Source organism: Myodes glareolus, chromosome 12 (assembly GCF_982192425.1).
Source record: "Myodes glareolus chromosome 12, mMyoGla1.1, whole genome shotgun sequence".
Lineage (NCBI taxonomy): Eukaryota > Metazoa > Chordata > Mammalia > Rodentia > Cricetidae > Myodes > Myodes glareolus.
In genome coordinates, this window is record NC_142037.1 from 41,413,457 (window position 1) to 41,557,197 (window position 143,741).

The 143,741-nt window shown below is 45.0% G+C and overlaps 2 protein-coding genes, 2 long non-coding RNA genes, 1 other non-coding gene and 1 pseudogene across 5 annotated transcripts; 5 read left to right on the forward strand and 1 right to left on the reverse strand.

The window, feature by feature from the left end:
- Positions 1-2,171: 2,171 nt before the first annotated feature.
- On the reverse strand, positions 2,172-24,415 carry Gpalpp1 (GPALPP motifs containing 1). The gene is made up of 8 exons (XM_048421815.3): positions 24,216-24,415; positions 20,236-20,368; positions 19,102-19,200; positions 16,200-16,305; positions 11,229-11,360; positions 10,627-10,791; positions 8,533-8,631; positions 2,172-2,513 (listed from the first exon to the last, which is right to left on the reverse strand). Exons 1-8 carry the CDS (start codon positions 24,301-24,303, stop codon positions 2,295-2,297), a joined length of 1,041 nt encoding a protein of 346 aa, XP_048277772.1. The 5' UTR covers positions 24,304-24,415; the 3' UTR covers positions 2,172-2,294.
- On the forward strand, positions 3,413-7,763 carry LOC146892203 (GTP-binding nuclear protein Ran pseudogene; annotated as a pseudogene).
- A 65-nt stretch (positions 24,416-24,480) lies between the features above and the next one.
- Positions 24,481-50,470, forward strand: Nufip1 (nuclear FMR1 interacting protein 1). The gene is made up of 10 exons (XM_048421814.3): positions 24,481-24,905; positions 25,494-25,576; positions 26,918-27,016; positions 27,911-27,973; positions 28,753-28,829; positions 37,252-37,344; positions 39,338-39,531; positions 46,178-46,294; positions 48,086-48,312; positions 50,168-50,470. Exons 1-10 carry the CDS (start codon positions 24,512-24,514, stop codon positions 50,282-50,284), a joined length of 1,464 nt encoding a protein of 487 aa, XP_048277771.3. The 5' UTR covers positions 24,481-24,511; the 3' UTR covers positions 50,285-50,470.
- Positions 50,471-67,882: 17,412 nt separating this feature from the next.
- Trnae-uuc (transfer RNA glutamic acid (anticodon UUC)) lies at positions 67,883-67,954 on the forward strand. Its single transcript has one exon. It is a non-coding gene; the product is annotated as a tRNA-Glu (tRNA).
- Positions 67,955-97,411: 29,457 nt separating this feature from the next.
- LOC146892202 (uncharacterized) lies at positions 97,412-99,516 on the forward strand. Its single transcript, XR_015004772.2, has 2 exons — positions 97,412-97,546; positions 98,455-99,516. It is a non-coding gene; the product is annotated as an uncharacterized LOC146892202 (long non-coding RNA).
- An 8,798-nt stretch (positions 99,517-108,314) lies between these two features.
- On the forward strand, positions 108,315-114,747 carry LOC125392418 (uncharacterized). The gene is made up of 3 exons (XR_007229499.3): positions 108,315-108,475; positions 110,111-110,173; positions 111,414-114,747. It is a non-coding gene; the product is annotated as an uncharacterized LOC125392418 (long non-coding RNA).
- The last annotated feature ends 28,994 nt before the right edge of the window (positions 114,748-143,741 follow it).

Genomic DNA, 143,741 nt, shown 5'->3' on the forward strand with positions numbered 1-143,741 from the left:
GCATGCTCTTAACTTTGGAGCCATCTCTCCAACCAGCATCTCCTTTAAAAAGACTGATTTCTAGTATTTTAACTTTAAAAAGTACCAAATTTCACAAAATACGTTAGGTTTTCTCACCGGGGAGAAGAAATCACAAAATGAAATGGACAGACTAAATACTCCTTTTTTTTTTTTTGATTTTTAAGGCAGGGTCTCTACATAGTCCTGGCTATCCTGGAACCTGCTCTGTAGGCCATGGTGGTTTGAGCTCACAGAGTTCTGCCCACCTCTGCCCCCTGAATGCTGGGCATGCGCCACCACGCCCAGTCAAAACTAACACTCTTGTATAAAAGTTTTATGTGCAGACACTACCACTGCCTTTAGTCTAAGATACATCTGTCTAACTCTCGGCAGACAACAAGCCTCTTCAACTCGCTCAGAATAACTCAGGTTCTTAAAAGCAATAGTCCTTGGGTAGGCTGCTTACACCAGCACAGAAAATGTGACCCGATGAAGAAATACTCTATACTGTAATCTGAACAGTTTGCCCAGTTTCTATAAAGTTCACATGAACCGGGAATCAGAATGTTTTCCCATTAAAACGGTATGTTTCATTAGAACTAGAAAACCTGCAAGAAGTGCATAGAATTCAAATCTAGGTTTTCTCTCCCCATTTAGGAGTTTCTGTCTAACAGTTTAAGAAGCGTTGACTAAAGCATTTAAACATACATTACTCCCACTAGTGTGGTTCTGAGTACAGATTTCCCATTTTCAGTCATTATTTGGTTAATTAAAAAAAAAGCTATCCAGGATTTACAGTAAACCAACTACAAAGTCTTCTTTCTATACATATATGAATCCAACCACCCATGAGAAGTTCCAAGATGCAGACAGCTTTGGCGAGACCACGAAGACAGGCGTCCTAGACCTTATGTGGATGACAATGGGCGAATATAATGTCCTTCAGATTGCCTCCCTACAAATATTTACTTGTGTTTAAAAAAAAAATCATAAGACTATTTGCTTAACATGAGATAACCCAAACAGCCTTCTTTACCTTAAAACCAATAAAAGCAACAACTTATCAGGCAGGAAATAAAAACTGCCAGGCACCAAACACGCCAAGGCAGGAAGAACAAAACTCCATGCTATGTATTTTCAAGCAGGTGTGCATTTACAAGGTGAAGTTTGGAGGACAAAGCAAGAAACTTAAAATTCATGGATTTGCAAAGACCTGACACATTGGTGCAGGTTAAATATATTTGAGGAAAAAGGTCCAGGCTGTGTTAGGGATTCAGTGTACAGTCCCAGTCAGAACTAAGAACATGTAAAACACCATAAAACACTGGGGACTGGAGTGTTGTGGGTATGGACTCAAAATACTTTTATGAAGAAAAGCCAAGAACACCCAAAATATTCCATTCTATATAAGAAACATTGGTGATCTGTCCCCATAGTACTTTAAAAGGACACATAGAACAGGACAAATTGTATGTTTTTAAAGATCATCCCTAACAAATAATGGTGGACTGGCAGACATCACATAGGCAGTCCCTCTGAGGTAACAATTAAGTGAGCCGGAAAACACTTTAAAGTTCACATTGTCTTCTAAAATGACACCTCAATATCGAGTTCATTTTATACTGCTATAAATCACAGGGCGCTTAGTTCACAAGTCCTCAGTTCTTACACAGCTCCTTACACAACCAGGAATCCCAGCGCTCATCAGATGGGACTGTGGATAAATGTACACCAGATGGAGAAACTTAGAGAGGCCTTCTGAAGCAATGACTCTTTGCTAATTGTGAACTTGTTCAACGAACGGGGCCTGGTGGCACACACCTTTAATCCCAGTGCTTGGGAGGCAGAGGCAGGTGAATCTCTGTGAGTTTGAGGCCAGTATGTTGGTATACACAGTGAGTTCCAGGCCAGCCAAGACTACACAGTGTGACCCTGTCTCAAAAAACAAACAAGCAAGTGAACACACACATACAGATAATACTAGAATCCCTTTCTTTCTCTCCAATGGAACACACGACCCTTGGACCTGCACACCACACTCTGAGAAGTTCCATTTCTCCTCATTGGAACCCTCAGTTTTTCCAGTAGCAATGTCCTGTTAGGCTATTGTGAAGACAAAGCTATTTTTTCCAGTTAACCACATTTTACCCCGAATTTTTCAAAAGTCAAAATTTATAAAATCATGGACCCTTTATTACAAAAGGAAGTGTTTGTGCACATAATTACTGCAGAGAAAGGATATTCCGAGGGGGTCAGATCAGTCAGCATGAGTGCACCTCACTGAAGTACACTTACTATAAAAACATGTTGCCTTTGCCATGTGAAAACCGGGTATTTAGTTCTCTGGATTTCTTTATCAGGGCTTTTTTCTGAGCCTCATCAAACCGATTGACCTTGAGATCTTTATCACGGTCAAATGGTATCCTCTCTTGGTGCTTGCTTTTATCCTCGGCAGCCTTATTCTTTAACTTCTTATGATGGATGTCCATGAGGGATTCTGATCTCTTTGATTCCTAGGGAAGCAGGAGAACAGAAGAAAGAACCTTAGCCGTGTAGGTTATAGACAGTCTACAGTCAGGAAGCAGGCTGGGCCAGTGCGGGTGAATGAGAGACGGGGGTTCTGGATCAAGACAGCATCTACGCGAGGACACACAGCTGTGGTAAACACAACTCAGAAGGAACAGAGACGTCTACTAGCTACACGCAGAGAAAGAGCAAGAAAGGAAGGACACACAGTCATGGGCACTTAAGCCCAAGCAGGAATATAACCAAGAACAGGGGTGTGAAAGAACGGGCAAGTTTCTTTCCACCCCACAGATGAACTGGTCCCTAAAGCCGCTCAGGCAGACAGAGGTGCAGGCGCTGACAGAGCCCAAACAGAAGTGAACTATGAAATAAGGCGCACAGAAGCGGCCCAACTTAGGCCTGTGCAGATGGTGTTTGTCTCGCCCCCTGTTCTATTTGTCTCTTTTCCTTGTTCCTCTTCTCCTCTTAGCTTAGGCTGATGTTCATTGTCAAGTCTGTCTCCATACCATTTTCAGACAAGTTCTGTGCAAAAGCAATTGGTTTACTAAACAAGGGATTTGCTGTGGACCTCTGAGTAAAACTAGCCTGGGATGGAAGGACAAGGGAGGGATGGAGGGGACAATCATAGGGCAGATCAGCAGCCTCAAAGCTGGGGGTGGACACACAAGGACTCCATAGAACAGCGTCAAAGACAAGTAAGGCGGGAGCCATTTTAAGGTAATTCACACGTCTGTCATTTAGTCTTCTTTCAAAGATAAAAAAATACAAGTGTATGTGTGTGATCCTGTACAAGTTTCTGTGTGCTACATGTATGCAAGAGTCCACAGGGACCAGAAGAGGGCATTGGAGTTCCTGGAACCGGAGCTCCAGGTGGTTGTGAGACACCATGGGTGCTGGAAGCTGGACTCCGGTTCTCTATGAGAGCGGCGAGCACTCTCAGCTGCTGAGCCAGCTCTCCAGCCCTCATTTAGTCTTTCTTAAAACTCATTTATCCTATAAAGCATTCTTAAAGGTGATTCTCCTTTATGGCTATGAAGAGACAGGCTCTCAGGTAGCCCAGGCTGGCCTCCAACTTGCTTGCTGTGTAGTTGAGTCTGACCTTGAACTCGTGACTCTCCTGTCCCACTGCCTGCACGCTGACATTGCAGGAGTTCCCCTTACACCTGGCTCTTTTTTTCCCCTTAAATTATCAAATACAATTCTTTCAATTTTTTAAAGCTAGTATACAAAATAGTAGGTTTTGTTGCACTTATTTCCTGTAAGAGTGTACTGCCTTCGTTGGCATGCTCGAAATTCACAGTGAAATGTGCGGAATATTCAGCATATGAAAAGAGGGTAATGGCAGGAAGGATATATTTTGCTTACAATCCTAACTCTTAAAGGCTCAGCCTATGTCCCTATGTCAAGGAATGCACATGAAACCAGAGGTGTGCACGGAGCTCAGAGAACACAGAGCAAGGCAGTAAGAGATGCCGAGGGTGGCTGGATGTGGTGTGAGCCTGCAATCCTAGCAGAGCTGGGAGGATCCAGAGTTTGAGGTCAGCCTGGACTACACAGTGAGTTCTAGATCAGCCTGAGACCCATGCAGAAGTAAATCTGTCCTGAAAAACAAACAAACAAACAAAAAAACCTAATCAAACCAAACCACAACTGTTTGGGGGTAGAGGTTATAGCATATATATACATTTCCTAGCACCAAACCAAAATATGCTTGCATTTTTTAATAATTTATGAAATTGGGAGCAATTGACCTTGAATACGAAGGCTTTCACATTATCTGTTTTTTGTGTGTGGCGATCAGAGGATAGTTAGTGGGATCTGGTTGTCTCTGCACCATGTGAACCCCAGGAACCAGACTCGGGCCATCAGGACCGGTGACGGGCACCATTACCCACTGTACCATCTCACAGCCTTTGAAAGCTCATGCTTGGTTTCTGGTTGGCTGGTTTTTCTTTCCATGGCATTATTTTAAACAGTGTTCAATTTATCAAAAGGAGAGGGTTACACAGTAGTTTCATCTTAAGACTATATCACTAGTTTGAACAGTAACTCTCATAGGAAACAGAATTACATACAAGATTAGAAATTTCACTTCTTGGATAATACATCCAAGTAAAAGGAAACTGCGGACACCACTGCAGGCTCCCTAAACATGGCAGCACACTTCTATTAGCCAGACTTCCTAAACATGGCAGCACACTTCCATTAGCCAGACTTCCTAAACATGGCAGCACACTTTTATTAGCCAGACTTCCTAAACATGGCAGCACACTTTTATTAGCCAGACTTTCTAAACATGGCAGCACACTTCTATTAGCCAGACTTCCTAAACATGGCAGCACACTTCTATTAGCCAGACTTCCTAAACATGGCAGCACACTTCTATTAGCCAGACTTCCTAAACATGGCAGCACACTTCTATTAGCCAGACTTCCTAAACATGGCAGCACACTTTTATTAGCCAGACTTCCTAAACATGGCAGCACACTTCTATTAGCCAGACTTCCTAAACATGGCAGCACACTTCCATTAGCCAGACTCGGTGTGCATTTGTATTGTTTCCTAAAAATGAAATGGAACACACAGATACTAGGGGCACATTCACTGATGTTTTCAAATTCGAATCCCCATCAGCATCCTGGCCATCTCCATCACTCTGTGGAGCTCTGGATGTTACTCCCTGCTAACACTGCTCCTCCAATAGCCACCACTGGTTTTTCTTTCTCTCACTGATGGACACCTATGCTGTTACAATGGTAGTTATTATGAATTGCCTTCTGCTGATATTTTTGTATCTTCTTGAGGCTACTCAAATAACCTTGTACCTTGGGGGAAGCCATGTTTCCAGTGTCACACTATAGGAGTCTGACTTAATAAGAAATGTTGGTCTGGAAAAGATTTAGCTAATAAGTTTTAAGCCACTCGTTCTAAGACAACCCATTCTGGCTTCGCACCGTGCCCCACATGTTTCAACAAATTATATTCATTCTTCAGGTCCACACAGTCCAACTTGCATTTTCATTTCCTCTTTGGATTTTTATGTTTCTGAGTTATGTATGTCTTTGGTTATTCTGAATGCAGAGAACATGGTCTAAGTGCTATGGTTCTTTCAGCTATATTGAGACTTGACCCTGTGCCTGCTGGTTTAGTAACTGTCATAAGAGCCAAGTCTCGGTAGTTTCCAAAAACATTTCATGTGTGTTTCACTGATTATGGCTCTGGTCAACACATAGCCAAGAAACCAGTTCCATTAACTCAAACACCCACTACAAAGGCAATTTTTCTAAATACCTAAGACCTTTTGGGGGCCAATGGAATTAATGCTTGTTCGTTGAGCTAGACCACTCCCTAGTTTTTGAGAGTTAAGAGAGACTATGACCAAAAATAAACAAACAAATAAATAAATAATAAAAATAAAAATGAAAAATGCTAAATGAAAAGTGACCCTAGTTTATAAATGTAGATTGAATTGTGTTTTACAGTTTATTTTCCTCTGGAGAGATGGCTCAGAGGTTAAGAGCATTGGCTGCTCTTCCAGTGGTCCTGTGTTCAATTCCCAGCAACCACATGGTGGTTCACAACTGGTATGGGAGGGTCTTCTGCTATGTGTTGCTTTTATTAGTTAATGAATAAAGAAACTGCTTTGGCCTATAGCAGACCTATAGCAGAATAAAGGTGTGTGTGTGTGGGAACTAAACAGAATGCTGGGAGAAAGAAGGCGGAGTCAGAGAGAAGCCATATAGCCCTGACAGAGACAGATGCTAGGAACTTTAGCAGGTAAGCCACAGCCTCGTGGTGATACACAGATTAATAGAAATGGGTTAAATTAATATGTAAGAGTTAGCCAATAAGAAGCTAGAGCTAATGGGCCAAGCAGTGATTTAATTAACACAGTTTCTGTGTGATTATTTCGGGGCTGAGCAGCTGGGGACCAACAAGCAGCCCCCTTCCAACACACAACCATCTGTAATGAGATCTGGTGCTCTCTTCTGGCATGTAGGCATACATGCAGACAGAACACTAAGCATAATAAATAAATCTTAAAAAAGAAAACCTTTTTTCTTCTACATATCTTTCAACCAAACACTCCAAATTTGTTTATAATTTTAAAAGTCATACACTAAGGATCTCTATGAGTGAACAGGGCTCTTGTTTTCTGCTCAAGGTGCCCCTTAGTAATTAAACTTCGTGTCTATTTTCTGAGACAAGGTCTCAAGTAGCCTTGACTGGTTTGGAACTCTCTCTGTAGACCAGGCTGGCTTCATATTCACAGAGATTCACTTGCTTCTACTTCCCAAGTATTGGGATTAAAGGTGTGCACTACCACACTCAGCAGAAATTAAACATTTTCTTTCTCTCTTTTTTTAATCTTTATTTATTTATTTATTTAATTTTTTTTGAGGCAGGGTTTCTCTATGTATTCCTGGCTGCCCTAGAACTCACTCTGTATATCAGGCTAACCTCAAACTCACAGAGACCTGCTTGCCTCCCAAGCACTGAGATTGAAGGCATGAGCCACCACGCCCAGCAGAAATTAAACTCTTGATATAAGACTTAGCAGATAAGAACTACAAGTTCAAAACAACTTATCAATATATAGAAGGGTTGTATACAAATGTTCACCGACAGCGGCCTGCAGTGTCTAAAGTGAAAGGAGGGTATAGAAAGAGAGAGAAACGGACCCCCACAATGGCCACCAGGGAGAGCTGCCAGTCTGGTTCAAGCTCCTCCTGGTGGGTGACAGTGGCGCTGAGGATGTTTTTGAAGTCCACTCGATAAGCGATCTCAAGAAGAAGGATGTGGACACCTTGAGGGTGGAGCTGCACCCGTTTGTGCTCTACACCAACAGAGGACCATCAAATTCAAGGTGTAGGACACAGCCGTCCGGGAGAAGTTTGGGGCCTCTGCGACGGCTACTACTCCGGTCAGCGTGCCGTTATAATGTTTGATGGAGCATCAGAAGTTACTTACAAGAATGCACCTAACCGGCACAGTGATGCGGTGTGTGTGTGTGTGAAACATCCCCATTGTTCTGTGTGCTAACAAAGTGGATGTTAAGACAGGAAAGGGATGGCAAAAATCTCTGCCAAAAGTAATTACAACTTTGAGAAATCTTTCTCTGGCTTTCCAGAAAGTTCACTGGAGATCCTGACTGGGAGTCTGTTACAATGCTTGCTCTCACCCCACCTGAGCTGGTCATGGACCCAGCTTTGGCAGCATAATATGATTTGGCATGACGTAGGTTGATGAGGATGCTGACCTGAGAGAAGGTGAAGGTGGAGCCCTGCATCAGAACTCTAGTGTTACAACTTCCTGTGATGTCAGTGGTTAGCTAACTGACGTCACCTCAGTTAGCTAAGCACATCACAGACTTCACTGGGATGCTGAAGGGGATGACGGGACTTCGGAGCGAATGCAGCAGTTGAAACATACCTTCCTTTTTTTGGACTTGCATAGTATTTGCAAATTTAGCTGTTGGGAACACAGTTGTTTCCTTCCTGAATTTCAAAGATAAGACTCTATACAGCACATCACAATATTCAGTGCTGAGGTATCGTTTTTTATGTCATCCTCATTCTTTTTGGTTAGAATCAGAATAAGGTTGAAATCAAATACGTGAGGGAGAGAAAGAGAAACAAGAAAAATAAACAACAGAACTATGCCAGGTGGTGGATGTGCCTTAAATCTCACAGTTGAAAGGCAGAGGCAGGTGGATCACTGTATGAGGCCAGCCTGGTCTACAGAGCAAGTTCAAGGACAGCCTGGGCTACGCAGAGAAACCCTGTCTTGAAAAAACAAAAACAAAACCAAACAGAACAAAAAACCTAAAAGACAGAAAAGTATGAGACCAGCAAACTCTGGAGTGAAAGTCAGAGGCTCCTGAGTGATGGAGTTAAGTCAGAGGGCGGTGAAGTGAAGAAGTCTCAGCAGAGAACCAAGTGGGAAAGAGAAAGAGCGAGAGGAGGAGAGTGTCTACAGCTTCATGTGCTTTGTTTTCTTACTCACGTTGTATGAAGACACTTGCTCAGCCAGTCTCTTATCCCTTCCTGACAAAATATTTTCTTCATCTTTCTTACTGAATGACTTCCTTGCTTCTTGTGTTTCCTGAAGAATGAACATAATAACATCACTTAAAATAGAATTACAAAGAAATACTATTAGTTTTACTTAGATTAAATGACAAGAAACTGAAGTAAAGCCAGCCTGGTTGAATTCCTCCCAGTCAGAAAGAGCTGCATAGTTGAGAAGGATCAGTTAGCACAGGCGCCTGTGGCTTCCCTGAGACAGGACAAAGGGATGGAAAGCAAACCCTCCCAGCCACCCAACTGGATGAGTTTCGACTAACAACCACAAAATGTAGGAAAATTACACACGAGAAATCTTCCACTGTCTGTTTCCAAAAACAGTAAAAGGAAAAACTAAAAAGTGTGTACATATTGACCAATAAAGGGAGAAAGAAGGGAAAAGAAAGGACACTGCCTTTTCAATATACTCAATGGTGGTGTGAGTGTCTATGCAGAAAAACCAGGAAACCTGCCAGAACTGGAACTAGCAGAAGCAAGAACAGCAAAGGGGTGTGACATGAAGTCAAAGAGAGGTGTACCACAACAGAAACAAAATAAAACAAACATTCAAATATTCCATCACACACACACACACGGATGCACATACACATGTATACACATACACAGGCACGCACACATGTAGACATGTACTCCTTAGACTGCCCTGCAGTGAAGGGTTACAGTTATCTCTAGAGAACATACCAGAAGGAGGAAACTACACAAACATAACTAGACACCATCATTCTGAAGGCATATTTCAAAATTGCTTTTGCTTATGAAAACCTCATATAATTCCCAGCATCCTCACGGAGGCTCACACATGTCTGTAAGTCTAGTTCCAGGGGATCCAATGCCCTCTTCTGGCCTCTGTGGGCATCAGGCATGCATGTGGTACACAGGTATACAATTAGGAAAAATATTCATACATATTAAAAAAAACGATAACACAAAAACATTTTAAAAACATCAGTGGAGAGAAGTGGGCAGCTCATGGCTGTAATCCCAGGACTGGGCAACTAAGGCAAGAAGACTGCTGAGCTCGAGGCTGGCCGCAGCTAGAGCAAAACCTTGTCTCAGCAAAACAAAACAGCACTGCAAACCCTCGGCTCTACATTACTTAGGTTTGACAGCATGTGCTGTCTTCTTCCTTCTCCTGTGCATACTGGATTGTTTTAATCCCAGCACTCAGGAGGCAAAGGCAGGTGAATCTCAGAGTTCAAGGCCAGCCTGGTCTACAGAGTGAGTTCCAGGATAGCTAGGGCTACACAGAGAAACCCTGTCTCAAAAAACAAAACGAACAAACAATCTTTTACATTTTAATTTTGTGGGAGAGTGGGGGAACACATGTTGTGGTGTGCACATCGAAGTCAGAGGACAACTTGGGGTATAATTGACAGCTCCTAAAACACTTGCAAAGATAAAGTGAGAGCAGCCAGCGACAGTCAAGGTCAATGGCTTAAGTCAGATAGGGCTGGGGTGTGGATGGGGAAGGTGGGGGGAGTGGGGGAGTTGACTATCCCTAGTAGCACATAAACAGCACAGCTCTGTGGCTGGACCAGGGAACATGCATAAAACATGTGAGCTATCCATTACCTTCATGATAGCCCAGAGAACTAACCAACCTCACAGCAATTACTCAGGCCCTGCCCAGTCTTTGCCACAGACCTTTAAAACCTGAGAGCAGTTCTTGGAAACTCCTACCACTCTCAAGTGTTCCAATTTTCTTTAATTTCTTACCTTTCCTCAATTTCTCACATCTCTGTAATCCTCCTGAATAAAGCCTGCTTCCATCTCGTATAAAGCCACCAGTACGGGTGTTTTCAATCCTCACTAGTGTCGGACGACGGACTCAGAGTCACCCAAGTCCTTGGGTTATGTACAACTGTCCTGTTGCCCTCAAAACCCTACATCATCAGTACCCTCCAATAATTTCATCTTCTATCTTGGCAAGTTCAAGTCAAACTCGACAGTATACCTAAAGAAAATACAAAAAGAAAAAGAAAAAAAAACCAAAAATACAAAAAAACCCTGTTACCTTAGCTTTCCTTTCCCGGTCAGCTGGGGTGTCTGTCCAGACCGATCGGTCTCCGGATCTGTCATCAGGTCTTCTCTTAAAGGTTCTTGGCCCCAGACCAAAGTCTTTCATTTCTGGAGGAAGTTCAGTCATCCACGATTCTCTTGTGACTGGTTTCGAGGAGTCCTGTATGAGAAATCAGCTGAAAACAAAGCAGCAGCTGCGCGTGGTAGCGCACGCCTTTAGTTCTAGCTCTGGGAAGACAGAGGCAGGCAGATGTCTGTGTGTTCCAGGCTAGTGTTGGCTACATAGTGAGTTCTAGGCTAACCAGGGCTACAAAGTGAAACACTGTCTCAAAACGAGACAAAACTACACACACACACACACACACCTATATATAAATGCACACATTCTATGCGTTGTCTCAGGGGTTAAGAGCACTTGTCGCTTTTGCAGAGGACGCAGGTTCAGTTCCCAGCACCCATGTGGTTGCTTACCACCATCTGTAACTCCAGGTCCAGGGGATCTGTCTCCTTCTAACCTCCTCACTCATCAGGCAGGCATGCACTAGGTGCATGTGGACACATCAAGTAAACCAGTAAAGAAAAGCTTTGAGAACTTACATCATCTCCTTTGGTCAATTTTTCCTTCATCCTCTGGGCCCTTTTTTCAAACTCTGTTGTCACGCTATAGTTAACTGGTCCTTTTGCAGGCATTGGTCCAACAATATCCTCGTCCTCACTGCTCTCTGCTTCCTTTGAAGACAAGACAGTATCTTCGTGAGAAGAGACCAAGAGGTTACAGGCAATGACCTTAAACTACTTGGAATTTAGCTGAAATGGATTATGCATAAGCAGTAAAACAAAAAAATCTATTGCTAGCCCATCACTGAAGAGTGAGCTTTCTCTTGCCTTCCTTGAAGATGACAGCTGCATAGCATGTGGACTGTCCCATTTCCCTTCCTATGTCACCGTAGACCTCACTATATTTTCCTATCCATATGCCCCCACTATTATGTTGCTGGTAGGAATCCAGGCTTTGCACATGTTAGGCAAGGACTCTACCCCTGAGTCTCATCTCCAGGATTTCAATTCTCTTCTTGGTGGACAAAAATCTGGCCTTAGAATTCTTTTTAATGCAGTGTTCCTGGTATTTATGACCAATAGGTCAGAAATGACACATTTCAAACCTACTTTCTTCTCTGTACATAAAAAGCTCTTTGGAATACGGCAAGTGAATCAGGGTATCACTACCATCTTTTATGAAACAAGTATTGTATCCACAGCTCCCAAAACACTGACCCAGATGCAGCAATTCAGTCCCAGCATAGTTAGTCCACTTACTGCAGAGACAAAACAGTGCTGGTAAGTGGCCACCTCTTATTCCCTTTTGCTTTAGATTTAAAGTTCTTCGACTGAGCGACCCAACTCCTCTACCTTGTCTTCAGCACCCGAGACTTCCTTTCCCATGTCTTGTACTCTGTTGATGAGGCCTGTGAGGCTTTTGTTTGACACAGTAAATTTTTCATTTCTGGTTTTATTTCTGTTTGGGTTTTCTTTGTAGTGATTCCATTTCTTTGTTAAATTCTACTTTCACGACTTGAATTTTTTTCAATATTTCATTCAGCTGTTTGTACTTTCAGACTTCATTGAGGCATTTATTCATACCCTCTTTACAGTCCTCGCCTCAACCACATCCACAGTTGCTGTCTAAGGGCCTTGCCTCGAGCTTTAGCTATACTGCGTTTTTCAGGGCTACTGCAATGGGTTACTGGCTTCTGGTGAGGTAATATATTGACTGTTCACAGTTGTGCTCCTGTACAAAATCTAGGCATCTAAGCTGTGATGTATGAGGTATTTCTTGGTGTCCATATCAGGCATGTCTTTGCTGGGTCGGTTTTCTGTTCTCTGGCTGCTGTTGCCCTTTCTGAATCCTAGGCAAGTGTGGTGGCTGCGGGGTCCCTGGTAGACAGAGCTTCTGCAGGTTGCTGGGTGACAGAAGGGGATGTTGATGGGTTAGGAGGGAAGACTGATAAGGGCTGTGGTAAAGAGTGGGGGGTGGGGGCTGGGGTCCACACCGAGGCAGAGTCCCCAGGAAATGCGGGTGGTGGCCAGAGAGGCTCCTGCAGGCAGGCTGCTACAGGACCAAGAGCAAGTCTAGAAAGATGCTTGTGGAGGACAGGAAGGACAGTGAAAATCACCCCATCCCAGCCCAGGGTGACCACTGGGGGCTCCAATGGAAGGTGCTTCAGCTGACAAAAGGATGAAGATGGGCTGGACCTGCATCTTGTTCTGAGTTGTACTGATGGTCCCAGGTATAACTATGGATAGAGGCTGTAGTACCCCAAGGCTTATAGTTTGTGCTTGTCCTCAGCAGATTTATTACAGTGATTAACAGCACGCTTGTCCTTTGCTTCTGACAGCTTCTACACTTTATTTTATTTTTTAGTTCACTGGGTAAGGAGTTCATTTACATCCCTTTCATTTCCCCTTTAACCACTCAACAGTAGCTTCTATCTGGGGCTGTTCTTTTTAAACTCACACAAGTGCAATTAAATAATTTTATCCCTGCTCTTGTGGATTATCCTGGTACATACACACACTCTAAATGTGGTGGGCTCTGGCATTGAACACCACAGTTGACTCCTATAATAAAACTGTGAAATGATATTCTTTTTCCTTTCTTCTTGAGGAAATAGATATGTGAATACATCTATTAAGAAGATAGGGAGCTTACTTCAAGTTTTATAACTAGTACCTAAGAATACCCCTTACAGGGCCGGTGTTTTCTGTACTCTCACGAGAGCCTTTCCATTCTCTTCTTGAAATCATCCACTGCCGGCTGAACCTTAAATGTTACAGCTTAGCTCTACAACAGTAACCTGTGCTGCCATAACATCTCCATAGACAAAAAATAACGACTAGTGTGTCCGTGTCCGTGTGTGTGTGTGCGCACATGTGTGCCAGTGAGCATGTACAGGTCAGAGGACAACATCATGGAGCCATTTCTCCCCTTCCATCTTTACAAGTGTTTCAGGGATGGAACTCAGGTTGCCAGGTTTGTGCAGCAAGCGTCTTCACACACTGAGCCTGCTCACCAGCCTGCAAACATTATCTTAAGTGTAACTGTAATTTTCTATAGACACAGACCTTTGTGGTACAAGGTAAGCAAATACAAAATATATGACAGACCTTTAAAAATAGATGTATTTTTATTTATGTGTATGTGTGTTTCATTGTATGTATATTCCACATACATTGCGTGTATATTCCACATACATTGTATGTATATTCCACATACATGTGGATGCACACAGAAGACAAAAGATTGTACTGAATTCCCTAGAGGTGGAGTTACACCCAGTGTAGGTGCTGGGAACTGAACTTGGGTCCTCTGGAACAGCAGCAAATATTCTTAACTGCTGAGCTCCTACCCCTCCAGCCCCTACAATAACTTTTAAAGTTTTAAGAATTATTAGTGTCTGTGGCCAGGAATGGTGGCATGTGTATTTAAGCACTTGAGAAGCAGAGGCAGGTGGATCTCTGTGAGTTTGAGGGCAGCTTAGTCTACATAGTGAGTTCCAAGATAGCCAGGACTATGAAGGGACCATGCCTTAAACAAATTAACTAACCAACTAACTAACAAAAATCCAATTTAAAAAAACCTCAACAAAAAAACAAAACAAAACAAAAATCCAATGACCAAATAAAAACACTAGTGTCTGATGGCAGGACACGCTAGTGTTATTTTAACATCTATCTAATAAGATAGTTTTCATGAAGGTAAAATTTCAACACATCTTGCTAGGTATTTTTAGAAACAAAGATCACCTATGATGTTGAGAGACATGAACTGGATGGAGGATCAGAGAAGCAATAAGATATAACATACTTAACTGAAAATCAGAATCATAAGCCCAAATCTAGCCTGGGACAGCACAAAACTGTGACACCCTGGGGGACTTATTTATAGTGTCTTCACGGGTTTATTATCTCAAGACAGGAGAACAGGGCAGAGAGTAGGGCCGGCAGGGCCCTGGGCAAAGGTGGCAGAATTAGTGTATGACAGAAATCAGTTGGCAGAGAGGAGACTAAACGCCTCCCCATCCGATGGAATCTGGAGAGTGACACACAAGCAGAGCGCCCCCAAGTGTCTGTGGGTGGGCCTGACTCTTGCTCTGGACAGCACACAGAGCATGCCTGTCTGCACAGGTAAGCCAGAGTCTGCACTGCGAGACGCAGAACCCACCTCTGTCCAGCAGACCCACGAGAGCCGCTGACTGTACTCTTGGTTGGTAGTAATCTTTACTTAACAAACCTGTCTCTGATGCAAACCGTATCACTGCTCAGTCCCCTGTCTGGGGACACAAGAACCCGGAACTCCTCTGGGTATGCCCACTGAGCTCCAGGATCTGTGACAGCAACCTTACTTAAAATCTCAACAGAAATGATTCACCTGCTAGGGCACTGCCACAGCCTTGCCCTGTGATCTCAGGCATGTTATTTAAGCTTCCTAAGCCCTGGCAGTTTCTTCTTTTTTTTCCAGGGTGGTGGTGGTCATGGTAACAGTTCCTACCAATAATTACTCTGCATCATTTGCCTTCTTTGGAATCATGAAATTGGGCCTTTTCTAAGTCCTAGGTGGAAAACTTGGATAATTCAAAGCCATTCACTTTGATCTCATAGTATTAACCTGGCAGGCTTACACATAGACACCTATTACAACTGTGGCCAAACAAACGTGAATAGAAAGCCTGTGGGAACCTTCTAGAGAGGTTTTCCTTCCTCTGTTGGAGGTGAAAGCATCCATCCCTTCCAGGTCTGGACACTGGGAACTGCATGTAAATCTGAAGACTTTGCCAGGTATAAGAGGTATGAAGAAAGCACTCAAGCTTGGTGGTGGTGGTGCATACCTTTAATTCCAGCACTGGGGAGGCAGAGGCAGAGGCTGAGGCAGGAGGATCTCTGTGAATTCAAAGCTGATGAGGGATTAGCATGCCAAAGAAGACAGAGCAGAAAGACAGAGAAATGGAGACTGTGTTGCTAACTTCACAAACCTCACAATTCCCTCATTGTTAGAATACAGTGTCGACTGCTCTGCCGGCTAGCTCTGATTGCCTCGTCTGCTTGACATGACACCTAGGAAGAGCCTCAGGGAGAAACTGGCAAAACCAAGTTGGCCTGTGGTGCTATCTAGACTACGTTACCTGAGATGGGCGGAGCCACAGACTGTGGGCGGCACCATTCCCTAGGCTGAGGATCTTCCTTGGGCAGCAATTTCCTCTAAAGTTAAAACCTTTCATCTTGGAGGGAAGCTTCTTAAGACAGGAAGTGAAAAGTAACAAAAATACCACCCTTGAAAGATAGAAGCACAAACTATAATCCTTGACAATCTTGTTTTGCTAAATTGGCAGGTGTGAGAACAGCTGTTAACTCATCTCCAGTGTTCTATTCTCACATGCACTTGGCCGTGGGTGTTCTGCTCTTACAGCAAGCTGACTAATCTGTTCAGAGACTCATATTTCATGTGAGCCACATGATTACAGACACCATTAAAATTCTGAGTTTTATTCTTTAAGCGAAAACTTTCCAAACCTCTGAGTTGAAGGATGGTGACACTTGTGCTGGATCTTCTCTGCCTTTGTCACTTTTCTGTGAAGACTTAATGAAACCAGGAGGCAAGGCAGGACCTATGATAGGCCTGAAAATAAAATACACCATTATCATTCTCTCTTGACTCTAAAAAGCTATTTTCAGATAAAAGTTCATGCTCATAAGAAAGTCAGCTAATAACAAATGTTGAAATATGAACTTTTGTGACATTATCTTTACTAGTGTTGACAGTCTTCTACTTCATTTTTAGAAAGAATATTTTTCATTTACTTATGGGCACGTGTGTGCCACAGTATGCACATGGAGGGGAGTGCAACCAGGGATCGAACTCAGTTCTCAGGCCTTACTGCTGCGCCATCAACTAGATACTAAAGCAAGAGTTGTCAATCCTTTGATCCAACTGTACATACGAGGGTATTTTCCATTGTGTACTTTGACTTCAGCTGTTTTGATATTTGCTATCCGCTGAAAAATTCCACTGGGCCTTATAGTTAGAGTCAGAACTTCTTAAGCAGAAAGTGTGCTGTTCTAAGGACATCTACAACAGGCACACACGACAGCGGCCAGCAGTCAGTGGCAAGGCATCACACGAGTTTTTTTTTCCTCAGTATAATTCTTATCAGAGCTACACAGACATTAATTTATGAAGATAAAATCTGTGGTATAATCTTAGAAGACAGTAAATACACTGGACCAGTGAGAAGGATCAGTGGGTAAAGGCTCTTGCTGTGAAGTCGGAGGACCTGAGTTCAATTTCTGGACACACAGAGCAGAAGGAGAGAACTAACTCCCACAAATTGTCCTGCTGTGAGATGTTCTTTCTGTATGCTGTGAGTATGTGTTCCTCTCATTGGTTAATAATAAAAGCTGTTTGACCAATAGCCAGGCAGGACAAGGTTAGGTGAACAATCACACTTAGGACTTGGATGATGAAGGGCTGGGTTAAGGAGATGTCAACCAGCTGCTGAACGAGTAGGATGTGTTGAAAATGAGGTAAAAAGCCTTGAGTCATGTGGCAAAACATAGATAAAAATATTGCTTAAATGTAAGAGTTAGCTAGTAATAAGCCTGAGCTATTGGCTGAGCATTAATAATTAATACAAGTTTCTAAGTGATTATTTGGAAGTGGTTATGGGACAGGGCGGGACAGAGAGACCTCTGTTTACATTGTTCTGTGACCTCTACATGTGTAGTGGTGTCATGTGTGTCCTGCCCCATTAATAAATAAAATCTAATACAAATTTTTAAATATAGTAAATATAATACAGCCATGCATTCTAAAGTTATAGCAGAGGCTTTTTACTCCAATATAAGCTACTATTTATTTCACACAAGGGTTTTATTGTGCAAAATGTTATTTTCTTTTTTAAAAAGCTGGAAATAGATTTTTTCCATATATTTTGATTATAGTTTCCCTTTCCCCAATTCCTCTCAGATTCTTCCTACTTCCCTCCCCACCCAAATCTACATCTTTTCTTTCTTTCATTAGAAAACAAACAGGCATTTAAAAATAAGATAAAACAAACAAACCAAAATAGAATAAAACAAACAAGCAGAAAAAAGAGCCAAAGAGAAAGCACAAGAAACAACCCCAGAGACAGAGATAAATACAGAAATCTCAGAAAAACACAAGATCAGAAATCACTGTATATGAGCAAAAGAGCTGTAAGGTAAACAATGTTTAGGCAAAGCACCAAAAGGTAATTTTCAAAAAAGAAACTACCATAGACTAAATACAAGTTGAGTACAGCTTATCAATAATGCTTGGACCACGAGCATTTCAAATTTCAGATTCTGAACTATTTACATATGCAAAATGAGAAACCTTGGGGAAAGAATCTCAAGACTAAATGTGAAAATTCATCTGTGTTTCATATACACCTTCAGCAAACAGCCTAAGGCAACTGCATATTATGTGCTAGGTAACGATTATATGCATAACACAAGGTTATGGATACTGATAAGCAGACTTGGGGTGCCATGCTGGCTGAACTCAAGTCTGGACTGTAGACTTTCGGGTGAGAAGATCCATCTATAATGAGCTCTTCTGGAAGGAATGCGATATCCCAGGAGCCAGTGACTTATGTACACAAGGCTGGCAGAAGGTCCTAACCTCTAGGTTTTGCGAGCCAGGTTTGTGTACCTGTATCTTTGCAGTACTCTTTAAAGACGTAAGAAGTACTATTTGTTTGGAGAATATATAAAGTGGCAGCAGACTGTGCAGTCCTGTTCAAAGAATAGAGCTACATGGAAATTAGGAACTGGCACATGAGCTCTTCAACTCTGGATATAAAAAGAAACAGCCATCTCTTCTACGTGCTCAGACATACTGGCAGCTGGCATGCATGTCGTATGCAGTATATTAATAAACTGTCATGTGCTGTTTAAGCTCCCTGAGAAGCGGTTCTGGAGTTGGGCCCCATTTCAGGCCCAAGCAAGTTCATCTCATAGTGTGCCAACTGTCATGACTTTGAGTCCAGAAGGAGCGTAAATCAGTTGAGTAGAAACGGAACACAGCTTCAGGGTGAATCGTGCCTTCCCACAGCAGAAGACCCTGCTGCTGTTTACCCTGATACAAAGTGCATGTCGTGGGAACGGCTAGCTGGGGGTCTTTCCCAGGAGGGGACATTCTGCCTGCTTCTCTTTGTCCATCGGGGCCCCAGCCGACTGCTCTCCCCAGAGTTCTCCAGTCAGTCCAGCTGGATGCTGTGTCTGCTCACATTCCACTCTGTCTGCTGACTTAATCTTCTTTTCTCACTTGCTCCATACCTAAGAAACTTACTCATTTAAAACTAAAATAATGGCTATCATGGGTCAGTCTCTACATAAAACTATATAGCATGATAAACTTCAAAAAATTGGCTGAAGCATTATACATTATCACCTTGGAGGAGAGTCGTCCTGCCTCTTAAACCCAGGAGGAAGGGCTGGTCCAAAAAATCCATCGTCGTCGTCATCTCTATCTTGATTTCGCCTCTGTTTTCTGAAAGAAAACATTAACTTTACACAGATAAACACTGAAAGACAATAAACTAACCCTGCCAAAGTAAATATATATATAGATTTTGCAAATATATATATACTTTATTCTTTTTACAACATATATGTGTGTATGTATGTATACACACACACACACACACACATATATATAATAGTTCTTAATCTTTTCCTGGAATTTATCTTCAGTTATTTATTTTTCAGGACTAGATCAGTGTTCTGGATCTTGTGGAGAATTCAAGATTCCACTAAGTGAAAAAAATCTCAAGGTCTTTTCAATCCTTTCTCAGGGAGCTGCATGAGTTGGCTTCTGGTCTCTCACTCAGAAGCACAGTAAGTTGCCTTTTTCTGTCTCCTAATCTTACAGGGGCATCAGAAATCTTATTAACCTGTAAAAAACAAAGTTTCAATTTATCTACCTGACCCATTGTTAGTAAGGCTAGATTAGAAGGAAATCATGTATATAAACAGAACATCAACTGCATATCAATTTTAAAAAGAAATTCTATGGGCTTACTTGTAATATTTATTTCAATAATATGTTAAGGAAAAACATCTTATATATATTAAACCTTATTGGACTGGAGACATAGCTCAGTGGCAGAGAGCTTGCCTAGCCTGCTCAGGACTATAGGTTTGATCCCCTAGCACCATACACACAAACCTTATTAACTCATTCATACATCCATTCATTTTAGGTATCTCCATATCTATACACTACTAGAATAAGTTGGTTTTTATTTTTTATTTTTTTGGAGACAGGGTCTCACTATGTAGCACTGGCTGGCCTTCAACTCACGTAGATCCCCTGGCTCAGGCTCTGGAGTGCTGGGATTAAAGGCGGGTAGCACCATGCCCAATTAAAATAAGTCCCTTTAGAGAAGACACGGCTTGTGTGGCATGCCACATGGGAAGACGTTTTCCCTGTGCTGCACAAATGCGAGCACAGAGCTCTCCTAGGAGCTATTGGTTCCAGCCAACCCAGGAGAGGTGTGAGGCCTGCTTTACCTGAGAGACTTACCTGGCAGTTGGACCACTGTCATCTTCTTCAGACTCTTGATTTCCCTCTTCAGACAAAGAACTGCTGTCCTCGTCGCTGTCTGAGGAGTCTGAGCTGCTGCTTCTGTAGTTAGGGGGCAGCGCTGGCCCTGCAACTGCACAAGCGTGGTTGGATGTGTTACAAGTTGCTCGCCGAGTCCTCCTGGCTGAAAAGCTCTCTTCATGGCCATAGCTGCCTGGCATTTACTATGGACTTTAATCTTCTAACTATCCACCTACCAGCCCATCTGCCCACCAGTGCCAGATAAATACTCCTGAAGAAACAAACACAAAAGGATCAGTTCAGAAAAAGTGCTGCTATTGAAACAGCAAAAACATGTGTCTGTGTAGAAGGGACAACTGGGAAGACAGTGGCCAGGGAAGGCCACTTTGACAAGGCATTTTGGGTAGACTTAAGTGACGAGACAATGGCCATATAGCAATCCAAAACATTCTAGACAAGCGGTTCTCAACCAGTAGGTTGCAACCCCTTTGGGGGTCGCATAATCAGATCTCTTGCATATCAGATATTTACATCATGATTCACAAGAGTAGCAAAATTACAGTAAAGAAGTAGTAATGAAAGTAATTTTATGATTGGGAGTCACTGCAACATGAGGGGCTGTATTAAGAGGCTGAAGCATTAGAAAGGTTGAGGACCACTGCTCCAGACAGGGGAAGAGTCAGCAGAAGAGAACAAGCCGTGCATCCACCATGGAGAGAACAGCTGATGCTCCAGGGTGAAGAGGCCAGGTTGTCTAACACAAAGAGGGCGAGACTGCACTTTGGAGTTGGCATCTTTGGCTTTGAACCTGTACTTTGCCACTTACTAACTATATGAATTGTGAGTTAGTTAACCTGTGTTACTTTGTTGCTCTGTAAACCGAGGCTGACAAAGTTTAAACCTAGAGACCTGAAATGCTCACTAGAAGGAAAATACTAAAGAAGGCTATCCAGATGAACCCTGAGGACATGGTAAGCGCAACAGATAGTTACAGAAATCCCCGCTGCTCGGCTCCACTCACACCAGGTACTAAGAGCTCACATTCATAACAAAGAATGGCAATTACTAGGAGTTGTGGGCAGGAAGGGATGGGGATATTTGTTCAGCAGATTTCAGGTTGTGAGATGAAGAGTTTTAGAGATGAATGGGGGTGGCGGCTACATACACAATATGACTATAACTACTGCCACTGAAAAGTATGCTTTAAAATGCCTAACGTAGTAGAGTCAATTAATATTTTATGAGGACATGACAGAAAAAATTAGTGTCTCAGTTAGGGTTTCCATTGCTGCAATGAAACACCATGACAAGCCGACAAAAAAATATTTCCAGCCGGTACAGCAACACTCACACACTCAAGTTTATTGAAGCTTCACTCACAATATGGAGGAGATGGAGTTAGCCTAAACGGCCATCAATAAATGAATAACGGAAATACGGTATAAAATACACATTGGGATTTATTCAGCTGTAAAGAAAAATAATATTATGAAATTTGCAGGAAATGGATATAACTGGAGAATATTCTATCATGCGGCAACCCAGTTTCATAGAGGCAAACATAGCAAATACAGTGTGTTCTTTCGGAGAGGGTGTGTATGAATATAGTCTATGTAACTAGAAAGGAGATGACAAGAGTTAAAAGAGGTGTTGAGGAATAGAAACATGAAAGGGAAAGGTGTAGGGTAAAAGGGCCAGCCAAAGAAATCCACCTTGACCCTGAAAACAGAGCCAGTGAAAGAAACACACCCTGCCTCTGGCTAACTGAGCATGAAACCAACCAATCGCCTGAGCACAAAATCTAGCCAATCTGAGCCTGTCCAAGTTCAGGGGATTGAAATCTGACCAATTCCCAACCTGAAAATCTTCTCCCTGCCTGGAAAAACCCTACCCCTAAGAAGCCCTATGTAAGCCCTGTACCTGTTCAGTTAGCAGTTACCCTTCTCCACCCTGGCAGAGGCGGCCACTCTTCTGGATTCCTTCCTCCCAAATAAATCCCTTGAAAGAGTTTTGGGTGAAGGCCTTCTTTTGTAGGAGTGAAGCAGAATCTCTGCTGGGAAACTCTTTTTGCAGAGTGGAGCAGAGAAGTAACGGACATCTCTGCTGGGAAACTCCCTTAGGGAAGCAGAGCAGACCACTGTACCGGTAAAGAAGTTTTTTGTTGGAAAGGAGCAGGATTGCCACATCCTTCAGGGAGACCATCCCCCACTGGATCATAGTTTCAGGTATAGCCTGACTTCCTGACAAGACAGGATACCTTTGCCCTCACAGGTGTAGGTATCCAGGATACCTTCTCACCGCTGTAGGTATTTCTTGGTTTCTGATACCCAGGGTACCTTTCCCTCCAGAGCTGTACTTGGAAAGGAAGTTATGGGTGATGGGTAAAGGCTATAACATGTGTGAGGGGGATGGGGAGAAGAATCAACAAAAACAAATTTTATTTAAAAATGCCATAATGAGGTCGGGCAGCAGTTAAGAGTGCACACTGAAGTTTAGTTTCCAGAACCCATATCAGGAGGCTCACAACTGCCTCTAACTCCAGTTTCAAGGGATCCCACAACCTCTAGCCTCCTCGGGCACCTGCGTGGATCTCGGGAGTTTGAGGTAAGCTTTGTTTACAGAGCAAGTTCCAGGACAGAAAAATAATTAGGAAGAATCAAATCACATACTTGCTGAGGACTTTGGGAAATTAGTAGGACTCTGAAGCTGAGCTATAACACAAGATTTATATATAATACGTACACACAGTGCATGGTGTCACTCTTTGTAAGAGTCAAAAAACCAGACTCTACTCAAATGTCTGCCACCATTAAAATATGCAAATAGATTGCAGGGAATTTACCCAATATAATTCACTCACACGTCTTTAAACTTAATTGAGTGGGAACTTCTTGATAAAACAAAGAAAAGGAAAAAAAAGTTGAGGCAGGGTTTCTCTGTGTAGTCCTAGCTGTCCTGGAACTCACTCTGTAGACCACGCTGGCCTCAAACTCAGAGATCCGCCTGTCTCTGCCTCCCCAAGTGCTGGGATTAAAGGCATGTGCCACCACTGCCGGCAATAAAACGAATTTTAAAAAACAGCTACACTAGAACCAACATCTGGAAGGAAGACTGGTGGAAACAGTCTCTAGGTAGCCAGAAAAGGAAACTAGGATGTAGGGAATAGTTGCAATATTCCTTCAGCTTTGTTCTTTCACTCCTAGTCTGCAAATTGGAACAAACATTAACAACAGAAAAGCATGAAAGAGTGAAAGGTGTTGATGTGCCATACAGACAGTGCCTATTGCATGGTAAGGTTACAAGACATATTGAAATGGTGGATACTGACATGCCAACAAGTTGTTCGAACCGAGTGTGCTAATATTAGTGTAATGGGGCAGAGAAAAACCCCGAAGAGGACGTGACAATGCTCAGAAAGGTAACATTTAACCTGGGATTTGAAGGATGTGTTGGAGTTGTACAACCAGAGCAACCAAAAGAAGCTTATCATTGAGGAAGCATAAACTCGAGCCCTGTGTGCATTGGGCTGCGTGGGTAAGATGGAATGATAGAAAGAGAGACCAGGAAGTCAGGTCGGGGACGAGAGGGCCACAGGATCTTTGGCAAGGGCCTTCTAACTCCAAAGGGATAGAGATACTAGGTTCTATTTTGGGCTTTATCACTGACTAGCTCTGTGTCCTAGGCACCGATTCTCCGGTCGCTGTCACCATTTGTAACACATGTACTATGATCTTCTCTTACGCAGTTGATGGAAGGGTTAAACAGACGACCGGACGAAGACTGATCAGTTAGCACAAACCTGTTCACTGCACAATCTGGCTCATATTAATCGCAAATTGAGACTGTATCGTCCTTTTAATAATGATCAGGCCCCAAACAATGGTCCTCAGGGCTGACCACGCCCACTCCGCCGTGCTCGACAACCCTTCTCACTAGTGCAGGAGTCCGCTGCTGCTTACCCGGGCTCTGGTCCCTCTCCTCGTCCTCAGCTGTCGCGTGCACCTTGAAGCCTGGCGGCAGTGCCGGCCCGATGAGGTCCCTAGCCATTCGCTGCGACGCACAGTCGCTCACCGTCCAAGTCAACCTGTACACGCAGGTTAAACCCAGTCCCGACGGCCGACCAAGCTTTGCAGCCGAGGCAGGAAGTTTTTCCGGCTTCTTATGATGACGTCACAGCGATCGGTTCATAGGCCAGACGGTCGTAGCGGAAGTGACGCTTAATATTAGTTCCACAATTGCACGCTGGCTAGGTGGCATGGCAGAGCCGACTCCGGCGGGATGGCCTCCAGCCCCCGAGGTGACTCCCGCGTCGGGGACTCCGAGCGAAACTGCCCCGCCGCGCGACAACTGGGTGTTCTGGGCCATGATGCCACCGCCGCCACCTCCTGTGTCGTCCCCGGCGGCGGGGTCCGAGCCGTGCCAGAAGGGACAGTCCCACGTGCAGACCCAGCCTCCCTCCGAAGCGCTCCCCCCGTTCGATGCTCAGCTTCTTCCCGCAGCGCAGCCTCCTTTCGATGCCCAGGCCCCTCCGGATGTACAACCTCAGTTCAGCGGCCAGCCGGTGTGGAATTTCCAAGCCTCGGCGCCTTGGTACTGGGGGCTGTCTCCTAATGGTTACCCCGCGTATAACACGTCCTACTACTCTTCGGGTAAGCTGCTGCTCCTGGTGGTACCCCCTTTGCTTTCTTTTTTTTATCCTACTCTCCCTGCTTTCCCATTTCATCTCTCAGTTCTGCCATGCATTTTTGGAGGCTGGTAATGAGTATTCAAAATGTGTCCCACTAGGTTTCCCTCTTACCTGCTCATTCAAAGTTTATTAATTCAGTCCTACTGTTTACTGGGATCCACTTACATAGCAATGAGCAAAACATATAAGAATCATTACCTTTTGTAGGGGCTTCCTATCTCCCTAATGCAATACAGGAAATAAAACTACGTATTAGAAAGTAATGATTGTACGTATGTTTTAGAACGGGATTAGTAGGGGCTGGCGGTGGAGAAAGTCTATTGCTCTTGCAGAGGACCAGAGTTCGGGTCTCAACACTCTGATTGGGAGGCTCTCAACCGCCTGTAATTCCAGGTTCAGAGAAGCCGAGCCGATAACTGTGTCTGGCCTCCGTGGGGACCAGCACTCACTTGCTACCTACCCTTTTTTTCAATGTGAGGGGATAAAGTGACTAATAAATGATTAATTTATTATTTGCAATCTTAAATGAGTCTCTCTTTTTCTTTTTTAGTTACACATTCTTATTTTCCACGAACACACAATGCACAATTCAATGACTTCGGTTTGCCTCAAAACAGAAAACAGAAAAAGAAGGTATTTCCGAGATGATGAGCGTGGTGCTTTAATTCTTATGTTTACTACTTCATATCATGTGGGGTTTGGTTTTGTTTTGTTTTTTGAGACAGGGTTTCTCTGTAGTTTTGGAGTCTGTTCTGGAACTAGCTCTCGTAGGCCAGGCTGGCCTCAAACTCACAGAGATCCTCCTGCCTCTGCTTCCCGAGTGCTGGGATTAAAGGCGTGAGGCACCACTGCCTGGCTCATATCCTGTGTTTCACATCTGTTATGGACATGTGGCGCTTTAGCAGGGTAGGATTTCTTTTTTTTTTTTAAACTGCAGTACTTTACATTCTATTATTATTATTATTATTAATGTATATAATGTTCTGTCTGCATGTATGCCTGCCCACCTTGTTGGAGTTAGGTGCGTATGTGTGGAAGTAGGAGAACAACTTCCTGGTATCATTGCTCTCCTGCTGTGTGGATCCTGAGAACTGAACTCAGGTACTAAGGCTGAGCAGCAGGTAGTTTTACCTGCTGAGGCATCTCTGGCCTAGAAGCCATTTTTTTTGAATGGGGGATCATGCCTGGTTTTATGTCACAAGCCAAATACTATATTAAAATAGGTTTTATTATTTTCTGAACCTAACTTAGAGATCAGGTTTTTTCCTCTTTGTGTAAGTTGCACAATTAGTCTAGGGTAGGTTGGGTACTGTCTAGAGCAGTGGTTCTCAACCTTCCTAATGCTGCACCCTTTTAATACAGTTCCTCGTTTTTAATACAGTTTTGTTGTGGTGACCCCCAACCATAAAATTATCTTGTTACCTCATAACTAATTCTGCTGCTGTTATGAATTGTAATGTAAATGTCTGATATGTGAGCCCCGCCCAAAGGGTCCGAGACCCACAGGTTGAGAACTGCTGGTGTAGAACTTGAGAACTATGTAACTCATGCTATTAGTATTACACAGGTGAAGTGTATCTTCTAACAGTCCATTGCTGTTAGCAGTAACGTAATATTTAAAAGCTGGGATTATTTCCTGTATCAGTACTCTAGTATAGCTGTGTCCTTTGTGAGATGCCTTTTCTTTCTGTTTTAAACCTTAAATGGTACCTTTAGATCTGACAGATACTATACCAAATCTTTATTGGGTCCCTAACTTGAAATCTTATAGATTGAATTAGCTCTTTTTAGATTTAATTTTTTTTATTGTGCCTGACTAGCTTGCTATATTGCTTAAAAAAAGAAGAAGAAGAAGAAGAAGCCCCCACCCCAGGGATGTGTTTTAAAGCAAATCAAATGTATATTCCTGGAATAGTTATGTTTTGTTGAGCCGAGATTTCCTACCACAGTCTTACTGCTTTTGCTTGTTTGCAGAAAAGAAAGGAACCGGTTTTCCACTTCTTCTGTGATACATGTGACCGTGGCTTTAAAAACCAAGAAAAATATGACATACACATGTCTGAACATACAAAAGTACGTTTTCCTGGTTGTTCTGAACTGATGTAGATATGGCCTTTATTTGTATTTTTCGTAAAAGTGCCAAGTTACTTTCCTTGTAAGTTGATAGTTTTTACAGAAAGAAATGTTTGATGACTTAACCCGTGGGGACAGTGCCTGGGATTTGGAATTTGGGGGTGGGGATCCCTCTGCTTCATGGAGAGGAGGAGCATGACAACCTCTGTGTGTGTGCCCCGCCGTGACTGCATGAGAGGAGAGAGGAGAGAGCTGGGCCTCCCAGCAGTCGCCCTGAGCAACTCTGAACATTTTTTATTTTATTTTATTTTGGTTTTTCGAGACAGGGTTTCTCTGCAGCTTTGGAGCCTGTTCTGGAACTAGCTCTTGTAGACCAGGCTGGCTTGCAGAGATCCGCCTGCCTCTGCCTCCTGAATGCTGGGATTAAAAGTGTGCACCACCACTGCCTGGCTACTTTTAGATCTTGACAGATGCTTTGCCAAATCTCCATTGGGTTTCTAACTTGAAATCTTATAGTTTGAATTAGCTCTTTTTAGCTATTCTCTAAATATAACTCAGATGATTTTAAAAAACAACAAAACAAAAAACCGATAAGCCAATTAGAATGCTTCAAAGTTGTTTTTTGTTGGTTTTTAAGAAAATTCTTGTTTTGGAAACATTGTTTTGCAGCAGTTCCTTACCTTTAGGAGTTAGGAATGTTTTAGTTTGGCTCAAAGGGAGGCAGAAATGAGTGAGTGGCTGTGCTGCTCTCCCCAAGGATGCCATTCCATTCTAAGTGCAGCTGTTTAGAGTGGTCTTTGCTATGCTGTTGGGCCATAGTCTGTAGGCCCTGGTGGTGTGAACCATTAAATTGTGACCATCGCTGCATTGTCTTTTTGTTGTCAAACTTTTCAGTGCCCTGAAGCCGATTGCTCCTTTAGTGCACATGAGAAGATTGTCCAGTTCCACTGGAAAAATGTAAGTTCTTATGACTTTTCTCACGCTTTTAGCATGTGTTCTCTGAATGATAATAGTAATATTCATGCAGTGTTTTGTACTTTGTGAGGAAGTTTTACATCTCTTACTGTACTTCAGTCTCAAACCGTGCAAGATAGACAGCTCTTAGCTCCTCTGGCAGATAGAGAAGAATGACTTACCTACCCAGAACTGATTCTTGCGCTTGCATGTTGTCTGCTGGTTTGACCATGCCATGCTTCTTAAAATGACTATGGCTGGGTGCTGACAAGCTGGCTCAACAGTTAAGAGCTTGTAGTGCCCCTCCAAAGGACTCAAGTTCAGTTCTTAGCACCCACACTGGACAGCATACAACTGCCTGTATGTAACTCCTGCTTCGGGGATCCAATATCCTAGTGTCTGAGGACACTTGCATGCGCGTGCGCACACGCACACACACAAACACACACACATAAACACAGAAACAAAAGACCTGTGAAAAAATGGTTATGTCTACTAATTTTATCTGTCATCTTCCATTTTGTTTGGCGAGTTGGTCACTTGGATATTTAATGTCAATTGAAAAAAATGGGTTCTGCATCTATGTAATAAGCATTATCTTTCTTTCCCCACTGTCATTCATTAGCATTGATCCAGCTACATGAGAAAGACATAAGGCATAGTGAGAATGCTAGTGAGCTTGAAATACTTTGTGCGTGTAAGAATAAAGTTGGATACAATGTTGCATTTAGTTAAGAGCACGTAGCATGCTTCCTGATGTTCAGCAGGCTTTCTGCCCTTAGATGCATGCTCCTGGTATGAGGAAGATCAAGCTAGACACTCCAGAGGAGATTGCAAGATGGAGGGAAGAAAGAAGAAAGTGAGTAAAGAATCGTTAACTAATAAATAACTTTCTTTCCTGCAGCAAGACTGGGTGTTTCAGCATAATGGCCAGCGGGGCTTTAATGGGTATGAAAAGAGAAATGTGATCTTTTATAATAATGCAGACATTTCAACGTGACTGGACTTGATTTTGTGTTTCAATAGTTGTAAATTATGACTAAGAATAGTGTTAGTTGATGGTTAAAAAATAAATGTCTTTATTAGATAGTGGAGTCCATTGAATTATAATGCTAACTCTAAGAAAAAGAACTGTAAGCTACAGTATATGAGACTATTGGGTGTACTTTGGGGAGGAGTTGCAGGAACTTTCCACTTAAATAACAGATGTGCCATAAAGAAACTATATGGAAGATGAAGAGAGCTGTCATGCCACCTACTAGATGTTCGGTGTCTGAGGCAATAATGGGCTTGTAATGGTATTTAAATGTATAATACACTGGGCAGTGGTTGTGCATGCTTTTAATCTTAGCACTTGGTTTTCTATGAGTTTGAGGCCAGCCTGGTCTACAGAGTAAATTCCAGGACAGCCAAGGCTACACAGAGAAAACCAAAAAAAAATGCTGTGTTTATTTATTTTTGTTTAAGTCTGTGTTTGAACTCCTGATCCTTTTTCTTATTCTTCCTTAGCTAAGATTACAGGTCTTTGCCTTCCAGCCTGGCAAAAGGCTAGTTTTAGAATTTGAGAAAGTTGCTTAGAACTCTTGACCATAGAGCATAGCTTGTTAATACATCCATGGCGGTGTTGGTCACGATGTTATGCTTTCCCTGGTCTTAGACTTGGTACTGCTGTACCTTGCGCCTGGAATTGAGCTTGAGAACACTTTTGTTGAGAATTGCTGCCCGAGGGAATATAGAATAGGATTATAGCCTTGAAAGTGAGTGGTGAGGGAGCCTTGGACAGATGCAGGGACGAGTTGTAACCATGAAGCAGTTGTCTCGGAGGAACTGTTATGTTCTCTGTGTGAAGCTCTCTGCTTCCTCTGTGTCGTGTCCTTACAGCAACATTATTTTTATTTTCTTACGCCACCACTTAAGTATCTGGAATTTTTTTTCTTTGTTTTTGTTGTTATATGTTGGTTGATCTTTTCCATAATATTATTTATAGGATAAACAAGTATCAACCCCACTTTCTATCTGACACTCAGGGTTTGGAAAGCTAACAGCAGTGGTACTGAAAGTGGTGCCCTGCTGGATGGGATGGAGACGACGTGTTGGACACTAGCCTTTCCTCTGCTGCTTAGTCTCATCCCTTGGAGACTGCTGGTCCAGTTCAGTGGTGCCTGCTGCTTTATAAGTGTTTAATCCTTTTGAGGGACATTAAAACGGCTCCCCATCCATAGCTCCCATCTTTACAGTGAGCCCCTTCTGGTCTTCACTTCAGCCTTGCTGGTATCTGAGCTCCCTCATTCCATTGTCACTAAGTCCTGTTCAGAAAGCCACGCAGGTGTGATGTGCTCTGTGGTGAACAGGCTGTCTTATGGACTGGCTTCTTAGTGAGGACTGCAGTGTTTTCTTTACTTGGTTCTCCTGTGATAGAAAGTTAGGTGTTCATTACAATTTGAACATGTTTCACATATTTTTTTCTTAGCCAAAATGTCGAAACTCAAAGAATTGGTAATCAGGACTCTAAGGGTGGACTTGTTTTTCGGTCATTTCTACATTATTCAGAGCTCTGGGTAGCAGGTAGACTTTTTTGTCTATCTTATATATAGGTTTTTAGACCCTTTGACAACTTTGTGAGTTTTCTAAGACAAAGGTCTTACTAAACAGCCCTGGCTGTTGGGAACTCACTATGTAGACCAGGCTAGTCTCCACCTTGTGGCCATCCTGCTGCCGCTTCAGCTTCCAGGGTTTGGGGTCATAGCTTGTGTCACGCAGCCCAGCTGGACTTTTTCTTCTTTCTTTTCTCTTTCTTTTTGTTTTTTGGTTTTTTTATTTTATTTTTCTTTTTTTGTTTTGTTTTTGAGACAGGGTTTCTCTGTGCAATAGCCTTGGCTGTCCTGGAACTCTGTAGTTCAAGGCCTGACTCACAGAGATCCCCCTGCCTCTGCCTCCTGACTACTGGGATTAAAGGTTCCAGCTGAACTCTTGATTTGTTAGTTCTGTCACTGTGCTGCCTCCCTCACAGAAAGGTGAGCTTCCCCTTCCATGAATTTCTGCTTACCGACCCAGCCACCTTCAGGGTCTTCATACTCATCCCGAGTCTACAGGAAAACCTTTCCTGTCTTTAAATATGGGACCTTCTCTCAGCTCGTTTAGCACATTTGCCCGTACTGACTGTCTCATTGGAGAACTGTTTTACATTTTGTATTCTTGAGTAAGTTAAGTATTGGAGAGGTAAGGACATCTTTTACATAGCTGTTTATATCATCTGATGCCATAAATAAAAGTGGTACATGTAATATTACTATATGTAAATGGGATTTGAGATTATTTTATTATGGATATAATTCTGTTTCAATATATAAGAAAGTAATTAGAGAAACCATATTTTTAAATTATGTTTTCAACAATGCCTTTTTATTTTAGAGAAGTTTGGTCAAAGTGTGTTGCACTGATTCATAGTCATGGTTTGAAATTGGTAATGTATCTTATATTTACATTTTTATGATTTTGTCCCTTTTTTAAGGTGTGTCTGTGTCTGCGGGTGCTCATGTCACCATGGAGGTCAGAGGACTGTTTGTAAGAGTCAGATCTTTCCTTCCGCCGTGTGGGTTCCTGTGATTGAACTCAGGTCATCAGGCTGGGTCAAGTGCTTCTGCCCTCTGAGCCATCTTGTTGGCTCCCTGCTATGATTTCTGATTAATACCAGAATCACCAAGACAATTCACCAATCCCTGTTTAAAAGCCAACATTTAAGTGGCTTAAGAGCTCCCCCTTGTGGTTCTTGCCGCAAATGATTCAAGAAGAAAACAGTTTCTAGGAGAATCAGTGATTTTTCAAGTGCTCATAAGAAATCTTAGCAGGCTTTGTGTGTTGGTAGAAATCATATCTTTTAGTAATGGCTTGGCAGTTGTTTATCTTAAAGGTTGGGGTAAACATTTGCTTTTTACTTGTTTTATATTTTTATTTGTGTGTATGTGTGGCGGTCAGGGGTACCTTAGGGAGTTGGCTCTTTCCTTCCACCATGTATGTTCTAGGAATTGAGCTCAGGTCATGAGACCTGGCCACAGGTGCCATTATGATTAAGCCGTCTCATAAACCAGCATTTTGTAATTGAGAAGGTAGACATTTTGCTGTTTATGGCTAGGATCACCAAAACTCACTCTCGTGGAAAAAGTGAATAAATAGTGAGGTGCCTAGAAAGCCACGTGCAGTTGAAGCACTAGCTTTAGTTTTTCGAGAAGGGATTTCTGTGTGTAACCTTGGTTGTCTTGGAACTCACGCTGTAGACCAGGTTGGCCTTAAACTCAAAGATCCGCCTGCCTCTGCCTCCTGAGTACTGGGATTAAAGGTGTACGCCACCCCTGCCCGCCATAAATACTTCGCTTTAAAAGTAACTACCAGTCCATGTTGGGGAGAGGTTTGAACCCAAGCTGTGCTGGTTGACCGTGAGAAGCATTCAGAGAGAAGGGTCTGGCTGGAGGGGCTTGCATTGGTGACTGTACTCCAGAAAATGGAGCAATCTTGCTTCCATAACTTAGTGCAGAGTGCCCTCCTTCCTAGTAAAGAACGAGCTGAAGATACTGTTTCTGCTGTTGGCACCACTGGGCAAGCTGCTTTTACTGCTTTTACTGTTCCTCATTTTGATTTTGCATATATAAGGCATATATAACCTAACTTTTAGCTTTTCATTAGGAAAGCAATAGATTTGTTTCAGCTTTGACTAGATTTCCATACAGACCTCATAGGTTGCCTGGTCATCTTTAATGGTGGTGATGGAATGTCCTCCAAACAAAATTGCCGAGAGGGAGAATGTGAGCTGTTTCTGACCGTGCTTGGTGGCACAGTTTTAAGTTTGTTGCTTTCCAAAGCAAAGCCTTATCCTCTTGAATAAAGGATGAACGGGAGCAAGCTTACTGGTACCACTCCTCACGGAGGGCAGGTGTGTCTGGTTCCGGTTTCGAGTGTAGGCTGCAGGTGTTCAGAGGTGCTGGAAAAGGAGCGGGCACGCATGAGTGCTGGAGTGGAGTCTCAGACTTGAGAACCTGGGGCTGTAGGTGCGGATTGGGGTGAGGTTGGTTTGTACCCGTGATGGTCCTTGGTAGGAAGTGTTCTGGGAGTGATGTTTTTAGCACCTTTTAGTTCCTTTGGGTTCTTTCACATCTTACTTCTCAGGTCCTTATCTTGTCACACACTCACAAGTGCTGGTGATACACTCATTAGTGGGTATGGGGCCTGAGCGTGGGAATGTCTGTCTTTGTTCTGGTGTTCTGGAGGCTGGGGTGGGGAGACTGACCTTGTGCTAGTCTGCCTGCAAATAATAAAGTAAGACCTTTTCTAGAAAGGGCGAAGTGGGTTGGGTTGGCAGAAAAGAAGGAATGTGGAAAACATTTTTTTTTTATTTTTGGTTCATTTGATAGATTTCTAAGACATATACTCTCATTAAGCAGTTTTTTAAAAATTGTGAAATTATATTATTTCTAGGTACCTATTCTCAATTTATTCTTTATTTTTTAATACTTTAAAAATAGTATTTTTAAGGAACTGAAGGAATTTCAGTTTTTATTGTATGTGTATGGGTGTACCACTTGCACGCTTGGTGCCCAAGGAGGCCAGATGAGGTTGGATCCCCTGGAACTGGAGTTACAGTAGGCTGTGAGCCACCACGTGGGTGCTGGGAATCAAACCTGGATCTTTGGAAGAGCAGTCAATACTCTTAACCGCTGAGCCTTCTCTGACCCCAATTTATTTATTTTTTAATTTTCATTAAATATATCCATAGTATGCGATAGTGCGTCACATATAGGTATTTTCATACAAGTATGTATTTTATATTGCTTCAGGCTCAACTTTTGAAGAATATACCCTAAAAAGTGAGTTCTACAATGGTTTAGCAAAATGCTTTTTATTTTGAACATTACTGTTGTTGTGAGAGCTGCTCTTGAGGAAGCCGGTGTGTTCTCTGACATTCTAGAATGCTAGCTTCTGTGTAACCACTCAGGACTTACAGCCAGAAAACGGTGCTGAAGAAATTACATCTTTGCCTTTATTCCTTCATCTTTATTTTATTTTTTCAAATTAACCAAAGTTGGAGGTGCCCATTGTGTTTAAAACTATAGTTTCCCTCAAGAAAGCAAAAATAGGTGATTCTTAATTCCTGAGCTGAGAGGCAGACACTTGTATTTGAAGTGGACCCTGCTTTCCAGGGCAGACGTCCACTAGGTGGAGCCGTTCCGTTTCCTTCATTGCTCACTCTGGCGTTCCCAGTTCACCTGTATGCCCAGCAGCAGTGTCTGCCACGTCACCATGTTTTATCTCAGACATTCAGAAAGACTTTGAAATTAAAATACAGTGGCATAACTGTGTTAGAGAAGTTTTTTTTTTCTCCAATGAGAGAAAAGAGGAATTGTGTTCTATAGAGATTAGGCCTAGGAGAAAAAGTCAATTTGAGGATAAGGAGAAAGTTGGATCACACACACAGACGTAACGTTTGGCATAGTTTCACTCAGATGTGGTTCCTGCCCCATAAGGACATCACTGGAGACCCAGGGCATAGGCAGGGACAAGTCAGAGCTAAGAAACACAAAGCCAGCTGGACAGTGGTGGTACACGTCTTTAATTCCATCCCTTGGAAGGCAGAGGCAGGCAGATCTCTATGAGTTTGAGGCCAGCGTGGTCTGTAGAGTGAGTTCCAGGACAGCTGAGGCTACCCAGAGAAGCCCTGTCTTGAAAAACCAAGAAAGAGGCGCTGGAGAGATGGTTCAGCAGTAAAGAGCATTGGCTGTTCTTCTGGAGGTGCTGAGTTCAAGTCCCAGCAACCACATGGTGGCTCAAGACCATCTGTAATGAGATCTGGTGCCCTCTTTTGAGGGCCTGCAGCCATACATACATTCAAAACACTATATATATATCATAAATAAAATCTTTTTTTAAAAAAAAAAGAAAGAAAAGGAAAGGAAAACCAAGAAAGAAAGAAACCCAAAGACAGGAGACAGAAATGAGTGTGTGGTGTCAGGACCAGTCCACTTGGGATAGTGAGGAAAGGAGGTGCAGGGAGAAGGCTGATTGAGCATCATCACACACGTCTTACCGTTCCTGCCTCTCTAGGTGCAGTCTGCAGATGGAGAGCAGCTGCTGGCCCTCCTCCCAGAAGGCTGTTTTATAACCACTTCTCATCTTTTACAGGCGGCAGTACTTTCTTTCATCTTTCTACAGAGGTCTTAGCTTTCACCCTCCTCGCCATCTCTGAGTCTCTTCTGAGCCCCTTCCAAGTTTCAGTTTTCCTGGGCATTGTGTTTCCCCCAAACTGACATAAGTATCCTGACCACATCTGACCATTTATGAGGACCAGGGAAGAATTCACACTCACCTAAGGGCCAAGTCCACTTTGTGTAGCCTTAGGTCATGTTTGCTTCCTCAAGTACGTGTTTCTGACTGCTATCAGATTCTCATCTTGTATGACCTTGTTCTTTTCCTATTTGCTTATTTATAGCATGTGCAGTCACCATCTCTTATTTATAGAGGTTGTTTATGGCTGCATGTGTGCCTTGCACGGTCCTTACTGAAATTCACTGCCTTTTCCCCGGATTCTTTCGCCACTAAACATAGCCGTTGCCAGTCTTCTCTCCAGTGTAACTAACCCAGAGGGGTCACCACGTGTGCTCCTCGAGTGGTAATGCAGATATGCATGTTAGTTTAGTGATGCTGACTGCTGGCCCTAGGACATGTGCATGCTGAGAGCTCTCTCCCTCTGAGCTGTAACCCCCGTCCAGTAATACACGTTTAAAAGAAGGTAGAAACATCTTAGAAAAAGTGGCAGAACTCTTGTTGATGTATCCAATGGTACCAGCCTGAATGATGAGAATTGTGTTCCCTTCTTTCATGTTTTCTGTGCTGTGAAGGTTTGTGTCTCATTGTTAGATTCTAGAACCGGTGACTCCATACATCTGTGCCAATAATCAAGGAAAGCCATTTATTTTGCATGTGACTGTCAGAGCTAATTTCACTCTTAGCTGCTTGTATGTCTGGAACTTTTTTGAGGCAAGAGCTCTCTACATAGCCCTGTATTAGACCCTCACTATTAGACCAGACTGGCTTGGAACTCAGATTTGTCTGCCTGTGCCTCTTGAATGCTGGGATTGAAGGCATGTGCCACCATGCCCAGCAAATTAATTTATTTCATGTGTATGAATGTTTTGCCTGCATGTATGTCTCTGTACCATGTGTGTACCTGTTGCCCAGGGAGGTCAGAAGAAGGTGTTGGGTTCCCTGAAAATGGAGTTACAGATAGTTGTGAGCTGCTAGGACCTAGTGGGACTGAGTACAAGTTTTGTAGGTGTGTTTTGGGATGAATGTCCTTTGGTAGTTCAATTCCCTTTGGTTGAATTATGTTTCGTGTAAAATACCCTGGGTCGTGGTCCCTTCTCTGTGGCCTTGGGTTGCTTGTATTACTTGGTTTACTTAGAACAAATCCATGCTTTTCCACCTGAGTGCCATCTCTTAGCACCATTTCAGACCAGCTGGTCTCGTGTCCCTTTGTGGACTTCTTCATTTTGAAATAATCTCACCCCATCCAAAAAGAAAATTCCTCTCCTGGGTGTTTGACTATATTTTCTCTTAGGTGCAGCTGATCTTATGCTTTTCCTCAGTAGACTTGGTGGCTTTCCATGTGCAGAGCATGTATTTTGCAGAACTGGCCAGGCAGGTTGTTTCTTTGTGTATGGGTACATGATAAATAGAGACCTTAGAGCAGTTTGCACGTGTGTGAATTATACAGTCGGAATCCTAGCATGCACTGCCTACCTGTTTGCTGAGTGTGTAAACAGCTGTGAGTAACATCGATTCATAAACTGCATTTTCTCTCTTAAATTTTAGAAGTAATTGAAAGGATTTTTTTCTAAGTGTTACATGTAGTTTTACTATTACCTGACACATACCAAGGATATATTAGTTGACAATCCAAATTAACAAAACAAACGTGGCCATTCACTTCAGTGGGTCATCATATTCTCAGTGGCTGGGGAGACAAGAATTACAAACATCTACCAAGCATATGCTTCAAAACTGGATTCACCAGAGATTGTGCTGTGAAAACTGTGCTGACAGAGTTCTTTCTTCTTCTTGTTTTTACTGTTTACTTTTTTTTTAATTGATTTTTACTGAGCTCTACATTTTTCTCTGCTCCCCTCCCCTTCAACCCTCTCCCAAGATCCCCATGTTCCCAATTTACTCATGAGATCTTGTCTTTTTCTACTTCCCAATTGAAAATTTATAAGAACTTTTTGTTTTTATTCTAGAAACTACCCAACTCTGGCCAATATCGAAAGGAAGAAGAAGTTGCAGCTCGAAAAGGAGCAGAGAGGGGAGGTGCTGACAACCACACAGTACGGGTGAGTTCGTGGGGCGGCTCGCATAGGCGATCTCAGCGTTCTTCTGACGCGCACGCTTTCAGAGTAAGAAAAGAAATGCACCAGTGTGCATCACCCAGTCTGAATTCTTGCTCTGTAGCTTTTGCTTAAAAATTCTTTTAAATTGATCTTAAAATACTGTTACCTGACACGTGTGCTAAGTTCTGAACAAGTCCTTCCCAGCCTTGGCTTTCTGCCGGTCTCCCCAGGGAGCCTTCTGTTCAGCACAGGGATGGTAGGACAGCCCTGCATGGCGCTGCAGTCTGCCCTGTGCTTCTTGAGACCATGAAGATCTTCCCTGGAGACTGTTCGTTTTAGGGAAGTATTTAAGGGAGTCCCACAGGGTTGTTTTAGCCAACTCCCTGTTGGCATTCAAACTGTTAGTCGCTTGCTTATTCATAAAAAGTGGATCTATCCTGGCTGCCGTTCTCTCCTGCCAGTAATGTGTGAGGCCTCCTTTCTTCTGCACTCACTGTTTTCCTCAGAATTTTTTTCCATTTTATTTTTACTGACCTTATAATTTAAGTATACAAGTCTTAAATGCACAACTTGAAGAGTGCTTGCTCTCTTGCTTGTTCTCTCTCTCTCTCTCTTTCTCTCTCACACACACACACACACACACACACACACACACACAAGCACGTGCATACACAGAAATGGTATACACATCCATTTACCTGCCCCATGAACTGATATACAGAATGTTGTTACTTCACCAAGCTCCCTAAAGTCCTGTCCTGTTCAGTGTTTCCCCATAAATGTTAACCATGTTTTTATTTTTATTATCACAATTTATTCCTATTCTTAGAATTATATAAATAAAATCATACACTATACATTCTTTGATTTCTGTGTCTCAAAATTCTAAGATACACCCATGCTGTATATAGTTGTAAATTATATTTACAATTATATTCATAATTCATTCATACTGTTATGTAGAGTTCAGATGGTGGCTTGTTCTCAGTTTGGGTTGTTAGGCTTTAGACTCTATGAACATTTTTTGTATGTGTCTTCTGTAGCTACTATGTTCATTTTTTCATGTACCAGATGGTATGTCATGGATTATCTATATGATTAGCTTTAATAGTTTGCCAAGTGGTTGAAGTATTTTGACTTCTTCTCACTGCATCTGGTTTCTCTGTTTGTTGCTCAGCACTTGGTAATGTTGCTAACAATGTTGAACATCTTATGTGGATATTCTTTTGGTGAAGTACCACTTCAGGTGTTTGTTTTTAACTGTTTTTTGGGGTTTTTTTAAACATTTTTTTTCTAATTATGTACGTGCATTTGTGAAGGTCTATTGTGTGCAGTGCCTGCAGAGGGCATAAGAGGTCATAAGATCCTCTGGTGTTAGAGTTATAGGCAGTTGTAAACTGCCCAGTGTGGGTGCTGGGAACTGAACTCCAGTGCTCTGGAAGGGAAGGAACTGCTCTTAACTAAGTTGCAACTCCATCTTCAAAAGGCTTGTTCTTGATTTTCAGGAGTTATATACTTGGTTACATAGAGGTATATTGTCCTGGAGTGCCTTGTGTACATTGGAGATATACCTCATAATTGTGTCCTTTAAAAAAAAATACAACAACAACAAAAAATCTTGGCATTGGTGGCTCACGCCCTTAATCCCAGCACTTGGGAGGCAGAGGCAGATGGATCTCTGTGAGTTCGAGCCCAGCCTTGAACTACAAGAGCTAGTTCCAGGACAGACTCCAAAAAGTTAGAGAAACCCTGTCACGGAAAACAAAACAATACACAGCATGGCCTGATTTCAGGGCTCAAAACACTCATGGAAACTTGTAACTGGAATTACAATGAGTAAGATGTATTTGTGGCTAGTGGGCGTTTAAAGTTCTGCTATAGACATCTCTTGTTTAGGGGTATTTCTTTTATTTTGCTCTCATGGTCTAAGCATCATGGGTCTAAGTGGTCAATTTAACATCCATGTTTCTTTTGCTCTGTTCTTTTCTTATTCCAGCAAAATGAGGGGCATGTCCAGACATTCACAGATGGCAAAGATCAGAAGTCCCCGTAAGCATCATAAATGGAAAAATGGTGGGGCTAGACAGCGAGCAGGCATTGGACCAGGCATTCACGCCAGAGATCCGAAGCCTGAAGCTCCATCCGTGGTTCATGTGGACCCTCTCAGTGCTTTGATACACAGTGACTCTGGTAAGCTAAATGGGAAAATAATATAAGTTACAGGCACATGTACACACAAAGAGAGAGTCATGCTAACATCATTTTCATAGTGCTCTGTGAAAAATTCAGTCCCATAAGTATGAGAGGATGGCTAATTCATCGACTGGGCTAGATTGGAAACACAGCTACTACTTCCTGAGTACGGTGCTTGTTGGTGCTCTGTGTGCTTTCTGTATGTTAGTTTTTTCCTGTAAGGACCGTGTATGTGGCTGGTGCTACGTCCATTTAGAGATGAAGAGCAGAGGCTAAGCCGTGCTCAGTTACACTGATAGCGGAACCTGAGTGTGGCTCCTAGTTCAGTCTGAGTTTGTCTGAAAATGTTGTGAAGCTGGGGAGGGGTTTAGAGAGACCCTTTCTGGCTGTTGTAGTCGGTGGGGGAGTGCTTGATTGTCTGGCGTGTGCCAAGACCTAGGTCAGCCCTTCCCCCCCTGGGAGAAGGAAAACAGAAGCTCTTTCTTATCTTTGATAAGACCAAGGAAAAGTCAAGGTTTTTGTTTTTGTAAGGCAAGCTCTTGCTATGTGTTCCAGAACGGTCCCAAACTTCAGTCCTCCTGCCGTACTTTAAGTACTGGGATTACAGTTGTGTGCTACCATGGCTGGTCCTTCCACCTTTCTGGAAGCAGCTTCCCTTACCCATGGCCAAAGCTACCCACCCTTCGCATCTAGTTTTTCTAGTTGTCATGTTGACAGTGGACAGCACAGTCTAGTGCTTTCCGTGACAGCTGACACTAAGCACAAAATAGAGAAAATCCAGACACTCTCCGAAGCAGAGGCAGGTGAGTCATGGCTAGCCTGGCCTACATAGTGAGTTCCAAGAGACTCCATCTCAAACAAACAAACAAACAAACAAACAAGTAGAAAATAAAAGAAAGGGAGGAAAACCCAACATTTTTTGAGCAGCAGAAAAGTGAAGGCAAACACTTTAGTCCATGTTGTTCCTTTTCTGTACCAGAACTTAGTCTGCACATCAGCCCTTGTGTTTTAGACAAGGGCACAACAGGTAGTGGTTCTGGACTCACATCATACTTGGAAGTCTCTGCCTAACTCACCTTCTCTGTTGTACTTGGTGCCGGGAGAGCTCTCAGTAGCTGCTTTGAACCAGGACAGGCATCGTTTCAGTCATTGGAGTCTCCAGACTTTGGGTTGGCTTCTCATGGACTCCATGCTATCTGATTTCCTTACTAGTCTACTTGGGGGTTGTTGTTCAGTCTCTTTGTGGTGTTCACTAGTGTGTTAATTGCGTTTCTGTTCTGTGATAAACACCATGATAAGGCAGCTTAGAGAGGAAGGGTTCACTTCCGGTTCCAGAGAGTTAATGGCGAATCAATCCCACACCAGTTAGGTTTTAAAGGGGTATTTATTTTGGGGGGTAAACTTACATACACATAAATCGTCAGGAAAGGAGCCTAGTCGCTGGAGCAGGAGCCGGAACCAAGAGGCTCGAGAGGCCGAGCCGAGGCTTGCCGCTCTTCTTTTAAAGAGAAATATACCACGCCCCAGTGGGCTGGTATTTCAGAGGCTATTGACTGACCGGAAGGTGCTCCCGCAGCAGATTTGGTAATTGTAGAGTGGAGGTAGCAGGAGACAAGGAGGCCTAACTCAAAATGTTGAGAATCTTGAAACCTCAAAACCTACCCCAGCAAAACCACACCTCTTAATTCTCTCCAAACACTCAACTGGGGACCAAGACTTAAGGAGGACATCTCATTCAAACCCTCGTGTTCCACTCTCTGGCCTCAATGGGCTGGTGACCACATGATGCACAAAGTGCATCTAGTCCAGCTTTAGAAGTTGCCAGTGTTTGCCACAGTCTCTGCTCTACTGTCCTTCAAGCTCCTGCCAGGATGGCCCACTAGCCTGCTCACAGTGTTCAGCTGCTTTTCTGCTCCACAGTTGCAAAGTCTTTTACATTCCTTCAAAAACCACATGGTGAGGTCTGCTGCAGTGTGGCCCACTTCCTGGTACCAAGTTCTGTACTAGTTATTTTTCTGTTGCTGTGATAGACAGCACTGCCAAGGCAGCTCATAGAAGTAAGGTGTATTTTGTGTGCAGTTCTGGAGGGAGAGAGCTGTGATGGCAGAGTGGAGGTGGCAGGAGCAGCAGCCGAGAGCTCACTGTGGAACCACAAACAGGAGGCAGAACTTAAAGTGTCCCCAGTGACAGAACTCCCTCCAGCAAGGCCACATTACTTCATCTTCCCCAAACAGCCAATAGCTGGGGAGCAAATATTCAAATTCCTGAGACTTATGGGGGGTATCTCATTCAAACCACTACAGCAAGGTAGGACCCAGTTTGTTTAAAATTTTACAAATTATAGTTTTATTTATTTATACGTTTGCTGTATGAGTTAGAAAGTATCTGGTCAGTAAAATGTCCTCAAACTTCTGGCCATGCAGAGCCTGGTGTTTCCTCGTACAAATACAGCTGTGCCCCTGAAGCACGGGAACAGCTGTCCTGACACTGATGTAGTTAGGACTTTGTGTGTGGAAGATGTTATAGTCATAACAGTTATTAATTTATGTGCTGGTTTGAATGAATGAGCCCCAAGGCTCATGTTTGAACACTTAGTCGCCAGTGGATGAGAGTGTTTTGGGAGGATTAGGAGGTGTGGCCTTGTTGAAGGAGGTGTGTCACTGGATGCAGGCTTTGAGGTTTCAAAGTCTTTCTCATCTACCCCAATTTTCAGTTCTTTCTGCCTTGCATCTGTGGTTTGGAATGTGAACTCTCAGCCTTTCCTGCAGCGTGCTTTTATTCCGCCATCATGAGCTCTAACCCACTAGAACTGTAAGCCCAGTTAGAAGTTTTCTTTCATAAGTTTGTTGGGTCATGGTGTTTTATCAGAGCATCAGAAAGTAACTGATGCAGTGTTCGTCCTTCAGTTTCTTTCTTGAGAATGCCAGAGTGTACAGCAAAGTTCCCGTCGGAGGTACTGTGTGTGTGGTTCTTCTCACCCGCCTCCCCTAGGGGATCAGCTCAGGGCCTTCAGCATGATAGGCAGGTGATTCTCTTAATTATTTTAAGTCTTGGGACTAGAGAGTGTGATGGTTTCTCTCCTAGAGGCAGTGTCAAGTAGGTGGCTGAGTACCATGCATAGAAAGAAGCTGTAGACGGCGAGCATGGATGAAAGCGGTTGTTGTCCTTGCAGGGGACCCCAGTTTTGGTTCCAAGCACCCCCATGTTGCTCACAACTTTGGGCACTAAGCATGCGTGTGGCGTACATACATACATACATACATGCAGACAAAATACTCATTCATACACATAAAATAGATTAAAGTGAGTGGGGCCTGCAGGGTCCTACATTTTCCTTGCTGAGCACTATAGTTGGGGAAAGGGTGGGGATTTTAAGGAACTCTGTTGACGCGTTCAGGAAAGTGCTTCCTGAGTCCGAGGTGCCAGCAGCCCTGAATAGCCTCAAATAGGAGCTGGCCACCTTGACTTCCAGGGAGGGGAGCGGTACTGAAAGCTGAGTTGCTCTCAGGTGGAGTGACGCAGTGGACCATGCCTACAGAGTGTCAAGAAAGAGCATGAAGGGTCATGTCCCTTCAGCTCTGGATGTGTGAGAGAAACAGACAGTGTTGATGACTGGCTACTGGTCTGATGATGGGGGAGGTCAGCGAGAACATGATAATTTAACAGTAAGATTGTTTGAATCGGGATTTTGTGCTGTGAAATTTGATTTCATGATTTTTGTTAGTAATCTGTTTATACTCGTATTTTTATTTCAGAGAATTGGGTTTTGCTGCTTTTATTTTTCAGGAGGTCCTTCTTTGTTTCTTGATTATTTTATGTGTGGGTGCAGTGCCTTTGGCTGTCTTCAGGGTGGGTGCTAAGTATTTCTGTGAGAACTTAGAGGTATCTCCCAGGGGATTTGGGAGTAACACCTCCCATCCCTCGCTGTCTTATTTGTGAGTTAATGTTATTGTAATAGATTGGGAAAGGGTTGTTAGCTTTTTGAGGTAGGGTTTCTTCCTCTAGCCCAGGGTGGTGTTGAACTCACAGTCCTCTTACTTCAGCCTCCTGAGTCCTGGAATTACACACATGCACCACCTGCCTGGTATACTACCAAAGTGTTATACTTGTGGTGTGTCCCTCAAATACGGAGAGAGCCTAAGTTGTTTGCACGCATTAGCCCCACTCCTTATCTTCAGGGAGGTGGGCGGTATTGTGAGCTGTGTGACCTCCTAGTCCACCTAACGCTCAGGTTGTAAATATTAAATACTTCTCTCCCGAAACCAGACTTTTAGAGAAATGGCAATCTAGGGCAGAAAAGACACAAGGTTAGCCTAGAGTGTCTCACAGTGTCATGAAGTTCTCTAAAAAAATACAAAGACCACCAATTGTGGTAGCACAAGCCCATGATCCCAACACTTAGGAGGCTGAGGGCCTGAACTGTGGTGAGACCTTGTCTTCAGTAAGTAAGACAGTATAGGACAGAACGGGATAAGGCGTGATCAGAAGGACGCTAGAGCGGATTTTCAGTAACTGAAGTTGTAACAATTGAAATCACAAAATAGTGGTAAGTTATAGCCGTCCCTCTCAGAAGTGAAGATCCAGGACTCTGTAATAAGCATTTGAATAGATAAATATGAAGGGGGGTGTGTGTGTGTGTGTGTGTGTGTGTGTGTGTGTGTGTGTGTGTGTGTGCGCGCGCGCACATGTGCATGAAGTGCCCACGAAGACCAGAAGAAGAGGTTGTTGGATTCCTTGGGACTGGAATTAGAGGCAGTTGTGAACCATTTTATGTGGATCCTGGGAACCAAACGCGACCTCTGCAAGAGCAGCGAGTGTCCTTAACCACTGAGCCATATCTCCAGTTCAAGCTACAGATGTTTCATAGAGAATATTTGCAGTGCATATATGTAGGGGGGAAAAGATAAATACAAGGTAGCCACTAGAATACCTTAGTAATAATTGTTTTCAAATAATTGCACTGCTTCAGGGCAGCGTACCTGTTCCTCAAACACCTACTGAGAACTGTGGTGCTTTTAACATGTCAAAGGTTTAAGGTCTTTTTTACTTGAGTGGATACTCGAATTTAAGTGTGGAATAGTAGCTCATTTCAAGGAATGAAGAGGAAAATCCTAACTTTAGAAAAGAATAGAGAAACTGGGCAGATCATCCAGCAATCAAACATCACCAGTAATAAGTCAGTGATGTCATCGGCCGCTGGCGAGCGCCAGAGGGCTTATCCTTTTTGATGTTTGTCAGCAAATGAAACAAAATTGGGTGTCGGGATCAGTCACTAGAATCCCAGCACTTAGGAAACAGAGGCAGGAGAGTTGTAAAAGCCACAAGAAATCTTAGGAAACTGAGGCAGGACAGTTGTAAAAGCCACAAGAAATCTCAGGAAACTGAGGCAGGACAGTTGTAAAAGCCATATGAAATCTTGGGATTGATAAGACCTAAGTGAGATTAGACTTTTAAAAAATATAACATTTGGCTACTACAGGGTCGGTTTCTTTCTTTCGGCCTTGGTCGTCTCCACAGTGAAGGGATAGACTGCACGCTAGCATTCATAATGTGCATATAGAACCTGCGTATTTTCCTTTCTCTTAATATGCAAGATGAGGTCATTGTCTAGCTTGAAATCAAGGAATAATTGAGACATTGTTAATGCATCAGCTAACATTTAGGTCATGTGTATGGTAGATGTGTCTCCATCCCTCGTACGTACCTTATGTGGAGGAGGTACACAGCCAGTGTTCACATAAAAAGATACTTAGATTTCCTAGTTTTGGATTGTCCATGGTTTGGTTTCCCTAGACTGGCTCAGTCTTGAAGCGTTCATGTTGGTTATGGGCTGAACTGATTTGTTGGATAGACAAGTTGTCTTCAGTCTAGCTTTGCTTTATGGCTTGTCTGATTCCATGCTAATGTTTTAGAGCTGCCAGAAATGAATGTAATAGTGGTGTCCTGGGGCTACAGAGAGGCTCTTTGGGTGCCATCAAACCTTCACCTCTGGCAGCCTCTTCAGCACTTGCCATGTTCTCGTGTTGGCTTGTTGAACTAAGTTCTTAGAAGCTTTGGTTAGATTCATTTACATGAACTCTGTGACTTAAATGTTTGGTTTATTTAAATGTTAAACAATGAAAAAGTCAAATTTTTGTATTTATTCCTAAATTTAATTTTCAGAGTTAACGATCTTGGCCCAATAACACCCAATGAGTGTTTTGGCTTTTCTGCTACCTGTAATAGCAGAGACTGTAAATTAATTTAATTTAGGGAAGGGCCAAATTCCATAACCCACAAAACATGGTAAGTTAGTTAGGCTGTGTACAGTTACATTTGTCTCTGCTTCCCCTGGAGAACTCTCAATTCCCAGCAACCACATATGGCTCACAACCATCTATGATGAGATCTGGTACCCTCTTCTGGTACGTAGGCATACTTGCAGGCAGAACGCTGTATACATAATAGACAAATAAATCTTTTTTAAAAATTTAAAACAAAGTTTTTAGCCCTCCTAGAATTTTTTGTCTGTGGCAGGGAAGATGAAAGAGGTCATCAGAAATGGCTTGTTTCCCTTACAGATGAGAAGTCGCCTGGCCTTTTAGTGGTGGCGGTTGCTCTGGGCTACCCTCTTTGAATCATTGTTCTTTCCCTTCTATTGTAGAGTCTGATAAGGAAGAGAAGCCACAGAGGACTGTGGTTCCTAAGGAGGTGACACCAGCATTGTGTTCGCTGATGAGCAGCTACGGTGGTGTTTCGGGATCAGAGAGTGAACCAGAAGGTAAGGCGGGGTGAGACTCCTTGTTGCTTTTGCCTTTGGTTCATGCTGGGCGATGGTAGCGTGCAACATACTGTCCCATTTCAGGCCCCTTGTCATGTCTGTAACACCTTTGATAGTAGAATAGAGGTCCCAGCACTCAGAAAGATCAGAAGTTTATGGTCATTCCTCAGCTTGGGGCCAGCCTGAGCTATATGAAGCCTGGTCCCAAAAAAATAATGAAATGAAATAAAATAAAATTTAAGTCTGTTGGGCACAGTGCTGTTTATAGAACACGTTTATGTAAGTTGTCTCATTTGGAATGTATAGTGGCCCAGCACTTGTGTTATTTGTGTGTAGTGTACATGCATGTAGGTATATGCACGTGCAGTGTATGCAGACGTCAAAGGTCCGTATTGGATGTCTTTCTAGATTGCTCCCCACCTTTTGAGATAGGATCTCGCACTGAACCCAGAGCTTACTGAGATTACAGATGCGTGCCACCACCCCCTGCTTTTTCCTGAAGGTCAGAGGTCAGGTCCTCAGGCTTGTGTGGCTGGCACTTGACTCCTGAGTCATCTTTCCAGTCCTCATCTGTTTATTTTCAAGATTCTGTGTGAGAAGTTAGCAATGCCCAGGAGACGTGTTTTACTTTCCAAACAGATAGTATGTGTGGCTTTGTTGTGATAAGCCAGTTTACCTCCTATAGCCTCTCATTTAGGGCCACATACTCGAGTTGTGATGGGCTATCAATCTGATAGAGTATAGTTTAAATCCAGGATTCACACCAGTAATGTAGTATATACTTAGTGGATAAACCAATGTCCTATAGTTGGTAAAACCTGGTCCTGCTTGGTAATTGTGTGTAGGCCTTTCCAACTGTGAGAGTTGGTATGTTTGTGACGGAGAAGGTGTGATCAAAGTTGGAGCTGGGGTTAAGAGTAAGAGATAAAGTGTTTGTGTATAACGAAGGGAATGTAATTGGATGAAGTTAGCGGTCTCTCAGATGACAGTGTTTGTGTACTTGGAGGATGTGAACTAAGGAAAAGCTGGGCTTCGATACAAAACTTGGTGTTTATGTATCTGTCTGTGACATGGGCATGTGTTTGCTGTTGGGGCTATGGGCTCTTCTGGCAGGTAAAAGCTACTTGAATTTTGAAATGTAAACGACTTTGGCTTTATCAGCGTATCCCGTAACAGATGGCTGCCTTCTTTTACCTTTTTACCTTTAAGAAAAACAGTATTTGTTTCTTACTCTTGTTTCCCATATACTGATAGGTAGATAGAGTTATTCTTTAAACACATATTATATTTCCTCCCTATCAGTTGCATTTATAACATGATAAGGAGAAAAGCTATTAACAGGTTAATGAATCCCATAGAAACAAGGCGAACCAAGCTCTCTTCTTTCCCTCTGGAGATGAAGCATTTGATAAGTACTCTGCCTACTCTGGTCTTCAGTTTGAGGCTGCCGCCATTTTTAAATTGGAAGGAAGAAAAGAAGCTAGAAGTCTTTGAAATCTCACACCTTCTCTTTCTGGGGCATCAGGTTTGGATAGGATAAGTTTGTTAGCATAGTGTGTGGCAGAACCTATGTGAAAATGTATGTAGGTTTGGGAACTTGATAATGGAAAGAAGCCAACTATATTACAGAGCTAGTTCTAGGACAGCCAGGGCTACACAGAGAAACCCTGTCTCAAAAAACCATTTAAAAAAAAAGTTATTGGTAGCCAGTATTATGGCTGGGAGGATTCTTACATTTCTCTGGCTGTTTGACCTGGTTTTTCTTTTTATGTTTGTTTTCTCCACATGTAGAAATCCCCATCAAGACTGAAGTGGATGTTCTGCCAGAAACTCAGATTCCTCATACCAGTCCTCCCAAGAGCCCAAGACAAAGTGTCAAGACAATGGGTAGACCTGTCCCAAGAGCCAGGTGGGAGAGCCAGAGGGATGGGCTCAGGAAGGCAGCCCTAAAGAGGAAAAGGAGCTACTGCCACCCGTTATTTGAACCACGAACGCGTCACCCATACCTCCTGGAGATGGTGAGTACTGTTTCTTCACGCTGTCGTGCCCATACATTCATTGTAACCGCAGGGTCACTGGGGTGCTCTGTGTGTGTGTAGTAAAGGTGGGGTCACTGGGGTGCTGTGTGCTCGTGTGTTCCTTGGAGACACGTATGTGTGGATGTCTAACCTCTAAAGCTATGTTTGACATATAGGTGGTGTTCAGTACATGCAGAACAATTACAGGTTCCATCACTTCTTAACATTTAAGTATAGGTTTAACTACTGAAGAGGAGATATGTGTTGAGGTTACATTTTCAATGGAAGCACAGCTAAATACAGTGGCGAGCTGAGGGAAAAGAAAATCGTCTCCTCTTTTAAAAATGCCTGTTGAGGGCTGCAGAGATGGCTCACAGTTTAGAGGATCCAGCTTCAGGACCCAATACCACATGCTGGCTGTCAACTGTGCATGACTCCCATTCCAGGGTATCTGATACTCCCTTCCAGGTTTACAGGCACCAGGTGCACATACATGCATGCAGGCAAGACCCCCATACAGATAAAATAAAAATGAATGGATGGATGAATGAATCTTTAAAAAAAAAAAACATGCCTTTGAAACAACCCAAAAGTAGTGTCAAGACAAGTCCTGAAGTGTCCTGCCCCAAGTCGCCCTTGCCTTCCTCTGAGTGTGCCTTTATTTGTATCTGCCTTGGCCTTTAATGGCTTTACTAGCATCATGTATTCAGACATTTACTTGAAGCTGCAAGAAGGGAGCAGTGTGTCTTGCTTCTGAGACATGGGGATGGTACTAATCAGAGATCAGATCTTCTCTGTCTAAGAGAAGCAGTTTTAGTGACGCTAACGTGAAGTCTTGCGGTTCAGGTGAGGCTTCTGCTGTAGCCAGCGTCCTGTCTGTCCTTCCTGTTAAATCAGACCATGGGTGTGCTCTGTGTGTGACTACTCGCCACAGTCAGCTGCTACTGTTTCAAATGTTTTTCAAACATTTTTCAAATGTCTGTCTGATACTGTTAAAGATCACCAAGTGTGCTCCTGCTCTGTAGGACAGACATCAGAGAGACATCCAGGTGAAATTCTTTTTGGCAAATAACACGACTCCTTTGTTACGTACTTTTTCAGGATACCAGGGAATTGTAGCTTTCAATTGTGATTAGGAAAGTGAAGGAATGTGGAGGTGTTTTTACGTGCTATTTTCAGCTATTATTGTAGGTAACACACTTCGTTTTTACCATTTATAGACTTGGATTTGGGGGATCCTCTTTAGTATTTCTTTCTTTCTTTTGATGTTTCTAGACAGGGTCTCTCTGTAGCTTTGGAGCCTGTCCTGGAACTAGCTCTTGTAGACCAGGCTGGGCTTGAACTCACAGAGATCTGCCTGTCTCCACCTCCCGAGTGCTGGGATTAAGTGCTTGTGCTACCATTGTCCGGCCCTCTCTATTGTTTCTTACTAACTTTCTAAGAGTGTCTCTAAGGCAATGGAGTCTTACGTTGTCCAGGCTGCCGTGGAATTTCTGTGCTGAGTGGTATTCTTGTCTCAAGGAATTGAGTGTGCAGGAAAGCACTCCTGCACGTACGTGTGTGTGTGTGTGTGTGTGTGTGTGTGTGTGTGTGTGTGTGTGTGTTACCTGCAATGTAGGGGAAAGGTCATGAGTTTTAAATTCTGCTTTCCTGTTCTTTACTCTTTCTCCCTAGAGGAGCCCAAATGTGAACAAGGTAGTCTGGCTTTAAGGAAAATGGAAAAAGGAAATGTGTATTTTGACAAATCTGTTCTCCTGTTTTGTGCTATTTCTTTTAGGAGGGGACATGATATTTTAAGATGTGTTTCTTGGAAATTTTTTTTAAACAGCTAATCTTTTTTTAATGTATATTTTAGCTTCTCGCTCCGGACATTCGACATGAAAGAAATGTGATTTTACAGTGTGTTCGGTACATCATCAAAAAAAACTTTTTTGGACTCAATACTAATTCTGTGAAAACTGAGGCTGAGTAGATGCCTCGTGGTTCCGCACATGAAAGTAAAGCATGGAAGAGAGCGCCATCCTCGAGTAAGCAGAGTAAACCAACAGCTTTTAAGGATCGGATCAGTGGTAAAACTGTAAGCCTCATGGGATATCATGTTGGATTTTAAGTCTGTCCTTTGGCTTTATGTAAATAAATGCACAGCTAGTCTTTTTAAGGGTGTGTCTGTGTTATTGGGGTGGTAACCTGTAGATTTTGCTGTCTCAGTTGCTCCAAAATAGATGCACAGAGACTTACTATTGATATAAATGCTCAGCCGATGGCTCAGGCTTGTTACTGGCCAACTCTTATATTTGAATTAACCTACCCTCTACCATGTGGCTCATGGCGTGTCTCCCTGGGTGGCTGACTGATGTCTCCTCTGACGCCACCCTTCCTTTATTCCCATCAGTCTCTGTTTGGCGTTCCCACCTAACTTTATCCTGCCTAACAGTTGGCCAGTCAGCTTATTTATTGAACCAGTCACAGTGACATATATTCCCACAGTGTACAGGATTATTCCACAGCAGTAACCATGCAGGGCGTCTTAGCTTTCCATTCATGACCTCTTTTCCCAAGGCATGTTTGTGTGACCTCAGACTACATATGTATACAAGACAGGTATACAAGTCAAAGATAGAAAGACATAAAGGAAATTAATTTAAAACAGTTTTTTGGTGTGTATATAATTTTAGCATTCATTAGAGAGAAATGTACTTGCATATTAATGAGGTGGGTATGTTTGTTTTTATATAAGAATTACATCTTGGCTGAGTATTTTCCGCACGATGTACAACATCTTCATCGTTTTCCAGAGTTAATTGATATTTTGATTTTGTAATTGTTAATGCTGAGAATGCTACTTTGCATAAGTATGTAGTACAAAATGACGAAATTATGTAGAGTGCCATTTCAGAAATTGTTGGAAATTCTGTCTTACTCTCAAGCCAGAATCCTTGTAAGGATTTTTATGAAGCTCAAATCAGCAATGCAAACAGCACTTTTTAAAATCAAACGCCATGCAATCTAATGATATACTAATTTCATACGAATTTGTGGAACATAACAGCAGAAAAATATTAAACGTTTTTGTTTTCTGTAACTAAACCATAGGAGCGGAAAAGTGTATGCATAGTGAGAGGGACTGCAGTTCACAACCCACGGCCATCTGGAATCTGAGCTGAGGTTTAAGATGGCGATTATCATGGTAGGGGTAGTGCAAGATGTGTGCTCAGGATTAAAACCACAGTGAGGTCACATGATACAGCACTGGCATGTGCAGCCAGACACTGGATTCATTCCATGTGGGATTTTGAACCGATTTCTTGTCTTTTGTACCTTTCCCGGCTGCCACATTCAGTTGCGCACACCCACGGTTTCAGGAAGACTGCGGTCAGGTTAATTAAGAACTGAAGACGCTGGGTAGTAACAGGCAACACTGTTTAAATGCTAATTTAGTCAGACATAATTAGGCAGAAAGATATATTTTGTTTTATTGCAAAAGAGAATTTTTGTTTGTTTGGTTAGTTGGTTGGTTGGTTGACTTTTTGAGCGGGATTTCTCTGTGTAACTGCTCTAGCTGTCTTATAGACCAGGCTGGCCTAGAACCTACAAAGATCCACCTTCCTCTGCTTTCTGCGTGCTGGGATTAAAGGTTTATGCTACCACTGCTCAGCTGAGAGTTGTTTTTAATGGTTCACTATGTAAAACAGTCACACAGGCCTGAAGCCCTGAGTTCTGTTTCTAGAGCCTACACAAAAATGGGAGAACCGACTCCAGGGTTGTCTTCTCCTCCCCCCCCCCCCACTTTTTTTTTTCCGAGACAGGATTTCTCTGTAGCTTTGGAGCCTGTCCTGGAACTAGCTCTTGTAGACCAGGCTGGTCTCGAACTCGCAGAGATCCACCTGCCTCAGCCTCCCAAGTGCTGGGATTAAAGGCGTGCACCACCACTGCCTGCCAGGGTTGTCTTCTTGACCTTCATTATTGTGCTCTCTCTCTCTCTCTCTCTCTCTCTCTCTCACACACACACACACACACGATAATAAATAAAAATTCAAAAATAAACATCAGGTTAATATAATCAGAAAGTCTGTGAATTAAAATTTTTCTTTATATCAGCTCCACTTACAGAGCTCAGGTATTGAAAGTTAGAAAAGCATAATGAAGGTCTAAATGAAATGCTGCTCCTTTTTTTTTTTTTTTTTTTAAGAGACATCACACAAAGGTGATTCCAGCAATTGGGATCCCACACCTTTTTTTTTTTTTTTAAGATTTTATTTATTTATTGTGTATACAAGAGGGCGCCAGATCTCAATATAGATAGATGGTTGTGAGCCACCATGTGGTTGCTAGGAATTGAACTTAAGACTTCTGGAAGAACAGTGAGTGTTCTTAATCTCTGAGCCATCTCTCCAGCCCCCTGAAATGCTTCTTAAAAGGTTCAAAATCATAGTGACCTTTTTCTAACATCCCGTTAGAAACCATGTATAAGCCAGGATGGTGGCACATACCTGTAACTCCAGCAGAGGCAGAGGCAGGCAGATCTCTGTGAGTCCAGAGTCCAGCCTGCTCTACAGAGCTCCAGGACAGCCAAGTGTACACAGAGAAACCCTGTCTCAAAAACCTCTTTCAAGGTACACTGTGAGGGGATGGGAGTGTTCGTCTCTTTCAAGGACACAATTAAGATTTTCTGAAGACAGTAATTGAGCTTGTAAGATTTTAAATTTTCTTTAGTGTTCCCATAGAGTGATGACTTCCACTGTGACATTTCATTTGCTATTCTGACTTTCCTAGTCATATAGCACCCTCTTCCCATTTCATGTCATATTTTCCTTCTCTCTTGTTCCCCTGTAAATGATTTAAGGTAAATGAAGGCTACTGAGCTCATGTCTTGTGACAGCAGGGAGTTGGATGGGAGTTGGATCTTCTCTTGCATTGAGCCAACTATTATATGTAGCTTTCTACTTTTTTATTTTGTGTGCATGGATGTTCCACCTGCATCTGTATCTATGTGTCATGCTTGTGCGTGGTGTCTGTGAAAGCCAGAAGAGGTCTTAGATATCCTGCCTGGGACTGGAGTTGGAGGAAGGTTGTGAGCCGCAATGTGGGTACTGAGAATTGAACCCAGGTCCTCTAGAAGAACAGTGCTCTTAACCACTGAGCCACCTCTACAGCCCTCACTTCTACCTTTTTAATGGATAACTGAAAGGCTAGGATTCTGAAAAAAGTCTCTTACTACAGTTGAAAAAATCTACTTTTGTGTGAAGTTGCATTGAAGTTTGTGGATCTTACTTGCAAGGAGAAGGGAAAGCCCCTTTGTGTTGGTCCTGGCCTGTCTCTAGGACTCTGTAATGCCTAACCAGGAACACTGGTGACACCGCAGATTCCAGATACAGATTCAGGATCAGCCGTTGTTTCCCAGCCTGTTTGACTGGCTCATCCATGCTTCCAGCTAACTTTACCTTACTTTGGAAAGCTGATCTGCCCAGTTCAGCACATGTGATGCTGTTGAGCCTTCCCTGTGTGTCCCCCCTGTGCTTATATCACAGTACAGAAGCACGCAGACCTTTCCTGACTTCAGGAAACTCATTAACTTACGTATATTCAGGGATGTGGTTCTCAGCCCAGTTCACCTTCCTGGGAAGAACTCAAGTTAGAAACCAAGTTGATCCCTAAAGTACCGTGAGTGAGCGGTCTACCAGCGGTTAGCACGTGCATTCCTCAGGCTTAAAGTTCACGAATGAATTCCCAGGTGCCTGCATTACTACATGGATTGCCGTATTTCAAAGGCTATTAGCAGTCACCGTGAAACTGGGTACGAATCATTTTACTTTTGCCATTTCTTTGTTGTTTTGTTTCTGCTTTTGCTTTGTTGTTGTTGTTGTTGTTCTTGTTCTTGTTTGTCTTTTGAAATAGTCTCACTGTGCATCCTTGACCAGCCTGGGGCTCAGTTTGTATTTTGTAACAGATGTAGTTAGGACTGGAACCACTATTCTGAGCTCTGTCTTGACTGTGTCTGATGGGTTTGCAATGTAGATTCTGTTGTCTGTTCCAAAGGGGATTACAAATTAGTGTCGTCACCCCCCATGTGTGTCTGTGTGTGTGTGTGTGTGTGTCTTAGTATGTGAATATGTATATGTGACTGTATGACTGTGAGCGCTTGACTGTCTATCAGTCACTCTCTGGAGCTGATGTGGCCAGGATGCTCCTGTCCGCTCCACCGAGACACTGGTTTTACAGGGACGCCTGTGTTCACACCCAGCCTTTTATGTACATGGTAGGGATCTGAACTCTGGTCTTAATGCTTGTCCAGTATGCCCTCTGACCCACCGGTCCATCTCCCCAGCCCAGTTGCCTTTATTTTTAGCAAGAACTATTTAAAAGTATGTTTGAAATTTACAAATGGGCAGAAGAATATAGCCTGTATGTTTTTCCTTTGTGGAGTAAATGTTAAATATTTGAGCATTGCCAGTTTTGGGATTCAAAGATTTTTGTATTTTACTTGATAATTATTCAAGCCTGTATTTCTGTAGTTTTGGTCATTTAATTCATTTTTGGAGAATATTGTATGAATTGGCAAATTGTACCTTTTATAATTATGAAACACTTTTTTGTTGTTTTCTTCTTTTTTTCTACATAGGGTTTCTCGGCATAGCCCTGGCTATTCTGGAACTCACTGGAATATTCTTGTCATTGGTTTCTTTAATACTTTTTAACCTTTCCCCCCTAATTAATATATTAAACAAAGTTATTTAAGGATATGAGAGTATATTCTTTGTGTGTGGGTGCCTATGGAGGCAGAAAAAGTTGTCAGACCTCCACAGGAGTGGGGTTATGGGGTTACAACTGTGGGTGCTGGGAACAGAACGTGGGTCCTTGGGAAGGGCAGACAAGCCATCATTCCAATCCTCAAGCAGCTTTCAGAGCCTGGGGAATTCCATCATTAGCATTAACTGAAATTCTTGAAACGTTTCAATCATCCCCTACCATATTGGCTGTGTTTTTTCTGTCTCATGCTTCCCTGTTTTACCCTCTTGTTCTTTCGCCCACGTTGAGATGTACCCACTTCAGTCACTAGGGCTTGCCCGCATTCTAGTGGAGCTTGGGCAGAGTTCACAGCCAGGTTAGATGGATACGGACTCTCCTGTCACCTTCATATGGCCCCAGCGCCAGAGAGCATCTGGAAGTCGGTGGTGGTCTTTAATCAGCTTGGCTGCATGTGTCGTTGTGTGCAGTCTTCTGTGGCCTGCACCCAGGGATTGTGAGAACGACTTCATCCCATGCACCAAGGGTATTGTGCTTCTTGGCCAGTTTCTTCAGCGCCTTCTGACGTTGTGGGATACCCACAGCCTTGACCTTGGCACTTGCTGGTCCCTAGGACCCACGGAAGAACATGTGGCAGGCTGTGGACAAGGCTTCCGGTACCCGAGAAGCTCTTGTCCTTCTCAAAGTGGATCTGCAGTTCGCTTTCCAAAGGCCCTGTCTCCTGTTCTGGTTCCTGGGCTGGTTTCATGTGGCCTCCTGCGAGGTTGAGAGGCTTGACTCACACCACAGTTGCTGGAAAGAGCATGTTTTGATTCCAGCATTTTCTTAGATTGCTCGGATATTGCTTTTTCTTGTTTTTGTTGGGATTTGCCTGAGTTTTGTTGGTACCTTTTTTCTTTCATACATATATAAATTTTGTGTGTGTGTGAGATTTTTTTTTTTTTTTACAAGAGTCTATTGTAGTCCTGGCTGGCCTCAAACCCACTATGTGGCTGAGGCTGGTCCTCCTGCTCGCACCTCTCAAGGGCTAGGATTACAGCTAGCACTTACTCTACCCATTGCCCGCTGGGTAGAATATTCTTAGTATTTACTTCGTTCGCACAACCATCCAGCCACTTCAGCTTTTCATCCTAACCTCTTCTGGTGTACTCCCGAGATTTTAGTTTAAGGTTAATCTGTTATTTTCTTTGTTTTTGAGACAAGGTTTTCCTATGTAGCCCTGGCTGTCCTGGAACTTCACATATAGACCAGGCTGGTCTCAAACTCAGGAAATCTGCCTGCCTCTGCCTCCCTTATTATTACAGGAATAAAAGTGTAAGCCAGCAGACCTTGCAATCTCTTACCTTTTGTGTGTTATAATTTGCATAACTGTTTACTGAGTCTTAATGTTGTTTCCTTCTTAATGGCCCTTTCCTTTTGTTCTCTTCTCTTCCCCCTCCTCTTCCCCTCATCAGGTGCCCCATCCCTCCTCTTCTTCCCCCTTCCCCTCCTCCTCCTCTTTGCCCTTGTTACTTTATCTCTGAACTTAGCACTAGTTTTATAGCTTATCTTCAAGTAATTAAGTTCTAAGTTTTTGTTTCTGGCTAAAATTCCTTTCCCTTCATATTTTTGAAGACAGTTTACAATCTTCTAGTTGATTACTGTATCCAGAATTGTTTGTCAGACACCAGTCTGATTAGTTATTTATTGATTGATAAATGACCTGTTTTCCTGTCATGAAAACATTTAGGTTTGTGTGTGTGTGTGTGTGTGTGTGTGTGTACACTTGGAGTCCTAACATTACACCAACATGTGTGTACCTGGGGCATTTGTGCTTTATTCTACTACCTCAACCCTTTCTACTGGAGAATTGTACCTCTCATGAAACAAGGGTCTTTTTTTTCTTTCTTTCTTTCTTTCTTTTTCTTTTTTTTTTTTTTTTTGATTTTCAAGGCAGGGTTTCTCTGTAGTTTTTGGTGCCTGACCTGGAACTAGCTCTTGTAGACTAGGCTGACCTTGAACTCACAGAGATCAGCCTGCCTCTGCCTCCCGAGTGCTGGGATTAAAGGTGTGCCCTACCACTACCTGGCCAAAACAAGGGTCTTTTCATTCTGAGGGCCAGGCTTCCACACACTGCTCATCTTTGAAGAAGGAAATGTAGGGTCTTAACAGCTTTCTGTCATCTGGCTGACAGATTCTAGCATGGCCCTGTGGCAGTTTGAATAGGTATGGCCTCCATAGACTCACGTGTTTAAATGTTTGGCCCATAGGGAGTGGCATTGAGGTCTCATATGCTCAAGCCACTGCCAGTGTGGGATACAGTCCACTTCCTGTTGCCTGAGGATCAAGATGTAGAACTCTCAGCTAATTCTCCAGTACCATATCTGCCTGCATGCTGCCTTGCCATGATGATAATGGACTGAACCTCTGAAACTGTTAGCCAGCTCCAATTAAATGTTTTCTTTTATAAGAGTTGCCGTGGTTATGGTGTCTCTTCATGGCAATGGAAGCCCTAACTAAGACAGAAATTGGTTCCAGGGACTGGGATAGTACTGTGATAGGATGAGCCATGTTTTTGTTTGGAGTAATATGGACTTTGGGACTGTGGGTTATCCTAGTAGGAGCAGGGAAGACAGTGATGCTGAGGGTCATTTGAACCATGAAAGCCTGGATCAAGAGGTTTCAGAGAAGAAGAATGTTAGTATGTGGTCTAGAGCCTTATCTTAGGATATTTTGGTAAAAAAAAAAAAAAAAAAAAAAAAAAAAAAAGTGACTGCTGATCTTTGCCCTTGTCCAAAAAGTCTGCATGAGTCTGAAGTGAAGAATTTTGGATTAATTCTATTGGCAGAGGAAATCTCAAAACAGCCTAGTATTGACTCTATCATATGGTTATTAGTGGTCACTCTTAAGATTTATAGGGCTGGAAAGATCGCTCAGTGGTTAAGAGCTCTGAGTGCTCTTGCAGAGAACCAAGTTCAATTCCCAGCACCTACATGGCAGTTCACAACTGTAACTCCAGTTCCAGAGGTTATGACGCCCTTACACAGACATATATGCAGGCAAAACACACAAATAAAAAGTAAATAAACTTATAATGAAAAGGAGCAAGCTGAGCAAGTAAATACAAAATGTACAGATTTTGGAGAAAAGAAGCACCAGGAAGTAGAATGGAGTTAAATCTTATGTTCAAAGAGATAAACAGATTAATAAATGGAATAAAGAGAGTGGTAACCTCAGAGCAAGACCCCACCCAGCTAAGCTTGCAACTTGTAAATAGGAATTAAAGAACAGTATAGGTCCAAGTGTGGTGATGCATGCCTTTACTCCAGCACTTGGGAGACAGAGGCATGTGGACCTCCGTATTCCAGATAAACCTGGTCTACAGGGTGAGTTCCTGGACAGCCAGGCTTAGGCAGTGGAGGTAACCATTGACAACAGAAAGCCAGTGAAGATGTAATTGAATGAGGGTGTGAAATATTTCTTTACACTGTGTGAATATATGTCACTGTGATTGGCTTAATAAAGGAGTCAGGTTTTATATAAATTGTCAAGACCCAGCAGGAAATGTATTACCCAAAAGAAACCACCATCTAGGGTCATCTGGCTCATTGGTCCATCTTGGTCTCCCTAGAATACAAGCCCCCTAAGGTGGCAAACCCCAAAACCCCAATTTCCCCAGAAATTTCTTTGGTAACCATGGGGATAAAGATCTAGGAAGCAGCAGAAGCCAGCCCCTCAGTGTTCAGAATACCAGGAATATCAGTTCCTTAACCATTCTTAACATGATATAGGTAAAGACTGCTAGCTATGCTTGGAGCCCAGGTCCCCATATTATGTCGGGATTGGAACCAATCAACCAATAAACTCCACTTCCAGTCCTGACAACTATAAATGGGACCAACCTAAGTTTACCCTGGAATCTCCAAGGAAAGGGTGCCTGCCTAATATCACTACATGTCTAGTTAAGGCTTCTGTTGCTGTGAAGAGACACTACGACCATGGCAACTCTTACAAAGAAAATCATTCCATTGAGGTGGCTTACATTTTCAGAGGTTTAGTCCATTGTTGTCATGGTGGGAAGCATGGCGGCATGCAGACTGACATAGTGCTGGAGAAGCAGCTGAGAGTGGAGAAGGAGCTACATCTTGATCCCACAGGCACCAGGAAGTGGTCTGCAATACTGGGTGTGCTTGAGCATATATGAGACCTCAAAGCCCACCTCCACAGTGACACACTTCCTTCAACATACCTACTCCAATAAAGCCACAACTCCCAATAGTGCCTTACCTAAGAGTGTATGGGGGCCAATTACATTCAAACTATCACATGAAGACTCTCCCTATATAGTTTCCCCTAAGTAGATTCCTGTAACCACACGCAGCAGGTTAACTTCAGAAATGGCAGTCCAGTATATTTTCAGGCCCAAGGGTCTTCCTAGCTTGTTTGCACTAACTGCTTAATCAAATGTGCATCTTATAAGTGATTTGCAATGGAGGAGACTCCATGTATGTCATGTCACGGGTGTTCATCTGTAATGGAGAAGAGGGCAGGACCCATCTAGATCTAGATTCTGGGCTTCCTTGAGTATGGTGAGCCATCCCCATTCTAATTCCTTTGTTTCATAATGGCCTACGCTACTGTTGGAACTTTAGCCCCTAATTGTGAAGGATAAAAACTTAAAGGAAGTCAGTGCTCAAGTAGACATAGACCTAGGCCATCTGGAGAATTCTGTGTCTCATAAACCCAGGGAGACTCCTTAGCGGAGGTTCTTCAGAATTGCAGAGGACTTCTTCATGAAACAAGGTCTCTGTATGGAATTGGGAGAAACTTCTGTGCTAACCAGTCAGGGGTAATTAGAGAAAGTTATGGTCAGAAATAACCTTAAGGGAAGAGAAAAGAGATAATAAAACTCTGACTACTGATATCAACCTGGTCTCTCTGATTAACTGCTACCTACCGCCATTGCTAGGTATTGTTTTTGCTTCTCACCCTGACTATAGGGCCCCTGCTTGCTCAACTGTCTGCATAACTATGTAAAGCAGAGAGTAAATTCTGTTCAAGAGTTAGTACCAAGGGGACAATATAACTGCTCCAAGCTGAGTCCACAATTTGACTTATACCAGTGGGGAATGTAAAAGCACCCAGACCTTAGCACAACTGACACCATGTTAGAGGCACTATTCTTCTGAACTTGAAACCCAGAACGGAAGCCCTAACACCTGACAAAATGGGAACAAATACTTAATCCATCAAAGACCTAATCCGTAGTGCCAGGAAAGTCCCCAAATGTACAAATCTTGCTTTTTGGCTTCTGTAGTTCTGCTTCTTGCTAACTGAAGTGTGACAAGCAGCGTATGGTTTTGGTTCATAAATGACGAGAGTTGTATGAAGCAATTACTTATATAGTCCTATTGTTAAATAAAACTCAGGAGTCAAAAATTGGGAACAAAACCTGATAAATCCAAAGAGTGGTGGAGAAAACAATCGACTGACCCTACTCACCACATTTCCTGATCAAAAAAAAGACCATGTATCTTTCTAAGCCCCTCCCTGCTGTGTTTTTGTGCCCTCCAATCTCAGCCCTCCAAAATCTGTATGGCTAATCCCAGTCAGCCAATCATTGACTTCACCCTCTGATTCAAGTTAAACTTTATTGGCAGTCTTGGGGTGTCAGTGTAAACTAATATCTCTTACCTTTAAGGCTTGGTTACTACATGGTTTAGGCAAGTTCCCCATACAGCTGCTGGCCAGCAATAAAGACTTTCTTTCAACTTTGTTTTTTCAAGACAGGGTCATCTCACTGTGCAGCTCTAGCTGACCTGGCACTCACTGTGTAAACCTGGCTGGCCTTGAACTCACAGAGATCTGCCCATCTCTTCCTCTTGCTTAGAGGTGTGCACCATTACGCTGGCTCTCAGAGTGTCTGTGTGGGATTACCTCGCAACATGAAAAGAATGGACATTACATAAAGAATTGTTAGCCACTGGGCTAGCAAAGCCATGGGTTAAACTTCCTTTTAAATATTGATCTTGGTGCCCAAAGACAAATGCAGCTCTCAGCCTTGGTGAGCGAAGGCTGAGTGGGCAGGTCAAAGTGGGGTCCTGTGACTGCTTAGAGTACTGGAAAGAAGTGAGTGCTGAGTGCCTGGCCTCAACAGGAGTCTGATGACCTACTCTAGGCCCAGTGCACTTTGGGGAAGGACTGTGAGCATAGAGGGTAGAGGAAGTACAGTGGGCGGTGTTTTGTGGCTCTGACGAGAGAGGCTACACTCAGAACACATGGCAGTTATGGCTGCCTGCATGGAGAAAGAGGGAGGGATGGAGAAGGGAGGGAGGGATAGAGAAGGGGGGAGGGAGGGAGCAAACCCACCCACCTATGTAGTAGTTCACAACCATCTGTAACTTCAGTTACAGGGGATCTGATACCTTCTTCCTACCTCCTAGGACACCAGCACACATGTAGTGAACATACATGCACACAGGCAAAGCACACATAAATCTAAAAGAGAACATATCACAAAGGAAGGAGACTGAGGGTGAGGGAAGGGCTACCTGGTGAGGAGAAGGGGTTTGGTGGGGTGGAGGGGGTGGAAGGGTGATCTGTGAGAATGTAACCATGGTACATTGTGTGCAAGAATGAGGTTGTCAAAATTAAATTTAAAAATTGCGAAGCTATTTATGTCAACAGAAAATGGAGTTGCAAATATACTAACCTATTATTTTTCCAGAAATGTTGAAATGTTTTTAAATTCTTGTGTCAAATTGAAAAGCAAGCCTGCATGTTTTCTCTGCTCACAGGGCTGTGTTTAGACAAGTGTCCAAATGCATGAGACTGTTTGCGTTTGCAAGCCTCACTCAGGGCTGTCTGTGACTTCACCATCATTTGGAATATTGTTATGGTTTGGAACATTGAATTGCTAAGATGATTTTCACTTTGAAGACACATGTTCAACTCATTTAAATAAGTGGTTAAAGTTACTAAAATGCTAAGCCTGGAAGCCAGTTTCTGTCACCAAGTTCTGGCATAAATTTTGGTTTTGATACCAGATGACTTAGTAATGTAAAACTGAAGCATGGGACCTCAACCCAGCAGCAGCCCTTTCCAGAAGGCCCTGGCCTAGCAATGTTTAGTCTCTTGGCCCTTATTCTAGACACAGTCTTGATGGTGGTTTGCATGTTAGCCATTTTTAACTCTTTTGTGCATAAGCGTTATTAATATTCTATGCAATGGTACTTCAGTAAGGGTGAGATTCGGGCAGCAATTGCACGGTCCTCTGTTATTTTTCTAAGTCCCTCTCCTTTAACTACCATCACCAGGGCACCGTCAGTGACTGTACCAGACACGTTGGCAACAAAAACAATCACAACCACATGAGCATGTCTTCTTACTGCTTCACGTGACTCTTTGGGAGCCATTTCTCCAGTGGCGTCATATTCCCCAGCAACACCACCAGTAAAGATGGCAAACGGAGCCATTATTTGTAGTATGCTGTCACCCATCACCCAAGATTTAAAATTTAAAATTAGTTCTTCTGTTCTCCAAACTTCTTCGGATAGATTTTCTAGGTTCTCTAATTTGTTTGGCTATTGTCCTGTGAGAGAAACTCATTTTTGGAAACATTCCCCTTTCCTACCCAGGGCATATTCTATCTGTCTACCCTTCTCTCCATATATTGCTTAATAAATTCACTATCAGTAAATGACACTTTTTGCTGTCAAATATGCTCCTAGTTTTTTACAGCGTGTTACAAAAAAAACTAAGTTTTAACTTTAAAAAAAAAAATGGGGGAGAGTGTTGAGCAGTGGCTCAGAGGTTAAAAGCAGTTGCTTCTCTTCCTGAGGCCCAACTGCAGTTCCCAGTATCCAGGTCAGGAGAGGAGGTTCACAACTTCCTGTACACTCCAACCCCAGCGGACCTGGTCTCCCTGCACATGTGGCAATACCGATACATACATATCTTCACAAAGCAAACACATCATTTTGTTGCAGAGACAGGCTGTTTCTCAGATCTGCTGGTTTGTCCTTGTAACAATCCCTGATCTGCTTGAGATCTGGTTACATAAGGCCTTCTCAATCAATCTTCGACAATTTCACAGACTTCTGCAGATTAAACAGAGAAATAACATTTGCCTTGACAAAACCAATCTGTCTGCATTCATGACTTTTCTTTTGGGGCTCTGTTTCCCTTGGAGATGTTGCAGAAACTGCACTAGGATTAAAATACAGCAATAGAGCCGGGCGGTGGTGGTGGTGGTGCATGAATTTAACTCCAGCACTTGGGAGGCAGAGGCAGGCGGATCTCTGAGTAAGAGGCCAATCTGGTCTACAGAGTGAGCTCCAGGACAGGCTCCAAAGCTACGCAGAGAAACACTGTCTTGAAAATACAAAACAAAATTTAACAAACAATTCACACACACACACGTATATATAAAACAATAGAAAGGGACTATATTTACTTTTCTTATGAAAATTAATTTCTAGGGAAATAGAAAACAAGGTTGGGACTCTTTCACATCCCAGTTGCTGGAGCTGGAGAGATGGCTCAGAGGTTAAGAGCACTGGCTGTCCTTCTGGAGGTCCTGAGTTCCATTCTCAGCAACCACATGGTGGCTCACATCTCAGCTGCTGGCACAACAAATCCAAGGGCTGATTGCAAAACGCAGTGCAGATGGGTGAGGCCCCACTGAGGTATGGCAGGGCTCTTAATCAACTACGACTACTGCCATGTCTTCTGAACAACGTCAATTGCCTGTCATTCCCAATGGAGCTTTAAGACATTGCTGGGAACTGTGTCTCACTTGTCAAGTCACCCAGAGCCAATGTGACATCTGATGGTGCCAGTCCAGCTGCCCTTGGAGATAACACAGGGGACGGAAGCCGCTCACACTAGGAGACTGAAACCATTCTTGTGGGTAAACAGCAAGAGTACATGTGTGTTTATTGTGCCTGACGTCACCGGCAAACTGATGCTAGAGAACTGCACAAAAGAACGACCTCTTCCCCCACGAAAACAAAAAATCCTCATGCTGTAAGTTTATGATGACAGCCGCCCTGCCCCCTCCCCCAGTCTTATTAAGTTCTGTACTCATGAACTTTCAGGATTGGACCCAAGGGACTCTAGGCGTTCATCACACATGTATGTATGTATGGAAGCCCAGACTTCCTCTGTGACTGACTAATGAAGAAATGAAGGAACCAATCAACTGGTGGACTTGTGAGGGTGAATCTTGTCAACTTGAATACACATGGAATCAACAAAACCCAAGTAGTGGGGCACACCTGTGAGGGGTTTTTCTCACATCACTTAGGGGTGGGAAAACCAACCCAATATATGTGTGGACATAGTTGCCCCTGAGGATATATGTATGTATATATGTATATGACACTGCACAGCAGCTGGGACCATAACAAGGAGATCCAGACTCTGTCCCTGCAGAGCGGCCAGTCTAAGAAGGAAGCAGGCACATAGGTTCAAGCTAATGACGGCTGGACTGGGTCCACAACGAGCACCTGACCCAGTGTGAAGGGGCAGGGACATACACCCCAAGTCAAGGGACAGCACCATGTTGCTAGATTTGGAGCAAAGTCACATGATCTGAACAAGTTGCTGGAGAAGTTCTGCCAGGCCCCTTTGGAGAGCACACAAAGTCTTAGACGCTGGACCTGGTGCTGGACTGTGGAGATTAACTTGCCCTGGTGCTCAGCCACGGGGGTACGGGTTGGGGAGTTACCCCAAAGAGCTTCAAGGTTAACTAACTCCCCAGTCCAGTGGCTGGGCCAGAACATTCCTTGACAAGCAAAGTTAGCAGCTGCCTATTTCTGAGGCTTCTGCTAAAAATGAACTCTCCGGCCCCCTGAAGTGAAAACCACCTCCTCTCCTAAGTGTCTGGCAACCAGGGCTGCATCACACCCGCATCCCCTCGGCTACTGTAGTCTCTGGCAAGTGTGGCATGTTTGGGGCTTTCCTCCAGTATCAAATGGAGGATAAAACGGGAGAGGTGCCTACAGAGAATCAGCCTCGTATGCTCCGGGACAGAAATAACTGTTCTTATGTCAACAAAAAGCTTTGTCTGTGTGTAGGTTTCCTCCTCCCGGGGAACATTTTGTTCTTGCTGCTGGTTAAGAGGTGGCAACTTTTACATAGAAATACAGCAGGAAGTATTTAAGCGAGATTAAAAAAAGGGGGGTATTACTACTTGGTCAAATGATTAGGTTCTCAGGGGCATTAAGGAATTTAACTCCTGAACCTTCTTATTGAATAACTCAAGGGTGGTGCAGGATTCACCTTGAGGGATTTATTTTTATTAATTTTTTAAAGTGGGAGTGCCTAGTGACTGGGAGATCTGAGGCAGTGTCACGGAGCTGAACTGCCTCAAGGTTGGCTCAGGGTGCAAAGAGGCTGGTCTGGCAGAGGGACAAGCAGGGCAGAGCAGATAGGCTGTTCTGTGGATGGGAGCAGGCTGTGCCAGGGCAGGGTGCCGAAAACTGCAAAGGCTTAGCTGGGGAATTTGGAGTTTACAGACAACCAGAGCGGACGTGGACCCGAGTTCCTGGGCTTCAGTGGCCCCACACTTTTAAAAGCAAAAGGCTGCTTAGTCCTATGCTTTAACATGTCTCAAAATCTAGGAACTTCACAAGGGTGGGTGCTTGCTAACAGCCAGACTGCGGCCTTGTGTCCTGAAGCTCCCATCTGAAAGTCCCAGGTAGATGAAGCAGGGACTCTAGATCAACAACGTCACCGGAAACGTCTTCTGACCTCCTTGTGAGGCACTGTCTGTGGGGCCCAGCCAGGGTGGCTGTTCTGGCTGGGATTGTGAGGCATCAGAGTGGAACGAACCTCAGCTGGGGCGATGCCTCAATGAGATCCAGCTGTAAGGCATAAGGGGGTTATCACCCCCTGGTGTGATATTTAACTAATTCTCCATCACCAGCTGCCTAACCAGCTTTGCAACCTTCACTCATTCCCTGGTCTCAGTGCAGCCATCTCCAGCTACCAGTGTGAGGTCCTGACACAGAGCAGGGAGAAGAAACCCACAGTGAACTTTGACAACCAGGACAAGCCAGTAATTATTCCCAAGGCAAGGATGGGATAGAGGTGGGAGAATTTACTTAAAGAGCCCGGAAGGTTTCTGGTAAAAGAGCAGGCTTGCTGGGGAGGGGGTTGTGGGGGTCCTGCCTCCCCCATGTGATTTACAATTAAGATTGCTGGGGGGCAGAGGGGCAGGCAAAGCTCAGGAGACCCTCACTCATTTTTTTTTTTTTAAGATTTATTTATTATGTCCACAGTGTTCAGCCTCCATGTGTGCCTGCAGGCCAGAAGAGGGCACCAGACCTCATTACAGATGGTTGTGAGCCACCATGTGGTTGCTGGAAATTAAACTCAGGACCTGTGGAAGAGCAGTCAGTGCTCTTAACCTCTGAGCCATCTCTCCAGCCCCTCACCCATTCTTAAGGAACTACTGAGTTAATGGTTGCTGGGTGAGGGGAAGACATTTTCTTCAGTGATGTAACCACTAGCAAGGTGCCCATGTGCCTGTAAACAACCTTTTTCCTGTATTTCTGTAACTATCCCTAAACTCATACACACACACACACTCAAAAGAATAGCGGGAAAGAGAGGCCCAGCAGGAGGTGGTGTCGGAGGGTCATGGGGTGAGTGTGACCAAAATCCACGATGCATGAAAATGTCACAATGAAATCTATTATTGTGTACAGCTAATAAAAACTTAAAAAGTAAATGCATTGGGGCAAGGTTGGGCGCGCAGCACTCAGGAGGCGGATCTTTGTGAGCTCCAAGGCAACCTGGTCTATACTGTAAAACTCTTGTTTTAAAAAATAAAAAAGTAAACTTGCATTTACTTTGGTTATATCCCACGGACGGCGTCCACCCAGTGAATGGGTAGCACTGGTGATTTGTACCCTCAAAACTGTAAGATACCTAAAACTAACTATTATCCCACGGGACGAAAAATCAGGAAGAAATCCCTGCTCGCTCCACCCCCTTAATTTCAACAGCAGGATGCAGGGCTCTTTAAGTTGCTAGGGTTAGTTTTAGAGAGCATTCTGGGTGTTCTCAATCAGGTGGCCCCCAAAATGAAAGCAGCTATCTCACGAACTGAAAACAAAGGAACTTTCGAAGCCAGAACAGAAGACCACCGTGGTGGGTGGTCGGGCGAACGGAAAGAGGCGTCTTCTGCGCACAGTAGGTTTGCAGTCGGAGCTACAAGCCTGTCTAGCTAGGATCATCTGACTGTTGGTTGCTGGGATCCCACGCTCTCCCGATCGTGGAACTTTGTCGTGTAAGGCGAACAGAGCCTTACGCGACGAAGTTTCTATTTCCGGTCTGTTCTGCGTCGGCCTCAGAAGCTTTAGAGGACCTCCCAAGTCCTCGGGGTCCAGGACCGGAGCCAGGAGGGACCCAAGGTCCGCAGAAAGAACTGCGCTGCGGATCATCCGCCTCTGTGCTGGGCCTCCGGCCCATTGAGAAAGGCCTGCGAAGGAAGGCGGACACCCGGCACACCGGGTTTCCCCGGTCCCAAAGAGGATCGGTGGCTGGGCACCGTGGCGACTGCCACAGCCCAGCCTTCCTGCCCCGCGTGGCTGCAGCGGGTTGGGTGTGGGTGTGCGGCCTGCTTGCCGGTTCTGGTCCCACGGAGACCAGCAGAATCAGGGAAGGACCCACCGCTCAGATGGGCCACAAAAGGCGGGGATTGGAGCACGGTCACAGTAGCAAAGTGGGTTAACGCATGCGCAAATCAGATTCACTCTCAGGGGCGGTATCTACAGACGATGGGAGGAGCAGAGCAAAGAGACTCAATTTGCCTGAGCTCTGCGACGTGTCTGTCGTCTCCCACATGGTCTAGCGGTTAGGATTCCTGGTTTTCACCCAGGCGGCCCGGGTTCGACTCCCGGTGTGGGAACGCCAATAACATTTTAGAACAAAGACTAAATTTACACTGACTGACCCAAGAAGAGAGTTTTTAGAGGAACTGCATTTCTGTCCCTTTCTATGAGCGGTCACGGCAGCAGAAGGAGGTTGAAGGGACACTTAGAATGACAAGGACCAGAGTGAAGGCAGTAAAGGGAGAGACTGGTAGCATCCGGTCAGGCAAAGGGACCCACTCACTGAAGACATCTGTGCTCTTACTTTGAAAGAAAAGATGCAACTTCAGTGTGTAATACTTTCTGAGGCTGCTTAAGCTTTCCTCCGAGGAGAGCAAGACTCCTGGACTTGCGATTCAAACGTCTCATTCCGCTGATGGTCAGAGGGGAGAGAGAAGAAAAACAGGTTTTCAGAAATATTCAGCGGCGAGGCGATACCAGCAACCGTAAAAGCACACTGTCTTCTCTGATATATTTAACACTGTCTGTTTGAAATTGAATGAATGAATGACTATGAGTGAGTGAGAAAGACCTTCCAGTATTCATGTTTGACTCGAATCAGAAATAGCAGTATTTTGATGCGGTCCGCGCTCAGAAGCCTCACACCCCTCCGCCCCAGCTCTTCACCCCTTTACCTGTCCTGACCTATGCAGCTAGGAAAACCCACAAGGGTTTGAGGTACCATTTCTCTCCACTGGGGCTGAATTCTTTGTAACTCGCAGTTTGTTCCCAGAAAACCAACAACACTGAAAAATGTCCATGAAAACACTTGACCTCCCTGTGGCTGTGAAATCCACTTCATCCAAAGTTCTTTCAGATCTTAAGGGAAACAAACGCCATCCTTCATGAGGACCAAAAGCAGAATATATGCCTATTAAAATTCCTGCCGGTGGGGTGGCTTATGCCCGCCACCCGAGAATTTGGGAGGCTAAGGGGACTGCCGCCATTTCTCAGTCACCCTGGGCTACATAGCGAGACCTTGTCTCAAAACACAACACAACAAAACACAACAAAATCTCTAACAGGGTTTTAGAGAAGAAGATGATCGATTAGCCAGTTTAGATTTGAACTAGATAGAGCAGAGCTGATTAGAAAATGCAGCTCCTGATCCCGAAGGGTGATGATGCACGCCTTTTAATCCCAGCACTCAGGAGGCAGAGACAGGCGGGTCTCTGATTTCTGAGTTTGAGGCCAGACCGGTCTACAAGAGCTAGTTCCAAGACAGGCTCCAAAGCTACAGAGAAATCCTGTCTCGGGGATGGGGGTGGGGTAGATTCTAACAATAGCAGGTGATATTTATTGAGCACCCAATGTGAATAATGTGATCTAGGATAATTTTGCACACTTAATGTTATTACTAGATAGCGTTATTTCTCTCAGGGCCCACATAGGAGATTTGGTAGCCCATTCATGATAGTACAGTGTTTAATAGAGGGACTTAGTGTGTGTACTATGGGAGCCAGAGGGAAACCCTGGGTGTAGTGTACTTTTTCAGCTTGCTCTGCCTGGTTTTTGTGGGTCTGGGGACTGAACTCAGAAACTTGCTGCTAGGAAAGCAAGCATATAACCTCAGCCCCAATAAATGAACTTTGTTTATTTACTTATTGTTTTTCGAGACAAGGTTTCTCAGTAGCTATGGAGCCTGTTCTGGAACTTGCTCTGTAGACCAGGCTGGCTTCACACTCACAAAGATCTGCCTGCCTCTGCCTCCCGAGTGTTGGGATTAAAGGTGTGCGCCACCAACGACCACTTGGCAATAAATGGACTTTTAAACGTTTCTCAGAGTTTTGAATAAACAAGCATGCCTGACACTGGTCATTATATGGATGGTAAGATGCTAGTCCATTCCATGGACGGCATTATGCCAATTGTGCTGAGTGAGTGGGAGGAAGTGCTTACTCTGGATTTATTTTTTTTTAAAACATAGATTTTTATTTATTTATTATGTATACATAATTCTGTCTGTGTGTATGCCTGAAAGCCAGAAGAGGGCACCAGACCTCATTACAGATGGTTGTGAGCCACCATATGGTTGCTGGGAATTGAACTCAGGACTTTTTTGGAAGAGCAGGCAATGCTCTTAACCACTGAGCCATCTCTCCAGCCCCTTACTCTGGATTTAGTGGTAAAGAATATTTCTGTCAGGGAATGAGATGTAAATCCAATCAAAATTCAAGGACCTCCTACCTCAGTAAACTCTCTGGGAGTCAGGTCGGTGAGGGATGACTTAGCAGATAAAGGAACTTGCTGCTAAGCCTGCTATGATGACCTGAGTTCCATTCCCAGGACCATGCCTAAAAGTATCTTCTGACCCCCATATCATATGCATGCCATGGTACATGCATGCTTGCACACACACACACACACAAATAAATGTGATAGAAAATGTCTGTGAGTCCTGTGATGTGGGGGCACACTGCTATATTTCTCTTAAAGAGCAGACTCAGCCATTGCACATGGCCCTTTCTACTTAAAAAGCTATTTATTTTGATGGGGACCCAGAACAGCAGGAACATTCTACAACAAATGACAGTGGCTTTGGTGGCCACGCTGTGTGCAGCTTTGGCAGGCCCTCACAGGTGAATCGCAGTGGACATCTTTGGAGCAGGGCCCTGCTGTCATCTGCAAACAAATATTTCTTCCTCTGAGAGACAGTTTCTGGCCTGCTGCAAGGTCTTAGAGGGGACTCAACACCCAACAACAGGTTACCAAGTTACCATGCAACCTTAGCCACCCATCGTGAACTGGGAATTATTTGGTCCACCAAGCTATAAAATTGGATGTGCACAGCAGTGATCCACCATTAAATCAAAGTGGTATACACGTGATATCAAAGTGGTATACACGTGATATCAAAGTGGGGTACACGTGATTGGCTTGAACGGCTCCTGAGGGCATGGGTAAGTTACATAAAGAGTTGGCCCAAATGCCTACAGTCCGTACTTGCGATATGTTGTCTTTTATCCCCAAGCAAGTTCTATGGCTTCATGTGGTGGCACCTAAGCCCAGTGGCTCAGGAAGAGGAGTCTGGGGCCTAGTTTACCGATGGTGCTGCACGCTAGCTGCCCGGGCTCCTTGTAGGGAAAGATAGTGGCACTACCATAGCCCCTTCCAGGGACATCCCTGAAGGATGGCGGTAAAGGGAAATTTCTGCAGCAGGCAGAACTCCAGGCAGTGTATAATGTGATACATTTTCTTCGAGGGAAACATGGCTTATTGTATATTAGTTTACAGGCCACAGTTAATGGGTTAATTGAATAGTCAGGGGCTTGGCAGGAGCGTAACTGGAAGATTAGTGAGAAAGATATTCTGAGAAGAGGTTGGTGGCTAGACCTCTCCAGACGGGCTAAGGGTCTCAAGATATTTGTGTGACATGTAGATGCCCATCAGAAGGTGGCCTCAGCCGAGGAGGACAATCAAGTAGACAGGACAGTCCGTTCTGTGCACAGCAGTCAATGATTTCTCCAGCCATTCCTGCCATTGGGCAATGGGCTCAGGACAAAGTGCCTGGGCTGGAGGTTATGGTTGGGCTCAGCAGCATGACCTTCCACTTGTGAAGGTTGATCTGGCTGTGGTTGCTGCTACGTGCCAAACTTGCCAGCAGCAGAGAGGAACATGGCGGGCGGCAGGCTGATTATATTAGATCCCTGTCGTCATGGGAAGGGCATCACTTTGTCCTTCAAGGAACCGATACGCATTCTGGTTGTGGATGTGTGGATGTATCACCTGCACACAATCCTTCTATCCAAATTACCATCCATGGACATGTATGACGCAAGGAGAAGGCAGCAAGGGTGGCTGACGGCAAGAACTTCCAGTCAGGAACTGTGTATTCTTTCTTTTTAAAACTTGTTTTCAGAATGTGGGTGAGTTCCATCCCTACAAAAACTGTTAGATCTGCTCATCCTAATCACCATTTCTTTTATGTAAAACACAATTTTGGACCCGTGTGCTGTGGGAAGTCCTTCTGTCTATGTGTTGCTTTTATTGGTCAATGAATAAAGAAACTGCTTTGGCCTATAGCAAGGCAGAACAGAACTAGGCAGGGAAAACTACACTGAATGCTGGGAGAAAGAAGGCGGAGTCAGGAGATGCCTTGTAGCCACCGCTGGGAACAGATGAGCTGGAACCTTGCTGGTAAGCCACAGCCATGTGGCGATATACAGATTAATAGAGATGGGTTAAATTAAGATGTAAGAGCTAGCCAATAAGAAGCTAGAAATACACTTAATAGGACAAGCAGTGATTTACTTAATACAGTTTCTGTGCTGTTATTTCAGGACTGAGCAGTAGCCTCCTACTACACCCATGGATTTAGTGGGGAAAACCTTCTCTGGATTCTTGTTATGTTTAAGGCATTCAGAGCACAGGTGACATTTCCCACTGTATTTAATAGAACAAAGGGGCTGCACTCTGTGGGAAGATGGCTACTTTTATTTATGGGTTTGTGTTTTGGCAGGAACTTTACCATAATTTTATTCGTCATCCTCAAACCAATCTTTGAATTCATTAACTTTTTGAACTAGAAATGCCTTTTGCGCTCTTTAATCAAAACTTACATTCAATTCATGATTGGTGTATTTTGGGATTTTATTCCTCTGATTCTCTAGTAGTAGTTTTGTTTTGGGGGCCCTTTCTTCCTCTTTCTTTCTTTCTTTCCTTCCTTCCTTCCTTCTTCCTTTTAATTTTTTAAACAGGGTTTCTCTGTGTAGCCCTGGCTGTTCTGTAACTCTCTCTGTAGACCAGGCTGGCCTCGAACTCATATCTTCCTGTCTCTGCCTCCTAAGTGCTGGGGTTAAAAGCTCACACCGCCATATCCATCTAGTGCTAGACTTTAGATTGTGTATTATTTTGTTCTTTGTTAGTGGAACAGAAGTAAGAATGTGGTTTATGCAGCTCACAATTTGGGGACTTGGAAATTTGAGGTGAAGTGACTTCCTTAAGCTGACCTTCTTGTTAGCTGAGTTCAAGAGAGATGTACTATACTACACCAAGAGATATGTGCTTCTCCTTGATCCTCTCTTCCTCTTTGAAACGTGATTAATAAAAACTCAGGGTCAGAAATTGGGGTTGAAGATCTGAAAAGCAAAACAGCCAGCCACTGGCTCTTACCTCCACCTCAGTCTAAAATGGCGATCCTGCCTCCCGAAATCTCAAAATGAAACTGTGTGTGAGAGCTGTCTCCTCCCATTTTATAATCCTCTCTAGGGCTGGGATTAAAGGTGTGCAGCCTGTCAAAAAGGCATGCACTGCCCAGTTTCTATGGCAACTAGTGTGGCAACTGGGATTACAGGTGTGTGTCATTATGACCACTGAGATTAAAGGTTATTTTGCCTGGTCTGTAAGGCTGACCAGTGGGGCTGTTTCACTCTCAGATCTTCTGGCAGTCTTTATTTACTAAAATGCAATTAAAATAGCACTATACCTCTTCATGTAAAATACCTGTCTTCAATAGTGGGCTATGCCTCTCCCATCTAAGTATTAACCAGGCCCAGCTCTGCTTGATTTTCAAGATCAGGTGAGCCCAGCGCCATTCAGGGGACTTTACTTTGATGATACTCTGTAACTGTAATTGCCACCCAAAGGTCCCACCTCTAATCAAGGTGGTTGCTTTAAGTTAACACATAACAGTGGGTACTGGATTGTATATGAGCCCAAGAGAGCATTATCAAAACACAGCAGACTCTAGCCACCAAATTTGACTTCCTACGTGTTTGAATACAACAGAAGATATATTTTAAAGTCATTTGAATTTTTCTTCCAGTCCATGTTCATGCTATAACTACATGAACAGGATAATGTTACTTTTGTTTGGATATTTAAATTTTATTTTTACTTTTCAAAACAATGTCTTATTAATTGAGAATTTTATACATGCATTCATTATATTTTGATCATGTTCGCCCTCTGCTTCTACCCTAAACCCCTCCCGGACCCACTCCCACGCCCTCACCCCTTCCCTACTTTGGTTCCTCTTTTTTTTTTTTTAAATTATATCCTACAGAGTCCAATTTGTGCTTTCCATATACTCAGTTGGCATGAGGACTTCTACTGGAGCATGACCAGCCAGCCTACCAGGGACCACGAATTTAAAGAAAACTTTCCCTTTCCCAGAAGCCATTGTCAGTAGCTCCTCAGCTAGGAGTGAGGACTCACGTTGCCTTCTGCCATCCATGCCGGAATGTGCACTGGCTCAATCGTGTACAGGTCTGGTGCAGGCAGTCACAGACAGGTCCTGAGGGTTTATGAGTGTGTGTCCCTGTCAAGTCCAGAAGACGCTGTTCGCCTCTGGTCCTCCCAGATCTCTGATTCTTATGATTTTTCCGTCCCCTCTTCTTGAATGTCCCCCGAATCTTGTGGGGGAGGGGCTGCAGTCCAGACAGATGTCCCTTCTGTGGTGGTATGCTCCACAGAAGCCTTCTGTACTTTATACAGTTGTGAGTTTCTGCACTGACCACTGTCCACCACGCAAAGATGCTTCTCTGATGAGGTCTGAGAGTTGAACTAATCTATAATGATACAGATAAGAATGCAGAGGGTGGCTAGACTCTATCTATGTTCACTTGGTAGAATAGTAGTAGCAGGTTTCTTCTGAAGACTCTGAGTTCCCCAGGCAAGTATTTTTGTTGTTGTTGTTGTTTAATTAATGAACTGAATTGGTTTGGAGCATTTGAGCTAACATATTTCTCAATACATTTGCTTTTGTGCACAGTCACACACTCTGAAGGATTTTGTCTTATACCCCTTCATATGTAGACTTCAGATTGCCCCATGTATGCTCCCTCAGAGTTGGAATGGTGCCTCACACAAGAATCCTAATTAATCCCAGCATTCACACTCTACACTAGCAAAGGAAAGGGAAGGTGGGTATCAAAATGAACTCCCTCACACTGAAAATCTGAGTAGGAAAAACACTGAACACCTGGAAAATCACTGGAACAAATAATAAAAAAAAATCAATTTACAAACACCTACAAGACCCCAGGACACTGGGTAATCACCCCCGTTACTTTATGAAAAAAATGAGTTATTGGATGAATCTAATTTCCTTCGTCACAGAGGGGACAGGCATGGTGGGTGCGGGGGAGTGGGCAAGGTTCCTACCCTGACTTACGAGAACCTGGAATTTTGTGTCTTGTTGTGCCTAAGAAAATGTAGGAAAGAACCCTCTCGTGTGGCGGGCAGGCAGCTCAGTGTGAAGCAATTGGGTAACTTAAACTTGATGTGCTCAAAAGTCACCTTTCCATCCTCACCTCAGTCTCTGTGGCCCATCTCCTGTTGTCCACGCTGTCTTCTGGATTCTTCTCTCATCCCTCTGCCCCTCAGTTTCCCTATCTCTAAAATGGAGACTCTAGTAGGACCCATGCCATGGGTTTTAAGGATCAAAAGAAACAATGTATGTAACGTGTTTCGCTTTGAAGATCAGCGAATGCAGGCACCCATCATCATCACCGTCATCATACTGACCTCTGACCTGTCACCACGTGGATGCTCCCATTGCTGCCACTTTGATGGCACCCACACGCCTATTCCCCTGGCAACTGTGCTTCTATTCTCGGCACGGCTGCAAGAGGTCAACACTGGCTTCCCTGTCTCCGTCTCTCCTTCTCCCTCCTTCCCCTGCTCAGGGACCTTCACATTCCTAAGGGCTTTGAATCTACCTCTATAGCCTAATTTCTACCTCTTCCCTCCTCGCACCTCCATGGTGGAGGGGAAAGAGGAACAGGGATTAAAGGAAGCCAGAGAATTATTACATAGTGGTGATTTAAAGGCACGTAAGAAAAATCTCTGAATTAAGAATGGATTTTATGGTGTGTGACCTTGGAAAAATAAGCTGGAGAGACAATTAGGCTGGAAAAGATGTACGTTTGTGTATTTTTAATGTTGGGGCGATTCGTTTACTGAGCCAGCATTTGTGGTGACTATATAACGTGCTGGTGCTGATCTAAGGTGATTCTGGAGTGGGGAGACTGCACGCATGAAAGTGGGAGAAACCCTGGGGCAGTCGTTGTGGGGACACTGTGGGTACAATGTCCAGGATGACATTCCCCGGACCCCACTGTTCTTGGCATCTGCCGACTGGCCTTCTGCTGGGGTTAGTGCAAGTCACTCTTTGGTGGGAAGATTTTGTTTGTTTGTTTGTTTGTTTTTAAACAGGGTTTCTCTGTGTAGTCCTGGCTGTCCTGGAACTCACTCTGTAGACAGACCATCTGCCTGAGATCTCTCTAGAGATCTGCCTGGACCCACCTCCTGAGTGCTGGGATTAAAGGCGTGCGCCACCACGCTGGGTTGCGAGGCTGTCACTTGAGCGGGACTCTGTCATTTCATCTTCAGAATTTGACACATTTGCTATCAAATCTTGCCCATGGACGAATCTAGATCCTGTGATCACTTCTGACAGCAACTGCAATTTTTCTTTTTGAGGTAGGACACACTGTGTAGCTCAGGCTGGCCTGAAAGTCCCTGTGTAGACCAGGCTGGACTTAGGCTCACAGAGATCTGCCTGCCTCTGCCTCCTGAACTGTGGGATTACAAGGGGGCGCTTTCGGGGAGGGACATCACACTCAGCACTAACTACAGTTTTAAGAGGATCCCAGAGTCACCTCCCAGTTTGATGATGCTTCAGAAGCTGTAATATGGTTATGGCTTATTGTAGGGAATGGATACCTATGTGAGTAGGTGTATGTACACCACATCACGTGTGTCGGGATCCGAGGACAACTTGCAGGAGTTGGTGCTCTTCTTCCCTATGTAGGCCCCAGGGATTGAACCCGGATCATCAGGCTTGGTGGCAAGCACCTTTACCCACTGAGCCATCTCACTGGCCCCTAGATTTCTTCCTAATGGACATGGGGGAGAGAGGACGGCTATTAGGGAAGCAAGTGCTCAGGACAGCAGCTCAACCGAGGCCTTAGACATGCTGACTCTGGCGTCTCCTCTATTCTCTGGACTTTCTAAGGGGAATCTCTCAAGAGGGGTGAGAAGGGGCTGGAAAGAACAGCATATTCCCCCCACCACCCCTTGAGGCTGTGTGCTTGGCTGCTTTAGTGACCCTCTGAGTCTTACAGGAGAGACAGTAGACCCCTGTGGGAACTTCTGTCCCCATCAGAGCTGCAGGTCTGTGTGGAGGATCACTTCCACGAGAGCAGTGGTTCTCAACCTTCGTAATGTTGTGACCCTTTAGTACAGTTCCCTCATGTTGTGGTGACCCCAAAGACAAAATTATTCTCGCAGCGTGCTGCTTCATAACTGTAGTTTTGCTGTTGTTATGAATTGTAGTTGAAAATATGCATTTTCCAATGGTCTTAGATGACGCCTCAAGGGTCGCAACCCACAGGTTGAGAGACGGCGCACTAGCCACTCAAAAGCAAGGTCAGAGTCGAACCGCTGCTGCAGTGGCAAATGCCAGCTTTTGTCAGAATTTTGCAGCATTGGGCAGCAGACCTGGGGACCCCGCCTTGTTCGCAGTGGGGTTAGCTGTGTTTGCTGGTTTTCCAGACGCATCCTTTCCAAGTGCATCATCCTTTGCTCCGACTCCCCTTGGGCTCATGCTCAGGGAGCCTACTTGCCGCTTTCATGTCTGGCCTCTCGATGCCTCTCCACTCGGTGCCGTTTCTCAGTTTGAGGCCTACTGAGGGGAGGTGGGAGCTTAGAACGAGGCAGGGGATTGTTCATGCATCGGATGGGTCCACTCAGTCCGAGGCAGGAGTAGCAAACCCGACAGGTATGAGAAGCAAGGGTAATTTTCCATTAATGTCCCGATTGAGGCTAATGGATTCACAGGAGGTACAGAGAGCAGCGTGGGGTGGGAGGTGCAGGGAGGGATAATCAGAATTTGGCAACAGCTGGGCGATGGGGTGTGAAGGGAAGGCATGATTGTTGACAACCCCAAAATGATAAGCATTCCCCAGAGACAGAAGTGGGGCAGGGAGGAGGGGATTTGTTCCCTCTGACACGTCTGAGCCGCTGCTGGGCTGTGTAAATCGAGCAATCGAGAGAAGAGGAAATACAGGCCGGCACCTGTGAAAGCAGACACCTACAAGCACCTAACTGCCAGGCTCTTAGGAAGCTGAGGGGTTTTCTGACTGAACAGTGATGGGATGGCTGTTTGTGGGGTGGGTGGTGGCGGGCAGAGGCCGTGGGCTCTGTGTGTGCTTTAGCAGGTGTGGAAGTTCAGACTCAGATCTGGCCTGCAGGGGCAGAAGCAGCCTCTTGTGTGTGGGGTCCTCTCAACCTGCAGTGGCAGACACCTTTGAGGGCCAAATGGACACACAGAGACGGGGTGACCTACGGTCCCATCACACCCACTATAGATTTGACCTTTATTGTGACGCCCTGCTGGGGCAGGAGAGTGTGAGGAAGGTGTGAGGTTTTGTAATTTGTGCGAAAAGTGTCACATGAGCCACCAGGGCCTCTGGGTTGCTTGTTAGTCTTTTAAAAATAAGCCTTCAGTAATAAAATCCGAAAATTTTCCAGTTCATTCTGAACTTGCTACGCTATATGAGAGACGCGAAAATGACCTAGGGATCATTTTGTAAGCTGCTGCTAACAGAGTCTTGTGTCTTTGTTTGTTGTGTCATTGTTTGATCTTCATTGAACATATCAGATGTGCAAGAGCCGTCCCCCACTTCTGGTTTTCATCTACTTCTAGAATTCTACCGCTGCTTCTGGAATCGACATCTTTGATACACCAAGTATCACGGGAGAAGATACAGATTTGCAGAGAAAGACTATTTTATCTTTCTAGTCCCTATGAAAAAATAGTCGACAGATGTGACCTAAGGAAGGAGACGTGTCCATTGGCTCCTGGATCAGGGCGTGTTTCATCGCTGTGGGAAAGCATGCATTCCCCAGTCAGGAAGAGAGCAAGAAGAAGACTCCTGAGCTCCCTGTCACCCCTTTAACCTGTAGAGCCTACAGAACACTACTGTCCACATGTAGAGTGGGTCTTTCCACCTCTATGACCCAGTCTAGAAATTCCCTCACAGACATGTCTAGAGGTTTGTCTCCTAGGTGATCCTAAAGCCCGCCAAGATGACAGTGCTAACCATAATAAGGGCCTTTCTTTCTCTATGCAGCATCATTTTAACTAAAAATATTTAGAAATGAAAAAATACTTAAAAATGATAATAGGACCTGTAACAGAATGAACAAATAGTACTTCTAGATGAGAGAATATTTTACAGCCAGGGCTATTTATAGTCATCATTTAATTACGTGGGAAAAACCAGGGTGCCAAATTGTATGCATAATTAGAATCGAGATTCATGTTACTTATTAATATATGCATATAAGTAAGCATCACATACATAAAGGCAGGGAAAAAATACACCCAAATGTCAGCAACGGCTATTTCTAGATGGCAGAATCGCATGCGAGAAAAATTCCCCTGCTTACTCTCATGTTATTTTCCCAACTTTTGGGAAACAAATAGATAACTGTGTTTGTAATCATCATGTTTCAGTTCAAGGGATCCAGGGCTCAATTTTCAATGGAATATACGAGACACAAGTTGTTCATTTGATTTGATGCTGGTGGCAGCCATCAAGTCGGGGCTTGGGAAGTGCTCCCAGCTACCAACCTAGTCATTCCTCTGGAAGGTGTGTTCCTCAGAGACACCAGAGGAACGGGAAGAACTCAGCCCCAGGGGCCTCGGTAGAAACACTGACCAGCGTGGTGCTGCTGGTTGCTTTGTTTTGTTTTACTCCTTTGGCTTTTACCTCTTTGGGGGCTCACTACCCAGCTCCCAAATAAATCACACACAGAGACTTATTCTTACTCATAAATGCCCAGCCTTTGCTTGTTTCTAGCCAGCCTTTCTTATCTTAAATTATCCCTCCTACCTTTTGCCTCTGGGATTTACCTTTCTCTATTTCTCTATACCTTTTCTTTCCTTCTTATTCCATATCTGACTGTGTAGTTGGGTGTCTGGCCCCTTCTTTTCTCACTCACTCCTTGATCTTTTCTTGCTTCCTGAACCCTCTTGTCCCCCTTCTATTTGTTCTCTCTGCCTGCCAGCCCCACCTGTCCCCTTTTCTGCCTCACTATTGGCCGTTCAGCTCATTAGTAGACCAATCAGGTGTTTTAGACGGGCAAAGTATCACAGCTTCACAGAGTGAAACAAATGCAACATAAAAGAATGCAGCGCATCTTCGCATCATTAAAGCAAATATTCCACAGCATAAACAAATGTAACACATCTTTAACTAATATTCCACAACACCCGTACCCTTCCTGAGAGTTCAGCTGCCCAGGTCTAGGAGACAGAGCCATGAAGATGGGGTGCAGCCTACCTGCATGACCCGCCCAGGGCTTTCCAGTGAATGAAAAAGGCCCTCTCTATGGTATTTATATTAAGGAAGCCACCACTAAGGGGAGGAAAAGGGGCGAACCCAGTGCTTCATTTATAGCCATTTAGGTTTTTACCCATTTTTTGGATCTGACTTTTATATACATACTTATTTGAATTTTTAAAAAGTTCCAATACTGGGCTGGAGAGATGGCTCAGAGGTTAAGGACACCGACTGCTCTTCCAGAGGTCCTGTGTTCAATTCCCAGCAACCACGTGGTGGCTCACAATCATCTATAATGAGAACAATGAGATCTGGTGCCCTCTTCTGGCATGCAGTCATACATGGAGGCAGAACACTGTATTGTATACAAAATAAATAAAAATCTTTTTAAAAAAAGTTCCAATACTTAGTTTATATCACAGCTCAAGAAAGACAGAGAGATGACCATAGGAGGAGGGGTGAATGGAAAGGTACGGACACTGATGTGCCCACTGGAAACAAGCCAGGTATATGTATTGACTTTCTCAACTCATTATTTTATTACTTTATGTGTATGGGTGTTCTTCCCACATGCATATCTGTGGATCATGAGCAATGAGCATGCCTGGTGCCTGCAGAAGCCAAAAGAGGGCAGTGGATACCTTGTAACTGGAGCTATAGATGGCGGTGAGCCCCCATTCGGGAGATAGGAATGGAGTCCAGGTCCTTTGGAAGAGCTCTGAACCACTGCGCCACCACTCCGGCCCCTGCACTGACTTAGTTAACCATCTTCACAGGGACTATCAAGGAGGCACTGTGTTGCTACTGGGTTTCTCTTTCTTCTCTTTATCTTGTACCCCCTCCTCTTCTTCTTCCTTTTCATCTCCTTCTCTTTCCCCCTCCCCTTTCTCTTTCTCCTCCCTCCTCATCTTCTTTTCTCCCCCCCACAACACCAGAAACAGGGTTTGAGCCAGGCACGGCAGTGTACACTTTTGATCCCAGCACTTGAGAGGCAGAGAGAATCTCTGTGAGTTCAAGGTCATCAGGTCAACAGAGTGAGTTCCAGGACACCCACATCTACGTAGAGAGACCCTGCCTTGGCGGGGACACACACACACACACACACACACACACACACGAAGGAGGAGGAAGAGGGAAGAGAGAAGAGGAGAGGAGAGGAAAGGGGAGGTGAGGAGAGGTAGTGAGGAGAAGAGGTGAGGGGAGGAGGAAAGAAGAGGAAGAGGAGATGAGAGGAAAGGGGAGGGGAGGGGAGGGGAGGGGATGGGAGGAGAAGAGAGAAAAATAAGGCTTAGAAGAAGGTGCAGAATTTCTCCCAAGGTCACAAACATGGGCACACTCATTCAAAATTCTGTGTAAGGGCTGGCGACATGGCTCAGTGGTTAAGGGCATTGCTTGCTCTTCCAAAGGTCCTGAGTTCAATTCCCGGCAACCACATGGTGGCTCACAACCATCTGTAATGACAGAATACTGTATACATAATAAATAAATAAATATTTTTTTTAAATTCTGTGTAAAAAAATGAAGCTGCTCCAAGGTTGTATATCAACTCCTTTCTTCAATTGATTTCTCTATAACAAATAGTAACTGCCTATAATTACAGGTAATAGTAATGGTGACACAAAGAAAGGTGATGTAGACTTCATCATTTCCCCAAGAAACTCACAACACACTGCTAATGTCTGCACAGGTTCCAAGTTGAAACAGTCGGTCTGACTTAGCCAGTTTTATCGTAAAATCGCAGTCAAGTGCCCTGCAGAGACGTGGGTCTGACTTAGTGTGTAGGGGCTCTCTGGGTTAGATGTCAGTGCTGATGATGGTTAGGGTGCACCGTGTTCTTAAAATGGTTTCAGGGAGAGAACTTCGCAGAATTGCTCAGAAATACAGCCAGGTCTCCACAGACAAGGAATTTTCCATAATTTCCTTGCCAGAAAGGGAGGGTGAGCTCAGCTTACAAGTTCAAGTGAGAAGGGCTTGCCGAGGACCGAGAGCCGAGCCCAGAGCCCTGTGCGGGCAAGCGCTTACAATGAGGACCAGCTTTTGTGCTACTAAGAGCCCAGTGGAAGTCGCCAAGAGTCTTGGACTAGATCTGATTGCTTTTTTAAAAGCTCACAATTCGGGATTCTTGCCAGAGAAGTTGTGTTTAGTCGGAGAGTCCAGGGTGAGAGGATTGGAACAATCACAATGACCCGGGTGCCATACCTTCTGCTGAGTATCTGGTCCTAGGGCTTAATTTGCTTGAGCCAGTAGCTCATGGCTCAAACAAAAGCTGGAGAACAAATCAAAGACAGAGGCTTACAAAAGCACCCTGTGCTGGGTGCACACTTGATCCAAACCATCTAAAGCAAAAAAAAAAAAAAAAAAAAAAAAAAAAAGCAAAAAAAAAGAACGGTTGGTCAGGCAGCTCTCATTGGCTCATTGGGATCCTCCTGGGATTCAGAGGTCTAGGTCTACATCCAAGTGTTGAATACTAAACAAAGGAGGTCAACTGTTTCTCCCTGTGTAAGCCAAGAGAGCCGTGGAGTGTGGGTCTCTCTTCCAGACCCTTTGATCCCACCCCTAGGCCAATTGCTCTCTTTTGGTAGTGAGTGAATGTGGGCTTTCCCATCATGCATTCGGGGGCGTTGACGAATTGCTGTGGTCAGTGTGTTGGATACAGGCTGGTGTCTGTAGGCTCCCTCTGAGGCAGATGGCATAGGAGTACCTTAACAACCAAAGCTTGGCTTAAGCTATACACGCACCCCTTTGCTAACAACACACTCGGAAACCTAGGACCCTCATCTTCATGTACTGTGTATACATTCCCCTTTCTATATAATGCACCTAGAAACTTGTTGGCTACCTGGGATCCCTGCACCAAGCTCCTTGCATACCTGCCTGCCCTCACCCCCACCCTTTAAAAGCATCTATTTACTTGTTTTATGTGTATGGATTCTTTGCTTCGCTGTAAGTCTGTGCACCACGTGTAATGGTTGAAATAAGATGCTGCAGGCAGCAGTGGCAGCGGGTCCCAAGACAATGGCAGGCCACAAAGGCAGCTGGGTGCCAGGTAGCCACGTGGCAGGTGAGAGACCAAGATGGATAGGCACACCATGCAAAGTGAAGTTGGATATTTATTTAGTGGGTTATGGAAGGGAAGGGGGAAAGGAGGAAGAGCAGAGGGAGAGGCGCAGAGAGAGAGAGAGAGAGAGAGAGAGAGAGAGAGAGAAGGGAAGAAGTGGGGAGAAGGGAGAGACAGAAGCTGCCTCTTTGAGAAGGAGATGGAAAAGAAGGGACTCAGGCTGGAAGGTGAAGAAAGGGACAGGACAGATCATTACACCAAGTGTGTGCGTGGTGTCTTCTGAGGCCAGAAGAGGGCATCAGATTCTATAGCACTGGAGTTATAGACAGGTGTGAGCTGCCATTCAAGTGCTGGGATTGAATCCGGGTCCTCTAGAAGAGCAGCCAGTGTGCTCTTAATTGTGGAACCATCTCTCTGGTTCCTGTATACATGCTTTAAACAATTGGAAATAAGTTACCACCCTTAGTAACCTTTTGACAATGCCCCATGACTCTTAAGCATGTCACAGAAACCAAGAGAGTTGAGTTGGTCTGGCCTGCTGCCAGGTTAGCATACATGCTCAATAAGGCAAACTGTGTCATTTGTGTGAATGCTTAGAGAGAATTCCCTACCTACCATCTTACGTTCATGCACACTGGGCATCCATATGGTTGCAGTCGTAAGTTTCATGGGGAGAGACGTGCAGTGAACAAAGGCTTACACAACCCAAGCCTGTCAATCAACAACACAACTTCTCCTCCTGAATCTCACAAAAGGAGGCTTCAATTGATAGTCAGGTCTCCTGAGTGCCCTCGTTCATAGGAGTCACTCACCGGTTGTCACTCTTGATGGTGTATTTCCCTTTGATCTGAACTATTATTCTGCTTTGGAATAAGTTTTTTTTACTACTCTGCAAACTGTGTGAGCCTTTATTTCAATTTCTTGAGTAAGGGGCGGTGGTGATTGGAATAAAAATGGTCCCCATAATCCAGGTCGTAGTGGCACATGCCTTTAATCCCAGCCCTTGGGAAACAGTGATAGGCGGATCTCAGTGAGTTTGAGGCCAGCCTGATCTACAAAGCAAGTTTCAGGATATTCAGGACTGTTACATAGAGAAACCTTGTCTCAGAAGCCACCCACTCAAAACCCATAGGTCCATAGGGAGTGATACTATTAGGAGGTGGGTCCTTATTGGAGTAGGTGTGGCTTTGTTGGAGGAGGGGTATCACTAGAGGGCGGGCTTGGAGGTCTCAGCAGTTCAAGCCCGGCCAGTGTGTCACTATCCCTTTCTGCTGCCTGTGGATCAGCTACCTCTCCAGCACCATCCCTGCATGCATGCCACCATGTTGTAGAATATCAGTTAAAGATTTATTACATTCTTTTATGCTGTGGAACATTTGTTTAATGACGCAAAGATGTGTCATTATTTGTGTCAAAGATGTGAAGCAAAGATCTTTTTCTTTTATTTTGTATTTGTTTCACTCTGTGAAGCTGTGTTACTCTGACTGCCTAAAACACCTGATTGGTCTAATAAAGAGCAAGGAGAGGAATAGGTGGGGCTGGCAGACAGAGAAAAAATAGGAGGAGAGAAGAAGGAAGAGTGAGAAGAGGAGAGGAGGATACCAGGGGCCAGCCACCCAGCTACACAGCCAGACATGCAGTAAGAAGTAAAGAAAGATACAGAAATAAAGAATGGTAAAAGCCTAGAGGCAAAAGGGGTAATTTAAGAAAAGCTGGCTAGAAAGAAGCCAAGCTAAGACTGGGCATTTATAAGTAAGAATAAGTCTCCATGTATTTATTTGGGAACTAGGTGGTTGTGGAGGTCTGAGAATGTGAGTCTGTTTCCACGTTGACCAAAGGTTAGAGAGTTGAAACTTTCCTCTAGTTTCTTCAGGGTTATTATGCTTCTACCCAAACAAAGGTACCACCTAGGTGTTGACCAGAGAGTTCTGCTCTCTCAAGGCTATTGTCAACAGGTGTGGCTAATGACCAGACCTTGTGCTCCAGGAATAGAGAAGTAGTTTGTTCCTACCTTAAACAAAAGTCTAAGGATCCAAGTTCCCATTTCCTTTACGGAGATAACTTGGGATTCCATCCAGGGAGTGGTTTGCCTACAGAATGTTTTGGTCTAGTGTGTGAGCATGACTTGTTTTGTTCTAGCAACAGAACCGTTTAACTATGAATGTAACCTGAGACCTTCAATTGGTCTGTTCATTTCCTTGTATCATGTTAATACAGTCTTTTGTCTTACTCCTAACTTTTGGGGTCAGGGTATTTTAAGCAGTTGGAAATTAAAGGTGGGTGAATTTTAGTACTCACTGGAACTCCCTCCCGATACTATCCTATATATTTCACCGTTTTATTATTTTCATTCGTGTCTTCATATTCTTTACTATCTTTCTTTCTTTCTTTCTTTCTTTTTTTCTTTCTTTCTTTCTTTCCTTATTTATTTATTATGTATATAATATTCTTTCTGTGTATATGCCTGCAGGCCAGAATAGGGCACCAGACCTCATTATAGATGGTTGTGAGCCACCATGTGGTTGCTGGGAATTGAACTCAGGACCTTTGGAAGAGCAGGCAAAGCTCTTAACCACTGAGCCATCTCTCCAGTTCCCTTTACTATATTTCTAAGTCCCCACGCCTCTACCCTGGCGAGAGATATTTTTTTGCCAACGCTGGTCCTCAACTGGTCCCCAAATAGCAAAAAGCAAAGTGTAAAAAAGCCAACACCACCACCATGTTTCTTGTCACGACAACAATACACTAAATTTCTGAAACTATAAGCCAGCCCCAATTAAATGCTTTCCTTTATAAGGGATGTCATGGTCATATTGTCTCTTCACAGCAATATCAATCCTGAGACAGAAGTCAAGAATATGAAAATTCCAGGCCTGACCCAGGCCTCTAGTAACTCCCCTTATATTTATTATTGTCAATTTTCTATTATAATTATAATTGTAAAAAGAAGTAGACAAAGTAAAATTTTATTTTGGGACAAGGTCTAACTTTGTAGCCCTGGCTGACCTGGCAGACACATAGACTGCCTACCTCTGCCTCTCAAGTGCTGGGATCCAAGAGGTGCTACTATGCCTGGCTATAAACACTTTTGAAATTATTTCTTTTTGTGCTGTGCGTATGCATGTTTTACCTGTGTGCACATATATGTACTATGCGTATGTCAGGGGTCTGCAGAGGCAGAAGAGGGGTCCTCTGGAACTGGAGTTACAGACGGTTGTCAGCATATGAACTCGGGTCTTCTAGAAGAGCAGCAAGCGCTCTTAAGCCCTGGGCCATCTCTCCAGCCCCTGCAAACACTTTCATAACAATTTAGCTGAGAGAACTGTGGCTTTGCTGTATCTTTTCTAGTTTATTGTTGAGGAAGAAATTTGAGGAAAGAACAAAATCCAGTAGTAGGCCACACACTGATTCCTTGGGTCTGACTTTCCTGGGGACAGATGGTTACATGCGTTTCTATGATCTGTCCCCAGAAGAGTTTATTTGGGAGGTAAGGAACCACCACTAAGAAGCCAAGCTTTCATCATGTTTTTATGACTGCTGAGCCAATATGGACAGAATTTCATCCCCTTTTAATATTTTACTGATTTTATCTGACATCCATCCCTTTCAGCCTGGAAAAGTTGTCACTGTTTCTGCCAAACTTAAATAAGAGCATAGATTATTGTGATTTTCTACATAGAAATCCATTTTCATAAAGTCTCCCAAGGCTTCCCCAAGGTGACTAAGAAGGTGCATATCAAAAACTCCTTACAATATTGATTTTATTATTAAACTATCTTTGTGTTTATGTCTATGCAGGTATTTGTGAAAGTGTGAGTGCATGTGCGTGTCTAATGTGGGATTCTCCTCTGGATGCTGTGAGTTTTATTGCCATTGGTTAATAAAGAATCTGCTTTGGGCCCATGGAAGGGCAGAATACAGCCAGGTGGGAAATTTGAACAGAGATATGTAGAGAGTAGGAGGAGTCAAGGAGAGGCCATGTAGCTGCCAAAGGAGAGAGATGCCCTGGAACCTTACCGGTAAACCACAAACCTCTTGGTAAAATACAAAATAATAGGAATGGGTTAGTTTAATATGTAAGAGTTAGTTAATAAGAAGCCTGAGCTAATAGGGCAAACAGTGTTTTAATTAATAAAGTTTCTGTGTCATTACTTGGGTCTGGAATGAACGAGTAGCCTCTGCCTGCACATGTCATGACTCACTTGTAGAAGTCAGAGGACAGTTTGTGGAAGCTCTCTAACCACATGGGTCCCGGGGACCAAAGTTAGTAACCGGCAGGCGGTGCCTCCCAGCACTCAGGAGGCAGAGGCAGGTGGATCTCTGTGAGTTCAAGTACAGCCTGATCTATAGAGTGAGTTCTAGGACAGCCAGGGCTACACAGAGAAACTCTATCTCAAAATAACAAATAATAATAATAATATCAGGTTTGGTAGTACACTAAGACACCTCACTGGCTCTCCTTTTACACAATTTGAAGAACATATCAGTTGATTTAATTTAGTGAAGAATAGAAAGAAAAGGCTTCACTATAGCAAATAATTAACTACTTAGATGACAAAGATTCCAGGGTAATGTGCTAAAAGTCTTCCAAATCTTGAACATTTCATAAACATTTGACACTGTTGATTAAGTAAGGAACAAAAGGTCTGGTGTCACTAAACTGGCATATCCCGGGCAAGGCTAAGCAGCTAGGTTTTATTTCAGGCTACAAAGATGGACCACCCAGCTTCCCTTGGTGAAGGAAAAGTGGTATGGGCTAACTGGCCTACAGCCTTGTCCCTTCTCTGCCACTGCTAGCTACTTGAGGGTCTTCCTGGCCACCCGAGTCTAAGAGCAAGAGCAGTAAGCTATGCTGGCCAATAGTGTGTGTGTGTGTGTGTGAGTGTGTGTGTGCACGTGCGTGCGTGTATGTGTGTGTGTGTGATGACTCCAGCACACCCTGGTGCTTGCCAAGGGCTAAGAGCATGTGTGGGGACCTTTGCAACACTCAGACTTCACATTGCATGGATTTAGTTCAGCCAAAGAGAGTTGGATCGAAGGGGTAGTTTCTCTTTCATATCTAGCCAGTGGATTTGTCCCTGGCTATCATTGCTAAACCTAAAGGGGAACCATCATATTAGCTATCAGGAAATAGTCCTGATATCTGCAGTAAGAGCAGATGGGTAGCATCAACTTGGCCCCAGCAGCTCAGCACATGGTGAGAACATTTGTGTGCTCCTGCTTCTTGACGTGTGTAAGTGGCTCCTAGGGATTTGGTGTGCACAGACATTGATGGGGGTTTGTGTGTTTATCAGGATTCTCAACTTCCCTCAGCACCCCAGACCCACAGCCCGAGGGAACGTCCCCGAGAGTTTATGGATAGTTTAATGTGACAATCTTAAATTACCAACCATGCCTGTTGAGGCTGTCCCTTTAGAACCACAGCCATTCTCAGATACAAATTTCAGCAATGGCAGAGCTTCTGGAAGCCTCAGCATAGGTCCTTGGTCCTCCGTTGTTTTGTTTTGTTTTGAGACAGGCTCTCACTGTGTAGCCTGACTGGCCTCAAACTCACACAGATCTACCTGTCTCTGGCTCCTGAATGCTGGGATAACAGACATGCACCACTATCAGCTTCCCCGGTCCTCTTTAGGGGCCATCACTGGAGGCTGGGGAGTACACAGAGGAGCATATTTGCCCCGGGTCCTTTCTTGTATTCTATCTTCTCTACTCAGAGAAAACTGCGCCAAGTGTGGCTCCTGCCTGTAATCCCAGCACCTGGGAGCTGGAGACAAAAGGAGTAGGAATTCAACTCATCTTTGGCTCTCTTGTGAATTCTAGGCTAGCCCGGAATATGGGAGAGACTTAAAAACAAACAAACATACAACTAAAACCAAAAAAAACTTAACAATAGAAACCAGAAATTCCGTTTGAAATGTATAGAGATCATGCATTGGCTGTTCCCCATCTAATGTCCAATGCGTTGACAATAAGAGCCTTCCAAGGACTTGAAGACTGAGTAGGAAGAGATAGGATTCCCTTTCTCCAACCTGTCCTGGGCAGAAGACACTGGCATCAAAACTCTCCCACATGTATTGAGCTTAACTTTGAAATGACCTGTGTGGCCCACTAGTTAGGGAGTTTCTGTAAGGCTGCCCAGGAGGGCTTAGACATCAAGGAACTTCAAGCAGGATGTTTAGATGAATTATCTAAGCCAGACAGGGTTCCTGTTGCCTGCCTTACCCAGCATTGCCAGGGTTGAATTGGCAAACGGAGAAGGCTGAACGAGACTCCTGGTGCACAGAGTCTTGGGAAATCACAAACCACTTGGATAGAAACCCTAGCAGGGCTTGCTCTTGATGTCGGTGCCTCCTGTAGGGAAGAGACTGCCTCCGAGGGCATCGGGCCCTAGCTGGAGCTGAGCAGGAAAAGCCCCAATGCTCTAGGGCTCCAAGATCCTCTATGACTTTCTCTAATCCAGTTCCGCTCTCATGTGGCCTACTATATCCTGCAGGGCTGTCCTAAGCCGCGGGAGCAACTGGCATGTCTCTTACCCCCAGGGCTGGGAAAAGTCTTTTTTTTTTTCTTTTTTCTCTGATTATAGATGCTGAGCCTGGAAGGATGGGGCCAGCCTGGAGTCTGGCCCAAGCAGCAAGCTTTCAAATCCTTGGTCATCAGTAAACAGCTATAATGCTTAGTGTCTGGACGCAGCTCTTTTCTGCTGGGTCGCCTGTGGTTGCCATGGATATGGCTTTGTCTTCGGAGGCCCACAGGCGAGGAGGATTTGAGTAAATCCTGATGGGTCAACATTTCCATAAAACTGGAATGGAGAAAAAAAAAGCAGAAAAAAAGAAAAAGGGCACACTTTCTTAAATAACTCCAACAAAGTCATTAGATGGTTCCAAATTAACCACCAAAATACCAGCAAAATCCTCACGCTTTCCTGGCTAGACCCTAAAGGGATCCACATTTTAAACAAGCGTTCAGAATTGGAAAGACAAGTTCTATTAATGGCTCTATTAATGGAGGAGGTGAAAATGATGGTATTCCCTCCCCCTTGAGTGTTTTGAGCAATAAAAAGTTAGATAGGTTTCTTTCCTTGCCAGCGCTTCTTAAGTTTTCCAGAATGCTTCTTAAGTTGCCATTGGTATGATGTATCCTATTCCAGCCAATACATGAACCTGTGTTTCAAGCCAACAATGGTGTTTCTGTCTCTAGGGGTTTGGCAATGGTGATGGAAGAAAGGCAGATTGAATTAAGAGGGCTTAAAAAAAAAAAAAGAAAGAAAAGAAAGGGAAAAGACTTGTTTCTGCATTGTGACCAAACAGCTCCTATGTCTTTCATGACGTGGACACTCTTTGGGTGGCTCTTCAGTCACTTCAGAGGAGGGGACTGTGGTTTGTGGTAAAGTAGAGGCCACCGACTGGGAGCCTGGATGCAGGCATAACTCTTATAGGCTTTGGGTCTTTGTTCAAGAAAAGCATCGTTTTTGACGCTGCTCTTTGGAGCGTGTTTCTGAAGACCACACTACCTTGGGCAGGAGGAATGTGTTGGCTTCTGGGGTGAAGACATCAGGCATGCTGGGTAACTGGCTTCCCGCCTCGTCTCCAAAGAAGCTTGTACAGTGTTCTGTGGGTCAGCATCAGGAGGCTACCCCTCCCTCCCCTTCAACACCTAGCCCATTCATCCATCCTGCTTGCCTACCAGGTCTCTGTTGTTGTCAGGAACTGCAATCACCCAGGGAGGGACCTTCTAGCTGGAGTGGGAAGCAGGTGATGTTAATTTCCTTCCGCCTGCTTGCGTTTTCACACGTTTGCGGATAGACACCGGATTAATTCTCAGCTTCTGTGGCTTACCGGCCTCAAGACTTCTCTCCACTACCACGTCACCTGGCAACGATTCAAGTGTCCACATGGAAGGTTGTGACACGCTTGTCCTGACTCCAAATGCTCCCATACAAAGCCCTCTGTGCAGTTTGGAACGGGAATGGTGATGGCAGCACCCCCCACTCCCCGCCCCTTGCCACCAGTGTCAGATGACAAAGGATAGGCACCCATGCCTGTGCTGTGTCCAGTGGGTGGGTCGGGATAAACGAGCCACCCCTCCAGGTGGAATTCTGCTAAGGCTGCCACACCCAGCTGCGAATGGTTGAGGGATCAAGCTCGTGCTGCCCAGGCACAGGGGGTGAGGTGGAGGAACAGACAGATGGACAGAAGGACACAAGACAATGGAGAATGGAGACAAGGTTGCCAGGGAAGCCACACTGAAGGGGACCTCTTAGCTTGTCCCTTTTTGGGGAGAGGATGAGTAGACCATTCACTGCTGAGGCTGTGACGGTCAGTATTTAACCCTCAGGTGAATTCTGACCCCCATAGCTTCCATAGGGTTCTTCCAGGGCTGCCTGCCACAGGAGGAGGCCATTCTGTGGAAAAGCTGAGGGCTAGACTGGTCTTTTCTGGCCTCAGCCTCACAGAGACAACTTTCATCTGGATGAAAGGGACTTTATCTATAAAATGGGAAAAGAAGGAGTCTGAGGTTTGGGTTTTAAGTTGACATGCGCAGGGAAGCTTCTTCAGGGGACACTATGATCTGTAAGTTGTAGGTGAGCCCGGATCCCAACCAAGGAGCAAGCGGCGTGTTGGTGAGAGAAGGCCATTGCGACTCTGACTTTTAATGAACACAAACAAAAGACGGAAGAAGGGGCCCAGTCGTGAAGCCTGTCAGTGGAGCAGGAATCTATGTTAGTGTCGGGAAACGCTCAAGTTCAGAATGTGCTAAGCCTGTAAAACAGCCGCTGACAGGAACCGAAGGCCCGGCTGGGAAGCATTTTCATGTAAATGATCTCATGCATCCTCACAATGACCCTGGGAGAGGGGATGGGAGTCATTATCCTCAGAGCTCTTGGGGACTTCCCAGAGGCCAAGCTGGGACTGCAGCCCAGGTCATCTCCCGCCAAACGCTGGCTCTGCCTTCTGCCTACCACCCTGCCTGCCTTACACAGCTCAAAGGTTCTTTCTGACTCTGGATGAGAGGGAGGATGAGGGGGGACCCGCCCCACGGGATAGTGGGGTGTTCTCATCTTTTCCTTCAGGGTTCATCACCAAGTAAAACTGTCTTCAAAGCATAGAACACATTTCTCTGGGTGTGTCTTTAAAAATGTCTTCTTTTAGATTTTATTTATTTTTATTTTATGCGTATGAGCATTTGCACCACGTGCGTGCAGTGTCCACAGAGGCCTAAAGAGGGTGTCGGGTTTCCTGGCAATAGAGTTACAGACAGTTGTGAGATGCCTTGTGGGTGCCAGGAATCAAACCTGGGTCCTCTGGAAGAGAAACCAGTGCTCTTATCCACAGAACCATCTATGCCCCTCCTGCCCCCACTCCCCCACCCCACTCAGTAAGTTCTTGAGGAGCTTTGAGCTCACCAAGAAACCCAAGGCTTGGCACAGCTGGCTATTTCCACAGCACTTTCTTCCTCTAAGACTTCCACAGTCCTCCTCAATCCAGAACTGGCTTGCCTGGGGTCCGTGTTACTCATGGGCCCTAAGTTTCCGTCATCGGACCTCCACCCACAGCACAGACACTGAGTGACTGAGCAGGGGTGCGCCAGCAATCACCAATGCCAAGTGGCTGCAACGACACAAGAAACAGTGAGGTGGTGATGACTTAGCAAACCAAGACAGAAGGTGGATTTGAGACTCGACATGCTAGCTGGCTGACATTCTTCCCAGAGGTGTTCTGAAGTCCAGAGACGCAACGTGGGCCCCATAGCTCATCTTATCTGTGGCACAAACCTGGCTGGAAGGCAAAGCCACTACGTCTCAAGCGCAGAGGGAGGGGGATTTGAGACAATGCCATTTTTAAGATCCCAAGGCCTGCCTTTTGGATGAGTTGTTCCACTCGACATTTGGGCATACTAAGAGAAACGTCACACTCTGGGAGCTGTGGAAAGAAGGTACCTCAGACAACGGAGGAGGACACATTGAACTGAAGTTTAGCATCGTGACCATTGTCGGTACTCAGGGTGAGCTTTACAGGAGTGCTGTCAGCAGAGTACTCCCTGAAGGGCTCTAAGATGACGGGGGAATGTGGTTGTGAACCTGACTTTCCAGAAGGTTCTTACGTTCCTCTCTTCTTGCTGGGAAGTTGACAGCAGCCGACTCATTTTTGTATGCATTCTTGAGGGTCTGAAAAGAGCAGAAACAGAAACCAGCGTATACTTTTTCCTTATAGTTGAAATCACTATTGGCCCCTCAGTACACCCAGGACATTGACATCTTTCCCTGCCCCAGGCCGTTGTCCTCAGGATTGGCCTGTGTCACGGGAGCCTCTGTGACACAGAGAGTGTCATTGGGGAGAGCACCCCCGATCGTGTAGGACTATGTTGTCGTTTGTGTATATATGTGTACATATTTGTGGGGTGTGTGTCTAAATACATATTCATGTGTGGGCATGTGGAGGCCAGAAGTTGAAATCGGTGTCTTCCTCAATTAGTCTGCATTCTATTTATTTATCGAGTGTGTGTGTGTGTGTGTGTGTGTGTGTGTGTGTGTGCATGCGTGTGTTTGCAGGTGTGAGGGTGCATTTGTGGATGCATGTATGATGCATGTATGCATCAACCAGAGGTTGACATAAAATTGTTTGCGGATTGCTCTCCATCTTATATATTGAGGCGAAGCCCCTCACTTGAACCCAACAGCTGCTGACTCAGCAAGCCCAGCTAGCCGTACTTGTCTGGCAACGCGTGCCCAGAACTTAAACAGGTTTTAGAAATCCGAACCCCATCTTTACGATTGCATGGCCAGTGCTTTAACCAACTTACCCATGAGCTAAAGTCTCTTGCTAAACCCGGAACTCACTGATTTGTCTAAACTTGCTGGTCAGCGAGCCTCAGGGTTCATCCTAGTCTGCGTCCCCAGTGCCGGGGTCCAGATGTGTATCAGAGCTCCAGGCTTTGACTTGGGTTCTGGGAATCAAATTCAGGCTCAGAGGCTTGTGCGGCAGCTATGTTACCAATACAGCCATCTCCCCAGCCCCCAAGAATTGTGTTTCCTTCATACTGTGCTTATTCCAGTCTGAGATGGCTGGGTTTCCCCCCATTCTTCCATCTATTCCTCCTTGTATGTGACCATCTCTAAAAGTCTCCAGTGCAATCCCCCGCGCCTTGGGGTGCTTGAGCAGGCGCTGGGGATCTGTTTTAGGAGTCGCTTGTCTGCCTGCTTACTTTCTTGACTGCTTTGGCTAGGGCTACTCAGGGACACGAAAATCATCTATTTTCAACATTGTGGGGGATTAGTCGAGGGCAAGCTGAGATCACTTCAAAGTGCTTTGATATCAGCAAAGAGTATTAAGGTTTCAGGAGGGCTCTCATGATCTGAGAACAAGTCAGTGAGCCTCCCAGATCACATGTTCTGGAGACGTTGCTAAAGCCTGGCTTCCATCTTGATTAAATGAGACCTCGGGAAAGCTGAGAAAAAAAGATGGGATAAGTTCCCTCTGGGAATGTGGGAAGGTGCTGCTGGGGCTAGATAAGCTTGCTTAGGGCCTCTGATACACAAAATAGCTACAAAATAGCTACTACTCCGGAGATGTTGTTACCTGATTGGCGTCTATGATGGGGTCAAGACTGGACTGGGTTGAAGGCAAAGGGCAGGTCAATGCAGACAAGCGGGCTAGCAGAAGAGATAGAAGGAAAAGGTCCCAGAGGTACTGGCTCACCTTCCAGATGCCTGGGGGTTTTACAGGGGTACATGGACATATTTCTTCCTTCAAAACTTCAGTTTGACAAAATGGAGATGGGACTTTCTCAGTGGGAAAGGGGAGGTGTAGGCTTCTCGTACCCTCCTCAGAGTGCATGGCAGCTATGAGAGTATTGACCCAGACACCTTTGACCTTCTGCCATCTTTCGACATTGCCCTCGTTTACATGGAGGGCACTGAGGACAAGCACTTAATTCTGGAGAGTTAAAAAGCAAAGGACACCCGGTTTTCACGCTTACCCCTGGGAAACAGAAAACACACATCTCGTTCACTTCCTGTCATCCAGAACTTGGCCACACCTCAGTTGCAAAGGAGTCTGGGAGAGGTGGCCTTTAATTGGCTCAAATTCTACAGCCATGAAATTAAGGATGTGATGGAGGAGGGTCATCTGTCTATGTGTTACTTTCATTGGTTAATAAAGAAACTGCCTTGGCCCTTTGATAGGACAGAAAATTAGGTAGGCGGAGTAAACAGAACAGAATGCTGGGAGGAAGAAGGCAGTGAGGCTCTCCTCTCCAAGATGGACGCAGGTTAATTTAAGATCCTTCCCGGTAAGCCACCACCCTCGTGGTGCTACACAGATTATTAGAAATGGGTTGAGTCAAGATGTGAGAATTGGCCACATCTCTGTAAGAGGCTACAGATAACAGGCCAGGCAGTGTTTAAAATGAATACAGCTTCCGTGTAATTATTTGGGTAAAGCTAGCTGGGAGCTGGGCTGCAGCCCGCCGCTCCCACCACTACAAGGATGGGAAAGGATGTGTTAGGAGACAGCCCCTGTCATAGTTAGCTTCAGTCATCACATTGTCACCTGGGAGGAGTGACCCTCAACTGAAGAATTGTCCAGACCAGATTGGCCCATGGCACATCTGTGAGGCATTTTCTTAATTATTTTGGTTATTGTGGTTTTTCGAGATGGGGGTTTCTTTTTGTAGCCCTGACTGTCCTGGAAGTTGCTCTGAAGACCAGGATGGCTTCTAACTGAGAGATCCGCCTGCTTCTGTCTCCTGAGTCCTGGAATTAAAGGCGTGCCCCATCACCCAGCCATTTTCTTCAATATTAACTGACGCAGGAGTGCCCTGCCCACTGTTGGTGATGCCATTCTTGGGCAGGTGGACTTGAGCTGTATAGGAAAGGTGCTGAGCAAGCCAGAGAGAGTCGGTCTCTTAGCCGCATCTTTATGGTCCCTGCCTCATTTCCTGCCTCCAGGCTCCACCTTGGGTGCCTGCCTTGGCTTTCCTTAGTGATGGACTGTAACCTGAAAGCCAAATGAACCTTTTTCTCCCTTTTTCTCCCCTGTGTTGTTTATGGTGTTTACACAGCAGCAAAAAGCAGACTAAGACAGCACCTCTTCCACAGACTGGAGGAAGCCACGGCAGAGGCTGTACAAGCCTAGTGGCAGCTCGCCTTTGCCCTTCGGGCACGGAGGCTGGAATCCAGGGACAGAGGAAAGGCTGACTGGCAAGCCTCCGCAGAGGAACTGATTGGATGATGTCATATTAAAAAGAAATAAAAGACCCATGGAAACTTTCCTAGAAAAAGTGTCAAGATCCAGCAATAATAAAATGTACACATACATCTAATATGTGTATATCTTGTTTGCCTAATTTGAGACAAGCTCTCTTACTATTGCCCAGGCTGGCCTCAAGCTTATTGGGTAGCCAAAGACAGCCTTGAACCCGTTGCAATGCTTCAGGCTCAGTCTCTTGAGTGCTGGGATTACAAATGGAGAAGGAAGGGGAGGGAGGCCCGGGGAATGGAGGAAGGAGAGCAAAGAGAGGAGACAGAGAAGCCGGACAGCTGGGTCCCTCACACACAAACAAACCAATGTTTTCAAACGAAAGCAATGATGAACTTGGAGTTTGTATTCACCTCCCACAGCTACAGATACCACAGCTTAGGTGGCTTAAAATAATAAAAGTTTACGGAAGCCAAAAATTCACGAAGATGTAGAAATGACCTTAACTTGCCACAGGCAAAGCCAGGAGAATAAGCTTACGCGACATTTTTAATAGCGGTGCCACTGTCAGCTAATGATAAGAATTCTGTCTATCATGCAGTTACGGTGGTAGTTGGTCCTGCTAGCCTTGTCTTCTCTAGGGATGAGCAAGGGGCCTGGGAGGTCTGGAAATCCTCCGCTTCTTACCAAGTTGGCTCCTCAGACTGGCTCACTGAGATGCACATTTTCTCCTTCCTTAAGCCTGTCTTTCCCCCTTCCTGTGTTTATTTTTCTGCTGCTGGAGGGAGCTGGACATTTGCCTGGCTTGATCTTTGGCCAAAACAAAGGATTTGTACCCATGGTTTGAGAAGGCAAAGAAGAAAACGTATTGCCTGTCAAGCGAACAACTGAGAAATTCATCTAGATTTCAGGCGAGGGCCGGGAGGCGGGAGCGGGTGTGGGGTAGGAGCAAAAGATCTCCTGGGCAGCCAGAGAGCAAACATGGCCTGCTGCTTCTGGGGATCTGCTTGCTCTGAGTACTCAACAAGCCTGTATTCAGGACCTCTGATGGACAGACAGGGAGGTCTGTCCTTTTAAGATTAGGTAAGTGGCTAGCTGCAGCTAGGGCAACCCAGCTCTTAATTTTATTATCTATCTATCTATCTATCTATCTATCTATCTATCTATCTATCTATCTATCTATCATCTATCTACCTACCTATCTACCTATCTATCATTTATCTATCTATCTATCTATCTATCTATCTACCTACCTATCTATTTCCTTATCAATCATCTATCTACCTACCTACCTATCATCTATCTATCTATCTACCTATCTATCTCCTTATCAATCATCTTTCTACCTACCTACCTACCTATCATCTATCTATCTATCTATCTATCTATCTATCTATCTATCATCTAGATATCTACCTACCTACATGTCTATCATCTATCTATCTACCTACCTACCTGTCTATCATCTATCTATCTATCTATCTATCTATCTATCTATCTATCTATCAATCATCTATCTACCTACCTATCTACCTACCTATCTATCATCTATCTATCCATCCATCCATCTATCTATCCATCCATCCATCCATCTATCTATCCATCCATCCATCCATCTATCCATCCATCCATCTATCTATCCATCCATCCATCTATCCATCCATCCATCCATCCATCTATCTATCTATCATCCATCCATCCATCTATCCATCCATCCATCCATCCATCTATCTATCCAACCATCCATCCATCTATCTATCCATCCATCCATCCATCTATCCATCCATCCATCCATCCATCCATCCATCTATCTATCTATGTGCATGTTCTTGTACCCACCATGGTACACAGGTGGAAGTGAGAATGACAACTTTGCAGGAGTCAGCGCTCCCTTTCCACCCTATGGACCCTGGGATTGAACTCAGGTCATCAGGTTTAGCAGCAAGCACCCTGACCTGCTGAGCCATCTCACCTGCTCTTCTGTTCAGTAGGAAGCCTGATGATTTGGTCATTGACTCTTTCATTCATCAATAGTCACCGAGTCTTCTTCCTGCACCAGAGACAGTGGCGATGACTCAGTCACTTCAGTGCTTGCCACACAAGAAAGGGTCCTAAGCGTGAGCCCCAGAGCCCAAGTCAAAAAGCGGGGTGTGGTGGCTGCACCCTGGTAACCCCAGCACGGGGGATGTCAAGACAGATGGATCCCTGTGTCTCAATGGGCAGCCGGCCCAGCCTTGGTGAGACCTAGACCAATGAGAGACGCAGTTTGATGGATTGCTTCTGGACGCAGGTGGATGGCTTCTGAGGAATGACATTCCATGTTCACCTCCACATTCACCCCCCAAAGGAAACTGCACGCATGTGAATATGCAAATGTATGCGCACACAGGCAAAAGAAAAGCCAAGAGCCTGAAGACCTCACTCTCCACGGCTGCAACAGAGGAGGAATGGTCGATTGGGTAGGACGCGTTTCGTTCTACCCGGAGCTGAAGCTTCCTTAGTACTTAAAAGCTTGGAAGACGCTGACACACCCGTCCGTAACTGCCAGTTACTCTTTTAACTGGGATCTTTAAGTTTTGGGGAACCTTGCATGTGAGAGTCATGGTTGCTGTGTTCTGAAAATGAACTGGCTTGGCAAAGCCAGACAGTGTGAAATGATGGGTTCTGTTGATCCTCCTCTCCATCAACGGCCCTCAGAGTTTTCAGTTGTTTGGGCAATGTCTGTGTGCTGTGAGAATCGCCGTGGCCAAAAAGCAGCTTGGAGAAAAAAGGGTTTATTTTGTCTTATAGCTCCCAGGTTATAATCTGTCATGGAGGGAAGTCAGGGTGGGATCCTGAAGGCAGAGGCTGATGTAGAGACTGTGGAGGGTGCTGGTCACTGGCTCACTTCGCATGCCTTGCTCAGCCTGCTTTCTTATACCGCCCAGAACCACTGCCTAGGGGTGCCAGTGCTTTCAGTGGGCCAGAACCTCCCACATCACTCACTAATTAAAATAAAAATGCCCCACGGAGTTGCCTATAGGGAAATCTGATGGGGGCAATTCTTCAGTTGAGGTTCTGGCTTCTAAGGTGACTCTAGTTTGTGTCAAATCGACAAAAACCGGCACCAGCCCCATAACCATAAGCTGTAACCGTCGCTCCCCATGGCCTGTCTTGGAGCCCTCTGACAGGCCTCCTCAAACCAAATAATCTGTTTCTCCACAGCTCAGGGCTGCGACTCCTTCAACACGACAAAGGCCAAAGCCTGTTCTTACCCAGCTGAGCCTTAGCATGTGTTTAGGACTCCGTGGAGCAGAACAGGAACCTGGCACATTCTCACGCGGAGTCTCTAGACAAGGGACAGGGACAGGGACAAGAGGGGGCTTCTTCAGCCACTGTTGTCACCATCAAGCTGCAGGGTCTCCTACCAAGCTAGGCTTCTGGTTCTCAAATCACGAGATCCCATCGGAGACAACAGAACCGCTCCGGTACAGTGGTGGGTAGGGAGAGGTGGCTGGATTGAGATCCCCTCCATTCTCCTTTCCACCTGGAGAGGTCCCTGATTGTTGTCCTTGCCAGATGCTCCCTCCTGAGTGGGGTCTGCCCTTCCTGGCTATTGAGTCTCTGTTTTCTGTGGGATCTGGCTGGCTCTGGGTCAGAGGCCAGAGCTCGGCTTCCACATGTTCTGGTGGTGGGAGAGCCACAGCGTCGCCCCCCACTTCTGCTAAATGAAACATGCTCACCTAATAACCGACGGCAGGCTTCTATGTGCGTGGACTTCTAACTAGGTTCTGGTTACACTGCTTCTCACCAGCGCCTCACTCTCTGCCCCCTCCCACTGGCCAGATCCCCGTCTGCCCTGGAACGAAGACGTCGAAGACCATTACTAATTCACTAGGTGTCCTCCTTCAGCCTGGCATGCAATTTTAATTTACGTGTATATCAAGAGTCAGGTGACATAGCCCTGCCCCCTGATCTGTCCTCCTGGACCGCGTCCAAGCTCCACTGAGAGCTGTTATTCCAGCCACACCCTGCAAAGCAGCACTTGCCACTTATTTGAAACCAACACTAAATATTTCAACGCGGTTTAAAATGGGCTGGAGTTAACCCTAGGCTGAGTGCCTTTGTTGCTTGGTTAAGAGTCCTTGCACGTTAATACATCCAGACCCCCAATTTCATAGCTGAAAACAAGAACCTGGAGATATTAAATTATTCCCTTAAGGTCACACAGCAAGTGCATAGCAGGACTAAGTGAAAACACAGTTCTCAATCTCAGGTATGTGCTCCAGCATTACAGTTAGATGCCTCTGACATGCTACGTTTAAATCTCAACAATTCAGGGCCAGAGAGATGGCTTCGTGGGTAAGAGCACTTGCTGTCCTTTTGGAGGACCCAGTACCCACATAGCAGCTCACAAGAGCCTGTAAATCCAGCTCCAGGGGATCCAGTACCCTCTTCTGTCTTCCCTGGGTATTTGACACGCATGTGTACAGATATGCAGGCAAAACATCCATACACAAAAAATAAAAATAAATCTTAAAACAATAAAGATCTCCTAAGTCTGAGAGATGGCCGAATACTTGCTATACAAGCATGAATACCTGAGTTTGACTCCTCAGCACCTATGTAAAACACAAGGCGCCCAGCGCATATAAGGGTATAAACAGAGGCAGGAGGATGGCTGGAGCTCATTGGCCAACTAGCCAAGCCAGTCAGTGAGCTCCAGTCTTAGCAAGAGGCCCCGGTTCATAAAGCAAAGTGGAGAGTGATGGGGAAAGACACTCAAAGTTGACTTCTGGCTTCTACAGCTGTACATAGTCACATGCACATGTACACACACATGAACACAAACATGCAACACACATACACAGATACTAATACTAAGCCTCATAAATCTAAACCAATGTATGAAATAAGTCTCTGGCCCGTCCAGCACTCCAAGAGAGATAGTAATACTGAGGTAGGGTGTTTAGTTGATGGTGCATCATGGTGATAAGAGTTCCTAGGAGAGACCTTTCTTATTTTTGGCTTGTAGAGATAAAGGAATTAAATAAGAATGTGCGGAGTACAGGGGAAAGAATGAGAGAAAACATAAAGACTCCATTTCCGAGCGCTTCCGTTTTCACCTCTATAAAATTAAGCTAGCCCCCCAGGCTGCAGAGTTGATGTAGAAGAGAAAGTGAGCATTAGGCTTGGGCTGTGGGCTTTGCACGCCTGACGCCTGCCTGCACGCAGTAGCAGGAAGGGTTTGGAGTGATCTTTCCCTTGAGTTGTGGGACAATGCCCAAGTCAGAGCCTATGAGGCTTACAGTGGGACCCATGGTTTTCCCAGAAACCCAGTTCCTTCCCCCACTCCAGCCCCTCGCCTTTCTTCATATATTCTTTTCATAGTCCTAGGCTTGAATCCAGGTTCTCTGCTTGTTGGGCAAGCACCCTACCTCTTAGCTGCATCCTAAGCCTTACTTACAGATTCTGTATCAAGTCGGGATCTCACTACGTTGCTCAGGCTGGCCTCGTGCTCACCCCACAACCCAGGCAGGTTCCAAGCTTCCTGATCCTCTTTCCTCCATGGTAGCTGCAAGGCAGGCTGTGCAGCCAGACCCCGCCACCGACAAATGCCTTTTCTCTGCCATTTGCAGGTTTTTTTTTTAAAAAGAATTCTGACGTCTATGACTTCCCCCCATCTTATCTCGCATTTTGAATACCTCATCTCATTTTGCTCATAAGAGGCATTGTTCCTTTCATTCACTGCCTACGACGGCTGAGGGCAATTTACTTAACCTTTCTAAATTGGCTTTTCCATTTTGGTGACTTGTGAATAATTCCCCTTCTGAAGGGTCCTTGCACTCGTTAACTGGGCTCACACGTGTGACCAAGTATGCGGCCAGCTCTTAAGCGACATCAGACGTTCTTCCTAATCTTATTTCTAATTTTCTGTTTTGTGCCGTCCCTAAAGAGAAGTTTCCAGAAACTCTCACAGAGAAACAGGGTCTTTCCTCGCCTCCCGCTGTTTAGTCCCTGACCGCCTGGGGATCCTTTGTTTATCCAGTCAGATTCAGTCGCCACTGGAAAGGATTATAACAAGGCACAAGAGGATTAAGCCTCCAGGTGAGAAGGCAAACAGAAGGGGGTGATCCCTTTAAGGTTATTATTGTTTGTGTTTGCTTGTTTTTTGCATTTGTTAAGGATGTTGTTTCTGTTCCCTGCCAGCAAAGTGGCAGACAAGGAGGTGGCTGTCAGCTCCTGCAGGGTGTTAGGCATGAGTGCCAGAAGGCACGCCTGGCGATTCAAAACGTTAGCAGGGAAACTAGGGACATGTCGGTTAGAATACCGCAGTGATGGGCAATTGCTTGGTCACCCATCTGTGTCCATCCCCAAAGCCAGTTTGCTCTCAGCACCTCTGCAGCATTGTTTAAATATGTGTCCCAGTAACTGTGAGACATCCAAAGTCTGGGGATGTGGATTTCTGGATCCAATCCTAGCACCGACATAGCCAGCTGTGTATTTGGACAAGTTTTTGGAGTGTCTCTGGATCTTTGTCCTGTCTGTGTGACGGGGGATGGGAGGGTGGGCTGGACAGACACCCTCACCACCATCCTGTGGGTGTTTTTCCATCTCAGCTCTGTTGCCACTAGGGCTGTCTTTCAGAGGTCACCAGATCCAGCTTCTGGGGCGTGGTTGGGTTACAGGCTCTGCTAATAACCTTGGAAACCTGGATTCTGACTTTTGAATCAGAACAGACCCATGAGAACACCTTGTGCAAAGGAACAACAGGGCTCAAAAGGAAAAGCCGTTTCCCTACTGGCAGTGCATTCATGTCCCAAGATGTACACCGTGCTTGGCTGATGGAACAGTGAAGGATTCAGTCCCACACGTTTGACTGAGTGACTCACTAGGGGAAGAGATCTGAAGACAAAGACTTCCAAGCTGTCGTACACACCTTGGTCCCCAGGGGCTTGGCATGATAGAAGACATTAGCCAGCCCATTCAAAGATACCCAGGTGGAAAATGTTCCCACTCAACTTAGATGAGATGGTAACTCTCAAAATTATTTTGGATGGGGGAGAGGGAGGGAGAAAGAGAGAGGAGAGAGACAGAAGAGAGAGGAGAGAAACAGAAAGATAGAAGAGAGAGAGGAGAGAGGAGAGAAAGAAGAGAGACCGAAAGAAAAAGGAGAGATGAGAGAGACAGGAGAGAGAGGAGAGACAGAGAGAAAGGCAAGAAAGAAGAGAGAGAAAAAAGAGAGGAGAGAGACAGAAGAGAGAGACAGAGAAGAGAGAAAGAAGAGAGAGAGAAAGAGAAAAAGAAGAGAGAGAGGAGAGAGAGAAGAGAGAACAGATAGAAAGGGGAGAGAGACAAAGGGGAGAGAATGGAGAGAGAAAGGAGAGAGAGCAGAAAGCAAGGAGAGGAAAGAGAGGAGAGAGAGAGAGAGAGAGAGAGAGAGAGAGAGAGAGAGAGAGAGGGATGAGGCAAATAAATGGCAGAAAGACTTATGCAAAATTTTGCCAAGCACTGTGTCATGCAGGCCACACTCTTCCACCAAAGGGATTGCCCCTTCTGGTTTTCACCTCATCTCTTTGCTCACTTCTCCCTTGTGGGACCCAGGTTCTATGGAGCCAATACAACCTAACTCTGCTGCCCCCTTTATGAGTCAGGTAAATAAACAGCGTACACACTGTGGTGGTTGAATGAGAATAACCCTCATAGGCTCACCTGTGTGGATGTTTGTGCCCCAGTTCGCGGAACTGTTTGAAAAGGATTAGGAGGTGTGGCATTGTTGGAGGAGCTGTGTCACTGGGAGTGGGCTTTGAGGTTTTAAAAGCCCACTTCAGGCCCAGTGTTCCTCTCTCCATCTGAGTATTAGGATGTGAAGTTCTCGCCACTGCTCCAGTGCCATGTCCGTCTGCTCCCTACTGTGACAACCACAGATTAACCCTTTGAATCTCTAAGCAAGTCCCCACTTAAATTCTTTCCTAAAAATTGCCTTGCCATAGTGTCTCTTCACAGCAATAGGACAGTGACTAAGATCACACACACTACACACACACACACAGAGAGAGAGAGAAAATGAGAGAGAGAGAAGAGGTGTACCTTCCATCTGTTTTCTTTGCATAGAAATGGCATCAGAGCAGAGATGAGAGATGCCACTCTCTGTGGAAGTCTCCCATGTTTAGTGGCTCACAACACTGGAAACAGACTTCTTCATTTTATGCCTTTTCCATGCTTAAGGCTACAGAGTCCTCTGAATCAGCCTGTGGATGAGAGCAAAGAGCCAGGACTTCCTGCTTCTGAACCTTTAGGACTCCTGTGCTATGCCCATCATATTTGCTCACTGTCCATCATTGAGAGATGGTCACACGGTCCCATCTTATGTAGAGGTCACTGGAGGCAAAGCTCCTTGTGACCTTAAGTCCTTAAGTATGGTGGACACGACTGTCAGCAATGCCTGCATCTCCTAACCAGTTTGGCACCAAGTTGGTGCTAAAGAAGTCTGTGCAATAATCTTGTCTGAATCTTAGGTGACCACAAGGTGCCGGGGCCAGTGCAGTGTGGTGGTCTCTGAGAAAATTCGTGACAAAATTGGGCCCTTGGAGTGCCTAGTGGAGACAGGACTTCACTGGCTTTGGACTAGCAACAGCAGTGGTCTTGGTGTCCCAATGAGATGGCTTTTCTGCTCCACCGCCACACGTGCCAAGACCCTGGCCCAGGTGATTATGCAAGGGACAAGTAGTCTGTCTAAGGGTTTCTATCGCTGTGATAAACACCATGACCCAAAGCACGACCTGCTCGTGGGCTGGGTCCTCTCACATCAATGATTGATTAAGAAATCTGGATAAAGGTGTTTTCTCAGTCGAGGATCCCCTTCCCCGATAACTCCAGATTCTGACAGTTGCCATGAAACCAGCCATGACACAGCCTTTCTCCAGGGGCTGGAGAGGGAAGTGGCGTGTACGGAGAGTCCTTGGAAGCCTTTGGGGGAGCAGTAAAAGATGGGGGAAAGGTATTTTGGTGCTCTCACTCTCAGTGGGGGCTTTCAGGAACTGTGGGGTGAGCTATAAGTTACTTTAGGAAAGTCATCTGTTAGATTCTTTGAAGGGAGAATCTAGACAAACCTTATCATTTGTTTTCTGGATTGTGTGATGTGTCACAAGACTGTTTGAATTAATGATAAGAGCTTCCTGCTCTTTCTGGTCATTCAGGAGACTGAGAGGCAGCTCTCAAGCATCTCTTTTCGGCCGGCTGCTGGAGGGAGACGACTCAGCTCCATGCTGGTCCCTGGGTGTGGGAAATAGAGTCACCATTTTGGGTGAATCTTCCCACTATGTTCACCTGGGAAGGGTCAGTTCTGCCTAGAGAAGATGGCAGCCTTTTTATTGCATGAGAGGAAATTCTCTCTCCCACTTCATAGCCTGAGATGCTTCTAGATTGGCGACTTTAACCTTCCAGAGAATATCATGCAGAGGAGGGCCCTCAGCCTTGTGTGTATGTGTGCATGTACATGTGTGTGAGGATGCATGCATGTGAGTGTGCATGCATATGACGGTGCATGCATGTGACGGTGCGTGTGTGTGCATGTGTGTGAATGTACATGTGTTTGTGCTCAGGTGTATGTATGTGTGAGTATGCGTGTCCAGTTACATGTGTGTGCTCAGGTGTATGTGTGCAAGTGTGTATATATGTGTGCCCAGCTGTATGTGTGTGCATATGTGAGTGTGCATGTGTGTGTGCTTGTGGAAGACAGGCAAAGGAGAGGTAGGTGGGAGCTATATCTCAGTCTCCTGAATTACCAGAAGAAAGGAAACTTCTTTCCTTAGTCAACTAAAGTGAAAATTTGACCTATATACACACAAAGCCTTTGACTTTGGCCCACTGTTTAGGCTTAGAATGTGTTTGCTGAGCAGACGTCTGAACCACTGTACCGCCTGCTCCGGGATGTGTGTCTCTTCTGAGCAGCTTTCCTTTTGAAGTTCAGCAATGAGTCCTCAAGGTTAATGTAGGGTCTGACACACATCTGGAGGCCAGGCTAGGGTGATCGTGGGTTCCTGGCTAGCCTTGGATCTTGTCTTAAAACAACCACCACAATAATAAGACACATGCACACGGAGGAGGAGAGGACTGGCAACTGGGAGACCTGTCTGAGGGGCTCATGCCCAAGCTGGGGCGTTCCTTCCCAAACATCCTTCCTGGGTCCCAGGGAACGGCACAGCTGGGCAAAGCACACCAGAGCTCATCTCCCTTCTGCCCAAGCTGAGTGACTCCTAACCGAGCATTTGTGCCCAGAGCAAAGATGGGCAAACGTGAAGCTAAATTTTCCACTTGGTTTTATTTCTGTTTTAGGCCATTTTGCTACCTCCCAGCTTCCTGTTTGTTCTCAGAGGGGGCTAGGCGCATAACGCTGTCGTTAGGGGTGTCGTACTACTCAAACGCCCCCCAGGGACACCTGAGGTTCCTGCAGACACAGGGGGTCTGCTGTCACAGTCCTCACAATAGCTTCTATTGATCAGAATCATAGACTTCCAGACAGCAGATGAACGTGATAGCTGTGCTAAGGTGTGGAACCATACTCCCATTTTACAGATCAGGATGACAAGGCTCAGTGAGTTTAGGAACCTTGCAGTAGGTGACGAAGCCAGTAGGTGGCAGTCTTGAGATTTAGACCCAGGCTGACCACCCCTCGCTGGGAGAAGGGTGGGGATTTGCGAGGCTCTGGAATGAGCCCGTGGAGTAGAACCAGAGTGAATGACAGGGAACTTTAAAATCTCATTGGCTGCCCACCCCGGCATATGTCCACTGTCACTTGAGTTTCTCTCAGGCACCCTGCACACTGGCTAACTGCTGCTTAGACACACAGGCACAGACTTTTCCTGTACCCCCATTCCTCTAAGTCTCCCACAGGTGGTATTTCAGATCCTCTGGCCTCCCCAGCCTCAAGTCCCAGGCTCGTTGGCTTGTGTGCTCTGGTTGCCTGTGCACAGTGTGCTTTGTTTAGGTACTAGTCACTTTTAACCCCCTCCCTCACCAAGACAGCTGTCATTGCCTCCTGGAGATCCAACTAAATCCCACAGGTGTGTGTGTGCAAGCTGGAGGTATGTGGGGTTTAGTGTCTTTCGGGTGAACCTCTGCCTGGTGGATGCAAGAGCTGATGAGAAATTTTCCTCCGACTTGCATGAGCCAGCTTCAGAGTTCTCTAAAGCCAGAGAACAGCCTGGCAGTTACGGCATAAAAAACCTGGGTTTTGATGAGAATTTCGCAAATACGTTTTGAATGGACACCTGAAGTGGTGGCTCACTGGTACTTTGATGGAGGAGGGTTATCTGTCAATTGTTACTTTCATTGGTTAATAAAGAGACTGCCTTGGCCTTTTTGATAGACCAGCCCTTAGGTGTGTGGAGTAGACAGATCAGAATTGTGGGAGAAAGAAAGCAGAGGCAGGCAGTCGCCATGACTCTCCTCTCCGAGACAGCCGCACATTAGAATCCTCCTGGTAAGCCACCACCTCGTGGTGCTACACAGATTATTAGAAATGGGTTAGATCAATATGTAAGAGTTAGCCAATAAGAGGCTACAGATAATGGGCTGGGCAGTGTTTAAAAAAATACAGTTTCTGTGTAATTATTTCGGGTAAAGCTAGCCCAGCGGAAATGCAGCCCACCGCTCCTTTTACAGTACTTTGCAGTGGAAGGGCCTCCTCAGATGGATGCTTCTTCTCATTCCACGTTCTTTGGCTCCCACCTCCTGCTTGACTGAGCGCTTCAAAGCATCTGGGCCTCTGCTTCAGATGCGAAGAAACTCAGGGAGATGGGAACAACATTCCAGGCATTCCTAATCTTCTAGACAGCCCCACACCCTGTACCAAGTACTTTCCGCCTTTGAGTTAAAGGCAAAACACACTGAGGTGGAGCGGAAGGTTGTAGGCTGGCGACCTGGGACCGGGAGACCCAGCACACTTCAAATGCTTTTCCATTTCCTTCCACAGGCCCGTTTCTTCTCTCCCCACAGCTCCCCCTGATGTGGCTTCCCCGTGTGACGGAGGTGAGTCCAGCCTTCTCTGTTACTTTGTGGGGTGCTTTTTCTCGAGGAGAAAGAGATGTGGCATTTGGCATCAGGTTCGTCTGACTGACACCCACGGGAGCCATGCTGTGCTTTTGTGGACCTGCGAGTGTCCTGGTCTTTCTGCACGGGAAGTAAAACTCCCATGCCAGGAGAAACGAGTGAGCAAGCCACAATAGCGTCAGATCCTCTGAGATCCAGGGAAGGAAAAGTGGGTGGTGGTGGTGCTGGTGGTTCTGGGTTGAGCATGCAATTAGGAGTTATAGCTTTTTATCACTTTGGGCAGAAGTTATTCAGTGATCCGTTGGTCCCTGATGACATTGGGCCCTTTGTCACCAATGTGGGGGAAGGTGGGATTTTCCAGCGGTGTGTACACTGCTGCTCCAGCTGCCCCAGGGAGACTTCCTGCCCTCTGCACATGAGGCCAGCTGAGAGGGCGCAACTCTTACTGGGAGGCTAGAAACCCAGGGACACCAGGCAACCTGTCAATCAACCAGCCAATGGCCGTCACATAGGTACTCACATAGCAACCCTGAGAGCTGGAAATGAGTGTCACTGGGATGGGCCACTGCTTAGATACCTTACTTAGCAGGGGGATTCAGTCCTGTTGCATTGTCTGATCAGAACCTCATGGCTGCCACTTGGTGTTCCAGTCAGAGGCATGGATATATGTTGTATATGATTTGATCCTCTCCTGGGATGGCTCCCTAATCAGTACAGATGCTGCCCGGGCATCAGTGTGCATGTGACAGATGACAGGCCCATTCCTTGCTCAGTGTCACGCTTCCCTAAGGTGCTTCACATGGGCACCCCAGCTTCACATGCATGTCCCCCAGCATGACCCGCCCACCTCCCTGCCATCCCACTGAACACAGGTCTACACACAGCCTTCCCTGGATTCTCTGCTGAGCACCGTTTGAGACAGACCATTATCGGTGTAATGTATGTTATCTCGAAACACAAAAGTTGATTTGCTTGTTTCTAGAGAACTGTTGGAAAGACTGAGGTGCTGGGGTGTGAAAGTGTCCCTCAGAGGATCATCTGTAGCCCGGTGGTGGTGGCGCACACCTTTAATCATAGCACTCGGGAGGAAGGTAGGCAGATCTCTGTGAGTTTGAGGCCAGCCTGGTCTACAAGAGCCAGTTCCAGGACAGGCTCCAAAGCTACAACTCTGGGGTTCTACTGGGAGTCGTTGAAACCTCTAGAGGTGGAGGTCTAGCGGGAGGAAGTTACATCACTGGAGAATATCCTTGAAGGGGTCCTTGGGGTCCTGATCCCTTTCTGTTTCTTTTCTTTCTGGTTGCCGTGAGATAAAAACTGTACTCCAATACACACACCTGATCTGATGCTTTGTCTCTCCATGGGCCCAAAGGCAATAAAGTCAAATGATGATGCCCGAGACTTCCAGAACTGTTAGCCAAAATAAATGTTTCCTTTTTATAGGCTGATTATCCCAGGCATTTGATCACAGTACTGGAAAGGTGCCTTTGGTGCTCAGGGCTTTGTGTGTGTGGTCCCCCTGTCTCTCTCCCTCTGGATGGAGTTACCCTATACAACTTATGTGGACACTATATGACTTCTAAGAGGCACTGACTATGATCCCCAATACCCCTTCAGGTGACTCTGACACATCTCAGGCATGGACCAACTGACCAATTTTTGAAGTGTCTTTCCAAGAAGGTATGTATTATTCTCTCCTCCAAACACGCTGTGTTATGCTAAGAATCACATTAAGTGGGGAGATAGTTACAAACCTCCTGTCGTACTGACAAACAGAGAGCAAAGCCCCGTCCCTTATCACCTCCATCAAACACAAAAAACCGTGTGACAAAGGTTAGCAAAATGTGTCCCCTCCCCGCACCGAGACAATATTTTTCTTACATTTGTGATTGGAATTACTTGTGGTTGGAATTAAAAGGTCACTGACCTGGAATCCCTGAGAAGGTGCAGAAGAGAAGAAAATGTCCGTAAGAGGCAGGGAAGAGTCCAAGGTTCCACTTGGCTTTTCTTTGGCTTTTCTTCTCTGGGCCATTGATCTCTCTTAGGGGAGTTTAGGCTAGAGCTATGACATCTGGGTGACTTGAAGCCTTTTAGGGGTTATCTTCAAAGCTGTGTTGAATACTTCCTCACGTGGTCTCAGGATGCAATCTGTGGTCCATGTCAGCGATTTCTGGCTAATACACATTTTTTTCTTAGTGGTATAAATGTCCCAGGTCAGCTTGGAGACTCCCTCTTCCTAGCCTTATGTTCCAGGGTGCCGGTGATAAGACCTTAAACTGAACTTCCGGTAAAGGGCATTGTCTCCTTGCCAGGTCATTCTGTGCTCCAAGGTTTAAAAGAACTCTCCCATCGAGTGGGAGATTGAGCAGTGGTCTTGACTTGATCATTTGTCATCTTGATATTTTAGGACCAACTCCTCTAGCAAAATCCCTGCACCCAGCGGGGCGGCACACACAGAAGTATTCCAGGGAGCATGTGGATGGGTGCTATCAAAGGTCACCTAAAAGCAGACAATGGTAAATGTAAGTCAGGACACACTCTCACCACGGGAATGTGAAAGACAAAGCCAGCATTGTTGGGAGGTCAAAGCTCCCACCCTGACTCTGACTCACAACCCCCAAAGGAGTAATCTGAACCCCCGGTTGGGGTCTGCTGGTTCCTTACAGTTACCCACTATGCCCAGGCCCTGAGACTTTGAGCACTAGCCTAGGCCCTCGTTGGTTTACCTCATCCCAACTGAACCACACACACACACCAAGTCATTCTTAGGTTCTTAACGAGATCGGTGCACCCAAAGGCCGCCAGCTGCCCTTCAGCGCTAACACCTGGGTTTGTTTTGCCAGCCTCTCCTCTAGCAAGAAGCAAGAAGCTGGGCTTCCTGGTGCATGGTGCTTTGCAATTTACTTTAAATTGATTTCAGCAGGGCCAGTGGGACAGTATGGCAAGAGAAGGCTCTTTTTCAGCCATGGCTGACGACCTGGATTCCATCCCTGGGACCCACACGGCGGAAGGCGAGATTTGACTCTGCCAAGTTGTCCTCTGACCTCAACATATGTTCCCTGATGAGTGTGTGGACACACATAATAACGTTTTTAAAAATTCATTTCAACAAACATTTACCAGCCAAACGCCTGTAGATAGCCCAGACACTGTGTCCTAGGACGATAGATGGGGCCAGATGAGACGTCCTGACACAGGTCAGCATCTTTCCTCGAAGCATGCTACTGCCCTTCACCATCTTCACACCCCAAGACTGCGCCAACCCTCTCACAGAGAGCCAGCCGGAGCAGGCCGGAGCAGGCCCACACTAGATTGTTTGGAGCGAGGGTTCTTTTTTATGGAGAGGGCTAGCCATATGCTAGAACACTATCTTTCTCACTCTGTAGCCCAGGTTAGCCAGAAACATGCATGTGGTCTTTGTGCCTCATACTCTCGAGTACTGAAAGTACAGGGCTCTGCCCCTAAGCTTCTGAGGCTATCTCTCCTCTGTCCTTCAAAGATCACTGTCAAACCGGAAGTTTTAGCACTGTTGGTCATTTGAATTAAAGCCTGCAGCAAGAGGAGAGCTGCCACCGGCCCCGGAGAAGTGTGAGCTGGCCTAAGGAGGAGACCTGAAGGGAAGGTCTCCTAAAAGCCCCTTCGCTTCCTACACATAAGAATTTGGGGCACGTGACTAAATTTCTCTGTGTCCCAGTTTCTTGACAGTGACATGGGAATGCCATGTTATGCTGTCATGGTAAAGGTTTAGTGGTTGATGAAGTAAGGTTCTCAGAGTGGGCTGACCGCATTCCCAGCGGTTCTTTGTCAGCGCATGAGGCACACGCATGACAAGAACCTTCCTGAGGCCGAGTCCCAAAGCACTTTGGCTCTCCCCTCACTTCTTGTGCCTCTGAATGAAGTTCCAGAAATTCCAGGATCAGTCAGGATGTTGGATTTTCCTCAGATCTGGCTTTGAGGTTTGTTTCAGGGGACAACCGTTCTAAGCTTGCCCTTTTGAGAGCTCTTGGGGGTTTAAATCATGATCTGCACGGGCCTTTCTTTTATCCTGCACACTGTAGTAGGCCTGCGCTCTGGCCCGTGACTGGGTGCCCCTCCCCTAGACAGCTAGCTGATAGCAGCGGACACCCTTGGGCCTCTCATGGTTGGCTTGTATCCAACCTGTTTCTTCCAAGTTGGCCTGCCCTGACCAGGAAAGAACTTAGGGTTGGGTCACGTAGATACAGAGGACGTGGCACAACAAACTACACAAAATAACGGATCCGTCATGTTTGATACATGTAGTGAGGAGCTGCAGGCAGGCCTGCTTTTCGTCCTGCCCGGCTCCCGCACGGCTAGCTTAGCCCCGGAAATAACAACACACAAATTGTATTTATTTAAACACTGCCTGGCCCATTATCTCTAGAGAGTTAGTTACTGGCTAACTCTCATACTGGCTAACTCTCACATCTTGATTAACCCATTTCTAATAATCTATGTACCTCGTCCCGGGAAAGATTCAGCATGTCTGACCTGGTGGCTGGCTCCATGGCGTCTGCCTCATTGTCCTCTTCCCAGCATTCTGTTCTGTTTACTCCGCCTACCTAATTTTCTGTCCTATCAAAAGGCCAAGGCAGTCTCTTTATTAACCAATGAAAATAACACATAGACAGAAGGCCCACTTGCATCAGATACAGATGTGCCAGAGAGGGTGGGCAGTGTATCCTGCTGGGCCTGGGGGGGATGAGGCAGTGGTGGGGGTGGGGAGATGCTTCTGAGATAAGTATGCTCAAACAGCAAGTAGGGGGCGAGAGAGGAAGACAGAGAGGTGCTTGTTGGCTGAAGCCTCTGCTGGGCATGAGGGATTTTTTACCCAGCAGGCATCTGTGGCTGGGTGTGGAGCAGGTGGGCTCGAGCACTGTGGAGACCCATCATGGTGTGGTATTGCAGAGGTGGGCATGTGAACTGTAGGGTCAGTCATGTAGGTTGCATCTGCTGTCTTGTGGAAGGGTGGTTGTGTCAGGCAGCTCCCGGATGGACTTGAGAGAAAGGGTAGAGAGAGACCAGGTCACACTGAAGGACCTGGAGGAGGTGGAGACCTAGAAGGCAGATTGTTCTCTGCTTCTCATTGTGACCAAGTCAAGTTCTGCTTACATTCCGACGATGGCTAAGTGACCTAAAGTTGTAAGAGTTCCAAGTTGTAAGACAGGAAGTGCAGAACTGTATAGTCAAGTTCATGTTCAGGAATTGGAAGGTCTATACCCCAAACTGGTTAGCGCTTCAGTCCCCCATCTCCAACCAGTGGGGCTGACGAAGGGGAGGGAGAAGTGTGCGGGGCACAGAGCTTCCCACTTGTTTCCTCTCTGGAGGCTCACCTACCTCAGCACTCATGAACTGTTGTTTCTCCCTGGGGTTGGGGTGTGGGGAGCGAGGGATGGGACAGTGGACGGTCACTTGTCATTGTAGCCAGCTCTGTACTCTTTAGGCTGGCAGATGCCAGATCTGGGTTGCTGTCATGGGTGTGCTTGTAGGGTCTTTGGGAAGCTCTCTGCCGCTCACCTCTGCCTTGCTAAACATTCTTTCCTGCTCTTCCCTGAGCATCAGCATCAGCATCGGCCATTATCCCTTGGAGGATCCTGGTGACAAAGCAGCCCACTTGTCCTGCTTGATGCATAGTAGCTGGCAACCCCCACCCAGCTCCTCTTGCCTACCTCCCACTCCCTGAGCCCCTTCCTGACATGGCACTTGATGAACTCTGGGCAGGCAGGGCTTTCCCAGTGCAGGTTCCTTTTGCAGGTTTTCCAGCCCCCGGTGAGATTTTCTTCACTCTGTAGGTTTCCCATCGAAAGTCAGGCACAGGCCTGTCCAGCTCTGTCTCCCAACTGTAAAGAGTTCACACTCAATGGATAAACACCATGTCCAGAAGTAAATTCACACATCCCAATCAGCCCATCACTGAGGGAAGCCAAAAGCAGGAACACCACGGTAGGAGCTGAAGCAGAAGCCATGGAGGAAGCATACCGACTTGTTCTGTCTCCACAAATGGCTCAGCCTGTTTTCTTACACAACTCAGGACTATCTGCTCTGCTCAGGGATAGAACGGTACACAGTGGTGGGACACCCACATCAATCACTGATCATTGATCAAGAAAATGTTCCACAGGTGTGTCTACAGGCCAATTGGATGGAGGTATTTTCTCTTGAGGTTCCCTCTTCCCAGATGACCCGATCTTGACAAAACTTAACCAACACAGTGAACAATAAATATATTAACTAAACTGACTTGGGTGTGGTCTTCATACACGGTACCTGAAGTGGGGGTAGGAGTTCCAGAAATCTTGAGATTGGGTGGAGTGTTGTCCTTGGAAGGGGACAGCTGGAGGAGCCGCCTGGCTAGCCCATCTTGCTGTGTTCTCAGAAGCTGTGGGCATTCTGTCCTCCACACTTGCCAATGAAATAGAATCAGCTACACTGGGTAAACACCAGCCGCATCTCCCCTGTTCACGCTTCATATCCAACAGCTCACAGACCCTACTTGGCCAACCTAGGGTCTTAGCCTCTCCTACGGTCAACTCTTCTGGGCCATCCAGACCTTGAGAATGGTAACAAGTGCTCAGCTGAGGGCCTTGGGGGAGTACCCACACTCCCACAGAAGGAAGAGGGATAAAATGGTGGCCTAGCCCAGAGCAGTTGGCCTACACTTAGACTTTGACTCCCATGATCCCAGAATTTACTCGTGAGTCCTTGTACTCCTCCTTTCTATGGCAGTTGATTTTTATTGATTAGATCACATTAAGGATCTAATCTAATCTAAGGGATTAAGGGACAGAATGTCACCTTGATCTTTCTAGGGAGAGGTCTACATGGTATCTTGCTTTAATATTTGTTTTTAAGATAATAAAACAACATACATGAATTGCAGAAAAATTAGAAAGTACAAAAAAAAGTATATGGAAATAAGTTCTTAAAGTTTTGCATGAGCTCCATGCTCTAAGATTATTGTGCATTTCCTTTTAACATCATATTGGTATGTTAAGCACATATATACGTAAACTTTAAGTAAAATTAGAAATATACATATATATTTACATTTGCTACCCCCCCTTACATTGTGGCCATATCCTTGTGAATTTTCAAGCAATATACTACATGACCTATTCTAGCTTATACTAGCAAAGCAGCAGATAAAGCACCCTGTGAGGGACTAACTGTGGGTACTTCCTGAAGATCTCCCCCCACCAGAAACCCCAGGCTTACTAGCCTAAAGAAACTGTCCCCACATGTTGTTTAAACTTAGAGACCATTCTTCTGTTCCTTAAATATAAAGCTGAGTGGTGAGCCTCAAGTTCCTGCATGCCCTAGGACTTGAGATATGACCTGCCCTCAGGGAAGCTTGCATTAGGCACCCCAGCATTCTTTCGTCTGAGCTCTGGCTTTCCAGGGCTCCTTTTTTCATTGTGCGTTATGTCGAAGCCAGAGTACCAAACCCTCGCTTTGTCCTCCCGTAATTAAAATGTGGAAAGCCCTTCTGTGTGCGAAGATCAGTTGGTTCCTGAATGATGGAACTTTGAATTGGATTTTTAATTATACATCAAACCCTGTGACCTCACAGTGTCTCAGAGGAGGGCTCCTTGGCTTTCAAATGCAAGTATATAGTGCATTTAGCTAAAGGCATTCAGAACTTGAATGGTTTGCGACAGGTCATACTGGAGGTTAAAATAATCCAGACAAAAGGGTCTATTTTAAACCCACGGTTCCAAGTTATAGTCCATCATTGTGAGTGGAGTCCCAGCAGCAGAACTTGTGGGAGCTGGTCCCAATATATCCATAATCAAGAAACAAGGAGCAATAGATGAATACGTATATGCCTACAGTGAGTGGGTCTTCCTATGTCAACTCATAGGAAGCAGGCTCATAGGACAACCCAGTGAAGACATTTCCCCACTGAGACTCTTCCTAGGGGACTCTAGGTTGTGTTTAGTAGACAATCCAAACTAACTATCATAGGGGCTTTGGATAATATGTACTTGTCAAAGGAGTAGAGACACAAGGTCTGGTAGCTTCTAACCCTCTGTTCTGAAAGTTCTCAGCCTATAACTAAGGGCTCCTAAACCCCACTTGATAGTGGCTGTAGCCTGTGGCAAAAGTCATGTCATGAATCACATGTTGAAAAGTGTCTCTCTTCCAAACACTTCCTAGAAATAAGCACATTTTGGACTAGACTGTAATTTAATATTCCTCCACCTCTTTAGCTCACTGCCATTTCAACACAAGAAATTGATTTTTCCTTTGGCCATACTACAGGTTTGGGGGAGTGAGGGAAGGAGGGATGGATGGAGAGAGGGAAAGACGTTTCTAATTTGAGAACTACGCTTAGAGGTGGGCACGGTGGCAGACACCTGGAATCCTAGCCCTGGGGAGGAGGCTGGGGCTGTGAGTTCTAGGTCAGAATGTGCCTACAAATAGACTTTAAAAAAAAATTACTGATAGAGAAAAGAACAAATGCTTAGAGAACATAAGCCATGAGTCTTTTCAAATCACTGTGAAGAGGGTTCCTAGAAGTTGATCAACCAACCTACTTCCATTTTAGGCTTGAAAACCATCTTATAGTAAAGACAAGTAGGTTCGTTCCTGCTTATGATTAAATCTCTGTTTCTCAAAGATTGGACTATGCCCCACCTGCTACCATAACTACAAATGGTTCTGCACTGCTTGTTCCAGGAAATGGGAACTATGACTTTGTTTCAAAAGGTTGTTATGACCACCTGTTGTTATGACCATCTTGTTACTACCTTATTATGAGGACCTTGCAGCCCTGTCTTTGTTTCAGGAGGTCATTATGACAGCTTCTTATGCTTACACTCCGCTTCTGTAACCCCGCATATTTGCCCTGCCAAATCTTCCATTTGGAAACCCCCCTCTCCTGAACTATAGAAAACCTTCTCTTCCCCATGCCCAATGCTGATCTCTTGGACCTTGCCTTAGGGAGAGACAGCTAGGCATGCTGGGAATCTCTAGAAGCACAAGGACATGCTTGTCCTCAAGTCACAGAGGGAAATCAGATTTACAGACACCTTAATCCTAGCCCCGGAGCCTCACTTTGTCTTCTGGTTTCTCTCTAGAACTGGAAGAAAATAAACGCGTGTGTGCATATACATACAAGCGAAGGAGAAAGTCTGGAGAAAACCCTTGTGTGCTGGCAGCTCTGGACCACCGAATCCTCTAGGCTGCAGGCAATATACCTGTTATGTCACCTCCGGTGGGAGCCACAACAGCGTCTCATTATTTCATTCACATCATACTCAAGTTTGCAGTGGGAATGTGGTTTCTTTTCCCCATTTCTTTATAAAGCATCAGGAGTCCTCACCGTTCCGTACAGTGGTTCTCAGCCTACCCTAATGCTGCCACCCTTTAATGCAGCTCCTCTTGTTGTGGTGACCCCAACCGTGAAATTATTTTTATTGCTATAATTTTGTATGACTTTAATTTTGCTACTGTAAATAATGCATACAGTGTAAACATATATTTTTATGTGATATATGTATGTGTGTGTATATATGCATATACATATTGCTGTTTGTCGGCGTTAGCTTCTCAGTTGCCCCTCTTCTTCTCTTTGGAGTAGCATCAATTCTTTTTATATCCTGACTCTTCTGATCCACCATACCACATGGAGGGAGCTTTTAATCTGCCACCTCACCTGAGAAGCCTATATTAGAATATTTTAAAGCAAATTTCATATATCATACAATTCCCAGAAGGCTTTCTTTCAGAGATAAAAAAAAATGGTACTCCTAGACTTATTTGTACTGTCTGATGGCAGTGGGGAGGTAAGGAAGTCAAGTCTCCCTCCTGGGTTTCTGAAGAACGCATCTGAGCAACACTTTGGTTTTTGACTGCTGGCTTCTCCTGTCATAAGTAAGCACATCTGGGCAGGTAGTCTGTTACCAAATCCATAGGAAATCACACTGAGCTGCTTTATCTAACTCTGGGTTTAGGAAGACTAGAGAGCCGCGTTGGAGGAGACCGAGTGAAGGGGATCTTCTGAACAGCTTGCTGCTCCCCAGTTTGTGCTGAGTCTGAGACAATGCTGTGACAGACAGACAGATGTACCACAAGCACCTCTCACCCTCTGCCCCGTCTTGCCAGCCCAGGAACGACATTTGAAACGAGAACCTGGAAGTTCATCGCTGTTCCTGCATCGCCTTCTCTGGCTAGCCGCTGCGGTATTTACCCGCCATTGCCTTCTAACAAACGCCACTCCCGCTCCTTATGACGTCCGCACACGTGACGCATTCTACTCTGTCATGAAATCCTATTCCTTCATGGGAAGGGGATGGTGTTGCCGGACAAGGAATGTAACAAAACCGGGACCTTTTAGAAGTTGATTCCTTCATATTGTACGGAAGAAATTACATCGCTAGGATTGCTAAACCAGAACATGTGGTTGGGAACAGCCAATAGCCATTTAGCCCTCACTCCTGAAGGAAAACTGAAGGAAAACTCAAGGGAAGGAGACTTATGTAGAGGAAATCCAGGAAACTGAGATGGTGGGTGCCGAGGTCCTGACTACTGTGTCGGTGTGGATCCAGGCCTGGGTGAAGCCTGGATCCTTTTATAAGTATCCAGACACAAAAGGCAACAGGAGCCATTTTGCTCCAGCTGTTAGAGGCAGGTTCTGTAACTTTCACTCTAGAGCTCCCATGAAAACTGTCCCTTGTCTCGCCCTGTAGGAAGCATCCTAACGTTGACCTTCCTGGGATGACTACAGTCACCCGAGCCACATCTGTGCCATTGCTGTGATTCCCCATATGAGGATCCATTTAGTCATCTCTTTTTTTCCCCCCTGGTAAAATGTCTATTGTCCTTGGTCTTCTGGGAATCACTACTAAATATAAAATCAATTAGACATCATGAGACTATAAGGAAAAAATATTCAAAGAGGAAACTCAACAGGAAATTCCAGCATGGGTGGAACATTCAAAAGTGGAAGGAGAGAGTTTATTCCACAAACACCCCTCAGTATGCACTGTCTCCCCACCCCCAGTTAAGGAAAAAAAAGGGAGGGGGTTAGGTTCCATTTATAAACACTACTTTGAAATATTATCTAGATTTTTTCAAAGTAAGTTTTTAATAGCTTCCAGATACATTTAGAAATGGCCAAAAAAAGGGGGGAGGGGTAAACAAAACGAAGACAACAGCCTTGAATGTACCCTTGCTCAGAACCTTATCGAAACCATGGAAAAATCTATGGGCAGAGGTTGCCTGAGCTGGGCAACGTCTTTTTGAGGCCATTCCCATCCCCATTCACAGGTCTGTTGGATGGACAGTCCTACAGAGGACCCACAGAGCCAGAGCGTGGTCGGACAGCATAGGCTATAGGAGAAACCATTTGAATCTGCATCTGTTGTAAGGACTGGATTAGGATAAGGAGCAGGGGACCTTCTCAGCGGGGCACTCTTCACTGGCATACGTGGGTGTAGGATTTGATATGTTTTCATGGCCTTTAGTGATCGGTGTGGATCATAAACTTAGGAGCCTGAGCTTGTGTGGCCTCTGGAAGCCTGAGAAACGAAGCCCCAGAGCCCACTGTGAAGCTAGAGATCTGGAGGTTTGTGTTTGCTCCTGTCTCAGTTTCGTGCCCTCACTCTTCCATGCAGTCGTGGGGACCGAGTCTAGACTTTAATTAAAATAAAGACTGACTGGCCAGCTGTTATACAAAATGTTTGGAATTTTGTACTTTTATTGGTTTTGGAATAGATTCACCCAAATATACACAATGACGTATCTTGGGAATAGGACCCAAGCATAAATGTGAACTTTGCTGATATCTCATATTTACCTCATACATGTAATCTAAAGGTAAGTTTACTCATTGGTTTTTTTATTGAAAATATATATATTTTTAAATATAATGATTCTGATTTTGGTTTCTCCTCTGTCTGCTTCTCCCAGTTCCTCCCCTCTGTTCCCATCTGGATTCACTCCCTTTCTGTCCCTCATTAGGAGACAAACAAGCATCTCAGGGACAATAATAAAATAAAATATGTTAGGGTAACAAATACACGAGAAGAAGACAAAACAACCAGACAGAAAGGAAAGAGCCCAAGAAAAGGCACAAGGCACAGATCTAGGCACAGAGACCCATTCATTTGCACACGCAGGAATCCCATAAATATACAAAACTGGAAGCTATAATTCATACACAAAGAACCTGTAAGGTTAAAAAAATTAATAAACAGGGGGCTGGAGAGTTGGCTCAGTGGTTAAGAGCATAGCCTGCTCTTCCAAAGGTCCTGAGTTCAGTTCCCGGCAACCACATAGTGGCTCACAACCATCTGTAATGAGGTCTGGTGCCCTCTTCTGGCCTGCAGACATACACACAGACAGAATATTGTACACATAATAAATACAGAATATTGTATACATAATAAATAAATATTTTAAAAAATTAATAAAGAAAAAGCCCTGACGTGGCCTTATGAGACATGGGCACTCCAGCGATGTCACTGAGTTCGCTCTCTGTGAGCATATAGTCCCGGGCATGTAGCCTACCTTACAGAGTAGTCTGTCTCCCCAGTGAGACTCCTGGAGGAAACACAATTTTCATCCGCAAGTGGTGATCGGTTGGAGATTGGGTCTGGGTTTGAGAAGGAGGCGTGTGCCCACTTCTCCATTCAGCTCGAGGACCCCATCTGGTGCGGACCCCTGCAGGCCCTGTGCACGCTGCTTCCGTCTCCGCGAGCTCATACGCGGGTCAGTTCTACACATTGTTTTAACATTAGTTTGTCCGTGAAATAAGGTTTCATGGTGTAGAATTTTCCACTTGCAGTGTGGTGTCAGTGCTCAAACATTTTTTGGACTTGGGACCATTTTGGATGATTTTCTGGTCAGAGATGCTCAGCCTGCATTTGGTGAGGAGCAGAGCAGACCCTGTCCTCCATGGAAATATCTTCCCCGGAAATCTTCCGCCATAGAACAAGCCCCACCTCTCAAGGAACCAAGTTCCAGGTACAGACCCAGAGCCCTGGCATTCCACGTGACCCATGAGGTACCCCTTGGCCTCCCCTTGGTTGTGGGCCAGCAGCTCTGAGTGGGTTTAATATCAGCGGCTTTTTCTACTCTCTGTGCCACAATCGTCTCCCTTTTCACCCTTTTTTTTCTTATTTTCTGTTTTTATTTCCTCCTAGTTTAAAGTTTTTTATAGAGTACCTATATTTTTCTAGAAGCTAAGTGTTTAATTCATCAAACAATGAATGTATGAGAAGGGAGGGGAGCGACGAGGGGAGAGAGGAAGAGAGGTTCCATCGAGTTTCCTGCTTAAGAGGGACGCTGTTCCCAGGCTCAGCCCATGGAGCACCTCAGACATTTGGTGGTAAAATCAGTTAACCTTTAAAACTAAAAGGGAAATTTAAAACAACCCCAACAAACTGTTGTTATGAGTACTACACGGTGCTCCTCACACTGTGTTTGAGGATAAATAATCTCCATGGTGCAACCTGTGTGGACATCCTCTGCATCCTGGATTTGTCTGGTAAGAAATGCTTCTTGGCTCTGTATAGTTGCCCTTCAGTGTCCCGCTCACAGATATAAATCCTAGATGCTAAAGTCCCTTATACAAAAGGGTCTCATAGCTGCATATACACAAGACAGAGCTGGCCTATGGGATTTGGGAGGAGAGGGAAAAATCTTATTTTTTATAAAGCACTCTGGTGTTGGTGTGCCAGAATGGAGGGCTACTCAGGCATAACAGGTAAAGGGTGCTTCTGAGAGAGAGAGAGAGAGGCAGCCTTGAAAGAATGTGGTGTGGGGTGTCCTGCATGTGCTGGGTGTGTATGGGAGCCCTGGGCACTGGGTTTGGGAAGTCTTCATTAAAAAGGTTGCCTAAGACCATAGAGGCCTGATGTAGGTGACTCTGACCTGCAGTCTGAATAGGTTGTGCTCAATCTGTTTGGCCTCAGGGAGCTGGGAGAACTGTGATCAGGGACAGAGTGTTCAAGTGACATTAAGAATATTTACCTGCCTGCCCTGTGCTAAATGACCTGGGGAGAGAGAACAGGAGACAGGGAAACTGTCAGCAACTCCAGAAATACCCCAGAGGGTAGATGGAATGCTTCTCTTTAGGTAGGAATCCCTAAAACAGGATTCAAACAACTTCATGTGTTCTTACACAACTGAGCTCAGTCCATACGCTGTTTCCTATAAGTGACCACATAGTGAATTAACTTCCTCCCCCCCTTTTTTTAACCGTGGTACCCTGTAATATAGTGGGCGCTTCTCTGAGTCTAGGGTGCAATTACCACAGATACTTTGTAAGGAGTCAGCTTGTCACAGCGCCACCACCACCACCACTGATCTACCAAGTCAGAAGCACAGAACGGCATCTTGGGAAGTGAAGACTAATTGCCAGCGATATCTAAAAACTCCACGATTTATTTAGAGAATCATGGACCTCAAGGGCTTTTTAGAAACGACCCCATCTGATTTCTCAGTACTTATGGAGAAACTGAACTCAGAGACATCCAAATCCAGAAAAATCAGCAGCAGTGTGCGTATGGGAATCTGAGCCCCCTGGTTTTCAGTACACCCTCTGCCTTGCCTCGGGGAAATAGGGCCACTCGGAAAACTGAACACACAAGGAATCAAGAAAGATAATTTTGAATGGCGAGAAACCAGGAACTGCTGAGGTAACCGCTTGTATTTAGACAGAGGTTGTGTTAACACCCAGTTCTATAAAAAAAAAAAGATAATTAAATAAAAAATAAAATAAAAAAAAGGCAGGGATCTCTGTTCCTTCCAAAGACTCTGCTTTTAGCAGATCCCAAAAGACTTGGGGGACAGCTGTCCAACGCTGGGACCCAACAGAAGAACACTTAATCCTCGTGAAGGAGGAGCTGAGGGGAAGACCCACCTTCACCACCCTTCTCCACCTCCGCAGTACCAGTACCGTTTTCAGAGTCACAGCTCTGTCCTTTGCAGGAAGAATTAGGAGATTTTAGAAAGAAAGATGGATTCAAGGGAAGCTTGGAAGAAACACTAGAAAAGGTCAAGCCGAGGGTTGGGCACAGGTGGAGATGCCTGGATCCTTACAAGGGCGCTTTACGGATGTCACAGGGGAACAGGCAGGCAGAGGAGCTGCTGGGTGCTCCAGCGCACTGAGCAGAGAAACAGGATGGGAAATGCTCAATTCTGGATGGGCGGGTGTAACATGTGGGCCGGCTTGTTGGGGTTTCTATCCCTCCCAGTACCCCAACAGCCGGCAAGCAACAAAGAAAATCACGCACAAGACTCCATAAGGTTATAAACTGATTGGCCCATTAGGTCAGGCTTCTTGTTAACTCTTATAACTTATATTAACCCATTATTCTCATCTATGTTAGCCATAATGGCTCCGTACCTTTCTCAGCTGGACATGTTACATGCTGCCTCTTCGGAGGTTTGCGCAGGAGTGGCTGAGGAACCTTTCTCCTCCCTAGCCTTATCCTATTCTCATTACTCCGCCTCTACTTCCTGTCTGGTTGACCCGCCTATACTTCCTGCCTGGCCAATCAGCGTTTTATTAAAATACATGATTGACAGAATACAGACAATTCTCCCACACCATTTCCCTCTTTTTTTTTTTTTAAACAAAAGAAAATACCCATAGTCCATTTGTTGGGAATGTGGGCGTAGTATTTCAGGCTACTTCCTGCTGGTTGGGGGCGCTGATGATCTTATGGGGACCTAAAGAAAATTTAGAGTTATAATCAAGTCCTGACTGGAGTATCCTGTGAGTCTTGATCATCTCAGGCAGCAGTCTTGAATCTGTTCTGGATGTAGAATTCAGACATCTGGGCCATCTGTTCCTGTCAGAGACTTCTCAGGTGGCCTTCCTTGGTCAAAGGTGATTATTCTTAACTCTGAATAAATCCAGAGTCTCTCGTTTTCTGTGGAAACAAAAGCAAAATCTCTTCTCCAAAGTAACATACCTTTTGACTTCAGTTTTGAAGACAAGGTATTTTCAAAATTCCTATCTTGGGTTAGTTCAGCAGCATTTATAAACAAAAGTCTTTTAGCAGTTGTTGCTCCTTCCTCAGCAATCAAACAATTTAAAGAGAGCATAATAGCATACAGTATGAAGATTCTCTGTGCATTTTCCATCTTTATGTGGCTTTATTTTAACCTCTATTTCTTTTATTTTTATTTTTACTTTTTGAGACAGGATCTTTGTATATCTTTGTCCTGGAATAACACTGTAGACCAGGCTGTCTTTGAACTCACAGAGATCCTCCTGTCTCTGCCTCCCCAGTGCTGGGATTAAAGGTGTATGCTACCACACCTTGAACTCATAGAGATCTGTCTCTGCCTCCCAGGCATTGGGATTAAAGGCGTGTACTACCACAGCTTGAGGTCACAGAGGTCAATCTACCTCTACCCCTTGAAGTCACAGAGGTCAATATGCCTCTGCCTCCCAGGCATTGGGATTAAAGGTGTGTACCACCACACCCAACTACTCTCTTTCTTTCCTTTTAACTTTAAGAACTTTAACTTTTAGCCTGCATATACACACTGTAAACCATTTAGAGTTGTGGCAGTAAAAGGCTCCAGTGGTACCTCTACCATGAGTCTGGAAAGCTAAGAAATGGACTGGATCTAGCCGTCAAAGCCACAGTTTTAGACTCATGTGGTCAGAAAAAGAGAGATATACAGTAAAAAGAGATTCAAAGAGGAAGAAAACCTCTAAATGGTTTACTATGAGTTAAAAATATATGCAGGTTAAAAGGTTAAAGTCATTAAAAATAAAAAAGAAAGGGAGATATAGGGTGTGGTGGTACACACCTTTAATCCCAGTGCTGGGGAGGCTGAGACAGTGGGATCTCTGAGTTCAAGGACAGCCTGGTCTACAGAGTTATTCCAGGACAAAGATATACAGAGAACCAGTCTCAAAAAGTAAAAGTAAAAATAAAAGAAATAGAGGTTAAAATAAAGCCATCATAAAGATGGAAAATACACAGAGAATCTTGATATTGTATGCTATTATGCTCTCTTTTAATTGCTTGAATGCTGAGGAAGGAGCAACAGTCGCCAAAAGACATTTGCTTATAAATGCTGCAGAATTGATCCAAGATAGATATTTTGAAAATACCTTGACTTCAGAATTTGGGTCTAAGAATATGATGCTTTGGAAAGGAGGTCCTTCTTTTGTTTTCACAGAGGATGAGACCCTGTGGATTGCTTCTATCCCAATGTGGTATGATAGACCACGCCCTCCTGAAAGGTTTCTGTGAACACCCTCAAAAAATTTCTTCACTCAACTGCCGACTGAGATGAACCTGGCAGACAGGTTATACCATGAAAGACCTGATTAACTGCGCCCCTATACAGCAGGAAGAAGTTTGGAGAGAAATAACTACGTCCATATTCCCAAATATTGTTTATAAATGTTCTTTTACATTTAAAGGGGGATATGATATAGATATGAATAATTTCATTGGCATGGATTTTAAGGTCAATTTTGTTATATGTATATATATTTCTAATCTTGACTGATATATTGTGATTGTGTAGTTCATTTTAAAAATGTAATGTATAATTAGAAAATATAGGTTGTTAATGGATAATATCGATAATAGTCAAGTTTGTAGTAATGTTAGTCTGATTTTCTAGAAGTGCACAGATATATTTCAGATAGACATTCATATCTTTCAAAGACTACAGAGCATGGCATTTAATGTTTTAATAACTTAGGACTTTTCATGACAATGAGACACGTCTGCTCCTGGCAGCACCAATCTACTTCAAGAGGAAGATGGGCATCGAAGAGGCTCCTTATGGAGTTGGTTAGCCGTTTGGGCAAGAAACTGCTCTTGCCTGGACTGTTGTATAAACTGGACACAGAGAACCCGCAGAGAGAGGACTGCTGAACTTGCCTAAAGGTGAGATGATCTTTCGAGGTTCTTGATTCATGAAAGAGTCTGCGAGACATTCTGCAGGACACAACAGATAGTGACTGAACTGCCTTTGAAATTTCCTGCTTCATGGAAATGTCTCTGGATATTATGGGCCTGAAGGCCGAAGATGGGTGCCCCAACAATACAGAGGAACTTTGGGTGACTGTCCAGGCAGCGAGTTGTCTCTGTCATTTCTAGAGTTTTGGAAGTTGCTTACTTCTTGTTTACTTAGGTAATATATCCTTCTGGAGTCTTTGATAGAGTTGAAGAGTGGATAGTCATAGTTATAGTTTTCCATTATTATGATAAAGATATAGTTATAAATATTGTGACTGTAATTCTTGCTTGATAACTGTTTTGTTATGTGTAATTTTACTATGTTAAAATGAAAGCCTTTCTTTTTTGTTTAAACAGAAAAAGGGGAAATGATGGAGGAGGGTTATCTGTCTATTGTGTTATTTTCATTGGTCAATAAAGAGACTGCCTTGGCCCTTTGATAGGACAGAAAATTAGGTAGGCGGAGTAAACAGAATAGAATGCTGGGAAGAGGGCAATGAGCCAGAAGCCATGGAGCCAACCACCAGGTCAGACATGCTGAATCTTTTCCGGTAAGCCACTACCTCGTGGTACTACCACGAGATTATTAGAAATGGGTTAATATCAAGATATGAGAGTTAGTCAGTAACTAACTCTCTAGAGATAATGGGCCAGGCAGTGTTTAAATGAATATAACTTGTGTGTTATTATTTCTGGGGCTAAGCTAGCTGTGCGGGAGCCGGGCAGGATGAAAAGCAGGCCTGCCCGCAGCCCCTCACTACAGGCGGGGCCATCCTGGAGCTCAGCAGGAAGTTTCAGGAGACAGTGGTTTTCATCCCCAAGTCCTGCTCTGTTAGGTCTCACCCGAGGAAAAGCTCTTATTTCAGGAAGTATTTTCTGTGTTGGGACCTCTCACGGGGAAAAAAAAAAAAAGCAGCAGTCTCCTCTTCTCTGGTTAGAACTGGGGAGAAGCTTCGCTTTCTACAGGAGACCTTGTGCCTTGCAATGAACTTGAGTGTGTTTTGTTATTGTCATTGTTTTGTTCTTTTCAGTTGCATTAGTGTCTGCATGTGGGTGAGTGGATGGGAGCGTGGGCATCCGTGGAAATCGGAAGACACCGGCTTCTCTTGAGCTGGAGTTACAGGCAGTTGTGAGCTGCCTGTTCTGGGTGCTGGGAATAGAACTCAGGTCCTCTGAGTGAGCCGTACATGCTGTTAACTCCAGTCTCCCGGGGTACGTTTTGTACATTTTCCTTGATAAATGAAGCCAGCAATCACCATTAACGATATTAGTCCTATAAAAATAGCCTGTGATCCCCGGACAAAAGCCTCACAAGCAGGCACCTTCTCAATTGATGTGCTCCGTCCAGGATGGAAAGAAGGAAAGCCCAGGCGGGTATATAGCCACACGCGGCTTTTGATTGGATGTCGGACCGCATGCAGTTTCTAAACTTGAACTCTGTGGCTTCAGGGTGAGTTGGAAAGCAGGTCCAACCTGCCATACTGGGCGGAGAGTGTGCTCTGTTGTTCTTAGCATGTCTAGAGATTGCTTCAGGGTTAATGTTTGACTTCTGCTCTTTACTGCCTTGGGTCTCAATTTCCTCACATGGCTAGGGGAGGACAAAAGACAACACTTTCTCATAAACACTAGTCGTAAAGACTCTTCTCTTCGGAAGGGAAGGCAAAATGAACAATTCAAGGTCTAGAACACGTGGCCCAAGAGATATAATGTGAGCCACTAGTACAGGTCATACAGATATTATTATCTAAAAGCCACATAAAACCTAAGAGGCAAAATTAATTTTAATACCATGTTTCATTTTACCTGATATAGCTTTTTAAATAAAATCTTATCACATCATTTGTGTATTTATGTGTATAATGTGAGTGTGTACGAACATGGGTGTTCATGTGCTACAGTAAGTGAGATGTCAGAGGACAACTTTTAGGTGTGAGCTTTCTCTTTCTACTATGGCTTTTGGACTAAACTCAAGCTACCAGGCTGGCAAGCAAACACTTTTACTTGCTGAGCTAGCTCACTAGCTCATAACTGATGTTTTAAAAATTGTTAGGGCTGGACTGGGGAGGTGGCTCAATGGTTAGGAGTGCTTGCTCCTTGTGGCGGTCATTCCACGCCACGGGGTCTGCATCGCCACCCAACCGGTATGGACCGCAACTCCATACCTCCCACGAGCTCTATATTGCCCTAGGGGTTAAAACACAAGACACACATGACACAGACGGAGAGTTCGAGTCATTCTCAAGAGGAGAATGCCCAATTTTATTTAGAATTCGCCAGGTTAAATACTTTTCCCCAGAGGAGAGAAGGAGCCCCTCCCAGTCAGGTGTGAGATCAAGGTGTTGAGCGCCTGGCACCAAGTGGCAAGAGCTTTCAGGCAGGGGGTATTGAGCTGGGAGCCCTGACAGACAGATAGGAGGAGATTCAGGGTGCCTGTGAGAGCCCTCCTTAGCAGGTGAAATTACCATAGCAAAGACAGAAACAAGGTTCTGAACTAATCCCCTCCCCTCTGGCTGGCAGGGGAAGCTAAGCTGGTTAGCGTAAACATTTCTTGCATCCTGTGCTTGGCCTCAAGGAATAGGGAAGACAGGGCCTTACAGCTCCTCTCCTAGAAGATCTCAGTTTGGTTACCAGCATCCACACTGGGAACTTCCCAAACTTCTGTAACTCCAGTTTCAGGGGATCCAATGCCCTCTTCTGGCTTCCATGTGCACATGCACTCATGTGGCGCGTGCGCGCGCACACACACACACACAAACACACACAAATAAATACAACTAAAAAATTACTAGTGTGGTATGTTACATCCTTTTCTCTATAAAAGCCTCAAAATACATATTTTACACATACCACTTGATTTAAGCAAAACAATCTCAAGGGCTTGGTAGCACTGTGTGGCCAATGTTTACTCTATTGGGAAGGATGGCTCTAAGGAGAATTTGAATTAACTTAGAAATTGCTTGCTCTTAAGCAGATTACTTAAACACCCCATATCTGAGCTTCCTCATCTGTAAAATAGGATAATAACTGTAGTAACTGTAGTGGGTTTGTGGAAGAGATATGTGTAAATGTATTTTAAACCCTACTGTTAAATTGGGCATAGTGGCACATGCCTTTAGTCTGCCTAGCACTTGGGAGGCAGAGGCAGGCAGAATGTACTTTGATCTTCAACTTAATCCCATAAACAGTCCAGCTGCCTTACCTGCCTCAACTGAACTCAGAGGAGCATGAGGCCAGCCTGGTCTACAGAGCCAGGTCTATACAGAGAAACCCTGTCTTAAACAAACAAACAAACAAATGAATAAATCCCTAGTGTAGGCTTACTAATCTATACAAGCCAACATTTTTGGTTTTGGCAAAACTATTTAGGATGAAAGTGTTAATTTTCCTCAAAATGTGGAAATTTTATTCTAAGGAAAATGAAATTAAACTTAGGGCTTAGGTTTCTTTTTGTCTTTTTATGAGAGTCATTTAGTAGTCCAAACCAGGAAAGCATACTCAAAAACACTTGGTTCTATGATTTCAAATGCTGAGTGTATGGCCCAGATTTCCAGGGCAGGGCACAGAAGGGAGCAGAAGCCTAAGACTGTCAGTGACATTGGGTTGCATGCTTGGCATACTGGAAACTGACAATGGGGTCAGGAAACTAACACTGGGGGCTCTCGTTGGTCCCCTAACTTAATCTCAGAGATGCATCTAGACATCTCCATGACATTTCTTTCCTACAGATACTCACACTGGACCTGGAATGTTGTTTATGCCTTCAATCTATATTTACATTATTTTTGTACGGAGGATTAAGGGATGGATGCAGTTTAAAGAAAAAAAGATGGCACCATGAGAGGCAAGCTCACAGGAAGACTTTGCAGGGGATCCATGGGCTTTGGAGAGAAAGGAAGTCCTTTAGGGACCAGCATTGGGAGTGGGAGAAGGATAAAGGGTAAAAGGAGAAGAGGTCAGAGGAGGGGTTTGAGTGTCTAGGTCATCATGCTCAGAGGCCTGGAGATTGTCTCTGGGTCAAAGACCCATTACGGAGGTAGCAGCTTGGAATCTGTCATTCTGAGACTGTGTCTTATCAATGGGCAATAGATGCTGGGTGCAGTCTCCAGGGCTATGTGGAATGAGTGGGATGAAATGACTACAAACCTACTTGTTTGGGCTATTTTAGAAGTAATTAGATAAGTGAGAACAGAATCTGGTTATGTGCTTTGAGCTAATGAGCCTCGGTCTATCGCAAAGACAGAGAAAGAGGAAAAGAAAACCCCAAACCACAAAGAGGCCAGCGCACGGAAGGGGTCTTTGACCCATTCACCAACAGTCCTCCATCCCATTCCTGAGCGGTGGACAGGCTGAACAGAACACAGAAGCCAACATCACCACTTTCTGTCACGATGTCCCTTAACCTCTTGGGATTTTCTTGCCTTTCCTTAGGTGACGGGTGCAACCATGCAGCCTCACAGACCCCAGTATCAAAATTTTTGGAGCGTTCTCATAGTGTCATGGTGACAGGCAAGGGTACGGTTCCCTAGCCCCATTGGTGCACGAGGACCTGGAAGTCCACTGCTGGTAAGCACTCACTGTGTTTCACGGGCAGTCCGATGAGGAGTCATGCTTGTGATGGCTACAGCCTCTAGTCTCGTACCCCTGTGGGCACCCAGAAGGAGTCTTGTCTACTTATCGCTGTTCTAAAAATGAAATCAAACATTTGCCGCTGCACATAGGCATAGCCCAAGCCAGTGACCACTAAATTGAAGATTTTTAAGAATGCTATGTATACATAATAAATAAATAAATCTTTAAAAAATAGAATACTATAGCAGTCCTGGAGAGGTAGCTCAGTTGGTAGTGTCTGGCTGGCATTCTCCAAGGCCTAGATTCTGTCCCCATCACCACCTAAAATAGAGTGTGGCGATGCACACCTGTCATCCCAGCTCTGGGAAGGTTGAGGCAGGAAGATCAGAAAGTTGCGCTCCTCTAGCCTATTCTAATCTATCCTATTTCATCTTTAAAAACAGTTTTTGAAAGGATCTATTTATTTAGCTCTTTGTTTTGGATGCATGTGTGCATGCATGAGCTATGTGCACCTCATGTGAACAGGCACCCTGGGAGGCCAGAGGGTGTCAGCTTCCCTGGATCTGGAATTACAGGTCCTTGTGATATGTCTGATGTGAGTGCTGGGTACCAAACTGGATTTCTGCCAGAGCAATAAATTCTCTCTACTATGTGCTACTTCTCCAGCCCCTATTTCTTAATTTTAAATATTATTGTTATTATTATTATTATTATTATTATACAGTTCTAGGAATTGAACCTTAGCTTGTACACGCTGGGCAAACATCTTACCACAGAAGTACATCCCCAGCCCTGATGTTACTTTTTATTTTAAGATAGGGTCTCACCAAGTTGCTCACCCTTTAATTTACTTGACAGTCCAGGCTGGCTTTGAACTTGAGGTCCTCCCGCCTCAGCCTCCAGAGCAGCTGTAGTCTCAGGTCTGAGTCACCAAGCCTGACACTGGAGTGATTCTGAGCTGCCCAAATGAGAGATCACCACGGAAAGACGTGTGTAATGAGCCGCCAGCAGCGAGGCTGAGCCAGCACACCAACACACACACCCACACACTGATCACACTTAGGAAAAGAGGCTTAGAACCCATTCCCACGGGGCACTTCTCTGTGGCTGTAGAAACTGTGTTGCCTTGCACGCTCTTACTTCTGGGGCTTAAAAATCATTTATCTGTTATTTGAATAAATTTGCATGCCTGGTGAGAAATATCCCTGAAGAGCCCACGGTGCACAGGGACCACCATTTCCTCTATAGTAAGGAAGGGTCTGTCCCACCCTGCACTGATTTCTCAAGTCTGTTAATTGAAGCCTCATCTCCAAAGAAGATCGCAGTTCTGATTATTGCAATGAAAGTTGTTTTTAGTAGTGACTATCAGCTGAGTTCCAGCACCCGCCTTGGAGACTGTGCTTAGAAAACATTCTCTGGTTCACTCACCATGATTGGTCCTGAGGCGAGTCCCACCTCCTCTTTTGGTCACTAGACAGAGACTATTTCTTTCTGAAAGGAGGGAGGCTTACCTAAAAATAAATGAGTTTAGAAATCTTTATCTTAAAACGTGTCTGAAAGGTAAAATAAATCATCCTGGAGGTTCCTTGAATTCCTTGGCCCTGAGAGCTTCTATATTTGACTGTCCTGGAACGTAGCGTTCTCTGCCTGTGACTCCATGTCCGTTTGTTCCTGGCTCCAGCATTTCAGAGGACTCTGTGGCCTTGGTTCCCAGATCCGAGTTTAATTGGAGAGTTAATTGTCTGAGCAAGAACACGTAAGCCCGGTTGAGTTTTGGGGCGAAGCCTGTGGTCTCTGTTCCACTCCAACAGACAAGAAAGCTTTTGTGAGGCTTTGTTGATTATATTTTAACAGAAGCAGACGTTCTGTGTGGCAGAGGGGGCAAGCCAGGGAGAGGAGCCTGTAACCAGATCGTGTTGGGCTGAGATAAATACACAAGATCCTTTATCTCTTTGTAATAACTTGGCCGAGGAGGACCTGGGGCCCGAGCTGTGAGCTGCTCATTTGAGCTGCAAGCAGGCCTTCGAGTTACCAAAGAAAACAGGAAGGGCTGAGGGTCTGTTCTTTTGCCCTTGGCTCTCGGCAGGGTTTCTGATTAGCATGTGCTTCTTAGATGGAATTCATAAGCACCTTGAATAATTTAGCCTTCTCATTCCTGAAATTCTTGAGTGCGATATTTTCAAAAGTTTCTTTCTTTTCAGTTCACATGACCCAGACTACTGGACTGCTTTCCCTAATTCATCGTTTCCAAGGCAACCCATGGAAGGATCTATTCAAGTCAAGCTACAATAACCTTAATGAGAATGTGTGACATCACCTAAAAATGGTGTCCCCATCTCTGCCATCTGAAGACTGTCCCAAGGTCATATTTCTAAGGCACAGACAAGCCCATGCCACATCGTGCTGCGCCCATGCCACACCGTCTTGAGTGTCTAGGCTAGCGTCTCAACTTCAGCACCCCCAGTTTTAGGGCCCAAACATTCTCTGAAGTAGGGCTGCCTGCCCTAGGCATTATGGGATATGGAGTTATGGCAACTTTGACTTCTTCCACCCAAAACCAGCAGCAAATTTTTACTCTTGCTACAGCTACCAGATGTTTCTAGACATTGCCCAAAGTCCCTTGGTGGTAGGAGTTGGAGAACTGGTACAGGCTGAGGGGCACTGGGTGAGGGGTTCTGCTGATATAACCTGACATTGCCTCTGTAAGCTGGAGAGCTTCCATATTGGCAACCTAGGACACTCAGCTTTCATCTCACAGTGACCATGAAAACATTCTTATATAACATGTCTGCTGTTCTCCTTGGTCATCTCCAAATAGGCACGCATCTAGGGCCACAGTTATTACCAGATTAAACTTGACCTTGTGAAAGCTTTTCTAGGACCCTGGGTCGCTGGTTGCAATTTGTCTGCCTTGGCACCTCCTCCAGTTTTAGTCAGTTCTAACCAACTCTCTCCGTGGTCTTCCACAGCCGTCTTTCTCCAGCCCCGTCCGGTCTCTACCAGCACACGGTCACGTTAAGCCTTGGCTTAGACACGTACCTGATGTCTCTTTGTACAAGCTGCGAGAGTCCACCTGGAGAGTATGTCAAGTGTTTAAACATTGTAAAGCAAACACGTGCACTGTTCAGCACACTCAGTCCTGGCCCCCCACCTTGACAGTGGGCGAGAACAGCCTGGAGCGTAGCTGTGGGGCATACTGTAGAAGGTGCGGCCACGCCTCTTCATTACCGTGGGATGGTTCCTTTACAGAGAGTTGTAAGTCTCTGTAACTCAGACCTGTCGGAGGATATGGGCTGACGCCAGGTGATGCTGTGAAGGTTCTAGGAGGCCTCACTGGCCTTTGGAGTTGAGTGGACGCCGGCAGGAGGCAGCGGCAGTTCTGTGGCTGGACATCTTAACAAAGCAAGGCTCCCGTTGCCATTGGGAAAGAGGCAGTGGGGAAAGGGAATGTGGTCAACCTTGCGGTGTGGTTAATGTTCCTTCGGTCTGAGCTCATTCATGATTACAGAGTGGCCTTGTTTTCCTCCCATTCTGTGCTAGTCACAGAACAGCCTTGTCTGTCCGCTGCTGTGTTCTGTGAGAGTGTTTATGTTTGTCTACAGCCCACCGCAGCCCACTTGGTGTGGGGGCAGCTCCTCAGACCGCAGGCCCACCACATCACACTGCTCTCCTTCTCCCAGCGTGGTGAGGAGGGCTGCCTTTGAAATCCACGGGCTTGGGAGACCGAGGTGGGGCAAGGCCACACCCGCTTTGCTTGGATCCCACAGCCGGCCAGCAGGCTTTCTGCCGTTTGAGCAGAGCACCCCAGGGGGTCAGGTCTCTGAACTTTGTCCCCTGGGTTCCTAGAAACTTCCTACTTCAGGAGGAACAGCACTGTTGGGAAATGACCACAGGGGAGCATGGTAAGGGAGTGGTTCTAGCACCCTCAGGGCCTAGTCTGAAGGGGTCTGTTACTGCCAAACCTTGCTGAGACCCACTCAGCATACTGACTGCCCGTGTCTTGTCCCTTGGTCTCTTCCTGCCCTTGTAGTTACTTGTTAACACTCTCACCAGCCCACTTGGCACCTGGGCAAGACACAGCAAATGGAAATCTCTTCAGTGCCATTTTTAATCCCTCAACCTTTCTCTCTGTTTCTGTCTGTCTGTCTGCCCACTGCCTCTGTAAGAATCTTTTTTTAAAACTGAATGTGGCAGCATATGCCTGGAATTCTAGCACTTGGGAGGCCTACGTAGGAGGATCAAGAGTCTGAGGTTAGCCTGGGCTATATTGTAAGACACCCTGTCCCAAAAAGAGGCAAAAGATGAGGAGGGAATGGGGGTAGGAGTAGAGGGATGGAATGGGGATGAGAATGGGGGGTGGGGATGGATGGGGTAGTGAGGAGGAGCAAGCAGCAGCATCCCCATTAGGCAATTACATAATCATGGGCTCCAGTTAGGTATAGACGGAAGTTTCTGTCCCTCCTGTTCCTACAGCCATTCAGTCCCAAAGAAGCACACAGAGGCTTATATTAATTATAAACTGTTTGGCCTATTAGTTCAGGCTTATTATTATCTAGCTCTTACAACTTAATCAATACCTTTTATCTATGTTTAGTCACATGGCTTGGTACCTTTTCTCAGTGAGGCATTCTCATCTTGCTTCCTCTGTGTCTGGCTGATGACTCTGTGCCTTTCCTCTTCCCAGAATTTTCCTAGTCTGGTTGTCCTGCCTATACTTCCTGCCTGGCTACTGGCCAATCAGCATTTTATTAAACCAATACGATTGACAAATCTTTACAGTGTACAACAGTTAGGTGTTCAGGATGCAGAGTTAGAAGTTTTATCAGAAGCTGAGGAGCTGTTGGTCTAAGTAAAGGTATGTCTGACCCACAAGAAAGGACATTCATCCTCTAGGATCTTCTGGCATAAAAACCTTATATCTTTATCTTTTTACTTTTTTCCCCAAATTAAAATTTTCTTACTTTATAAATTAGATTATTAAGAAACTTGGGAAAACATCATACACCAAAATTAATCAAACAGGTCCCAAAGTCAGTACAAATTAGAGGCCTTCTCTACGGTTAGGACAGTCATCCAGAATGTAAGCTGTGGAGTCAGTGCAGATTCGTGGACTCCTATGCAGTTAGGACAGGCATTCAGAATGTAAGCTCCAATTTTACACTTACAGTATCTAATATAGCTTATGCACTTATCTACCACCTAAACCCCAAATTCATGACAGAATTAGAAAGAGACTAACAATCACTTCCTCTATTCTTTCATAACTCATGTCCATTACCTGCACTCAGCCTCTTCTCACCCCTTGAAATTCAGGCTTTCTTGTTCTTTCTTCTGGCTGGACCCACATGTATGTTACATATATTGTTGCCTAAGACAGGACTTTCTTACTCTCTAGAACAACGTATGAGAGAGAACATGAGGTTTTTTTCTCTCTCTGAGATTGTGTGGCTTCACTTGATATTATGCATTATAAATCCACCCTGCACATTTTAAGCTTCATTTTTTCTTTAGAGCTGAGTAATAGTTCGTTCTTTTTGAAAACCCACATTTTCCTTAACCGTTCATCTGTTGATGGACAACTAGGTGGATTCCAACTCTTTACTATGGTGAACAAAGCAGTGATTTTTTTTTTAAAAAAACATAAAAACTGTAGCACCAGGCTGGGTGGTGGCAGCGCTTGCCTTTAACCCCAGCACTCGAGATGAAAGAGGCAGAGGCGGATGAATCTCTGTGAGTTCAAGACTAGCGTGGTCTACAGAGCAAGTTCCAGGACAGGCACCAAAACCATACAGGGAAAACCTGTCTCGAAAAATCAAACCTCGTCCCCAAAACAAAAACAAACAAACAAACAAAAATCTGTAGCACGGTGTTTCAGATCTGCTTGGGACTATTTTACAGAAAAATAACTAAGGTTTTTTTGGCCAGAGGAAAAGTTAGGATTTATATCCTTTAGGTTTTTCCAAAATCTTACCTGCTCCTTCTTTTCTACCACTAGTATTTCAACTTTCACCTTACTGTCAATCACTGCTCAGGCTCACTTCCTTAGGGAACACCCATTGCCTTCTCCCTTGCCAGATGAATGAAGGTGTGGAGGTTTCCAGATTCCCATCGAATCCAACCCTACCCTTCCCAGCTAGGTGATCAGGTACCTCTGTTCAGTCCCTTAAATAGGAGTATGTAACAAGTTACTCTGTGGGGCTGCCAGGATTCAGAGAAGGGCTCAATAAATCTAAGAGTGTGTGGTGAGTATGCACGCGCGCACACACACACACACACACACACACACACACACACACACACACGGCATCTGATGGATGTTCACTGACGAGGCATTGTGCCAGGGGCTGAGGGTGCAGCAGGGGATTAGACAGGCCCCTCTTGTCTGTGCCTGAAAAGGGATGTGATGAAGGGTGGGTGGGCCATCAGACAGCAGTTGGAACTGCCAGCAGCATGCCACTAGGCACCCCTAGCTGGGCTGGATGCATCAGAAGAGGCTTTCCAGAGTAGTTATCTCTGCGGCTGCCCCCGATGAACCAGAACCAATGAGATGCCATGGGATCCGAGGAGGTGGCATGTGAGAAAGAACGGTGTGTGCCAAGCCTCAAAGCCAAGAGACTATGGGAATGACAGTCCTACCATCTGACACACTCAAATCCTTGATGCAATGAGGAAGGATAAAAGTCCATTAAACAACTGCTCCACCTTTCATGCCAGGGGATGCCCAGCACGGACGCCTGTTGTGCAAGAACAGATGGGAGATGTGGCCTCCCTCTCTACCCCATGCCTAGGACATCCATCAGCTGCCTCTGGGTCCTATTCAGCCTTCTCTCTCCCTGTGTTTTTCTGTCCCAGGGAGTATTTGCTTTAGCTTCTTTTACCCCTTCAGACTTAATCTGTTGTTTTTAGATCCCCTTTCTGTTCCTTTTATGAAGTCCTGGACCTTTCTCTTGACTTTTTCCTGTTGTTTTTTGTGCTTTCATCTGATGCTCAGTCAGATTTCTCATCAGTGTGTATTGCCATTTTATCTTACGAGTAATGAAGACACTGAAGTTTGTCTGACCTCCAAAACAGCCCCGGGGCTATATTCTTTCCTCCTACACTAGCCGTCATCCACGCTGCATGAGGTTTTAGACTAGGGTCTAGCCTTATTGTTAAGATGCTATCGATTAAGGCATCCAAATTGGCATTGTGATAAGGGCTCACGTGCTTTTGAATGGCATGCCTGACTGAAGCCTAAACCAATCATTGCTGTTGGCTATTCCAGTGGAGCCCATACTCAAAACCAGCCGCCAGCATTTGCCCGGCGGTTTTAGTGACTGGCTTGATGCAGACTCTCTCGGATGTCTTAGAATCCTAGCTCTTAATCCTGTTTTGACGCCCCACCCACACACTTTCCAATAATAACAGACGTTAATAGGTTCTGTAGACCCGGGGTATGCTCACTGTTTCTCGGGGTGAAGGCAAGCATGAACTCATTTCCTCCTTGTAGGAAAAAAAAAAACCTGTACGGGGAAGACTGTTTGTCCTCTTCTTACTGATTAGATCTGAAGAGTTCAGAACTGTGCCCAGGATCACATTCTGACCCAGCTGGAAACCAGCCGTCTCCAAAAACTGTGCGTGGTCTTCTTGCTCTGTGGCCAGATGCCCCCGAGCAAATGAGAACTAGCCTAGTATGCATCCTAGCTCGACAAAAGCACACTAAAATAAAAAATAAAGTATCCACAGTTAATTTTTAAAGCATGTGATGAGTCTAACCTTAAGAGACCCATGTTGAAAGGTCATATTGTAAATTGGTATAACCACCAGTACGGTTACAGTTCCTTAAAATATAGGTGTCTACTGCCAAGTTAAAGGCCAGAGCTGGGCCTCGCATGGTGGAAGGAGAGAACCAGCTCTCACAAGTTGACCTCCACAAATACACTGTGTTACACACACACACACACACACACACACACACACACACACACACACTAAATAGAAATATAGAAAAGAACTAAGACAAAAAATAGAACAACCATATGATTCCACTGTACCTTTGCTGGCTGTATCCCTGGAGGAGTCAGAGTCGGCACAGTGAGAAGGTACCTGCACACCCACGTTTATTACTGTGCCACATGCAACATCCACCAAGGCATGGAACCAGCCTAGGTGCCCATCAACAAATGAGTTGAGTGCTATGAAGAAGAATTTGCCATCTTTGGTAAGAATGTAGGGATTTTACAAAATACTAGTTTTTAAAAAACTGTGTTATGCTGAAATTAACTCTGGAGTCATTGTAATACCAGCTGGATTGTCTTCTTTAGGAATTATGAATTTTTATGAAGTTTCACTCAGCTAACGTTTAGTAAGGGCATGGTGTGTTTTGGACACTCCTCTAAGCGATGGAGATATGCTGTTGATGAAATCCTCTGCCCTCTTGTAGCTTATGCCCTGGTGGGTTAGACAGACAACAAGTCTGTCTAACAAGTCCATTTTCTGTGTACAGACAACAGTAATGGGGCACAGGATGAGGCAGGAGGGAGAAGGGGGACTCAGGGTTGTAATACTGAGAGTGGTGCTTGAGGGACGGGTCAGGGAGGATTAGAGTTTGCATCTTTGGCCCTCCCATTGAAAAGTCAGGGGCTGTGGCACTGTCTCCTATCCAGTGCTCAGGAGGTGGAGACAGGGCATCCCAGGGTGAGTTGGCTAGCTAGACTGACTCCATTCAAAGTTCTTGATGCAGGGAGGTGCCCTGCCTAAGGAGATAGAGAAGAGAGCAATGATGGGAAGCTCTGATGTTAACCCCTGGCCACAAACACATATATACACACACACACATACACACACACACACACACACACACACACACACACACACACAGAGAGAGAGAGAGAGAGAGAGAGAGAGAGAGAGAGAAAGAGAACAATGCTGCTCGATAAATCCTGTTACTCCAGATATCAGTCTGGAGAGATGGCGTGGCAGTTAAGAGCGTGTACTGCTCCTGCAGAGGACCTGAGTGCTTATATTATTAGGTAGCTCACAACCACCTGTAACTACTGCTTCAGGGGTCTTGCGCCACCTCCTGGTCTTCATGGGCACCTGCACTTTTTTGCACATACACATACACACACATGCGCCTATGCACATAATGAAAAGTAATAAAGATGTAACAGTATCTGAAACATGCCCTCTGGGAAGAGATATATGAAGAGGTTAGAAACTCTCAGAAATAGTCTTGCCATGAAAATAAGGGGACTGTGAGGGAGTAGTAAAAGGTGTAATGTGAGGTTTGAGGACAAGAGAGGAGGATGGAGGAAAAAAGAAAAATACCGCGTGTTATGTCTTAGTCAGTGCTCTGTCGCTGCGAAGAGAAGCCATGGCAACAGCAACTCCTATCAGGAAGAATTTATTTGGGGCTGGCTTGCTGTTTCAGAGGTTTGGTCTATCATCATCCTGGCGGGGAACATGATGGCAGGCAGGCAAATACGGTGCTGGAGAAGTTGAGAGTTTACATCTGGATCCGTAGGAAACAGAAAGAGAGAAAGCCACTGGGCCTGGCTTGGGTCTTAAAGCCTTAAATCCCACCCCCAGTGACACACTTCCTCCATCAAGGCCACACCTCCTAATCTCTTAGGATTAAGAGAATGCTCCCTAATGACTGAGCATTCAAACCTGTGAAGCTATGGGGGCCATCCTCCTTCAAACCACCACATCCTCTCTCCTCCCACAGATGAGAAGGCATGAAAGCAGAGTGGGAACAGACTGGGGGAGAAGGGAACCCCCAAGAAAGAAGAGGGAGCCAAGAGAGTGGGGAGAAGTAACATGGACAAAGTACAGCGATATCCATGTATGATAATGTTAGATGAATCCCATTCATGTGTGTGCTGAATGAAATACAATAAAATGGAATAAACAAGATCTTAGTTCGTCTGTTTTGTGTAACAAAATCCCCGAGGCTAAGTAGTTCATAAAGGAAATGGGACTTTTGAAAAATGTTCCTAAGTATTAAATTGCAGCAATTTATAATGAATTAAGTTTGAAGGACATCACAGGTTTAAACATCAACACACAAGCCCTTGGGGTCAGAGAGTGTGACACCAGTGCTGTCTGCCTCAGGACAGACAGCATCTCTAGGTAGAGAGATAACAGTATGAGAGAGATCAGAGCGACTTGTTTGGAAAATAAGAAAAGGGTCATAGAAAAGAAAAGAAAAGAATTAAGAAAAGGGGCAAGGCTGACTCCTTTCTATGAGTTTGCAAGCTAGTCCATTCCTGTCAGGACTAACTCAGTCTCTTTGGGGGTTATGGGTTGAGAGAGGGTCTCGCTGTGTAGACCAGGCCAGCCCAGAACTCGCTGTGTAGACCAGGCAGGCCTCAAACCTGAACAGGCCTGTAGGAATCCTCCATTCTCTCTCTGAACAAGTCACTCAACATCTCTGAGCCTCCGTGGCTCCTATAGAAAACTGGTAATTAGCTGTACCTGTGCAAGCCCTTGTGACCCTCAAAGCTGGTAATGGGCGGACGGTTGTACAGAGCTGGGGTGTTCTGGGTGGTGCTATCTTCTTCCTCGCAAGAGACTGCCCAGGTGGTATTTATAGCTAAGAGTCTCATGGGTAATGACCAGCTTCTCCCTGGGAGTGGAAGAGATATATTAGGGTGAAGGAGCCTTGAGCGGTGGGGGGTAGGTCCCGCCCCACACTGCTTGAACCGCATCCTTTCCCACTGTGTGTTAACATTACTACTGAAGTCTAGCAGTTCTTTTTGGCATTTAAATCTTTGAAAGCTTACATTGTTTTGGTAGGGGATGGGACTCCCAGGCATTAAGTCCCAAAGGCATGACTTTAAAGGTTTTGATTAAAGAAATGAACCTTGAACACAAATGTGATTTCTCATCAGGACCTGACCCCCTGCCGAGGCCCACACAGGCAGAAGCCTGGAGCCAGAAGGATCCGTCCTAGTGACTTCAGAAGGAGATCTCTTGACAAGCCACCAGGAAAGTCCTTTCTGGGTGGAAAGCAAGGCATTTTTATCTTCCCTGAGGCTGGGTTTTAAAGCGCTTGGCTCTCTTTGTAGCCAATAAAGCAGGTGGAGGGTGGAGAGGCAGGCCCCAGTTTCTAGAGACGTTCTCTCTCCTGGAGACCGATGCACCGGTGTTCTGCACTCTGTCCTTGCGTCTTTCCTGGGGTCTAGGAAGAGCCCCTCCTTACCCACAAGCCACCTGTCCCTGAGGTTGGAGGTCTTCCCACTCTTGGTGCGGGTGGAGCCTGCCCAGACCATTGGCACCTGCCCTTGAGTGCCTGCAGCAGGGACGGCTCCGCTGAGCTCTGCCCCCGTCTTGTTTGCCTCTGTGCTCAAAGCTCCGTCAGGATAATTCTGATTCTTGTTCCTTCAAACCTGAAGCACAGGGACCTCAGACACCACAGGGGAAGGGACTGGAGCCACCATCCTTCATGTGCTGGGGAGTTGGGGCCTTTCTCTTTTCTTAAATACAGAAGGGGAATGTGACTCCCAGAGGCTTAAAGTCAAGCCACAGATGAAAACCAAGCCACAGTCCAGTTGAGTATTTTTGCTGGATCCCCTCCCGGCCACTGAGCAGCCTCGTGGAGTGGCTATGGAGGGTCCAAACCCCAGGTACAGCCCCTGCACAGTCAGGAGGCTGTGCCCATAACTTCTCTCTTTCTCTTTCTCAAGCCTAGTCAGGCTTATGAATTATTAGAGCCAAGGCCGGTGATCAGATTCCCCACACAGTCTCCTGCGCTGTCATTGGAGGCTAATGTGAGACGTCTCCCAAGAGACTCAGTGACTCTGTTTTCCTTGGGGCCCTAGTGCTGCTCAGGAGAGGAACATTGACCCTTAAAGATATCTCTGGTGTGGTTACAGGTAATGCATGCCCACCTAGGTATGGCCAGATCATTCAGAATGTAAAACTTACATAGTCTGGGGGTGCTTAAGAAAAAGAACAAGGAGTTATGAATACATCCCGGTCTCTGAAGATGAAGCTTCTACATCCATATGAGTGGGCTGTGACTCCTCTTTTATTAAAATATAATCCATCCACCACACAAGCCACCTATTAAAGTGTGGCATTCAGTGGTTTTATTCTCTATTCTCTGTTTGACCATTGTGATAATCCAACCAATCTCCCTCTCCTCTTTCTTCCCTCTCTTCCTCTCCCCTCCCTCTCCATTTCTCTTTCTGCTTTTCTTCCTCTCTTTTCCTCTTCCTTCCCCTCCCCTCCTCTCCTTCTCTCCCCTCTTTCTCTCCCTTCTCGTTCCCCAACCCCGTTTCCTCTCCTCTCCTCTTCCCTTCTCTCCTCTCTTTTTTTATGATACTGAAGTTGAACCCAGGGTCTCCCAGATGCTTTACCACTGACCTACAGTATCCCCAGTTTAAACAGTTGGATGTTTTCAGTGCCCCAGAGAGCCTCACATGCCCTAAGAGTCACCTTCTACTTCCCCAGCACCCACCAACTTCAGGACATTTGTTGTCAGTGGAATCATAAGACTCGTGGTCTTTGTTAATCCTGAAAATCGTGGGAAAAAGACCTATTCCACAATTTTTGAGCCAATTTGAAGCAAGCTTTAATTAAATACCGGCCAAAATGATGGACTCTGGCCAGGTCCATCTCTGGGTTCCCAGAAAATGGCCTCTAGTAACGTTTTACAGAGGCCTAAAAAGGCAAAAGCAGAAGGCTAATAGCACCAGATCCCATCAGGGGCAAGCATACATCCTGACGTA

Coding starts and splice junctions, on each gene's coding strand:
- Gpalpp1 (XM_048421815.3), bottom strand. CDS start 24,303: ATGGCTAGGGACCTCATCGGGCCGGCACTGCCGCCAGGCTTCAAGGTG. Junction 11,361..16,199: donor CACCATCCTTCAACTCAGAG/GTTTGGAAAGTT, acceptor TTGTCTTCAAAG/GAAGCAGAGAGCAGTGAGGA. Junction 10,792..11,228: donor AATTGACCAAAGGAGATGAT/GTAAGTTCTCAA, acceptor TTTCTCATACAG/GACTCCTCGAAACCAGTCAC.
- Nufip1 (XM_048421814.3), top strand. CDS start 24,512: ATGGCAGAGCCGACTCCGGCGGGATGGCCTCCAGCCCCCGAGGTGACT. Junction 27,017..27,910: donor ACATGTCTGAACATACAAAA/GTACGTTTTCCT, acceptor CAAACTTTTCAG/TGCCCTGAAGCCGATTGCTC. Junction 37,345..39,337: donor CTGACAACCACACAGTACGG/GTGAGTTCGTGG, acceptor TTCTTATTCCAG/CAAAATGAGGGGCATGTCCA.